Source organism: Panthera uncia, assembly GCF_023721935.1.
Source record: "Panthera uncia isolate 11264 chromosome B3 unlocalized genomic scaffold, Puncia_PCG_1.0 HiC_scaffold_1, whole genome shotgun sequence".
Taxonomy (NCBI): Eukaryota; Metazoa; Chordata; class Mammalia; order Carnivora; family Felidae; genus Panthera; species Panthera uncia.
The window spans coordinates 104,418,084-104,561,123 of NW_026057582.1; the positions used below are offsets into that span (position 1 = coordinate 104,418,084).

General features: G+C 43.4%; 6 protein-coding genes and 1 pseudogene across 8 annotated transcripts; 3 read left to right on the top strand and 4 right to left on the bottom strand.

The window, feature by feature from the left end:
• Positions 1-4,536: 4,536 nt before the first annotated feature.
• On the top strand, positions 4,537-15,101 carry SLC51B (solute carrier family 51 subunit beta). 2 transcript variants are annotated; one of them, XM_049611790.1, is made up of 4 exons: positions 4,537-4,727; positions 11,287-11,498; positions 12,530-12,620; positions 14,877-15,101. In XM_049611790.1, exons 2-4 carry the CDS (start codon positions 11,402-11,404, stop codon positions 15,088-15,090), a joined length of 402 nt encoding a protein of 133 aa, XP_049467747.1. In that variant the 5' UTR covers positions 4,537-4,727; positions 11,287-11,401; the 3' UTR covers positions 15,091-15,101. The 2 variants fall into 2 exon arrangements, with proteins under 2 accessions (XP_049467747.1, XP_049467748.1); XM_049611791.1 differs by lacking the exon at positions 4,537-4,727 and having other exon boundaries at positions 10,405-11,498.
• Positions 15,102-16,624: 1,523 nt separating this feature from the next.
• On the bottom strand, positions 16,625-29,439 carry RASL12 (RAS like family 12). 2 transcript variants are annotated; one of them, XM_049611788.1, is made up of 5 exons: positions 28,863-29,439; positions 26,961-27,017; positions 20,889-20,962; positions 19,999-20,189; positions 16,625-17,349 (listed from the first exon to the last, which is right to left on the bottom strand). In XM_049611788.1, exons 1-5 carry the CDS (start codon positions 28,963-28,965, stop codon positions 16,974-16,976), a joined length of 801 nt encoding a protein of 266 aa, XP_049467745.1. In that variant the 5' UTR covers positions 28,966-29,439; the 3' UTR covers positions 16,625-16,973. The 2 variants fall into 2 exon arrangements, with proteins under 2 accessions (XP_049467745.1, XP_049467746.1); XM_049611789.1 differs by lacking the exon at positions 28,863-29,439 and having other exon boundaries at positions 16,635-17,349; positions 20,611-20,962; positions 26,961-26,987.
• A 5,332-nt stretch (positions 29,440-34,771) lies between these two features.
• On the top strand, positions 34,772-36,348 carry KBTBD13 (kelch repeat and BTB domain containing 13). The gene has a single exon (XM_049611776.1). It carries the CDS (start codon positions 34,892-34,894, stop codon positions 36,269-36,271), a length of 1,380 nt encoding a protein of 459 aa, XP_049467733.1. The 5' UTR covers positions 34,772-34,891; the 3' UTR covers positions 36,272-36,348.
• A 16,867-nt stretch (positions 36,349-53,215) lies between these two features.
• UBAP1L (ubiquitin associated protein 1 like) lies at positions 53,216-67,250 on the bottom strand. The gene is made up of 5 exons (XM_049611793.1): positions 67,083-67,250; positions 62,074-62,694; positions 59,522-59,728; positions 54,497-54,598; positions 53,216-53,557 (listed from the first exon to the last, which is right to left on the bottom strand). Exons 1-5 carry the CDS (start codon positions 67,200-67,202, stop codon positions 53,423-53,425), a joined length of 1,185 nt encoding a protein of 394 aa, XP_049467750.1. The 5' UTR covers positions 67,203-67,250; the 3' UTR covers positions 53,216-53,422.
• A 2,488-nt stretch (positions 67,251-69,738) lies between these two features.
• LOC125910653 (uncharacterized) lies at positions 69,739-69,847 on the top strand (annotated as a pseudogene).
• An 8,163-nt stretch (positions 69,848-78,010) lies between these two features.
• Positions 78,011-91,736, bottom strand: PDCD7 (programmed cell death 7). Its single transcript, XM_049611775.1, has 5 exons — positions 90,753-91,736; positions 88,178-88,316; positions 81,436-81,672; positions 81,089-81,176; positions 78,011-79,147 (listed from the first exon to the last, which is right to left on the bottom strand). Exons 1-5 carry the CDS (start codon positions 91,617-91,619, stop codon positions 79,024-79,026), a joined length of 1,455 nt encoding a protein of 484 aa, XP_049467732.1. The 5' UTR covers positions 91,620-91,736; the 3' UTR covers positions 78,011-79,023.
• A 6,862-nt stretch (positions 91,737-98,598) lies between these two features.
• Positions 98,599-139,404, bottom strand: CLPX (caseinolytic mitochondrial matrix peptidase chaperone subunit X). Its single transcript, XM_049611773.1, has 14 exons — positions 139,132-139,404; positions 128,538-128,698; positions 127,208-127,325; positions 119,916-120,070; positions 117,306-117,465; positions 116,000-116,041; positions 111,513-111,689; positions 110,968-111,132; positions 110,090-110,178; positions 108,951-109,115; positions 105,262-105,561; positions 103,565-103,657; positions 101,862-101,968; positions 98,599-100,348 (listed from the first exon to the last, which is right to left on the bottom strand). The coding sequence occupies exons 1-14, from the start codon at positions 139,208-139,210 to the stop codon at positions 100,258-100,260; spliced, it is 1,902 nt and encodes a 633-aa protein (XP_049467730.1). The 5' UTR covers positions 139,211-139,404; the 3' UTR covers positions 98,599-100,257.
• Between the last annotated feature and the right edge of the window lie 3,636 nt (positions 139,405-143,040).

Here is a 143,040-nt window from a genome sequence, read left to right on the forward strand (position 1 = left end):
TCCTTATAGCTAAGATGAAAGTGGTGGCTGCAGAGTGTCCTTTCTTGGAGAAAGTACATACTTTGTTCCATTGCTATACACCAGTCTGCCCAAACTTCCAATACTTTGCAAATGTTCCTGAAATGCTTCCAGCAAGTTATGGATCTGTTGAAAAAGAATTTGCTCTCTTAGATCATTTTACTTCAGCATAAAGATGGCTTCCCTTTGGATACCCATCTCTCTTCTCAACCACCATCTTGCAGATGGAGGCATCAAGTCAGTGCTTAAGCACCAGTAATTTTGGACTTAATTGCCCTACCTTTTCAAAAAATGCCCCACTGATTCTACTATATGTTTCCTTCCTCCAGGTTTAATATAAAAATTGGCCCCTAGAAGAAATATGTGGTTCTGTTGGTATCATAATTTAACCCCTTCCCAGATCTTGAACATTTCATCCTTATCCATCCATCTCAGCTCCCATGTGTTGTCATTTCCTTACATCACTACTTTTAGATTTCCTTTGCTATTTATTTATTTATTTATTTATTTATTTATTTATTTATTTAGAGAGTGCTTGTGTATGAGTGGGAGAAGATCAGAGGGAGAGAGAATCCTAAGCAGGCTCAATGCCCAGAGCAAGGCTTGATCTCACCACTGTGAGATCATGACCTGAGCCAAAATCAAGAGTCCATCGCTTAACCAACTGAACCACCCAGATGCCCCTAGATTTCATTTTATGTTCCATTAAGTTTTCTTTACTGAGAAGAGAATGTGCTGCTATTGGGGACTTTCCAGAATTATTGTTTGAACTGAATTATTCAATTGGCTTCTGAGTATGTGATGCTTATGAAAATGGAGGTAAAAACAAACAAGGGCTTGTCTGCCCTTCCTGGCATCAGCTGATGATAGATGGCCCACTCCAAGGAGCAGAACAGGCTGACCTGGAAATACAGAGCAGTCTCCACCACCTTGATGCTTCTGCTGGCTGTCAGCCTCGAGGGCATCATATCCTCAGTGTGAGAAGCAGGAGACTGAGGGCAGGAAGATGCTTATCCTTAGACCCTGGAGCAGGGCAGGACCCTACCTGGTACCTTAACCCTGGGCTGAGATTAAAGTGCCCTGAGCAGAGGAGTCAAGACCCTGGACAACTCAGTGTGTATTTTTCTATTTTCACCACCCGTTGTTATTAGGAAAAAAGTCCTTTTTCATGGTGGGGGTTTTTTTTTAACATTTTTTTTTTTTTTAAAGCATCAAGAGTCTGATGCTGAACCAACTGAGCCACCCAGGAGACCCTCTTTTTCTTTGTTTTGTTTTTGTTTTAAAACAGAAAAGCTAACTGGTTGGGCCAGGTGAAAATCTCCTGAGTTTAAAGGGCCTGTGTTTTGTCATCACGTAATTGGCTCCTCTTGATAACAATTTCTAAAACACCTTTCTTTTTTACTTCTTTTTGAAGCTTATACAGTTTGATAAGAAAAAGAGGTCCACATGACAAGCTCAGGGGTGCATGGCTGGTTGTAGCAAGGATGAACAGGATCAGAACTTAGTTCTTCTAATGCTACGGTATTCACTTACTCAGCAGTTATTAGCCACAAATAATGTATGTATTAGTTACAGTACTAGCTAGATTTTTGTAGTGAAGAGATCCCAAGCACAGTGCGACCTCGAATCATGTCAAAGTTTACTTCTCTCACATAGAACACTCCAGAGGTAGTCAGTTGGTCCAGGGAAGGTAGGCTGCTCTGCTCCATGAGGTCATTCAGGGAGCCAGATTCCTTTATCTCATTGCCTGGGTCCACAAACTTTCTCTGTAAAGGGCCAAAGAGTAAACATTTAGGCTTTGCAGGGTATACAATCATTGTCACAACTGCTTGATTCTGCTAATGTAGTGTGAAAGCAGCCATAGACATTATGTAAGCAAATGGCATGGCCATGTTCCAATAAAACTTTATTTACAAAAATAAGCCGCAGGTCAAATTTGGCTCATAGGTTGTAATATAATGACCTCTGTCCTTAAATGTCCTTTTCACCATTTTATCTGTATTCAAGACAATGGAAAGAAGTAGATGGGTTGAAATTTTTCTTCTGAAAACAAGATCCATAGATAAAAAGTACTGTGACATAGTCACACAATGGAATACTATGTAGATAAGAATGAATGAACCACAACTATACACAATAACATGGATGAATGCTATAAGTTTAATGTTGAGCCAAAGAAGCCAGACACAAAAGATTGCATACTTGATTGATTCAATTTACATAAAGTATAAAACTAAGCCAAACTAATCTATGGTATTAGAAGTCAGAATAGTGGTTGCCCTTGTGGGGGATAGTGACAAGAAGTGGACACAAGAAGACTTCTGAGTTCTGGCAATGCTTTATTTCTTAAGGCCCCCGTGACATTCCTCCAAGACAGACAGAGAGGATAGTGGAAGATTGAGGTCAAGGAGTCACTCCAGGGACCCACAGGAGTAGCTATCCAGTTCACAGCCACGGTTATGCGATGGGCATGAGATTTGAGCCATCCAAGGTACCTCACCTCCCGGCCATAACAACTGATCCTAAACATGGATATATGATCAGGGCAAGGACAAATAGAGCCCTTTTACAGGAACTGCCAAACTGGATCTGAGAAAGGGGACTTCCTTCCCTTCCATCCATAAAGATATGAGCCTGGATTTCCTGCAGCCTGGTCCAGGTTCTTGGAGATGACTAGCCTGTGGGAATAAGGAGCCTGATATCCAGAAAGAAGCAGGGAGAGAGCTGAAGAGAGAAAGAGCTAAGGATCTTCAGGCTCTTGGTTCCAGCTATCCCTAAGGTCAGCTCCACCCTGCCTTTCCCAGTTATATGAGTCAATAAATTCCTTTTGAATTCCTTCTGTGCTTAAGAGAATTAGTGTTGAGTTCCTCTCTCATGAAAACTATCATCTGCCTTTCTCCTCAAAATACACGCTGAATCAGAGCACTTCTTATTGTCTCCATGGTCACTATCCTGATCCAAACCACTGCTGTCCCTTGCCAGGATGAATGCAACAGTCTTCTAGTTCCTCTTTTGCTCTTTTACAATCCATTCTCCACCCAGCAGGCCAAGTGATCTTAGATAAATGTCAGTCAGACCACGTTACTTCCTGTCTAGTGATTTCTCATCTCACCCAAACCCATCCTGTTTTACAAAGCTCTGCATAATCCGCTTCTAACTTTATCTCTGGTCACTTCCCCTTATCACTATCTCTCAACTCCTTTACCCCCTCCCCATTTTTTCATTATTTCTTCAGTGCCTTAACACCTGCTGTCCCAGATCTTTGCATGGGCCTTGGCATTTGGTTTTTAGCACAGTCATATAGGAATCACATTTCCCCCACCCAATCTCTCTGTATATCATTTTGTTGTTTAAATTATTCACAGAAATTGTCACCAGCTGAAATGATCTTGTTTTTGTTTCCTTTTTTATTGCTTGTCCATCCCTCCCCTAAAGAGAGAGCTCCAGGAGAGCAGTGTCTTTGTATCCATGTATCCATGCAGGAGGTGCTCAAGTAGTATTTATTGAAAGAATGTTAGGAAATGAGTTAGGAAATGATGAGGAGCTGGGGTTCCATGTAGGACTAGGTTCTCCTAGTGGGTCTCCTTTTCTCTGCACCACGCCATCATCCACATCGTTAACCAGTATTAACTTAGAGAGGAACTTGGACCTGTCACCTGACCTCACTCAATTTGTTTGCTCATTTGTGAAATGGGAACTCCTTGCTGAGCCAACTCCAAAGACTGTTGGAGATGCAAGAAGCCAGTGGGTGGGAAAGCCCAGAGCCCACTGACAATCAGAATCAAATGGGTCTGGGGGCACCTGGGTGGCTCAGTCGGTTAAGTGTCTGACTTCGGCTCAGGTCATGACCTCACAGTTGGTGAGTTCGAGCCCTGCATCAGGCTCTGTGCTGACAGCTCAGAGCCTGGAGCCTGCTTCAGATTCTGTGTCTCCCTCTCTGTCCCTCCCCAGCTCACTCTCTCTCTCTCACAAAACTAAACATAAAAAAAAAAAAAAAAAAAAAAATCAAATGGGTCTGGCCTTGCTCTGCTTCCCCACCAAGTCCTTCCCGCTTGATGTTGTTCAACCTACTCTGTGGAATTCCTCCTCTCTGGGTCACTTGCCTTGCCTCCCCCAACACTTAGCCCTCCAAAGGTCTTGTTTTACTGCTTCTTGTAGGGAATTTACATAAGACCATGACCTTCACTGTGAGAAAGCACAGGCTATAAAAGGCCAGGCTTGGCTCCCAGCTCTGTGGTTAAATATTGATAATAGCAGGAAACAGAGGCCTGGGGCGGGTATACCACATATCCCCCTGCAGTAATGGAACACCCAGACTGAGGGTCTTCCCCAGCCCATTGCCTGGGCTGGAAAGACAGTCCACATGTTTTCTCTTTACTTCAGATCAACATATAGGAAGGAAAGTATGGAGCTGCTGGCTCTTGCAGATCGTGAAAGCCAGGCGGAGCCTGTTTGTCATCTAAGGCCACTCATTCAAGAGGTCATTCACCCTGGAGTGACAGAGGAGGTTCCAGGCCTGGGCGTGTGCTAAGGGCAGAGCTACCAGCTGGGCCCCACTGCCACAGGCTCTACAGCACTGTTCCCCCAGGTGACGGCTGTGACGGGTGCTCAGGCACAGAGACCATCCAGTGCTCCGGTAAGGGGAGGACATAGAAACCAACGCTGCTCCCAGCAGCAGATCAAGGCAGGCCCAGGAAGTCAGATCCCAGGTGAGTGTCATCAACCTCCCATGGGGATGGGTGGCTCGGGCTCTTTGGCAGGAATCACGGTCCCATGGCAGATGGTTAAGCCCTGTGTAAAACACAGGAATCTCCCAGAGGGGCCTAAGGAGACATAACTAAATGCAATGGGATATCCTGGATGGGACCCTGGAATAGGAAAAAAGACATTCACAGAAAAATGAAAGCCAAATAAATCATGAAGTTTAATTAATAATAAAAAAAAATTATTTATTTTTGAGAGAGACAGAGACAAAGCATGAGTGGGGGAGGGGCAGAGAAAGAGGGAGACACAGAATCCGAAGCAGGCTCCAGGCTCCGAGCTGTCAGCACAGAGCCCGATGTGGGGCTCGAACCCACGAGCTGTGGGATCATGACCTGAGCTGAAGTCGGATGCTTAAGTGACTGAGCCACCCAGGTGCCCCTAGTTAATAATTTTTTTAAAGCAGGTATATTAATACGATGCCCATTCTAGAAGGAAACTGGATAAGCGCTCTGAAGGAAACGTGTCCTTTGTTCCTGTGGCCTCTAACACAAGCAGGGAGGGCTGGCTCTCAGTTCTAGGCTTGTATTCATGTTGTCATTGTTTGTTTGTTGGCGTATGTTTATTATAACAATATTATACACATTTAAAACACACATTCCACTGTGGACATCAGCCCACATGCAGATTTGTACACCACTGTCTTGTCCACTGTGGCTTTATAGTAAGTCTTGAAATCAGGTAGCATCAGTCCTCTGATGTTTCTCTTCTCCTTCAGTGTTATGTTGACTAACTCTGGGTCTTCCTCTCCATATAAACTTTAGAATCAGTTTGTCCATATCCATAAAATAACTTGCTGGGATCTTGGATTGATATTGCACTGAATCCATAGATCAAGCTGGGAAGAACTGACATCTTATTAGTTCCATTAATTAAACATCCAAAATTGGAACTGTTGTCTCAAAAGATAGAATATACACAAACACTAAAAAAATACAAATACGCTAAATAATACTTAAAATATACATACAAAATACATACATTTAAAAATATATAATTACATGTATTGTTTGCATGAAGGTAGTGTGTACTCATGAGAAACGTATACAGTACAGAAATGTTCAAAGTGAACACCCCACATATCCAGGCCCCATCCACTTCCCCAGAAAGAGTCAGTGTTGGCTATCTTGACCTTCACGCTCTTTTCTCTGTGGGTCTGGGGGGGGTCTGCATATGTGACAGGAGCCTATGGCCAATGTTGCTAGTTAATCCAGACCCTCCTGCATCTGAGACTGGACAGAAAATCACAACCCTTCTTAGCAAGTGCTCTGGACAGACAGCTGGAGCTGGAACAGCAAATCATACATTAGCCATTCCTGTAACTTTGTCTTTTCCTTATTCAACAGATGTTCAGTAAGTAATGAGTAAGTAGGTAGTAAGCTTCCAAGTCCAGGAAAGTCTAAAAAAGATCTTTCTTGGGGGCGCCTGGGTGGCTCACTAAGTGTCATCTCAGGTTTTGATCTTAGGGTCATGAGTTCAAGCCCCACACTGGACTCCACATTGGGCACGGAGCCTACTTAAAATTTTTTAAAATAAGAAAATAAAATAAAACACTTTCTTTCTCCTTGACTTCCATCTCTATCTTGACATGCAAATGATCATTCATATATGAAAAACTTAGCTCAGTATTTAAAAAAATTTTTTATAAGTTTATTTATTTTTGAGAGATAGAGACAGAGAATGAGCAGGGGAGGGGCAGAATGCAAAGCAGGCTCCAGGCTCTGAGCTGTCAGCACTGAGCCCGACGTGGGGCTCGAACCCATGAACCGTGAGATCATGACCTGAGCTGAAGTCGGACGCTTAACCTACTGAGACACCCAGGTGCCCCAAACTTGCTTAGTATTATATTTGTGTCAAAATATTTCCCCTCAAAATATGTAGATGCTTCTTTATTTCTCACAGAGCATTTAGAGTTGGAAAAAAACTCTGATGTCAATCCTTTTACTAGTACTTTGTTTTTCTAGTTGGCTGTTTGCTATCCAGCTATCTTTGGATGTTCCTGAGCGTCCAAAGCTATTGCAGAAAGCCGTATCAGAAGAGGGGAGCTTGAGATTGCCTCCGAGACGCTCTGTTCTCTTTTTGTGTTTGTTTTTGGTTAGCCCCATGACGTTTTCACCGTGGGTCTGTTCAAAACTCTTCTGTTTTACTTCTTTACTTTTATTTCCATTCCTGCCCCCTTTTTCCTCTTCCCCCAGAGATAACTATCCTAATATGTGTAATGTGTATCTTTTTTTAAAAATGTGTTTTGTAAAACGTGTAGTTTTGTGTGCATATATTTTGAATTTTCCTAAGTGGTATGGCATGCCCCCTTATCTGTTGGGGATAATTTCTTTGGGATATATACATACTCAGGAGCAGAACTGCTGTGTCGTGAGTCGTGTACACTTTGGCTGATTTGCTCTAGATGGCGGCCTGTCTACACACCCTCTGTTAGTGCCTAAGGCTATAGTCCCAGAGCTCTACCAACACACAGCATTATCTACCATTTAAACTATGTCCATCAGATAGATGTCAAGTGCTATTTCATTTTTATTTTAATTTTCATTCTTTTGATTACCAAAAGATTGATCACTTTTTCATATGCTTGCTAGCCTTTGGGTTTCTGATTTTGTAAGTTGCCTGTTTATATCCTTTAGCTTTTATTACGGTTCCTATCTTTTTCTTAATTTGCAAGAATTCTTTATATACTCTAGATATCAGTCTTTTCTTGATTTTAAGCGTCATCAATATCTTATCCCAACTGGAAATGTGCTTGTTACTTTATTGAGGGTATTCTTCATTGAATGGATAATCTTATGTTTGATATAATCAAATCCATCAGTTTTTTTGTTATTGAAGATTTGAGCTTTTAAGAAGTCCTACCTTGCTTCTATTAACTTACATTTTTTCCTCTTCCAATTAGGTCTTTAATTTTGGTGTCTACTTCAGTTTGCTGTTTGTTAGATGTGCACCTCGTCTTCCTTTTCTTCATCAGTAGCTAGTTTCCCTGACATCATCCACTGAACAATTCCTCCTTTACCTACTGGTTAGTGTGTCCAGTTCCCACGTGTACATAGGTCTCTATGAAATCTCTGTTCTGATCCGTTGGTATAGTGATTTGGTCTTGTGTCAAAACCATATTTTAAAAATTTGTTTAGAGAGAGATTGAGAGAGCACGTGAGTGGGGGAGAGGGACAGAGGGAGAGAGAGAAAGAGAATCTTAAGCAGGCTCCAGGCTTAGCTCAGGGCCTGATGCCGGTTCCATCCCACAACCCTTGGATCATGACCTTAGCCAAAATCAAGAGTCAGACATTCATGTGACTGAGCCACCCAGGCACCCCAAAACCACATTTTTTATCACTATGTCTCAACCTCTAGTGGGGTCAGTCTCTCCTCTTTTTTTTTTAAGATTGACTTAGCTACTTTTATATGTTTACTTTTTCCATATAAATGTTAGAATAAGTTTATCAAGATCCTCAAAAAGTCCAGCTAGAATTTTGATTGAAATTGTATTGGATTAATAGATTAACTTGGGGATAATTGACATGTTCATAATATATTTATCCTTTCCAAAATCATAGATGTCTCTCCATTTATTCAGACCAAATTTTTTTTTTGTCCTACAGTTTTAAAATTTTCTTCATAGAGGTCTCTTCTATGCTTGGAAAAGTTTATCTAGATGCTTTATGGCTTTGATGCTATTATGAGTGACGTCTTATTTTTATTGAATTTTCCAATTTCACTAATATTGTGAGAAATGCTATTGAACTTGTATATAGCAACTTTACTAAATGCTTCTATTAGTTCTAATTGTGTGTCTTTCTAAGTAGATGATCTTGTCATCTGAGAATTATGAGTTTTACATCTTTCCTATCAAATTTTACAGTTTATTTATGTATTCATGTAATTGAATCTCTATTACATATAATATTGTGTAAATTTCATGTGTATATTAGTTTGATACATTTATATATTGTAATATGATTGTCTTTGTAATTGTATTTATCACATTACATAATTATAGCATAATATTATTGTCTATTTTATGCATTAGATCACTATGGCTTATTTACTACTAGTTGCAAGTTTGTACCCTTAAATAATATAAAGCTTATCTCTCCCCCAACATTTCCTGGCAACTACCATTTCCCTCCATTTTTTACAAGTTTGACTTTTTAAATTTTTTTTATTTTTTATTTTTATTTTTATTCATTTTTTTTAAGTTCTTTATTTTGAGAGAGAGAGAGAGAGAGAGAGAACATGAGCAAGATGGGGCAAAGAGAGAGAGAGAGAGGGAGAGAGAGAATCCCAGGCAGGCTCCATGCCTAGCATGGAGCCCAACCCGGTGCTCGATCTCACAAACCATGAGATCATGACCTGAGCCAAAACCAAGAGTCAGGCACTTAACTGACTGAGTCACCCAGGTGCCCCTAACTCTTTTTTTTAGAATCCACATAAAAGTTATATCATACAAGCTTCTAATGTCAAACTGTCCTTCCATTCCTGGTATTAAGCTTCCTTGGTAATGATTTTCTTAATACATTGTTGAATTTGGGCAATTAGTACTTTATTTAGGATTTTTTCATCTACTTTCATAAGTGAGTGGGCCTATCATCTTTTCTTTTTGCATGGTCCTCATGTAGTTTTGAAACCAGTGTTAAAAGAACAATCCAATTGGTGCTGTTCATTTTGGGGGACAACTTATTTAAAGTAAGAATTATCTGCTTATTGAGAGTTTATTAGAACTCACAATTAAAGCCATCTAGACCTGGACTTTATTTTTCTGAGAGTTTCAAGTATCTTGTCTAGTTTTGACATTTTCTATTTTTCTAGAAATTCATCCATTTCTGGTTTGTCAAGTTTATTAGTACATAGTTCAAAATACACTTAAAAAAATTATTTGAGAGAGAGTGAGAGAACAGGGGAGGGGGAGAGAGAGAGGGAGAGAGAGAATCCCAAGCAGGCTCTGCACTGTTAGCACAGACCCCCACACAGGGCTTGAACTCATGAACCATGAGATCATGACCTGAGCCAAAATCAAGAGTTGGATGCTTGACCAGCTGAGCCACCCAGGTGCCCCAGGTTCAAAACACATTTCTATATATTTAAATCTCTGGTCTAACTTTGGTTCTATTTGTATCTTTTCTCTTTTTCTGGATCAATCTTGCCAGAGATTTATTTATAAATATATTTAAAAAAAACGGGTTTTTGGTTTTGTTCATCTTGTCAATTCCCCCCTGCCTTGATTTCATTGATTTCTACCTCTATTTTTATTATTTCCTTTTTTGTTCTTCAGAGGACCCAGGGATTTGCCTAGACAAATTAACCAGAGGCAGAGCCAGATGAGGGGCCAGCCCCTTGGTCTTAGATCAAGGCTCACTTCCCTTGGCCTGAGGCCTCCTGTCAGGAGCCCAGAACAGCTGGGAGAATCAGCTGCCACAGCCGGGCCCCAGCCTGGACACAGACCTGGGATGTATCATACAGAAGCCTCATGTGTCTAGTCAGAACTGAGACATGCAATAAGTGTAAAATTTACACCCAATTTCAAAGACCTGGTACAAAAAAATGCAAAATATCTCAACCATTTTTATATTGATTACATTGAAATGGTACTTTTGGGGATATGTTGGATTAAACAAAATATGTTGGATTAAACAAAGTTAATTGCACCTATTTCTTATTTTAATCTGGAGAGTGGGAATTTTTGTATGAAGTAGTAATAGCACAGGTAGTATAAGAATATGTCAAGCACGATGTGTGACTGTTTTGAGACTGACTGAGGTTTGGTAAATACAATTAGCTTAACCTGTTTTGTTTTGTGGGAATGGAAACAGGCTCAAATTAAGGAAGGGGTTTATCCAGGGAGCATGAGTTCAGTTTTTTCTGTTGCAAATGGCAGAAAAACAATTCTGACAACATGTCCAAAAAAGAAAAAGAAAAAAGAGAAAGAAAAAAAAAGTTATCAGAGGTTTGCTGAGGACTGACCAATCTGGCCTAGGAATGGTGATGGAGAAAGAGGAGAGCCCAGCTTTCAGTAGCAGGAGCTGGCGACTACCTTTCTCTGGCACTTTTTCCTATTCTCAGCTCTGTGTCTCAGGTCTCCAGAAGAGAGACTGATAGGCCCAGGCTTTGTGGGGAGACAGGAGCCTGTGATAGTCTATTACATGGCATCAATGGTGAGAGGTGGGACAATTTGCTAAGAAACCCGGGTGACCTAGTGCATTGGGCTGCAGAAGCTGGATGGGGATGCTGGGCAGGCAAAAATGAAAAATGTCCCCTACAAGGGTCCCACAGCCTGCCAGTGACTCAATCCTCCTTACTCCCAGGTCAGTGCTCCTCTCCACACATGATGAGTCTCAATAAATATTTGAGTGTCACCCACTTCAATGGTTTCTGCCTCTCCAGACCCTACCTGCCCTGAGGCAGTCTTGGTCCAGTAACTCTGCGCCAGAGGAGAGCTGGGTTAGGGTAGTAAGGGAGGTCAAACTGGGGTGGGGTATCCATCCATGCTCTCTGCTTTGTTTCCAGGGGTCTTCAGGGCTTTGCTCAAGGGCCAGAACCTAGGAGCCCAGGCGGGCAGCTCGGGAGCAGAGGGGCCTAAGGATTTCATTGTCAGAAACGTATCCCAACCGTGAACAGGGGCATGGACCACAATGACGGTGTCATCCAAGCTCCAGCTGGCACCGTGGTGCCTCAGGAACTGCTCGAAGAAATGCTTTGGTTTTTTCGGGTAGAAGATGGTAAGTGGTGGGGGACTGGTCGGGGGTGGGGGTCTGTCCTCAACACAGTGGAATTTGGCTGAAGCCTCCTGACACAGCCTCATCCTTCAGGATGCACATGTCCTCCAAGGTGGGGACCGAGGCTGAGGGGTCTTAATTCCCCAAGGGGTCTGGCCTACCCGCACCCTCCTCTCCTTGGGCTGTGGTCATTCATTCACTCATTTATTCAATCGTTCACAAGTATTTATTAAGTTCCTTCTGTGCAGCAGGCACTGTTCTCAGCACTGAGGTTACAGCAGTGAATAAAGCACAAATGTCCATGCCCTCATGGAGCATACATTCTAATGAAAGAGTAAAGAAACCAGACACACAAGTAAAATGCATAGTATGTTGGTGATGAGTAATAAGGAGAAAAACTAAGCACAGAAAGGGGATAGAAGTGTAGGTACTATGGTCAAGGAAGGCCTCACTAAGATGCTCTTGTTTGCATAAAGGCTTACAGGAGATGAAATGATTAGCCACGCAGATTATGTGTGGGAAGAACATTCCTGGCAGGGGAACAGCTAATGCAATAGCTTTGAGGCTGGACCCTGACTCGCTTTGGCACTGTGTGGACAGATCTTATTATCCAAATTCAGATTAGCCACTTCAGGTGTTCTCTTTTGGCAGTTGTGGAACAGTTTTACAGCCATCCCTTCCTTCCCACCCCCAGCCTCCTTTCCTTCCTTCCTTTCCTCGCACTGCACAGGGCTGGCCTCTGGCACAACTCTGGAGTGTGAAGTTTATGTCCACCCACACCCCCGCTTTCCACACAATTATCCAACTGCCGTGCTGTCCCTCTTTAGATTAGGGCTTCTGTAGAGCAGAAATCATGCCTCCCGGTCTCTCTCCCCCACAACTGAGTTCCTGCAGGGCAGGGGTCTCTGACACCCGGCCTACAGCAGAGGACGATTGGTGCTGTGAGCTGAGGCTGAGCCCAAGCCCCAACTGTTGGTGGGCCTGAGGGGCACCCAGCCTCTTCTCAAGGCTCCATTCTGTGTGTCCTTCCCCAGCATCTCCTTGGAATTATTCCATCTTTGCCCTGGTGGGTGTGGTGATTGTGATAAGCATTGTCCTCCTGAGAAAGAGCATCCAGGCAAACAGGTGAGGAGCTGGCCTAGGGGTGGTCTCTGGGGAGGTGGGGAAATCTAGGGAGGGGTCACATAGGGGCTTGGCTAGCCACCCTTTGGGACAGCAAAATGCAGCCTTTGGAGTCCTTTGACAACACAAAGCTGTTGAAAAACTAGCAACTGTCCCTGATTACTACCCCCTGTCCCTGGCCAGCAAGCAGAGGTCAGGATCTCTGGTTCTGGAGTCACATAGGTCTGGGTTCAAATCCCAGCTCTGCCACTCTCACAAGTAAGAGATTCTGATACAAAGGGTCTGGGGTGGTCATTGGCATTTTGCTAAATTCCCTGGATGATAAACTTCCAGGGCTGACTTTTGAGAGCTCCTTGAGGACACAGACCACATCTGACTCAATTTTGTTTCCCCAAGCAACTGGCAGTGTTGGGTTCTAGAAATGATTCAATAAATGCTTGGTTCACACATCTTCCTCCCTCCTTCCCTCCTTCCCTCCCTTCCATTTTTCTTTCAACAATTACTATATACCCACCAGTCATCACTATCAGTAACCTTCAAACAAAAATAATGAGAACCCCTCCCTCATATCCGTACCATGTTTTACAATTTAAAAAGTACCTTCACGTTCTCTCATTTGACCCTCAAGACAGCTCTGTAAGATAGGGCAGGCACAAGTTATTTATTTCCATTGTACAGAATAAGGTAATTAAGGATCTAAGGAAATGTTGGCCTAGCTTCTGTGCTCTTCCTTCTATGCTTTTATATTATGCATGAATTTTCTTCATAGTTCTGCTATAAAGTAAAAAACAAAAAACACACCCAGTGCCCTTTGTTCACACTGAGAACTAGTACTTATGAATTGCTGTGGCCTCATTCACTACTCATTCTGCAGGTAAGAGCTGAGCACCTGCTCTGTGCCAAGCTCTGTTCTGAGAGTGGGAGCCATAGTCATGGGCAAGAGGGATTCAGCCCCTGCCTTATAGAATTTACAGTTTGGTAGGGGGACAAGTGTAGTTCAGAGTGACAGATGCTCAGTATGGGACATACAGAGTACAGTGGGAGCACAGTAGTGGGATCTGGGGCCTTCAGGGCAAAGAGATAGAGGGAGGGTGGGCCAAGGAAGCTTTCCAGACTGAGGGAGAGCAGACATCAAGCTTGACGCGCTGGAGGAGGAGGGCCCAGCCATGTGGCTGTGGCATGTGAGTGGGATGGGGATAGAGGGAGGACAAGAAGGGGGCAGGACCCAGAATTTATGTGTCCTGGGGGCCATGACAAGGTATTCAGGTTCTAGCTCATGGGCACTGGGGAGCCAGGGAATGGCTTTGAACAGGGACGTGAAAGTCTTATGTTTTACCAAGGTTAGTCTGGATGCAGGACATAAGAGGAACCAAAGGGATATAGCTTCTAAAAAGGTGACCTTGCCTTTCTTACCCTGTCAGGAGGCATTGCCCTCAACAAGGTCAACTCGGGAGCAAAGTGGCCGTCCATGGGAAAGGCAGACAATGAGCTACTCCTCCTGTGGCCCAAGCAGATTCTCTGGGCAGTCAGCTCTTACCACAGCTCGGTCCCTCTACTCTGGCCAGGAAATCTAGGGGTACCTTGAGTAAAACCACCTTCGGGGAGATGACATTTAGGGGAGTTACTGGAAGGAAGGCTGGGTCTTGAATGCCAGGTTAAGGACATGGGCAGTCGGGAGCCACTAAAGATGCTTGAGTTAAGGCGAGATGTGTGCACACTACGGTTTTAGAAACATGACTGAGGCATGGGGGCTGGTTTGGAAAAGCAAGGACCTAGAAGCAGGAAGATTAGTTAGGAATTTCCCTAAAGTAGTTTGTCTGAGGATGGGGTGGGATGAGGGTGGAGATGGGGTGTGGGGTAACAAGGACCTGAACTAAGTAGAATGAAGTCCTGGGATAGAAAATGTGTGGGTTGGTGAAAAGAACACAGAACCCAGAGTCAGGAGACTTAAGTGCATGTCTAAGGTATGTGCTTTTTTGACCTTTTTGAGCCACATGTCACCTTGAAGGGGAGCCTGTAGCAATAATAGTTGAGCTCATGGTGGCAATGAGGATCTGGGGAGACGATGCACTGGTGAGTATAAACTGTTTCTCTGCCAAAAGAACATCACACTATCTTGGCTTTCTCCCCCAGCAGTTCCCAGAACTGCCCACTGGATTTTCCACCTCGCTAGTCCACTTGCGAGACCTAGTCTTGCCCCAGCCCCTCAGTCCCCCAGCTCAGGGAACCCCGATTCAACAGCATTTTCTCTCCTCCCAGAAATCAAAAGACACTGAGGAAAAACAAACTGGAAACAACAACTCTGGAAGTCCAAGACTTGGCTGAGGCCGGAGCCAGAGAGGACAACAACCTGAACATGCTAAGAGAGACTTTGCTCTCAGAAAAGCAAAATTTGGCCCAGGTGGAAACTGAGTTAAAAGGGAGAAAGGCGCCACTGGTTCTCCTTCCAGACCCACAAGAATCCGAGAGCTAGGAGGGGTCCAGAGCACCGCCCCATGTTGTCAGCAGATTCAGTGAATGAACTGCAATCAAAATATTGTTATGAAAAAAAAAAACCCTCCTTTTTATTAAAATGCATCTGAAGTGGGCATTTGGAAATGCAGTTTGTTCCAATGGGGGTGGTTCAACACAAGGGGCTTGGAGCAAAATCGCAAAATCCATAGCTGGCCTGTGGGTCAGGAAGCTGGGCTACGACTTCTAGTGTGGTTTTGAGGAGTTCATAGCCTGTCTCTGACCTCAACCTCTCCATCTACATAATGGGGCTGAAGGCTGGATTATAGCTGTTGTTCTTTTTTTTTTTTTTATATGTAAAACTTTTTTTTTTTTTTTGAGAGAGAGAGAGAGAGAGAGAGAGCAAGAGAGCGCGAGCACAAGCAGGGAAGGGACAGGGAGAGAAGAGACACAGAATCTGAAGCTGACTTCAGGCTCTAAGCTGTCAGCACAGAGCCTGGCGTGAGGCTCGAACTCACAAACCACGAGATCATAACCTGAGCTGAAGGCCGACGCTTAACTGACTGACCCACCCAGGTACCTCTAGAGCCGTTGTTCTTAATCCAAGCTCCTGGAATTGCCAAGAGCAGGATTCTGGGCTCAGAATCCCCTTGCCACCCCTTCCTCCTACCAGAACCATTTCCTTTATCTGCTTATCCGCTGAGGGTCTACGAGAGATTTCCTTTGGGCCAGGGGCCCTGAGGTAAACAGAGTTAGAAAACTATAGAGCTCCCTGTGCTAACAATGGAATCCCAAGAGAGCTGTCCTGATCCCACATCTGAGCCACAGTGTTATGGTATAAGCTATGGTGGCCAAAAATGCTTTAGGTTCTATCTTTCAAAAGTGGACTTTGAACATTCAGACCCATTGCCAAAGGTACTGGGTCTTGCTGGATCAGATTACAAACTGCTCTACTGTGTTTCTGCCTACGAGCCTGGGACAGGCTAATGGTGCCCACAGGATGTCTGATACTGCCAGTTACAGGCTCTCTGGATCCTGTGTGATGGTCACTAGAGAGAATGACTTTTTTCTGCAGCTTCGATCATTAAGCTTCAGGAAGCTGGTCCTGAGGGTCTGTGGAGAGAGTCCTTAATTTAAGATGGGAAAACAAGGGGGGTCTGCTTCCTAGTGACTAAAACACTGGATGCTCACTACCCTAGGCAACCTAGAGCCCCCAACCTTCTATCCTCATTGAGAGGCAAAGTACCAGAAACAGCCCTTCCTGAGAATTTTGCTTCTCACAGGCTGTCCCATAGGATTATTTAAACTAGATTTTACTTGGATAAACTGTGGGGTTTGGTGCTTGGGACTTCTGTGAAATCAGAAGACAACAGGAGGGCCAGGCTCAGGCCACCCAAAACCTGTAGCCGCTCTACCCTTTCCGTCCACTAGGTGGTGCCAGGACCTCAAGTCTGCTCCTGTAGAATGTTCTCCGGCCTCCTTGTACGCAGGGCCTACTGGTGCTGACCATCCATCCAGAGCTGTCTACTAGGGGCCACATCTGGCCTGGCTGTTGCTGGAGCAGGAAGGGGTGATGGCACCATGATGGACACTGCAATTTCCTTCCACCTCAGCCAGACCCAGGTCTCCGTGTTGTCTTGTGGCTACTTCCCTTCAGGGTGGGGGAACGGCAGTGGTTACCATGGAAACCAAGGCCTGGAGGGACTAAGAGCAGCATTCTGCCTGTCCCTCCAGCTCACACAGTAAACTGGGTGTCAGGGAAATTACTTGGTGCTGGAAGAGGGATCAACTGTCCGCCAGAGGGCGAGGGCTATTGTTCCATCAGAGGGAAAGCCAGTGGTGAGAAGTCAGCCCCTATCCTGCAGCCCTGCACAGCCCCTAAGTCTGGGATCCTTAGGGGTGCCCTCAGAAGATCTTGAAGCCCTTCAACAGGGTCAGGGTGGGTGCCTTGCGCTTGCTCTGGGCCCGGGATGCCTTCACAGTGACCAGCTTGGCCTGGGCCACGGCAGGTATCTCCTTCAGACTGACGGTGGAAAGTGTGTTGAAGGTACAGCTGGCCAGCCCATGCCGGGCAGTGAGCGGAGCCTGGTGTGGCAGGGCCCTCTCCTCGGAGATGAACAGGGGCCGGGGCAGGGAATTCTTCTCCAGTTCCCGCCGTGCCTCCCGCACGGCCTCGTGGAAGACATGCTGCACATGCTCAAAGTCTAGGCAGGCAGAGACCTCGAAAAACAGGCACCCAAACTTGCCAGCCAAGGCTGCACCCTCTGCCTTGGTGACCTGCCTGGTGGGGAAGCAGGGCGAGGCAGGGTCAGGAGCATGCATCCAAGTGGGGCAGGCCTGGGCCTGCACTCGGCTCCCCACTCACCAGCTTGGTGAGCTGGAGTCATCTCATCAGTACAACAGGATAGTGACCTCTACCTCTCAGGGTTGTTAAAAGAATTAAGAAAGACCACTTGTATTGTGTGCCTAGTGTAGTACCTGGCACAGAGTCAGTGCTCAATGAATGATGGCTGACCTCACCAAAGCCAGAATTTAGGAACAAAGCTGTAGGCAAGGGAGAAGCTTACTGGTCAGACCCTGTTTGTGCACTGAGGAAGATGGTCATTCCCAGCCCTGCGTCTATGCCAGCATGGGTCCTTGGTCAGGAAATGAGCCACCCTCAGCCCAGGTCTGTGGGATTGACTCTAGAGAAAGGCAGTGGTTTGGACTGAAGGGTGTGACCCACAGAGGCAGGGTGGGTGAGGTGACTCAGGATACCTGTGGTCAGCAGAGCTCTCAGGGCCCATGGGGAGTTTTGCCTGCCTGTCCAGGGGAGGGGCAAGAGAGAGCAAGGGTGGCATTTCATTGCAAGGAGGAAGAAAAGGAGAGAGGGAACAGCACTCATTGTCAGCTTCGTCTTATACTCCTCTTTTGTGACGGTGGGATCGAATACTTAACTGGGGAGGTCCTGGAAGTTTTGGACCTGAAAGCCATGGGACTAAAGGTGAGAGGAAAACAACTGGCTCTTGGGTAGGTCAGATATCCAGAAGAAGGAAGGGGTAGGGGGTACCTGAGGTCTTGAGGTCAAGGTTCCATTGGCTGGATCTTGGTGATCACCCTGCACTGCTGATCACCCCATCCGCCATTCCCAAGGACAGTGGCAGAGCCCATTAGACAGGTGGGTATTGGTGGGAAGAGGTTCCTGAGCCAAAGTTAAATTGGCAGGGGGAGGGGGACTGGGAGAGGGCTAGTTGCCCAGGGGAGTATCAGACAGAGAGTAACTGGGACAAAAAGGGCCAGGGCCAGAGCATCTAGACTCCCCACCCATGGCTGATGTCCTGTCTGGAAGCTCACTGCTTCCTAAGAAACATTTTTGAAGGAATACTTGGTATTATTTGCTTTTATGATGGGCTTGAATCCACAGATTTGTCACTCTGGAGGCTTGAAACGTGAATTTTTAGAATATGCAGCACCCCGTACATGTATATATGTTTGTGAATGGGTGACACAGGTATGTAATATTATCCTCTTATTTTGTTGCAGCCTGGTGACAATTTTATCAGTGGTTCAGGAACCACTGCTCTAACCCATGTTTTACCTTCTAGCTGCAAGACAATTATGGGAGACACACCAATGGTCAGCTAGAAGTTTTACTGCTCATCAAATCTTGATCCACTAACCTCAGGACTTGATCAAAGAAGGAAATGAAGATAACTGTCATGACTTTTCTTAGGGAATTGAAACTGCTTCATTTGAGTCCCATAATCTTTGTTATTTGCTACCAAACCATTTTTAGGCAATTCCTTTGGCAAAGATCAGGATCAAAACAGTTGTCTAAATTTTTTCCTCATACTGAAGACAATTTACCACATTTCAGTCTTCTGACCCCTCTGGCAGGCACTGTGAGCTCTATAATTCCTCAAAGATCACCTTTTGGTTTTAAGATCACACAACTTCCTTCACTTCCTGAGATGAAATTTGTCTTGGTCTGAGGGCTGAATGGCCAGTAAAGGCTCCTACCGTGGCCCCTCTTCATGAGACTGTACCCCCCGTCCCGCTGCCCATCTGATTTGTTCTGCACCTAAGTCCCCTCCATGCTAATACCAGAATGGGCCTTTGAGGCTTGGGGAAGCAGGGTACCAGCCACACACAGGGAGGGACAGGTGGAAAATGGGTGGAAGGTGCCATACTTCAAAGGTGGGCTGGCCACATAGGACAAATGTCAGTGTTGAAGAAGGCCAGTGGGGTCACTCATCAAGTGTAAGCATCATGCTTTCAGGGGTCAGGCAAGCAGCTCAAATGTATAGGGAGGGTGGAGGTAAGCCATGGGGAGTGGTAAGGCCTGTGGTCAGCTGGAGAGAGCATGCCCCTCCTCAAAGCATTCCAATTCTAGGTCTTTTAAAACTCTGTGCTCGCCAAGCAAAACGCTGCTGTATTTGCTGGTAATCTGCCCTCTGGCCCAGTCTGTGACCTCTGATTCAAGTCCAACTCAGTCTAAGAGAACCTGCCCTCAGCACAGCCAACTGTGGAGTGAGCCTGGGGCCATGCTTGGGTGAGGCTAGAGCTGGCTGGACCAGAGCAGACACCTGATTACAGAAGCCAATCACAGCCTTTCTTCTCAGACCTGGAATTGGGCACTGAATAATCAACAAGCTATGGAGAGTGAGGATGGAATGTCCTAGAGACAGGCAAGAAGGGTGAGGCCGAGAAAGACCACAAAGCCCCATGAGGATGGAAGGGGTAGCATCTCTTCTAACTTTCAGGGTCCAACCCCTGTGTGGGCCAGAAGCTCCTCCCTTCCTGCCCTTGCCTGTCTGGAAGACCACTTACCCTTTAACCTAAATTTGAGGGAAGTATTCAAATTTAGCTAAACAATCCCCAATGATGACACCCAGCCTTTACAAATGAGGAAAGTGAACTCCAGAGAGGAGGACAAACTGTCTGTGCTCACCTGTACTGGGCCATGTCCAGCTTGTTGCCCAGCAAGAGGGCAGGGGAGCTGCGCTGTGTCTCCTTGGCGTGCAAAGCAAGCAGCTCCAGGTAGCTGCTGCTGTCCTCGAAACTCTGGCGGCTGTCCATGCTGTATACCACCAGGAAGGCGTGGGCCCAGTTCAGGTAGCGCTCACAGTTCCTGGGGGTATCCTGGGGTGAAGGAGGGAAGCCTCGGTGGGGGCAAAGGCCTTCACCTGAGCTGCCCACCCACCTCCCCACTCTCTGGGTCTTTGTATATTGTTCCCAACAGAGTCCTTTTTAAAGGGGCACTTGAGTGTGGATTTGGCTTGGTGTGAAAGGAGACATTGTCTTGTAAGCCTCACTCCCACCACCCAGTCAGAGACTTGGAGACCTTGGCCTCTGAGGCACAGAGCCAAGACTCTGGCATGGCTGCTACAGAGACCTGGCTATCCCTGGGCGCTGCTGGTTTTGCGTCAGGTTGATGGTGTCCCTTGGCTTTTGAGAATAACTGGTATCCAGTCCTGGCAGGGGATGGTGAGAACATAGGGAGAATGTGTGCACTGAGGGGACCTGGGCCGAAGAGGGTCTCTGTGTAAACACTTGTAAGCACCTGTCTCCATGGGTATGTGAGCATCAAGTCCCAGAAGAGAGGATCTCTGAGTTGATGCCAGCAACCATCAGGTCTCCCCAGGCCCCATCCCATCCCTTCTCACTTGGCAAACGAAGAGATTCCAGAATGGAGAGGTCAGCACCTCATTCAGGGTCACACAGCAAACTAGAGCTTAAAAAGTTTACACATTCCCATCTGAGGCATCCACTCTGGGACCAGGACTTCCCAGGAGGCTGCATGGGCTCTCAGCTCTCCAGGGGTAATGGGGGTACTGTTACCGGGTCTGCAGTATCCATAACCCTCAGGTGGACAGGCTGGTGGTCCACTGTCTCTTCGGAGCTGTAGGTGTCCTCTGCAACAGATGGTCAGCCAGGTCAGAGGCAGTGTAGGCTGCTCAGTGGGTGATTGGGTCTGAGTCCCCACCTCCCTGCGCTAGACCCTGGGGATCTATTCCGGAGCCGGCTGAGCTGGGACAACTGGGGAGGCCTTGGCTGGCACCCAAATGGAGAACACAGACAGAACCTCCCACCGAGGAGAGGCTGCTCTACCTGTCAGGGGTCAGAGCATAAGAGGTCACTCACAGAACATGCCATAGGAGTTGGGACTGTGTTCTGGGTCTGGCCACCAAGCCTACAGGATCAAGTGTGTGGCCCATGGTCTTGTTTAGCAGCAGAGACCTCTGGAGCTACACTGCCAGCCTATCCCCTCCAAACCCCAAGCTTCTGCACTCTCTTCCCTCTGACCACAAATACCTGGCCCCCAGGAAGGCCCCAAGGACAATCCTCCTGCACTCAGTGGTACAAGAGATGGGAATGGAAAAGCACACAACGTGTGTGTGTGTGTGTGTGTGTGTGTCCAGAAGTCCCAAGAAGGTTTTACAAATATTCCTCATCAAAATAACAGCAGAGGAGTCTAGCATAGTCAAACGTTTTAGGTTGGAAATGTGGAATCAAACCCAACTTCAGCTACCTTTTAGCTATGTGACTTGGCCAAGTCTTTGAAGCAGTTCTTTGAGGCTCTGTTTCCTCACTTTAAAATGAGGATAACATGATAACATTGGCTAAACAATTTTCAGATTTTACTCTGTGCCAGGCATTGTGCTAAATGCTTGTTCCTGCATTTCATAGGGCTGTGTGAGGACTAGATGGGCCCCCAGGCATGGGGCCTGGCCCATCATACATGTCTGGTAAAGGACAGGGGACTGTGATGCTCCAAAGCTGACAGGGCAGGTTCACATTCCTAACTGATACTTTTTTTTTCTTTTTCTTTTGAAATAATTTTAGACTTGTGTGGAAATTGCAAAATAGTACAGAGAGTTCCTGTGTGCCCTTCCCTCTGCTCCCCACAAGGTTAACACCTTACATAACCGTAGTAAAATGATCAAAACCAGGAAATTGATATTGGTACCATACTATGAACTAAACTACTGACTTTATTTGGATTTCATGAATTTTAACTTTCCTTCCTTCCTTCCTTCCTTCCTTTTCTTTCTTTGCATCTCACACCCTCAAACCTGAGAAAGCAGCAGATGGCCTGGCATACAAAGAGGACCTCATTGTCATATTGACATTCTTTCTATCTCCAACCTTCCCCTGTGCCACTGGCCCATGTGTGTGAGCCCACTTGGCCATCATGTTTCCCTGGGTGCCCCAAGTGACCCCAAGAAGACCCCCTGGGCAGAACTGGGGCCCTCTCTGCTTTCCTCCACCTCCCCAACCCTGGCTGAATTCACCACCACTTTTCTCTGAGGGCCACTGGCAGTCAAGCCAGGCCTGGACACATGCCAGGTCCACTAGCAGCCAGCAGGAATCACAGACAGCTCCCATCCCCAGCCTGTCTGGGGACTTGGAAAAATAGCTCCTCTTATTCAAAAAAAAAAAAAAAAAAAAAAAAATCTAATGGAAAATATGCCCCAAATGTTTGACTATATTTAGTGCAAGAAGAGCTGCCCCTAGATGCCTACATCTTGTTCAGATTTTTCTTTATTTTCCTGCCAAAGTTGTCTGATGCACCCCTTTTAGTTGTGCCACACCCCCCCTCCCCAAACAGTCACTGAGTCCTGCCCAGTCTAGGGGAAAATCTTAGCCTAGTGTTGGTCTCCTGTGGTTCCTCACAGCATAACAGCCTTTCAAAGTTACTGTTAGCACCACTAGAGAGAGATGAAACCCAGAGGAGGAGGGACCTTGCCCACTGCCACACAGCACTCCATCAGTAGAAGGAATGTGAACTCAGGCCTTCTAGACTGGGCTGCCTCCCCATGGCGCTGCCCATCATCCTCTGCTCAGGGGACCAGCTGATCGTCCAACTCTGGGCAGAGCACAGGGGAAGAGCAGAAGCTCCCAGGCCAGCTGAGGAGGAGGAACATGTAGGGGTGAGCTTGGAGAAGCCTCAGATGTCATCTTATCTGGCTTCCTCCCCCATGGCAGGGTGAGATAGGGGGTCCTTTCCAAGTCACAGTATTGTCCTGTCTTCCCATCACCAAGTCCTGCTCTCCAGAGCATTCTGGGGTCCTTAACCACATGGGTTTCATAATTCCTAGTTCTAAATAACATTCTGGGGACTTTCATGCTGAGAGAAGCTTCTTTTCCCAAACTATTTTCCCCTCATTTACAGTAATAGTCTTTTTATTTTTTTTATTTTTGTTTTTTAATTTTTTTAACGTTTATTTTTGAGACAGAGACAGAGCATGAATGGGGGAGGGTCAGAGAGAGAGGGAGACACAGAATCTGAAACAGGCTCCGGGCTCTGACCTGTCAGCACAGAGCCCGATGCGGGGCTCGAACTCACGGACCGCGAGATCATGCCCTGAGCCGAAGTCGGCCGCTTAACCAACTGAGCCACCCAGGCGCCCCAGTAATAGTCTTTTTAAAGGTGCCAAAGGAGGGGCGCCTGGGTGGGTTAGTCGGTTGAGCGTCCGACTTTGGCTCAGGTCATGATCTCTCACGGCTCGTGAGTTCGAGCCCCGCATCGGGCTCTGTGCTGGCAGCTCAGAGCCTGGAGCCTGCTTCAGATTCTATGTCTCCCTCTCTCTCTGCTCCTCCCCGGCTCGTGCTCTGTTCTCTCTCCTTCAAAAATAAATAAAAACATTTAAAAAATAATAATAATAAAGGTGCCAAAGGGAGCTCTGGTCAGAGTGCATGTAGGATGATGCTTCAGAAATGGTGCCTGCATCTTTGCTGGAGCAGGATGAGGACAAGAGAGGTGAGAAGCGGTCATTCTGCCCCGAGAAAGCCAGGCAAGGTGCTCCCCAGCTCCTCCTTGAGAGGACTCCCTCCTGGGGACCCCTGCGCTTCCTGGAGTGCTCAGCACAGGCACAGCCTTTCCACAGGCACTGATTCTCTCAGCTCCTACCAGCAATCCTAGCCACAACATTTAAAAAAATTTTTTTAATGTTTATTCAGTTTTGAGAGAGAGAGAGACACAGACTGGGCATGAGCAAGGGAGGGAGGGAGGGCCAAGAGAGAGAGGGAGACACAGAATCTGAAACAGGCTTCAGGTTCTGCACTGCCAGCACAGAACCCAACGCGAAGCTCAAACCCACAAACCATGAGATCATGACCCGAGCCAAGTCAGATGCTTAACCGACTGAGCCACCCAGGTGTACCATTCCCAGCCACAACCCTTATGCAGACAGAGTACAAGCTATTGGTCCCATCTTCCAGATGGGGAAACCAGAGCCTAGTGCCATGCAGACCTCTGGTTCCAGGCCCTCTAGAACATAAGGCCTTCCTAAGTGAAGAGGCACTGGAGTGATACTCATCTTCCTTTGTACCTGAGGTTCTCCATAGGGAAATCACTGAGCCCTCTCTGCCTCAGTTTCTTTACCTGTAAAATGGGGATAATAGTCATAGCTCTTCTTTAAAGGCTAAACCTAAAACCAAAATTCAATCTCATGTTTAAGAGTATATATGTCATGCCCAGTACTGCACTCCATGCTAGAAACGGAAATGAGTAACACAGGTTTCCATGCTTGAGAAGCTCACTTTGGGTTCAAGGAAGACCTCTGAAAAGGAGCAAGAGTTGTTTTACATGTCCTGATGGCTAACTCTCTCCTTGGTCTCCTTGGTCTTTCTCCACAGAAAGAAAGGCTCTGGTCCTAGATTCCACTGTTGCTGCAGGCAGTCATGGGATAGTGGCTGGAATGTTTAGATGCTGGGGCGGAATCCCAAGGAGGAGTGGGACTGGTCTCCCAGAATGGCTGAAGGGGAGCATCTGGTCATCTCTCCAGCTGACAGGCTCTTAGGCCGGGGAGAGAGACCTAAGCCTGGGGTGACTGACCACTGTGGAGGGCTGCCCTGCACCCCCCTCCCCCGCCCCCAGACAGTGTGACCACACATTCCACTATCAGGTCAGAACTCCAAAATTACTCAATCAGGAAGCCCAAACCACCACTGTAGTAGGCTCTGGCGAGACCCGGCAGGAAAGGTATGAATTGGGGGCAGGGACGAAGAAACTGGAGGCTAGATGCCAGATAAAATATAGGATGACCAATTAAACTTGAATTTCAGATAAACAGCTAATGTTTTTTAGCCTAAGTATTCTCCATGTAATATCTGAGCTAGGCAGGATCTGTGTTTTGAGGAACCGCCCTTGGAAATCCTCATTTTCCCTTCCCAAATACCCCCTGCTTGTATGGCTTTCCTTCCCACCTCCTCCCTGTCTTCAATTCCCCCACTGCTTCTGATTCCATGTTCTGGCCTCTCTCAACACTCCCCTGACCAGCACACAATTACATCCTGTTTCCCACCCCCATGGGCATTGACCTCTGCTAATCAAGAAGGCTCCCCTCAGGAGGCGCCTGGGTGGCTCAGTTGGCTAAGCTTCCAACTCTTGATTTCAGCTCAGGTCACGATCTCACGGTTTGTGAGTTCAAGCTCTGCGTCCAGCTTTGCGCTGACAGCATGGAGCCTGCTTGGGATTCTCTCTCCTTCTCTCTCTGCTCCTCCCCTGCTTGCTCTCTCTCCCAAAATAAATAAACATTAAAAGAAAAAGACCCCTCAGATCTGCTGTGTGACCTTGGCCCAGAAGCCTCAGCTCCCTGGGCCTAATTCTTCCACCGTTCCACTGAGGGGCTGTGTCATAGCGCAGGTAGTCAAACCAAGCTTTGAGAAAACAAATCCCTTAGGGACTATCAGTGAGTCACCTGCCCTGTACTCTTGACTTAACCATGGGACCCCCTCTGCTTTCTCTTTGACATCTTGGGGTTCTATTTAAGATCACCTTGGAAGAAGGGATTCTGCTACTTAGGGAAAAAATTCTAGAACCCAATAGACTAAATAGCCTTGAGGTCCCTTCCTGCTCTGACACTGGGATTCAATATTCCAGTGTGAACTGAGGGCACCAAGGGGCTAAGGGGCTCTTTCCTTCAGGTGTTACAGCACATTCCCTCAGAGCCCTGCTGCACACCCTGCTGTACTGCGGTTTCCAGTCTGTGCCCAATATCCCTGGGATTCCCTGGAGAGCCCTCAGGGTCCCACAAATGCTTCATTTCATTCTTATCAGTGGAATGAGTGAAAAAGAATCCAAGACTGCAACCCCCCATTTTCAAAAGGCTAAGAGTATCCAGACACACCATTTTTTTCAGTGAACAGTTTACAAAAAACAAATGTTATAAATGTAAACATTAAGGAAAAGGGCAGGAAAAACGAGTATGCATTGTGCCTACTGTGAGTCAAATACTAGGCTAACATGTGTCATTTCTTTAATCCTCACAGTTATTTTCTGAGATAGGCATCTTTATGCCCACTTTTCAGATGAGGAAACAGAAGCTCAGAGAGATTAGGTGACTGCTTCAAGGCTGTACAGCCAGTAAATGGCAGAGCTAGGGTTCAAACTTAGCTCTGACTGATACCAGAGCATCCTTTTTTCCAATATACCATGATATGGCTATAAAACAAGATGAGTTTTCTTGTGTGGTTCAAAAATGGGTCAGCAACCAGTAGCACTAGATAGTTTCTCAAATGCTTTGTCCAGCTTTTCTGGAAAAGTATACTGAGTGGCCATCTTGAAGACCAACACTTAATGGTTGCAGACGTTCTGTTATGTTTGATTTTTTTTTTTTTGTAAGTCTCAACATACCTCATAATTTAGGACAAATCAGCCTATCTCAGTTTTCCTAATTAAGCCAACCCCCAAATTGTCTGGGGTGGGCTGTGGAAGGATGTATTTCTGGCATGTAAAACATTTTGTCCCACGGGCTGAGTCATCCTGGGTGGTTCCTCCCCTCTGCCCCCAGATGTTCAATCCTGGTCAGGCCTGGGCCCACCACAGTGTAGGTGGGTGCATGGGGGCAGGGGTAGGGGGGATCCAAGTGGGACACAGTAGGAGGATGGGGAGGAGTGGTTCCTTACCCAAATTGGGGTCATATTCGCTGATAAACCTCCTGGTCAGAAACTTCACGGTCAGAGCTGCAGGAAACAGAAAGAAGCTGGCTCAGTCATCCCCTGCTGTCTTTGGCTGCTGGTTCCCAGAGGTTGCCCCTCTCATTTTAGGGAGGACTTATCTAGCCTCTGTGACTCCTGGCTGACACTAAGCTCAGCTCTTTGGGGGAATGGGTCTAGGAGCCGGGGAGTTGGTTCAAGAAGCTCAGAAGAAACCAGAAATATAAGGAACCATGTCCCCCTAGTTGCATCCTGGCCTTTTTTTTTTTTATGGCAAGAAAAACCATGAGAGGCAAGCCTAACAGGTGTTTTTAAAGACTCAAACTGAGGGGTCCAGGACCCACTCAACCAGTTACCTAGACATCCCCCACCCTGGTCAAGTCATGAAAATTCTGAAATATGGGACTTTTATTCCAGTTTTGGCTATACACCAAAGACTAAGAGCTCAGTTGATCAGTCTGTGATCCCCAGGGTGAGTATGAACACCCATGTCTCAAGTAAACACATTCTAGCCCTTGGTCCTCTATATCTCAAGTCTTAGCTCCAACTAGGGCCTCCACACTCATCATGGATGCCCCAAAGAATGGAAAACCTAAAATGAAGTTCTCCCCAAGTGTACTTCATTAATAGAACTTTGATTTTGTTCAGAATTTAGTGACATAAAGCCCCAGGGCCAGCCAACTATTGTGCCAGACTCTTAAAAAGAAATGTGAGATTTTAAAGAAAATCCTTAAAATTCTTTCCCAAGATTCCTTACAGTGTCATTCTGCAAACTAATACCCAGGGAATACACATACTTTAAAATTTAAATTCCTTCATTCATGTAGTCACTGGCTAAACTATACCAAAGACAGAACTACAATTTGATTTTCAAAGGGAAAAGGGCAAATCTTTTCTGTAGGAAAACATGATTCAGAGTCCCCTCTCTGAGTCAGGGGGCTGGTTTCAAAAGTGGAGAGTAGGATCCCAGCGAGTCTCAAAGAACACTCTGGGGAAAGAAACTCATAGCTGAGCCCTTGTTGGCCAGTCGCTAATGGCTGTAACTGGAAAACAGCCCTCCCACCTTTAGCTGCCTGGGACTGTGAAGTGGCAGGACGGAGGAACGAAACTTTTTTCTGGGTCTCTGCCTACGGGGACACCCATCCACCTGGGCTTCACTTGGGTGAGAGCTGCCAGGAGTGGTTAAGCCAGAGTTCGGTGTTGGCAGAAATGATCTCAGTGGCAACCCAAAATCTAGGTTCATCAAGAACAAGGCCCAGACACCTGGGATGGTAGTCTAAGGGGTTTCCAGAAAGTCAAGACAGGGGTCTACCTTGAAAATTACGTTTGATAAGAATGCACACTTTGTTCCAGAATCCATTGAATTGGGGTGGCCCCTCCCTGGAAAATCCCAATAGCCAGTGACCTCTACCACCTCCCTTCATCCCCAGACTAAATTGAAGAATAGCAAAGCTGTAACTAAGCTCCTAGGGGCCTGAGCTAGAGATCATGTCCTTGCAGTGCTAGTCACCAGGGCCGACTGCTCGCCCCAGGGAGAGGAGATGGAAAGCAGTGAACAGCAAGGGAGAGATCAGCAGAGGACCGTGAGACACAGATACAGGCAGAGAGGAAAGACAACTGGTGTCCGAGACACAAAGGGAAAGACAGGCAAGGAACAGAAGGCAGATGAGAGATGGAGGAGCTGAGAACATAGTAGAGAAACAAGCAACAGAAAAACTGAGGCAAAGAAGAAAATCGCGGTGTCTCACTCAACCCACCTGGGCGCAGGAAGCCCCAAAGCCAGTGGGAGACAAGTCCACAGCGTCCACACCTGCTCCCCGTCTCTCGGGTCTTCCCCTAACTCCTTATCTTCCGCCCCGCTACCCAACTCACCGGACTTGCCAGCCCCGCGGCGTCCCAGAATGGCCAGGTTGACCTCGAGGGGCGCGCTCTGCGACCCGCTGCCCACGCGGGGTTTCCCGAACACCGAGGACATGGCGACCCTGCTGAGAAGGTCACAAGTCCTCTGCCGAAGGGCCCCGAGCCGCGTGCCCGCCTGTTGGGGCCCTAGGGAGCTAGTCGCCGGCTCCTTTCACACTCGCGGGCTCAGGCCCGTCGATGTCCGCGCCGGGCCCGGCGTCGAGAGCGGAGAGGGTTGCGTTCCCGCGGCCCGGCCCAGCCGGGCGGGAGGAGGGGCCGTGGAGGCTGGCGGGCGGGGCCGCCCGGAGAGCCGCCAAACTCCTTGTAAGGGCTGCGGGAGCCCCCCGCTGGGAGGGAGCTCTGGCCGGCCGTACAGCCCACAGCAAGGCTCCGCCTGGAAGACAGCGCTGTCGCCACTTGGAGCTCCCCCGGACCCTGCAGGCAAGGCCCAGGACCGGAGAGAGAGAGGCTGGGGTAGGCGGAGTGAGGGGAAGGATGTTTTCAGCCTAGTCTGAACCTCCGTGCAATCTCTTTCCACCTGCAAAAAAATCCACTCCTTCCTTTGTTCTACGCAGCTGGCCCCGCCTCCTCCTCCGGGAAGCCTGCCCGGTTCAATTCCCAGCCTTGCCCTTTTCTCTAGGTCACAGTCACAGCCAGCTCAGCCTTGGCACACAACTCCCCCAACTACATTACCCTGCCCTTCGGTGTGGGGACTCTCAGGCATCACTGCAAACTCCAGGCAGAACCCTGACTCCTGAGAAGGGGAAGAAACTTCTTTACTAACATTTCATGGTCAATATGTATCCAGCTTCAAGAAACCTAACCCATCCTGGATTACTATTTTCTCCCTGATGGGAGTTAATGAGTTGCATGTGTTTGTGGCCTAGTGTGTAAACGGAGCATTTTACTTATCCTAAAACCTGGCACCCTCTCATGCCTATAATGATTCCAGGATTGATGGATGAGCCTGATAGGGGTCACCTGACATTTCTTTTGAGACCCAGGATAAATCTGATCATGATGGAGACAGAGCAAAGGGCCTACATAGGGAATCTAATGCCAGCTCTTTCACTAGGTGACCTTGGGCAAGTCACCTCACTTCTATGAGCATTGGTGTCCCCATCTATATACTAAAGAAAGGGGAAAATAAATCCAAAATCCCATTATATGATTCAAGCCTGAGAGTGACAGCATCAGCCCTCCGTTCTAGGTCTGAGGACTTTCTAGAACCAGGTGGAGCCTCTCTTTTGAAATATACTCCAGGCTAGAGTGGGAAAGGGCATAGGAGTCTGAGACCTCTCACTGCAGCCCTTCTCCCTCCAACCCCACATCCCCAATTCCCTCTCTTTCCCCCAGTTAATCTACCCACCCATGTGAAAAAGAAATGGAAAGCCAGATCAGAAGGCAGTCTGGGGTCAGAGCCTGATGGTAATAACTTCTCAACCAGGAAGGAAAATTCTTTCCCAGAATAGGACATGAATACTGACTCAGCCTAATTGTATTTGTAGGAGATAATGGTAAACCAGCTGTGTTAAGACTGAAAGGTGTTGGGAAAAATTTGTTTAGATTACACCCTCGGGCCAAATTCACGCACAGAGCTAATGCCCAAGGGTTTTCCTTTGAGTTGTAGGTGGAGAAAAAGTGGGAGCCAAGTTCCAGCCACTTCCCTGGGCTGGCCCCAGTCTTGAGAGGACAGACTGGTTCTGAAGGGGTCTATGGGAAGAGAACCAAGCTCATTGGCGAACTGCTGGAGGGTAAGCTGTGGACCCCTGCAGATCCAACTGGGTGTAAACCTGGGCTCTGTTAGGTCCCTGCCTGTGATGCTGGGCAAGTTACTTTCCTTTAAAATGCAGACCAACCAGTAGATGGGCACTGTAAGGAGGCAGGTTCCAGGTTGGTGTGTGAATGCTAACCATCTGAGCTGTAGTTAGAAGGGGCTGTCTTTAGAGGAAGTGAGCCCCCCAATATTGAAGGCAACCAAGGGGGTGACCACTTCCAGGAGGTGTTGTAAGGAGACTCCATCATGACTTGCAAGATGGGATGAGATGACCCTTAACTTTCATCTAGGTCAGAGACTATTTGAACAAGTTGCCAGCTGGTTACTCAGCCCTCAGCTGTGACTGCTAAGTGCCCAAAGTGTGCCTCTGGTATGAGGCTTGGGAATAAAAGTGCCAGCCTCACAACTGCAACCAGCCCCTTTCCCCATCCTCAGTCTCCTCATCTGTAGGCTGCTTGTCCACCCAGAAGTGCCAGTTGCACTTCTGGACTGGAAAGGCCTTTGGAATGAGCCATTTACTGTCAGACCATGGAATCAACTACTTTGCCCTCCTGGGCTTCAGTTTCTCATCTTTAAAATAGGGATAATATTAAGGATTAGATGAGATAACATGAAAGTGTCCCAACCCAGAGCTTAGCCCATGGCCCACAAAAGCAAAAGATAGTTTTCTCCACTCCCCCGACATGAATAGCACATACTTCTCACCCATCTACCAAGAAGCCACAACTGTTTAGCAAACAGAAGTTCGGACACTGGAAGTCAAGAGACAGGTTATTCTGCCAGGGCAAAGTAGCCCGACCCTCCTTATCCCCTACACCCAATCTTTGAGGCTCCTATAAGGGGCCCTCAAGTGCTCAAAATGACCCTGCCCAGCAGTGGACCTGGAGCATGTATTCGATAGATGTCTCTGGAGAGAATGAGTAGGACACGTACAGGTCTAGACAGGTAAGGCCTGTGAAGATTTCCAGATGCCAGGTCCTACCCTTGCCACCCACCTCCCAGGAGCCATTCCACATAAAACTAAGCTTTTGGGACCCCTTTGTGACGTCACTGTATTCCCTGGAAGCACAATATGACAAACACTTCTGTGGTCGTTCAGTGATAAATTCAGATGTCAAAGCTAAACAGAACCTTAGAAGTCAGATCCAAGCTCCATTTCACAGATGAAGAACTAAGGCCCAGAGAGATTGGGTAGCTTTTGCAAGTCAGTGGTGGTACTGGCATTAGAACCTGGCAAGAATCCTGCCTCCTAGTCCACTGCTCTTCCTCAGGCCCAGGCAAGCGCTTCGCTACCCTGTGTGCAGAAACACTGCCATGGGTGGCAAGGTCAGGGGTCCACCATCAGGCTCAGGGCATCTTGTGGCTATGTCTCCTTTATGAGACTGCAGGCACTTTGGGGAATGGGGTTGTCTCTTCCATCACACTGGGGACTCCCACTTGGTTTAGGGCCCAGGAGTCCACTTAACAGACCTGGTGCCAGGTATTGTGGATAGAGAGATGAACAAGGCTAGGTGAGTGCTCTAGAAAGGCTCAGAGTCTGACACAGACAGATTCCCCCTTTCCTTGCCCCCACCCTGAACCTCACACAGTATGGGGGTGCAAAGTGGAGAGAGAGGTTGGTGTGAGGTCGGGCAGGGCCTGGGAACTCTGTGGGCTGCCTACAGCCAGGATAGTTCCTCGTCCTCTCCGAGTCCCAGAGGGATGCTCACTGTCTGGTAGAGGAAACTCTCACCAGCTGCAGACAACACCCCACTGGGGCCTTGGGAGGAGGGCCAAATGGCTGATCCTCAGGCCAGTCTTAGAGCCATGAACCCCCCCCTTGGGTGACCCCCTCCCCACTGCCTGGCTGCTGAAGCCAGAGCTGGGTGTGTACACAGTGCCCCAACCCACTGAAGCCAGAGCAGGACTAGTGAAAAACTGGGACTGGGAGCCAGCTTCAGCCAGGAAGAGTTGCTCTCCTTCCACTCCTCTCAGGAGAGGGCCAGCCAGTGTCTCTATCTGCCAGTTACCAGGTGCCTGGAATAGGCCATTTGGGAGAACTGTGTCCCCCTGTCCCTTAGGTTGGGCCTGGCAGGAGGCAGCTGTTTCCCTCCTCTAAGAAAAGGCTAGTACTGGGCTGGAGCCTGGGGTCAGTGGACAGGGTTCAACCCTGTCCCACATCTTCGTTCATAACAAGGAAAAGCCCAAGCCATCTACAGGCCTTCCTCTCCTCATCTGTGAAATGGGAACAGTTGGATACCTTCTCCCCACCCCTGAGGCCACCAGCAAGGACAGAATCAGGACTGGGCACCGCCGAGTCCACTTTCCTCCAGGAGGGCGACTGTCAGGCTTTCAGCCAATGTCTGGCTTCAGGGAAGGAGGGAGGCTGGCAGAAGGCCTGGGATAGTATTTGTGAGGACTCCTGCCCACCCCCTCTATCTCCTCCTACTCTTCCTGTCTGGTCCCTGGGGCAGAGCGTCCTGGATATTTCTGGCTGCCTCCTCCAGGCCTTTGGCTTCCCAGGCTCACACAAGTGGTCCCCATATCCCTGCCCTGCTTTGATTGAGTGAACTGGGTGGGAGTTCCCTGGCAGAAGAGGCACATTTGCATTGGTCTGCAGATTCATACGTGAGGATCTGTGCATGTGTGTGTGTCCTAGCGGTGAGAGAAGTTCCCCTGCCCCCTCCCAACTGTGGCTTTGTCACTGTGAGCCACTCCATCTTCCTAAAGAAAGCCTGGAATTGAACATGTCCTGAATGGCAGATACCATCCTACACAGGTCTGGGCCTCAGTTTCCCCACCTGTAAAGTAAGGTGGCAGAAGAAAATAGTCTCTAAGCTCTCTTCCACCTGACATTTTGGAACCCAAAGTCTTAGCTGGTCACTCAAGGAAGTTTCTTGCAGTGGGGAAAATGCCCTGCAGTCAGCAGCAGGAGGCTTAGGGCTGTCTGCTCCAAGCTACAGGACCCAGGCCAATTCCCTTTTTGGTCCTCCACTGTAAATGAAGGGGTTAAACCATAGGAGCCTGAAGTTTCTTCCAATTGTGACCTCCTGTCAAGAGGTGAATACCCAGCATTTGTAGCACAGAAAGGCAGCAGAGCACAGTAGTCAGGGGAACACTCTCTATGGTCAGATTGTTTGCAAGCCAGTCCTAGCTCTGCCACTCTCTTGCCATGTGACCTTGGGCATGTGACTAAACTCTTGGTGCCATAGTCTCTTCATCCATGAAATAGAGACTCATAGTGTTTCTGTGAGCAATACATGGATAACATCTATTAAATGAGGAAAAATGAGAGTATCTATTCATAGGATTACTGCAGGAATGACAGGAGTCGAATGGCTTACCAAAGTGCCTGATATACCATGCAAATTAAGTGTTAACTATTATTATTTCAAGAACCCTTCCCCTTCCCATCTATATACTTATGATCCTCTCATCAGCCCCACTTACCTTTTCCCAAGGTCCAGAGCTACACAGCAACGGAGGGACGAGTGGGGAGCAGACATCAGCTTCCCATTCCTAGCTCAAGTCAAGTACTTCTACATTCAGAGGTTTGAAGGACGCTCACCTGCTACCCTCCCATTTTTTACAGAGAATGAAATCAAGGCTGAAAAGGAGACTGAACCAGCCCAGAGCCAGGGGCAGAGGTTCAGGCTAAATTAGAACCTGCTCCCGACCCCAGTCCGGTCCACTCTATTTGCTTTATCTCTGCTGCCTCTCCCTCCAGCGTCCAAGAAACTTAGCTACCCACCAACCCAGTGGGGTGGGCTAGATGTTAATCCTGTCCTTGCTTCTTCCCAGATGAATGGCCTTGAACAAGTCATGTAAATTCTCTCAGCCTCATTTTAAACATCTTACAGATATTATCCCAATTGGTACACTCTGAGGAAACAAGGCCGAGTTGGGGTACTTGCACAGGAGCATACAGTCGCTTTAGCACAGGTTAAAAGGGGGTATCTTCGTAAGCAGCTCTCACAGTGCCCCGCATGCATTAGGTGCTCCATATGTGGTCACTATTGTTTCTATTTCCCACACGGAAGTGAGTGACCCTGCATGACTCCCAGATGCCCTCCGGCCAGCAGCCATCCAGCCTGCCGGCCACCACATCACATGAGCCATACTATCTTTAGCCAGGGAGATATTTATATCCCCCGGGAAGTTTTTTTCCGCTCTGGGGGAGCCCCAGAGTCGGTGGTGGCCGCTGAATCCAGGCCCCCGCGGCGGCCCCCAGCCAGACCCGCTCGCCATGCCGCGGGCCCCAGAGGCCCCCCCGGTGCAAGTGTGGGTGGGCGGCCAGCTCTTCCAGGCCGAGCGGGCCCTGCTAGTGGAGCACTGCGGCTTCTTCCGTGGCCTTTTCCGCTCCGGCATGCGGGAGACGCGCGCGGCCGAGGTGCGCCTGGGCGCGCTGAGCGCTGGCGGCTTCCACACCATGCTGCAAGTGCTGCGCGGCGAGCGGCCGGCGCTGGCGGCCGCCGACGAGCTGCTGCAGGCCGTGGAGTGCGCCGCCTTCCTGCAGGCGCCAGCGCTGGCGCGCTTCCTGGAGCACAGCCTCACGTCGGACAACTGCGCGCTGCTGTGCGACGCGGCCGCCGTCTTCGGCCTGCACGACGTATTCCACAGCGCCGCGCTCTTCATCCGCGACAGCGCGCACGACCTGGCGGCCGAACTGGCGCTGCCCGAGGCGCGCGCCTACGTAGCGGCGCTGCGGCCCAGCAGCTACGTGGCCGTGAGCACGCACACGCCGGCGCCCGGCTTCCTGGAGGACGCGTCGCGCACGCTGTGCTACCTAGACGAGGAGGAAGACGCGTGGCGCACGCTGGCCGCGCTGCCCCTGGAGGCCAGCACGCTGCTGGCGGGTGTGGCCACGCTGGGCAACAAGCTGTATATCGTGGGTGGCGTGAGGGGCGCCAGCAAGGAGGTGGTGGAACTGGGCTTCTGCTATGACCCGGCCAGCGGCACGTGGCGCGAATTCCCCAGCCCGCACCAGCCGCGCTACGACACGGCGCTGGCTGGCTTCGACGGCCGCCTCTACGCCATAGGCGGCGAGTTCCAGAGGATGCCCATGAGCTCTGTGGAGCGCTACGACCCCGCTGCGGGTTGCTGGAGCTTCGTAGCCGACCTGCCGCAGCCGGCTGCCGGCGTGCCCTGCGCCCAGGCGTGTGGCCGCCTCTTTGTGTGTCTATGGAGGCCGGCTGACACCACGGCCATAGTAGAGTACACTGTGCGGGCCGACACGTGGCTGCCGGTGGCCGAGCTGCGGCGCCCGCAGAGCTACGGCCACTGCATGGTGGCCCACCGCGACAGCCTCTATGTGGTGCGCAATGGACCTTCCGACGACTTCCTACACTGCGCCATCGACTGCTTCAACTTGGCCACGGGCCAGTGGACGGCGCTGCCTGGCCAGTTTGTCAACAGCAAGGGAGCTCTCTTCACAGCGGTGGTGCGCGGCGATACAGTCTATACGGTCAACCGCATGTTTACGCTGCTCTATGCCATCGAGGGTGGCACCTGGAGGTTGCTCAGGGAGAAGGCCGGTTTCCCAAGGCCCGGCTCCTTGCAGACCTTTCTTCTTAGACTGCCTCCTGGCGCCCCGGGGCCTGTGGCCTCCACGACACCAGAACTGTGACCCTGGGCTGGTCTTAGGAGGGGATATCCCGGAGTCTTCGCTGAGCCATGGCAGAGTCTATAAAGCCGGCCTTTGGAGCTGTGTGGAACTTCGGTCTCCCTGGTTGAGACATCCAGGTCTTGGGCATTCTGGTGATATGAACATGTCCAAGAAATTCAAAGAGTAAGGGCGACGCCAGGGTCTGAGCCCTCAAATTACTTGGGCTCTGCTGAGAGATGGTGGGTCACAATGCCAGTGAGGGGGTAGGATTTCAGTAATTCAGGCTTGTATGTGAATGGGCCAATAATTGAGAATGGCTAGGAGTGAGTTAGGTGATGTTAATCGAACTGCCAGTCAGTAGGCAAAAATCAGGCACCTATTGTGTGCCCAGCACAGTGTTAGGCTTAATGTAGCTGTAGTTGCCAGAGGGGTCCACAAAGCCCTAGAGTCTAATCCAAGACAACAAAAGGTTTACACACACTTGTCTTGATCCACGAGGGCTAAAGGCAACAGGCAAAACAAAAACCCTCACAATGGAATAAAACAAAATATTGAAGAAATCCGGGCAAAGGGAAAATACGGAGAGGAAAGATATGTAACTGCAGGAAGGAGGATCGTATACAAAGTGTATGGAGAAGACAGGCAGGATAATTAGCTGCTGCAGGGGAGGCTCAGAAGGTGCAGACAGCTCAGAAGAGGAGATGGGGGAAAGCTGGGGCAGGTGGCAAGAGGCTCTGAGAGCCCAGCCTTTAAGGTGGAACAGCTATAGATGGAGGCATTTGGGGAGGAGGCAAGGCTAGGATGGCTTGCAGAGACAATAACTGAGTTAAACCTGAAGTGAGATGGGGAGCGGGGGTAGGGTTCCCCACACCCCCTTACAGGATGTGGACTGGCAGGGGAGAGCTCATTTGCAAGCCCCTTGCCCACTTACTTATTTACCATCACCCTTTGGGCAGTGGATTATTAACTTCCATGACTGTAGGTTACTCAAGGTAGGAGCCCAGTCCTGGCCGGGTCTCACTGTCACATCTCCCTCAGTTGTATCCCTCCTCCACCCTCTGCAGGTTCATTCTCCTCTAGCCTCTGCTCCTGCCATTCTCTGGGCCTGGAATGCCTCTCCACCCCTCACCCTTCTTTTGGCTCTGTACCCACCTCCTCTGTGCAGGGTTGGCTGTTCCTGACCTTGGCTACCTGCATTGCTCATTGGACCCCTTACTGACATCATTCTATGTGTGAAGCCATGCACGTGTGCAGATGGCAAGCGCAGAGATCCTATTGTCCTGTCAACTGACCTGAGCACTTTTCCACCTACAGAATCAAATAATGAGGTCCTGAAAGAACCTCAGGCTGTAGAGGCTGTACTCCTTAGGAACCTGGTGTTGGATGAGGACTCTTGTGCCTTCTTTAGAATATTCCTACCCTGATGTCTGGTCAGATGTCCTCCAGCTTCTCCATGCCCTTGGGCAGACTTCTTTGGGTGTCCCGAATGGTCTCCATCCTCTTGGACCTGAGACCCATAGGAGATCCTAACCTCATCACAAGCCTAGAATGCAGCGTCAGCATGGAGCCTAGCATTAGGGCTGCTCTAGCTGCCTTTTTCCCTGACCTATGTCCCAGGCCCTGGAGAATGCTGCCCTCAGAAGCCCAGGACCTGCTTGCCCTGGAATAGCCTAATCTGATGAATCACATCAATAAATCCTGATTTTTGCATCCTGTGAATAACACGCAAAGTACTTTCACATCCGTCTTCCCTCTCCAGTCCTACCTCATTGTGGGAGTTGGATACCTTCTCTCACTTTTTGATTCTGTCAAAGTATAATTTTTATCACATGTCAGAGGTTTATTTAACCCATTAACAAGAGAACCAAAAGAGTGGTTCAGAAGACCACTTGAGATTTGTGTCTTTAGTTGGAAAAGACATATTGAAGTACCTTTGCTACAATAAGAGGTGAAGCTGGTTAGTGTCTTCCAGGGCAATAAAACTGTAACTTTGGTGGTTCTGTACTGGACTTCACATACATGCATATACCTGTTTATACATGCAGCTACTAGTTAGCACGTAGCTTTGCAAAGTCAGGACTCTAATCAATAGTAAATTGTAAAACAGAGGTATTTAATTTTTCCCGAGACAATTAAATAATGCTTAACTGTTCAACTCTGCCCCACAATGACATTGAAAAGATACATAGTCCTTTTGTCTATTTCTCTCTTTTTTTTTTAATGTTTATTTTTGAGAAAGAGAGCATGAGCAGTGGTGAGGAGAGAGAGAGGGAGAGAAAATTGCAAGCAGGCTCCACCCTGTCAGCACAGAGCCCAATGTGGGCTCAAACCCACAAACCATGAGATCATGACCTGAATTGAAATCAAGAGTAGGATGCTTAACTGGCTGAGCCATCCAGGTGCCCCTACCTATTCCTAAGTTATGGATAATTTCTCTTAACAGTTTAGAGCACTCTCCTTACTCCTCCCGACCAGTGCTGAACACCCTGAGATTTGCCATCTTGAGATCCATCAGCTCACCTGTCCTCTCAAACCACAGAGCTTTGTGTTTGTCAGCTTTTGCAGCTCGCTGTGTGAACCTGTCCACAGGGTGGGGTGGTATTCCTGGGGTGGTGGTATTCCTTGGTTCAGAGCAGCCCTTTCTGAGATGTCTTTTGTGCATGATAATGGCAGTGTTCACAGTGAGCTTTCCTACAGTTGATTTAAGCTCTGTAAGAATTTTAAGTGGTACACAGCTTGGCAAAACCCCTACTCTTGAAGATTAAAAAAAAAAATCAAACACTCAAAGGTCACGTGATTAGAAGAGGCACAACTAGGAAGTAGCAGAGCCCAGCTTTGAACCCAAGGCCACATGTTTGTTGTCTGTAGCTGCTTCCCTCCTTCATGGACATTCTGAGATGGACAAAGTGTTTCTGCCAGTCTCCTTAGCACTCCTCTCCCTGTTACCCTTCTCTCTGCACCACCTCTTATTGGGATTTACCTGCTCCTCTAAATGCCCTTTCCCTCTGCCTGTCATAGGAAAATTAACTTTCCTGGGTTATCTTGCCTTAGGATCTAGCTGGTATTCTAAGAGCCTGCTTCCTGAGGGTGCTAATGACTTGTTAAGGCTCTGAGGGCTGTTTGCACTTTCACAGATTGTCCCTCCCTTTCACAAGGTGTGGAGAGGTTTTCATAATGCAGGCCCCCTTCTCTGACCTTATAGGTCAGGCTCTGTCGTTCCTCCCACCACCCACTGCAAGGGTGCTCACCATGTCTGTGTGCAGGTGAGCAAACCACCTGAAAGCTCAAATGAGTCACCCAAAGTCACACAGCCAGTCAAGTGGAAGAGCAAGGACTTGGGATTCTCAGCCTCTTATACCCTGGCACCTAGACTTGACCACATGTGAAGGTGTTTGGGAGGCCAAACCAGGTACAGGTGGGCAAATACACATAGACACCTAGGGGTAACTAAACCCAGATGGCAGGGTTTAAAAAAATCTCTCTGTCCCAGCTTGGAAACCCACTCTTGAGAAGTCTGTCCTCCCAGAGAGATCTGCGCGCACGCACACACACACACACACACACACACACACACACACCCGAGCTTAATGCAGTAAGGGGCATTTTCCTGAGCCTCCATGACAGCCCTGCAGCCCAATTCTTTGGATCTTTCTCCAATCCGCCACACACTTTCTCCTTGACCCAGACTCTGGAAGCCTTGCACTCCAAGCTTTCCTTTCCCTGGAAACTATCCTGTTTTGGTTATATAGCCTGCCTCACAGAGGCAGAAGGAGAAGCCGGAACTTCCCACCCTCCACCCAGGGCCTGCTTCCCTTCAGTCTGCTCATGTGTCAGCCTGAGCCATACTAATGAAATGCCAGCCAGACCTTGTTATTTCTCCATTCAGTCCCTTGGGTGGTTCTTCATTTCACTTGAGTGAAAGCCCAAGTCCTTTCAGAATCCCCTGCCCCATTTCCTCCCTCACTTCATCTCTTACCACTCTATCCCAGGCCACACTGCTTCAAACACACCAAGCACATTCCAACCTCAGGGCCTTTGCACAGGTACTGTGTCAGTCATACCTGCCCCACTTAGCCCCTGAATGACTGCTTACCTCCTACAGGCCTTTGCTCAGATATCACTTTCATTCTGAGGACTTTCCTGAGCCCCCCCTGCCCCCCCCGCCATAAAATCTACTTCCCCCTTCTCTGCTGTTCTACTCCCTTCTCCTATTTTCCTCCATAGCATCTAGTATCATCTACCATGCTAAACTTACTTCTTTAGTGTCTGTTTCCTCCTACTAAAACCTGAGCTCCACAAAGGCAGAGTTTTTCACTGCTCTATCACCAGGACTCAGAACAGTGACTAGAACATAGTAGGGGCTTAATTATTTAATGAATGAATGGTGCTCAATGAATGTCAAAAGAATGAATGAATGAACTGATCAATCAGAGGAAAAATTCATAGAGGCTGTCAGATTTCAGAGGAGAGGAGTATCATTTCTGGCAGGGCAGGCGACCAGGGGAGGCTTTCATGGGGAGGTGATGCGCTGTGGGGTTCACTGTACTTCCAGGGGAGAGTGGGATCTGAGAACAACAGCAGCTCTGCCTTCACTTCTCTGCCTTCAGTAGAGGGGAGGAGACTGGAGTTGGAAGTGCTAATCATCCTGTGAGGAATCGCTCCTCTCTGCAGTGGAATACTGGAATACGCACAGGGCTGTCCATTTATTTTCCTTTGGTCCCGAGCAGCTGGGTCTCATTTTCACCCTAATTGCTTTGCTTCAGGTTGCTGTCATTTGCCAGGAATAGGGGCAAGTTAACTGTGCTGATGGGAGAAACAGATGTCAGCTCAGAGTCCTCCTCTGAGCACCTGATCCTGGGCACAGAACATGGGACCCCCATGGAGGGGTCTTTAAGGACTCATCCACGTGGTGTCCTCTGCAACCCACATGATTCGGCCCCAGCTGGAGTGGGAAGCATGGAAAGGTGGAACCCCTCTCTCTGGTTTCTCAGCAACTAACACAAGGTAAAGGGAGCCTTCTGTGGGGCTGCAGGGTCTTGGGCCAGGGTATAAACATCTCGTGCAAGGGTATTCTGTCTCTTTTTACAGGAAGGAAAGGGAAGTCAGGGTTGGGGGGAAGTAACCAGCCCGGAGACATACAGCAACGCAGGGGACCACCCTGAGCTAAAACCCACATCTCCAGAATCCTCTTCCCATCACACCATGCTGCATCTCTGTGCTGCCTGTAGGACACCTGTGGGAGGTCCCCCCAAATGACTGATCAGGCCTGCCCTCCCTGATTCCAAACCTCCATCCTTATTTTTCTAGTTAAGTCTCGCCCTTCTGGCGTCCCATTCTTTCAGCCCTCCGCTTTCATTCAGTGGACAGAGACGAAGGAATTGAACTCTAATGTGGCATCTGGGCACCTGTGCCCTTCAAATCTCTCACACACACACTAATTTTGATAATCCTGAGCGTGGCCCAGTGTGCTTTGCTTTTCAGTAACATTCTCATTCTAACAAGGGCTTTCTGTAGATGCGCCTAACCCCCCCACTCCCAGTCCTGATTAGCAGAGGGAAGTGCAGGTGCTCAGAAAGGGAGCTTGCGGGGCGCCTGGGTGGCGCAGTCGGTTAAGCGTCCGACTTCAGCCAGGTCACGATCTCGCGGTCCGTGAGTTCGAGCCCCGCGTCAGGCTCTGGGCTGATGGCTCGGAGCCTGGAGCCTGTTTCTGATTCTGTGTCTCCCTCTCTCTGCCCCTCCCCCGTTCATGCTCTGTCTCTCTCTGTCCCAAAAATAAATAACGTTGAAAAAAAAAATTTAAAAAAAAAAAAAAAAGAAAGGGAGCTTGCTAGTGGGGTGGGGGTGGAAAGAAGGGACTGAGGATCTTGCAGGCTCAGCAGAGGGCCAGCTGTGTCTGCCAGGCAGCCAGCTTATCTTGGAGTCAACCCCGGCTCTGACAGTAACTGCCCTGTGACCACAGCTAAGTACCTTCATGTTGCTAAAATGAATGTGTCTCAGCTCCAAACAGGGAGGACAGTTCCTGCCCCGGAGGGTTGGTAAGAGTGATGTGAGAACCTACAGGCCACCATGTGTTATGCTCACCTTCCACATCCCTTTCTCCACCCCCTCCCTTTATCAGGACTCTCTTCATGAGGCAGGCAGGCTTTGGACGAGCCAAGTACTGTCCTGTAGTCTGTGCATTTATCATTCAGTGAGGAGACAGGATGGCATGATCAGTAAGCATCAGCTTTGGCATCAGGGGACCTGGGTTCATACTCCAGCTCCATTACTTGCCAGCTGTGTCACCTGGGCAAACTTGGTTTCTTTATGAAACGTTTGTGATTATAAGACTTAACCGTATACAGAGTCGTTGTGCAGATAACTTATGTGAGGCACCACTAGCCTTCCCATTAGGGAGGTAGGTTGGAATCTGAGTGTAAACAGCCTTGAATGCCAGGCTAACTTGGTCCTTATTCTGTAGGAAGTGGGGAGACACAGCAGGTGTTTGAGGTAGTAAATATGGAAACTAGATAACATGTTTCCTGAGTTCCAGTGCCAAGCCCCTCACCCTGCCCTCTGCTGCACGGATCCCATCTGCCCTTCCAGGTCCACTCTCCCCTTCTCCTGCTCCTCACCCCAGGAAGCTGCCCTTGGGGGGTAAATCACTGGGCTCCCTTGACTGCAGTTCAGAAGAGAGGCACCAGCAGAAGGTGAGGGGTGGGGAAGATGGGAAGTCAGGGGACTTTGTTCTCGGCCCCCTCCCTGCAGGGCTGCCTCACACTGATCTCCCTTCAGTGGCCTAAGTTACAGCTCTTCTCCCACTCACTCTCCAGGCCCAGGAGTGGTGAGAGCCTCTGTGTCATTAGTCTTGCACTGTTCCTGTAGTAGCCTTCCAGCCCTTGCAAAGAGCCTCTGATGACCCAATTTGAGTGTGCCATCCTTTCCTGCTGAGATACATGCCCTGTCCCCTCTGGCCCTGGTCTCTCCAGGCATCTATCACTGAGTGGCTAGGTTTGGGCACAGCAAAGGATACTGGAAAATGTCCATCAGGCCTTGGCCTGATTACACAGTGATGGGAACCAGAAGAACATCTTACCAGAAGGGGTGGTGCCTCCGTGTCCGGAAGCTAGGGCCTTTGCCTCCCGAGCCACTTGAATTTGAGGGGAAAAAAGTGACCTTTAGAGGCTCTCTGAGGAGTGGCTGGGAACGGAAACAGGACCAGATGCATGAGCTTCAGGGAGCACAGCTTCTGCTGTCCCATCCCAAGCCAGGGACCAGGCAGCTCTGCAGCCCCGGCCTCTAGGTAGGGCCTGGTTCCCTGCAGCCCTGGCCAGACCTGACCTTTACCAGGTTTAACGAAGGGATCCTACAGGACACATAAGGGGGGCCCTGGAGACCTTCGCTGCCATCCATTTTGCTGAGTAATGTTGGCCTGGTTGCATTACCTTTCTGAGCCCTCCATTGTATCTGTCACCGAAGATGATAGCCTATCTGTGCACATGTTTGTCATGTGGTCAGATGAGGGCATGTGTGTGCCAGGCCCATGGTGAGGGGAGCCAGAGTACTCCAGCTGCTAGCTCAGACCTTCTGGATTCTAACTCTAGCACTTTCTGACCATATGACCTAGGGCAGGTGTTAACCTCTCTGAGCCTCAGGTGGCATCTGTCAGTGAGGGCTGTTGGGAGGTGAGTGAGATAGTACACAGAAGGAGCTCAGGACAGTGTGAGGCCCACAGCAAGTGCCGGTAAACCAGAAAGCCCTGTGCCCTTAGGCGAGGGCAGTGGGTTGTCCTGCCAGTAGTAGTCGCTCTGACTCCAGATGGAGAAGGTAATTAATGACTATATGGTGTGGTTGAGATTGCCAGAGTGGGGCTTTGGCCTTGAAGGTATCTGCCACCATTCCTCTTGATTAGGCATTGTCTCCAGAATATAACTCCTTGACCCTGCACTGTCTTAGGGACCTAGGCCCAGGTAAGGTGGAGGGGCAGGCATGTGAGTCCTCTTACCACATACTGAAAAGTATCAGCCCTATATTCTTGGTCCCAGTAACTGAAAGCCCTGAACACTTGGGGGAACGCCCAACACTTAGCTTCAGAAGTAGTGACCTAGAAACCTGGAAAACAGCCCTGAACCGCTGCTAGGCCATCTCCTTGGTCACCTGTCTCCACCTAGCCTGGGGTTGGGATGGCTCTTGCAGAGGCCCTCATCATAGAGACAGAAGTGGTCCTTCCTTGACCTGCAGCACCTGCCCTTCTCCTCAGAGCTCAGCCTGGTCCACCACACAGAGTGTGGTCGCTGCTTCTGGCCTGTGGGACGGTGACCCATGCTTGTCTCTGCTCAGCTCTGCTACCAATCTAAAAGGGGCCACATTCTCTCCAAAAGAGCACATCCAGGGGTCATGAGTCAACTGGGCCCTCTATCCCTTCCCTGAGGTACTAGGAGGCCTTGTGCCAATTAACACCAGGCCCCTCCCAGTAGACACCAGGCCCCGCATGTGGTCCCTCCAGGCTCTGAGAGGCAGGGCACTTAAGAAATGGGGACTGGCTGCCTTTGTCCCTTGAAATCACTTCACTGATGGTGTTATCCCAGGTACCCAGAGCTTTCCTTAATACTTTCTGGTGAGTCTTTCACCTGGCAATTTGGTGAAACCTCTGTGGAAGTCAGTTACCTTTGAGTATGGGCCACCCTTCGGTGGGCTAACTTTCGTGGGTTTTCCTCCTTCCCTTCCTTCCTTCCTCTTCATTCAGCAAACACTTTGGAGCACATTCTCTAACCACCGGTTGTGGCAGGCACCAGGGTCAGAGAGACAAACCAGGTTTAGTCCCTGCACCCAGGGCTTCACAGAGGAATGAAGGAGGCAGCCCCTTTGGCAGTTATAGGACCACAAGGTAGGCTCCCTGATGGAGAGAAGTCCCTTCAGTGAGAACCAGGGCTTGCAAGCCTCCAACCACCTTTCCCTCATCCCACTTTACAGTCTTAGACTTTTCTCTAGGTTCCAGAAGTGATAGGACACACTCCCTACCCCATTTGGCTGCTGCCTTTACTCGTGTTCTCTCATTGCATCCATCAGGGTGCTGTGGCTGTCAGCAAGAGCAATCATCTTTGGCTAAGTTAAGGAGAACAGGATTCTGTTGGAAGGACTTGGGGCAGCTCCAGGCTTCCCGGGAAGGCCAGAGCACCTGTCTGGGAAAGCACAGGAGCCAAGCAGTGGCAAGGGTCCACTGCAGCAGGAACTGTCTACAGCCCTCCGAGGCTGCAGCCAGAATGAGTATGCTCAAGATACCAAGGTTACACAGAAGAGTCAGCCTGGCGCTGTGTGGGTGGCACATGCCCATGCCCTGGTCAGGGGAGGACAGGGCATCTTGACTGATGACACACTAAGATGGCCCACAGCTGGGGGAGGAAATTCCTCCACGTTCACTGGTGTCACTTAAAATTGGGAGTGACCTTGGAATAGAATGGAATAGGTAGAAGGGAAAGGAGTAGGTGGGTGTCCAGAAAACTGTAGTGACTGCTAAGGTCTCTCTTCCATCATCCTTGTTGGCTCCACTGTGTTGACTGTTGCTCCCTGGCTGCAGCACCAAGCCCAGACTCCTTAAGGGCCAGCCACAATGGTCCAGGCACACTGACGAGTTCACCAGTCCCCTCCGGCCCCAGGTTGTCCTGCGCTTGGGTGACTGCAGACTGGAATGTCCTTCCTCCGCTTCTCTATGTGAAGAACTCCTGCCCATCCTGCCAGGCCTGGCTCAGTTGTGCCCCCTTCCTAGATCTCCCAGCCAGGCACAAAGCTTCTGCAGCATGGGGTCTCACCTCTGCCTGGAGGCTGCCCTCGCTGCACCAGAATTGGTGGCTTATGGATTTTCTGTCCTCATGGTGGAGTCCCCGATGTCCCCCTCCGATCGCCATCCTCCCTCTCTTCCTTGTGCTCAGCACAGGGCCTGCTGAGGTTCATGGGATTATTTGACTGCTGAGGGTATTCAGAATCTGTGATTAAGCCATGCCCTGGGACCAGTCTATCCTGGGTCCTGGGCCCCAGGCTTTCATCCTTCTGCCTTCACCCAACACCCAGTTAGTTAATGTCTCTGCAAAGCCTTAAAACATTCTTTTAATGACAATAAATAAATAAATAAATAAATAAAATCATAGATTAAAAATCTTGAACAGTAAAACAGCCGATGACGCTGTGTGGGCAACTTCCCAGAGGACAGACAACACACACGTCTCCTGAGTGGGTGGCCTTATAAGGACAGGTTCAGGAAGAGAATGGGCAGGAGGCAGGGCCACTCGCCAGGAGAGGGAGAGAGGCAGGGACAGGGGTGAGTGCCCCACTGCTGAGTTGGGAGCAGAGCCAGCAGGGGTGCTGGCTAGGACCCAGGTCTACAGGGGGAGCTGGCAAAGTGCGACCTCCAGCGCCCTCATTGGCCCAAAGCCTGCCTGTGCTTCTGCCTCCACTGCCATCATCACCAGCACAGGCGCTGACCTGCTCTCAGCCAGCTGCCATGCTGACCCACGCTGGCCAACCTAGCACTGGTGACCTGCCTGCCCCAGGCCGGGCCATTTCTCATTCTTCTTCCCACCTTTTCCTAATTGTGGGTCCAGCAAGGCCTGACACCCAGCTGGTATGCAATAAAGGTTTCTTGGGTGGAAGAATTAGTAAGTGAATGGTTCTTTGGTGGTAGCTTTGGCTATACCAACTGAGTGTAGCACCTAGAAACAGGGGCTGTGTCTTCTTAGAGGGACTAGTGCAGGGCTGAATTCATGGGACACGCTTAAAAGATTTGGTAGTTGAGTGGGTCCTCTCTGGAGTAGGACTGAGTGATCAGTTCTTGCCCCACTCAGGACCACCCTTGTCCCTAGCACGCAGCCATATATGTCCCACAACTCCTCCCTGAGGCCAGTGAGTGTGTGCGTACCAGAGAGAGTTTCTGGGAGAGTCCTGATTCTTAAAGCTTTCCTCTGACCCCAGCATGTCTGGGAACAAAGCCCTGGCCCTGACAATGGAGAGTGAGGAGAGGTATGTACTGGGAGGTCCCATGCTGGGGAGGAGGGGGGTGCTCTGGAAACCTCTCCCCATCCCCCATTAGCTCATTTCCAGAGCTCCCTAGAGCCTCAGATGCTCCTTGCAGTGAGTTTTACAACAGACAGAATTGATAGTCAAATGAGATGAAGAGACGGGAGGGTCACCCCTTCCAGTTGCCAGCTTTTACTGGGCCTAAAAACCATCACTTAAGAACCACTACTCATGAGTTAAGCATTGATCTCTCCCTAAATCCTCTTTTAACAGGCCAAGAGTGCTCCCTGCAGGGGCCACCAAAGGAATTCTCTAATCACCAGATAAGAGGACAGGGCAGCTAGAGGTCAGCCTGGGAGGGACTGGGAGGAAGTGTGGAGGGAAGGGGGCTGAGAGAGAAGGGGGGTCCAGGAAGGGGAGTATCCTGACTTCTCCACTTGATCGTTGGAGGCCAGCCCTCACCTGAGGGTGTACCCCCTCCACCATCCCCAGAGTGGAAAGGTCAGGGGCTGAGAGGAGGCTCTGGCAGCCCCTCAGCTGGTGCTGTTCCTGGTGCCAGGAGACTGTTGTCAGCTGCAGAAGGCTGACTCAAGTTGAAGCAAGAGCCCCCAGAGGCTCCTACCAGAGGTGGGAGAAGAGTGGAGCCAGCTGTCAGCCTGAGCCTGGTGAGCGCCCAGCCTTGCCTGAGACCCTGGCCTCTGGGTAAGGCCTGCTCTGTAGTCGTTCTGTTCCAAAATAGAAACGTCCCTTGTATAAAGAGTAATGCAAAACACAACAAAACTCCTTTATGTGACTGCTTGAAATTCCACCATTAGTCACATATTATTTTGGGTTAAGCATTGCCCCTCTGTGGTACATTGAATAATGGTCCCCTGAAGACATCCATGTCCTAATCCTTGGAATTATGTTACCTTACATGGTAAAAAGGACTTTGGAGATGTGATTAAGTTAAGGGTTCAGGATGGGAGATTATCCTAGATTATCCAGGTGGGTCCGATGTAATCACAAAAGGTCCTTATAAGAAGGAGGCAGAAGGGTCAGCTAGAGGGCAATATACACACACCTCCCCCCCCCCCCCCCCCCGGAAAGGGAGCAAAGAACTTGAGAGTTCAGCCAGAAATAGTCTATGAGACACTACCTCCCCCCACCCCTAAACTCCCAGAGTCAGGAGCCCTTCTTCAATCTGCTGGCACTGAGCTCTGAGGGAACATGGTGGGAAGACAGGAGGCAGAGTAGAGGGGAAAGAAGTGACAGCAAGAAACAAGGTAGAATTTGCTTCATTCTGCTTCTCCAGGCCAGAACTCGGTTGCCACCCAGTGCCCTGGCTCCGCCATCCTCCTGGCCCCCTCTCCAGGAGTCATCTTGTTAAGATCCTGCCTTCAGGTAGCAAAGTGTGTCATCTGCTGCTGTTTCAAGGGGCCACCAATACAGTCACCTGACCCTTAGTATTAGCTGTAGAGATTACCCTCTCAGGTGGTACTCCCAGAATCCTCTGCTGTGGCTTCCTTACACTCTGCTGACCAGAGAGGCTGAGTCATGGGTGGGGTTGGAGGCGTTCTCCCAGGTTTTCTGAGTTCCATTATAAATGCTAGAGATTTGTTGACCATAACAGTGATGAGGAGGATGATCAGAGTAAAGGTAGCAGTGATTACAGAACCACGGCAGGGTATAAATATGTATAAACCAGTAAATAGCTACTAGATACCATGCCACAAGCTGCCTGTGTGCTATCTCATTCAGTCATCCCAACTGGGAAGTTTCAGAATCCATATTTGATAGATAAGGAACTCAGGTGCAGAGAGGATATGGGACTTTCTAGAGGTGACACAGCTAGTTAGTGATAAGGCTACAGTTTCAGCTCAGATCTATGCTTTCAGCTTCAGAACCCATGCCTTTAACTACTACACTATCCCACCTCCTAAAAATATTTTAAATTTATAATGTGCCGATTGATGCCCCATTTTATTTATTTTTTTAACAAAGTAGTTTTGTTTTTTTAAGTTTATTTATTTATTTTGAGAGACAGGGTGTGAGCAGAGAGGGGAAGAGAGGGAGGGAGAGAGAGAAAATCCCAAGCAGGCCTCACACCATCAGCACAGAGCCTGATATAGGGCTCAAACTCACTAACTGAGAGATCATGACCTGAGCTGAAATTAGGGGTCAGATTGATGCCCCATTTTAAATCAGGCAGTAGTTTCCTAGGAGTGGGAAGTTTTGTGCAGGTGGGTGAAGGATGGGAGGAGTGGCATAGCGGAAGGACGTGCAACATGAGTGAGGAGCCTGCCAATTGGCCGCCTCTAATCAAGGGCACTTAATAAGGTGGCAGGCCGAGGCCAGACTACCTTAATCAAAACACACATAGCTTTGAGGGGCACCTAGCTGGCTCAGTCAATGGAGCATGTGACTCTCGGTCTCAGGGATGTGGGTTTAAGCCCCATGCTAGATGTAGAGATTACTTAAAAAATCTTTAAAAACAAACAGAATACAAATGGGTTTGGATTTAACACTGCTTTTTTAGAAATTGAACTTGAATTTTATTCTTTTCAAGTGCAGTTTTGTTTTTGACCAACTTTATGCCGTCTTGCCAATGTTCTCAAATAGTTTTGCATTGCCCGCAAGTTACTCAAAGCAAGTTTTAAGGCCAAAGAATATTTTTAATGTGATTTCAAGTTGGCAGGCATTGAGGCTTAGTGGAAAGCACCCAGGGGCTGGATAGACCTGAGGAGTCCTGGGTTCTGGTCCCAGACTTGTTGTTTAGGCCTGTATAGGCCTGCAGAAGTCCTCACTACACATTCCAACAAGGTGTCTGGGTTGAAGCCATGAGAAGCATGGAAGATTTTGTTTTTTTACGGGCCCCTGCTCCAGGTCCAGTCCTGCTCGCTGGGTGGAGATGTCTGAGAGGTCTTGATTCTCTGGTAACTGCTGCAGGTCTTTGCACAGGGCCAGTTGGGAAGGGCGGGGGCGCTAATGTCTTGGCTTCTGACCTCTGCTGCCTCATCATGGAACAGTTCCCACAACTGGTCCTCTCAATGCCTGGGGTCCTCCAGAGGGTAGGCCTGGGTGACTGGAGATAATCCTGGTCCCAACCTGTCTGCTCCACAAATAAGGAAAGACTGCCAGATTGTCAGAGCAGAAGAAGGCCTAGATCTGCTGGCCCTGAGGGTCACACACACTGGCCATGGGCCCATTATATTGAATAAGAATCCTCAGAGGTACTGGTGTAAAAACAGACACATGGATCAATGCAACAGAACAGAGAACCCAGAAATAAATCCATACATATATGGCTAATTAATTTACAACAAGGGAGCCAAGAATATACAATGGGGAAAGGATAGTCTCTTCAATAAATGGGGCTGGGGAAACAGGACAGACACATGCAAAAGAATAAAACTCAACCATCATCTTATACCATACACAAAAATTAAATGAAAATGGGTTAAAGACTAGAATGTAAGACCTGAAACCATAAAACTCCTAGAAGACAACATAGGCAGTAAGTTCCTTGACATAGGTCTTGGTGATGATTTTTTTAATCTGACATCAAAAGCAAAAGCAACAAAAGCAAAAATGAACAAGTGAATGAACAAAAGAAAATGATTCTGCACAGCAAAAGAAATCATCAACAAAATGAAAAGGCAACTAATGAATGGGAGAAATATTTGTGAATCATATATGTGATAATGGGCTAATGTCCAAACCATATAAAGAACTCCTATAACTCAACAACAACAAATTTTTTTTTCTATTTAAAAATGGGCAGAAGATCTGAATAGACATCTTTTCAAAGAAGACATACAGATGGCTAACAGGTACATGAAAAGATGCTCAACATCACTAATTATCAGGGAAATGCAAATCAAAACCACAATGAGATGTCATCTCACAACAGTTAGGATGGTTATTAACAAAATGATACGAAATAACAAGTGTTGGTGAGGATGTGGAGAAAAGGAACCCTTGTGTGCTGTTCGTGGGAACGCAACTGGTGTAGTCACTATGGGAAACACTAGGGAGGCTCCTCAAAAAATTAAAAATAGATCTACTATCTAATAAATACCAGAAGTTCTACTTCTGGGTATTTATTCAAAGAAAACAAAAACACTAACTCAAAACGATAGATGCACCCCATGTTCACTGCAGCATTATTTACAATAACCAAGATATGGAAACAACCTAACTGTCCATACATGGATGAATGGATAAAGGAACTGTGGTGTATATATACAATGGAATATTATCCAGCCATAAATGGAATGAAATCTTGCCATTTGAGACAACATGGGTGGACCTCAAGGGTGTTATGCTAAGTGAAATAAGTCAGACAGAGAAAGACAAATACCACAATGATTTCTCTTATATATGGAATCTGAAAAAAAAAAACCATAAGAACAAAAACCAAGCTTGGAGATACAGAGAACAGATTAGTGGCTGGAAGAAATGGGTGCAGGAGGTCAACAACAACAAAAGCAATTAAAAAAAAAAAAAAAAAAGATAAAAAAAACCCAAAAAACAACCCTGGAGAGTTTCTTAGAAAAACAAAACAGATTCCTGGGGCTGCCAAACTGGACTTTTAAAATCAAATCACCCAGGAGTAGGGCCTGGGACTCTTTAACACACTCTCCAGGGGATTTTTATGGATAGTAGCCATGTCCAGTCTCTCCACTTTTCCCAGGGAAACTGAGGCCCAAAGAGGCCTTGAGCCAGTCATTAGCAGAAACAAAGTAAGAATTAGGTCTTCTGAACCAGTTAGATGTTCTTTCCACACTATGACCAGGAGCCCACAGGACCAAAAAGAACTGCTCACCATGTATTTATTTTTATTTATTTATTTATTTATTTATTTATTTATTTATTTAAGTAGGCTCCACACCCAGCATGGAGCCCAATGCAGGATCCAAACTCACAACTCTGAGATCAAGACCTGAGCTGAGATCGAAAGTCGGATGCTCAACCAACTGAGCCACCCAGGTGCCCCTGTTTTAGTATTCTTAAAATCAAAATTACTAATGCACACAGAGAGTCCAATACAGGTAGTTTTACAAGGCTTGTATGAAAAAACACAGTTCCTTGTCCATGCTCCCCCCTCTATCCCTCCCCAGAAGCAAACACTTTCAACTCTCAGCTGATTGTTTTAGTATTGAAGGAGACCAGAATATCACCCCAAAATATGCCTCTTTGACATAAAAATTATTTTGAGTTGAAGGTAATTAAGAAGCAGCAAATGCAGGAGCACTTGTGGGGGCTCAGTCAGTTAAGCGTCTGACTCCGGCTCAGGTCATGATCTCAGGGTTCGTGAGTTCGAACCTATGTCGGGCTCTGTGCTGACAGCTCAGAGACTGGAGCGCCTGCTTTGGATTCTGTCTCCCTCTCTCTCTGCCCCTCCCCCTCCCCTGCTCACTCTTGCATGCTCTTTCTCTCTCTCTCTCAAAAATAAACATTAAAAAAAAGAGCAGCAAATGCAGGAAAAAGGCCCTCCCTACCCTTCCTCACCTCCCCACCCCCCAATTTTGCCTAATTCTAAGGTATAAATTCACCTTTTCTGGAAATAGATTTTTATCAGCCCAGTGATGCTCCAGAGGGATCTGCAAATACTCCTACTCCTTAGTTTATTTCCACATATTTACCCTCCCCACAGCATGCCATCCCTGGAAGCCTAAAACCGGTTTCCTTTGTCCTGTATTTCTCTACAAATTTACTGTCTTTGTTGAAAACGCTATAGAAGCCAGAGCTGTAACTGCTGCTTTGAGTTACTTTTTTACTGAGGTTTCTCCCACATGATGTGTGCCACATGCATTAATAAACTGTTTTTCTCTTCTTAATCTTTTTGTTCAAGAGCCCCAGCTGAAAACCTAAATGGGTAAAGTTTGGCCTCCCCTACAATATTTACCTCCACCTTTGGCATTATTTACATTTTTACAATGAGCACACCTCACTGTTATGCTTATGTAGTCTTTTTTTTTTTTTTTTTGTAAGTTTTCTTACTTTTTTTTTTTTTTTTTTTTTTTAGTAATCTCTATATCCAAAGTGGGGCTTGAACTTACAACCCTGAGACCAAGAGACACATGCTCCAACTAAGCCAGCCAGGCACCCCTCTTATATAGTCTTAATAACAGAGCTGGAATGGATTGCCAGGTCTGGCACGGGTTGAGGGACGCACAGGCATTGTGGAAAGCGCCGAGGTCACTGGGCACAGGCCACCAGCTCCTCCAGGGCTTGCTCACGGCGGTTGCCATGGACCAGCAGTACTTCCTTGATCCGGTCCTGCTGGAAGCCCATGTCACTGAACTGTTCCCAGAGGCGCAGGAATTCCCCTGCCTGAGGAAGTGGAAGCAGAGAGAGTGCTGGGGACTCTGCCAGGCCAGCCATCTCCCTGTGGAGCCCCCTTCCTGGTGCCCGCTGTATCTATTCCCAGAAAGCTAAGGACTCCCCAAGCCAGGTAAGCCTGATCCTGGGCAGCACCTACATTTTGCCTGTACCTCTGGCTGACATGGGCATGGACCTCCGTTCCTGTGCCAAGGAAGGAGGCCCTGGCTTGGCCACTGGCTCCATCCTGTCTTTACTCCCTCACTCTGGCCCATTCCTGACTCTCTGTGCTCTGGTACTCGGACAAAAAGAAGGAGGCTGCATACGGGTGCCCAGAGGATGCACAGCTTGGGGTCTCTGCCCAGGCCCCAAACCCTGCCGAGGTTTCACACGGTGCAGCCTCTGCCTTCCTTCCTCCTCTGATCCCAGTGCTTGAAAAGTCTCTGCTTATCCTCCCTCCCTCCTCCTCAGCATTTCTCCCATCCCTCTGTCCTTCCCTCAGCCCCTGTGAAGAGCTGCCCGGCAGAGCCTAGGCCAACAGCACACTGTGGACAGTTCATATACATTGGCCACTCAGAATGTACTACTGGGCCCCCGGGTGCCTGCATTCTGGGTTTCCAGATAGGCAGCAAACGCCCCAAGCAGAGTTTAAGCATCTTTGTGCTGCGCTTGGCTCCTCCCTGGGTATCTGACAGACCAGACACTCTATAATATTTGTGTACTGATTCAGCTACATGACACAAAAGCCGTGCCTCCTGTTTCCCTCCCTTCCTCCCTCCCTCTGCCTCCCTGGGCTGTCTCCCTCTCCCCAGGGCTGAGCAAGCAGGCTAGCTCCTGATGGCCCCCAGGCTGTGCCTCTGGTACGGGTGTGCCCCTGTATGCTAGGCTCGTGTGTGCACCCACATCCCTCCCCTCCTCTTCCCCTGGGCCTGGGCAGGTGGCCCTGCTGACCTGGCTCTCGGAGAACTGGAACATCTCCATGGCCTCCTCCACCAGGCCCTCCTCATAGCCTTGCCGCAGCAGCCGATCACAGGCGCTAAGGTAGCTGAGAAACTGGGCCAGAAAGAGGAAAGGGGTGTGGTTAGAGGAGTGGCACGGTCAGCCGATGGAACAGATTAAGAGGAACCTTGGGGACCTCGGTGAGGCCTGAGCTCAGACCAGGCTGACCAGTCGACCCACCATACGTGAAATGGCCTCAGAGACCCTGTGAGCCAATAAAAGAGGGACAAAGGCCTCCTCTGGGGACCTAGGGACGGGTGGGCAGCAAGTTCTGACCAACTGTCCCAAACTGGGGGCTGTAATCCAGGGAAAGGGCTATCAGGATGACCTACAGGGTTCCCAGAACCTAAGCAGGGGAGTGGGACTGGCCTGAAACACAGGCGTCTCCCCAACACCCATCCCGGTCTGTTCACCCTCCCTGGTAAGCACCCACCCATGTGAAAGCAGCCTCCTCACCCTCCACGCCTGTGAGCACCCCCGTCCCTGGATACATATGTGTCCGCCACCCAGGACCATGTGAGCCCCAGTGCCAGGAAAGGGAGGACAGAGGAAGATCCCACAGGCCTGAAAACCTGTTCAAGTCACTCTGTGTTCAGTCACCACAAGTTGCTTTTGCCCTCAGGATGAAGTACTGCCTCCTTACCAGAGCTCAAAGGCCTGTCCCTGCCCATCAGTGGCCTTGACTCCCTCAGCAGCCCCAGGCCTCTGCATATCTAACTCCCTCCGCCAAGGTCAGTCTCACTCCTCTTCCCTGGGAAGCCTCTGCCCCCAGTCTCCACTGGGTGCCTTGCCTGCTGCTCCCACAGCACCCATGCTTCCCCTATCCGAGCACATACAACTCTGTAGCTGTTCTACTATCTTCCTCAATGTTCTCATCTGCTGACTTCTCGCTCCATGAGGGAAGGGTTGTATCAGTCTTGTTCACTGCTGCGTTCCCAGAGCACCCAGCATGACAGGCAGAAGGAGCTAAATAAATGTATGCTGTGTTTATAAAATGAACTAAGAACCACCTCCAGGGAGCTCACAGCTTAGTGGGGGAGATGAACCAGATACGGGAAATCATGAGTGCCAGGCAAATCAAAGCAAGATTTATAGAGAGTTGATGCCAAGTGAAGGCTGCAGACCACAAGAATTACAGGTATAAGTGGAAAAGAAACAGGTCGGGTTTCTGCAGACCTTCAGAGCTGGGCAGAAAGCATGGATCATACAGATTAATGGTTTTCAAACTGTTTTAGCTTCTGAACTGTCCAAGCATCAGGAGCCTTCAACAATAATAGGAAGGTTGGAGCTGCTCTGGGAGAACTGGGGGCAGGAGCAGGGGAGTCAGGAGTCCAATGCTCCTGCCTCAGGACACCTAGACCTTGCTCTGAGCATGTTTTGTAAACCACCAAGCCAAGCCTTCCTAGCACAATTGAAGAAACAGGTCCAAGCAGGGTGGACAGCTTGCCCAGGGACCCAGGACTACAGCCTAGATCATCTGACCTCTCAGCCTTGTCCATCAGGGGCCCAGCTGCTAGCAGAGGGGCTTCAACTGCTAGAGGAGGGGCTTTGAGCTGCATTGAAAAGTAGACAGGATTTCCAAAGGTGGAAACAGGAGTATGTCAAGAGCAGGTGATGGGTGTGCCCTTTGCCTCTTGGTTCACCCACAGCAAAGGTTCTTGGCCTTGGTGCTGACTGTAGCTGCCTGGGAACTTTACCCATAAACCACTGATGCTTGCCTCCAGAGGCTCTGATATAACCAGTCTAGGGGGCAGTCTGGGCACTGGGATTTTTTTTTTTTTTTAAGTTTATTTTGAGACAGAGAGTGTGAGGAGGGGAGGGACAGAGAGAGGGGGTAGAAGAGAGAATCCCAAGCAGGCTCCACACTATCAGTGTAGAGCCTGACATGGGGCTTGAACCCACAAACCGTGAGATCATGATCTGAGCCAAAGTCCGACACTTAACTGATTGAGCTACCCAGGCACTTCAGGGCCCTGGGATTTTTATAGCTTTCCAGGTAATTCTAATGTACAGCCAAGGCTGAGAACCACTGACTCAAGGGATGGCTGACCTCAATCCATACCAGTAGACTCCATGCCAGGCTGCATATCAGAACCACCTTCAGATCTTTAAAATGATAGGCCATTGGCCCCACTCCAGATTCACTGGCTGGGATCCTCCAGAGTAGGTCCTGTAGATCTACATTTGTAAAGATTCTGCTGGTTGGTCAGCTTTTGGGCCTATAAGACTGTAGAAGTCACCAGGTCTGCCTCAGGACCCAGGGTGGGTAAGGATGTCACTTTCACACCCAAGGATGTGACTGTAAGTAATTGATTATAAACACATATTCCCCCTCCCTTCTGTGAATAGGGAAAGTGAGACTCAAAGAGGGGCCCTTAGGTGCCTGGAGTCCCATAGCAAGGTGCCTGGCCTATGGATACTCATACACACTGCCCATGCTGTCCTATAAGCAGTCAGTGGGCACATCCATCCTTGTGGAAGGAACGAAGCAATCATGGACAAAGCTTATCTTTTGTATCTCCTCTTTTCTCCCTGGCTCTTCTAAGAGCTCTGTCTCCATAACCTCCCTCCTGGACCATCTGTCATTAATTTCTGGCCAAAGAGGTTTACTATAGTATATATCCTTTAAGGTGAGAAGGAATCTGAACCCAAAGGAGCTGCTCAGTTAATGGCAGAACTTCACAGAACAGCAGGGAATATTAACTTGGTGGGGGAGGACAGATGAAGTCATCCAGTAGTCCTTCAGGCCCACACCTCAGGGCTTGGCTCCTGATTGACCACCAGGGAAGAAGGCCACCCAGAGATCTGGCTGGCCAGGCAGGTGGTCAGTACATATCTGGAAACACAATGTTCCTGATATAATGTGATTCTTCCAGCCCACCCACAGGGAGGCCAGTGCCCTGTGCTGGCTCCAACTAATGTGCAGACCCGCACCATGGGCCTGGTCCTTCATAGTCCTCCTGGCCAGTTTCTTGGCCAAGGTCCTGGCTTTCAGCAGCAGCTGAAGGTGGGGGCAACTTTAGATCTACTTTTAAATTTCATATCAGCCTGGGATGCTTCCCTGGAAGGTTCTCCCACAAGAAATGAGAGAAAAGAAGCATGCAGCAAAGCTTCAGAGTCAAACCAGCCTGGCCTCAATGCCAGTTCTGCCACTGATTGTTTATATGAACCTCCCTGGCCTCAATTTCCTCATCTGCAAAGTGGGGACAGTGGTGGCAACTGTGCAGAATTGAGAAGGCCTAATTGAATACTCTCTGATTGAGGGACTGGCACAAAGAAGGTGTTCAAGAAATGTCAGCAGCCTCCATGTTAACCACATGGGGGACAAGGCACAGACCAATGAAGCCAGAGGAGAGCGGAAGCAGGAATGGGCAGGGAAGGGGGCTAGGGGCATTCGCCCACCTCCTCAACCTGGCAGCAGCACATCCTGCTTCAGCTCCAGTCTGAGAGTTACTCTCCTTTTGTCACTTCTTATCCAAGAGCAGGCAGCTCCAGACCTCAGGGACCCAGCACATAGCAGTCATCTACATGACTGTTGAGAGAGTGCCCAAGCCCTCTGATGGTGGGGGGGGCACAGAGACAACTAAGTGCCAACTGCCCTGGGACCTTTTGATACCTTCAGCTCAGCTTTCCAACCAAAAAAGTCCCCATGTGTCAGAAACAAGGTGAAGTGGGATGTTACATTCAGGTGGGAGAAGGGAGGTTCGGGCAGTGGCATTCAATGTTACCTCCTGCCCCAACTCAAAATCCTTCCATGCCTTCCTGTTGTTAGTGGGTCATTTATAAACTTCTCAGCCCAGTCTTCAAGGCACCCTCAATCTGCCCTCAACTCCCTTTCCCTGTCTTTTTTTTTTTTTTAATGTTTATTTATTTCTGAGACAGAGAGAGACAGAGCATGAGCGGGGGAGGGGCAGAGAGAGACACACAGAATCAGAAGCAGGCTCCAGGCTCTGAGCCGCCAGCACAGCGCCTAACTCAGGGCTGGAACTCACAAACCGTGAGATCATGACCTGAGCCGAAGTTGGTTGCTTAACCAACTGAGCCACCCAGGCGCCCCTCCCTTTCCCTGTCTTATCTCCTACCAGCCTGCATCATGCACCCTGCACTCCAGCAAGACTGGTGGGATCAGGGCCTCCCAAACCCTTCCTTGCTGTCTCTCCACCCCTTTGCTCATACTGTTCCTCCTGCTTGGAATATCATCCCTTCTCTTTCCTTCAAATTCAGAGCTTATTCATCCTTGAAGTCTAGCTGAAGACGTGCCACCTCCATGAAGACTTTCCTGATCACTAGAACCTCCTTGTGGTCGATTAAGAATGGCCATAAATTCTTTGCAGGCCCTTCCATCAAGAGGGAGTTTTCCCCATAGCTCCCCACTGCATCTAAACACCTAGGAAGTTCCCAGTAAATGCTGTTGATTAGATGGATGGATGGGTAGATCAAAAGAGAAAGAGATGGATATGAATATAGATAAACTGTTCATTGAAGGAAGTGGTTAGAGCTGTGCCTTCCAATATGGTAGCCAGCAGCCACATGTGGCTATTTAAATTTAAATTAATTATAATTAAGTAAAAAAATTCAGTTTTTTAGTCACACTGTCCATATTTCAAATAGCCACATACAGCTAATGTCTACTGTATTAGACAACACAGGTATAAAACATCTCTCTCATTGCAGAAAGTTCTATTGGGGATCTCTGGAAAGATTATTGGTTGCCCAAAGCTCCTGTGCTTGGGGCAGAGACTGGGACAGGAATAGAATATTAAAACTCTCTGGGCACAGGGATTCCTGATAAACTCTTATGGAGAAAATAGCCTTAGGGTCTAGAAACTTGCTCATAACCCTCAACAATTAATGCCAGGCTAAGGTTCTGCTTCTAAAGAGGAGAAAAAACTTTTTCATGTTAAAGATAAAAACCACTTGGCCCCTCCCCTGGCTCCAGACCCATAGCTCCCCCAGCTCTGGGCCCCATGCACCTACCTGGCTCAGGCTCTGTCGCCCTGTCTTCTGCAGAGCCCCGATAGCCCTGTGCAGGGGATACCCCAGGGCAACCACTGGCCCGATGAGATCTTGCTCCTCCTGGCTCAGGGCAGACAGCAGGTCAGCAGAAGCAGGGTGTGCTCTACAGGTGCTGAGACTCTGAGACACCCCCCCAAGAGGTGGCAGGCAGGTATACGGGCTGAGGGACTGAAATACAGACAGGTTGGATGTGTCAGTTACTGGAAGTGACACCTGGCTGGGCAGGACATTTTTACTGACAGGCCAGTAAATGATAATATTTCCACAAGAGAAATATCATAGGTCCACCCTATTATCCCATTTTACAGATACTGAAATCAAGGTTCAGAGAAGTTAATGACTGAGTAAGCAACACACATTTGGGAGCTGAGCCCTACTCAAAATCAAATTCAGGATTCTTTACTCCACACCTTAGTGAGTGGGGAGCAGAGGTGGATCTTCCTCCTTCTTCAGTGTGGCTGGACTGGGGCTTGGCAGGGCATGGAACAGGGCAGGGACTGGGCACAGCTGTGCTGAGAGGACCCGCACAGACCCTAGAGTAAGGAGGGTGGCTGGAAGGCATATCAGTTTGGCCAGCATCACCCCATTCCCTGTCAAGAAGCACCCATCTGCCAACTCTGAACAAACTACCCTGATCCCTTCTCCCCAAGTGAAGCCTAGCTGCTGCCCTGGCTCTTGGGGCAGAGTGTGTATGTGTGACATGAATTCCCCACCCATTCCTATCTTTTCAAGGGGTTCCCTACCAGGGAAACTTACTCTAGGGTCTGCTTTACCCCCAGTTTTAACTGGAAAACATCAAAATCTTAGGATCTGAGTCTATTCTTTTGACCTTAAAAAAGATTCTTAGTGGGGCACCTGGGTGGCTCAGTCAGTTAAGTGTCTGACTTCAGCTCAGGTCATGATCTCATGGTCCGTGAGTTCAAGCCCCACGCCAGGCTCTGTGCCAACAGCTCAGAGCCTGGAGCCTGCTTCAGATTCTGTGTCTCCCTCTCTCTCTGCCTCTCCCCCGTTCACACTGTCTTTCTTTCTCTCAAAAATAAGTAAAATATTTAAAAAAATAATTCTTAGCTGCTCTCTGCCTCAATTTTCTCCTGTACAGAACATGTGCCCCAATCCTCCCCCACCCAACAGGGTTGTTGCTAGAGTTAAGTTTAATGTGCACCAGGAAGAGCCATCCTGGCATCACCATCTGGCCCTTGATGCGGTGTGGTCTGTCCAATTTACAGAGCCTCTTCTCTGAGTTTGCTCTACGCAACTGTGCGAGGTCAAGTGGCCCACTTCACGGGTAGAACAGGGATAGCTCAGAGCAGTTCAGTGACTTGCCAAAGGTCATACACCAGTGAGTGGGAAAAGCCAGACTTCTAGTCTGTCTTTGGGATTTAAACTTCAGCTGGGCCTTATTCTGTTGCATCTCCTGGCCTGACTGCAGGGCAGCTGGGGGGCAGAAAGCTGTGCCCAACTGCCACCTTTGGCTATCAATCCTGACCCATTCCATCTGCTCCAGATCCACGTTTTGTAGAGTTTGGTACTTACATAATTTGGATCTCTCAAGGCACACAATTGTGAAGATAAAATTAGGTATAAGGCCTTGGGAGAGGCAAAGTGAGGGGTCTGAGGCTTAAGTTTCACTGATTTTACTTTTTTTTTTTTTAAGTGTACTTATTTTGAGAGAGAGAGAGAGAAAGAAAGAGAGATCAAGTGCGACAGGAGCAGACAGAGAGGGAGAGAGAAAATCCCAAGCAGGCTTCACACTGTCAGTGCAGAGCCCAATTCGGGCTTGAACTCACAAACCACGAGATCATGACCTGAGCTGAAGTCAGATGCTTAAATGACTGAGCCACCCAGTCACCTGGGTTTTACTTTAAATTCACTTCTGCTCCCCTTTCTTGCAGGTGCACATCCTCTGTCCCAAAGCCTCCCAGTCTGCAAAAACTGTCACCTCCTCTCAACACCTGATCCCTCTCACTATTCAGTGCTGTCTTGTCCCACACCCCTTTGGCCAACTCTCCTTGTCCTGTGGTTTTGACCTTCTCTCTTTAAACTCAGGGCCCAGCAGCAAATAACTGCTCAGTGAGTATTCTTTGAGTCGCCAGCTCATCCATCCTACAGGAAGCTCTTGCTCTGTGGGAAGCCCTAGATTTGAGTCACATTCATTACTTCAACAGACATTCACTGAGCACCCCCTACTGGCCAAGTCTGCAGCTTGGTCCCTTGGCAACAAAAATGGATGCCATCCAATCACTGCCCTAAGAGATGGACAGGTACTGGATGATTACAATTATTGTGGCATGTGCCCTAATAGAAGCAAAACAGCGGGAAACAGGGAATGGGGGCCTCTGAGCAGGGAATATTCTAGGCCCAGGGCCACAGGAAGGACAGCATAGTACGTGGCCAGATGAGAACAGTTAAAGGTAAGGAGGAGGAGAGCAGAGAGGAGGAGACTAGGGCTGCGAATCAGGCTAGGAACCCAGACTATTGGCCTGCGGGCTTGGCGGAGCTAGAAGGTTCCTTACCGCGACCGTGGGCTTGTGACTCCGCAGCGGGGGCATGGCGCCGGCCGTGGAGGGCCGCGGGGGCGGCGCGGGGGTGCTGGGAAGTGGGGGCGCGGGCCCCGGGGGCGGCACGGGGCACTGACTCGGTGCCGGGCTGGGGCAGAGGCTCAGCGCCCGGTGGCGGATGCGGTGCAGGAGGGCGCGGGGGCGGGCGGCCAGCCTGCCCTCAGAGAGCCGCCGCCGCGCTCCGGCCAGCTCCGACCTCATGCCGCGCAGCACGTCCAGCGAGCACCGTGGATGGCCCGGGCCAGGACTCGCAGGGGGGGCGGGGCTCGCAGGGGGGCCGGGCTGGGGGCTGCAGGGACGTGGCTCTTCCTCGCTGGCGGAGGCGGCTTCTTCTTCGTCGTGGTCCTCGTCCTGGTTTTCTTCCTCCTCCACCTCCTCCTCAAGCCGCTGCTGGGGTCCATCCTCAGGGCCCATGTCTGCGGCAGGCATCGGCACCGGCTCGCGGTCAGGACTCACCAGTAACAGCCAGGCGGGAGGCGCTGACGCCGTTCCCGGGGCGTCGCACTGGAACGGGCAGGGTCCCCGGAGGACAGCCTCTACCCAGAAGAGCGCCCTCCTCTCCAGGCTGAAGTCGTGCTGCAAGTAGACGGCGACGTGAGGCTCTGGGACCCAAACCGGGGCCAGAGGGCGCACTCCTACTCCCTGCCCTTCCGGGAACCTATTCAGCCAAAAATTTGCCAGGTCTGGGCAGCTTCCGATTCTTAATCCCAGGCATCCATCACCACCCGACTCTCACCCTCAGTTTTAGCTAGCAATGGGGTGGATGAATATCAACGACAAGTGAATAGCAAATTCGGCCTCCACGGATGCAGGTAAAGAATAGGAAGTCCAGAAAGAGACTTTGATATCTATGGGGCTTTAGTAAATAATAAAGGTGGCATCTCAAGCAATGGGAAATAGAGGGACGGACTAATAAATGGTGTTAGCTAAAAACAAAAACAAAAACAAAAAACAAACATAAATGGTGTTAGCTAGCTGAAAGAAATTCTCACTCTTATACAAGGATGATTTCCAAAAGGATCAAACATTAAATATATGTGTGAAACCATAAAAGTACTAGGAGAAAACAGGAAAGAAATCCTTGATAAGATCAAGTGGGGGAAACCTTTCTCACTGTAAATCAAAATCCAAAAGCCATAAAAGTACAGATACACACATGTACAAAATCTGCATGGCAAAGATACAATAGGCGAAGTCAAAAACGAATGACAAACTAGGGGAAAACAGCACTCACATCACAGACAAAGGGCTACATTTACTAATATAGTGAGTGCTAGATATAGACTGGAAAAAGACCAACAGCTTAACATGAACAAAAGATATGGATGGTCCACAGAAAAGAGCCATACAGATGGCTTTTAAACACCCGAGCAGTTGCTCAACCTCACTCTTGACAAGAGAAAGGCAAATTAAAACTACCCTGAGATACCATCCGCCTAGCCCTCAGCAAAGATCCAAAGTCTGAGGACATTCTGTGGGAGAGTGTGGGAGGTACAGGCCTCTTGTAGAGTGCTGCCTGGGATGTAAATCAGTGACCCCTATGGAGGGCAATTTGGAAAAATACTTACAAAAATTCAAAAGGACATTTGCATATAGTCATTCCATGTAACATTGTTTATAATTGGAAAAGACTGGGAAGAACCCAAGTGATCATCAAGAGGGCACCCATTCAGTAAAGTAGGATATATCCATATAATGCACAATGCTATACAGCAAAAAATAAAACTGAAGAAGCTTTCCGTGTACTGATATAGAAAGATCTTAAAACATATTAGGTTAAAAAAAAGTCAAGAAGAACAGTGTATGTATAAAATGCTACCTTTGTGGGGCGCCTGGGTGGCTTAGTCGGTTAAGTGTCCAACTTTGACTCAGGTCATGATCTCGTGAGTTCGAACCCCACATGGAGCTCTCTGCTGTCAGCACAGGGCCTGCTTCAGATCCTCTGTCCCTCTCTCTCTCTCTGCCCCTCCCCTGCTCTGCGTGCTCGCTCGCTCTCTCTCAAAAACAAATAAACATTAAAAAAAATGCTACCTTTGGTGTAAAAAGGGAGGCAATAGCTGTACTTATTTGTGCATATACACAGAAGAATCCCTGGAAGAATACATAGAAAATGAGTAACAGCTCTCTCCAGTGAGGGGGTGGAGCTGGGAAACTGGGTGGATGAGAAGGTGTCAGTGGGAAGCTTTTCACTCTCCCAAGATATTCTAGCTGCCTGTGGGCCAAACTGACCCCTCACCTAGCTTTTATAAATAAAGTGTGATTGGAACACAACCATTCCCACCCACCCCTTTCCAAAACTATAACTCTTTCCCTACAACAGAGTTTAATTGCCCTAGTTTTTTACTATCTGGCCTTTTACAGAAATGTTTGTCAACACTTGCTCTCTACCATTTTATAGATTTTTTTTTTCATTTTTAAACTATGTGAATGTACTTTTCTTCTAAAAAAATTTTTAACAGTGATGAACTCTCATTAAAGGGAAACTGAAACAACAAAACACAGACTTGCCAAGGCTCTGAATGTAGAAGGAAGGGAGAGGGCAGCCAGATGTATGGGTGGACATGGGTTTCTGGGGTCTGACAGACACATGTTGGAGTCTGGGTGTGTCACGCACAGGCAACATAACCCTGTGTATCACTTGGATGGGAGCTTTGGCTTCCTGTGCTATGGGGTGGGAACACATACCTGCTAAAAGGGTTATCATAAATCTGAGAAAGAAAAAAGAGTGAATGTATAAAGAGCACCTAAGCACAGGCCCAGTGTACAGCAGGTGCTCAGTTATAGTAGCTGTGGTTATTATTTTTTCACAGGTAATCTAACCTCTATCTATAACATTATTGTTATGGGAAAATGTATTCCAAGTTCCAAATACTGGGAATACAGCCCAGTGAACTCAGAGGACTTACCAGGAGAAGCTGTAAATCATACTTGGAGTCTCATGCTTCTCTGTTAGATTGGCCCAGCAGTAAAAGAAATGGAGGCCCAGGAAGGGAAATGGCTCAAGGGAGTGCAGATACCCTTGCTGAGAGGAGGGGGGCAGAGCCAGGGTCAGCACCTTGGCTAGGACACCAGATGTGGACTTGGCAGAAAGGTGCCCAGTTCTGCTTCTAAGAGAAGTAACTTTCAGAAAAGCCTCTTCCCAGCTTGGCCTGAGCTCAGCATGTAAGGAAAAGCTGTAATGATCCACCTCCAGTAAAGAAAATTTCTACTCCCAACCATAGAGGCCGACTTTGACTCAGGGCAAGAACCCATAGTACAAGCTGCCTGGAGAAAGCGAGAGCTCCTGCCCTACAGAGGATGGGCCCCTGGACATGTGCTCTGGGCTCTACAGAGCTTCTTTCCATTCTGGAGACCTTGGTCCTAAGGAGCCTCAGTGCAACCCCAGGTTCTGCAGATAAAACAAAAACCACACTGAGTCTCTTGCTCCTGTGCCCCCAGGCCACTAGAGCCTCTTTCTCCTTTGTGGACTGGACTCTCTGCACCTGACTTCCTACAACCTGTTTTTTTTTAACCTTGGAACAATCCATGTCCAGTGTCTCTTACATTCCAATCCTGCTCTTAGCTAATATGAAATGATTTGGAGTCAAGACCTGAGTTTTAGTCTTGCCATGGCCACTAACTTCAGACGAGTCATTTCCCTTCTTTGGACCTCAGATTTCCCATGTGCAAAATGAGTGAGGGATGACCCAGATCCTCAGAATTTTTTACAAAGCCCTCTGCAGACAGTGGAGAATGAACATACAAGAGTCTGAGAGGCCCCACATCAGTTCCACAGTTCTTTGCAATCTTGTTTTTTCATTTTATAAATTCATGTGAATTTTGTGTTCTAGTTCATGATACACCTGTGTTATAATACAAATGCAATAGATCTCCCCCTAAATCTTCAAGTAAACTTGACTCTCCCAGAAGTTAAATAATCATGTTTATCTTGAGGGTATGTGATACCACCACATACACTGGGTACACATCCCAGTGTGTGAGCTGTGGGGCATGGGGTGTTTCGAGGGTGCCTCCAGGGCTGATGTGTTTTGGGTCTATGGAATAGTAATCCCTTCTAATGGGTTCCCTGTAACTGTCTGCATTTTAACAGGGGATTCTGGAGATAGTGTCTTAGCTCATAAGAGTGATCCTAAACGGTAGAGTTTTAGACATGCCAGGAGGCTGGCGGAGAAGGGAGCAATTGGAGCATCCTTGCAATGACTCTCAGTTCTTCATATAGGCAGGCTTCCAGTTATCCTAAGCTTAAAATAAGACCCACTGAATAATCCCCATCACAAGCCACCAGACTTCATGATGAAACACCTTTCCTCTTGGGTTATTTCCAAAACTCTCTAGAATATAACAGAAATGGCCTTGTTGCCCTTTAAAATCAAGGAACAAGGGGCACCTGGGTGGCTCAGTCGGTTAAGAGTCCGACTCCTGATTTCAGCTCAGGTCATGGTCTCACGGTTTGTGAGTTCAAGCCCCCATCAGGCCCTATGCTGACAGTTCAGAGCCTGGAGCCATCTTCAGATTCTGCGTCTCCCTCTCACTCTGCCTCTACCCTGCTCACACACTCTCTCTCTCTCTCTCTCAAAAATAAATAAATATTAAAAAAAAAAAAAAAAAAGGCTTTGGGACACCTGAGTGGCTCAGTCGATTGAGCATCCAACTTCGGCTCAGGTCATGATCTCATGTATGGTTCGTGAGTTCAAGTCCTGTGTTGGGCTCTGTGCTGATGACTCAGAGCCTGGAGCCTGCTTCAGATTCTGTCTCCATCTCTCTGTCCCTCCCCTGCTTGTGCTCTGTCTCTCTTTCTCTCAAATATAAAATTAAAAAAACATAAAAAAAATTTTTTAAAGGCTTTGTAGCTCCTTTCTTAAAAAAATTAAAATAAAATAAAATCAAGGAACCAAGCCCAAGTCTCAGCATCAGATCTATAGACCCAGAGACAAGGAGATAGATGGACAGAGAGATATACTTACCATAGAACCCAGCAGAAGCTCCCTGCAAGCTGGGACGCTGAGCTCTGGCCCAGGAAGGGGCTCTGTGCCTATCACAAAGCCGTTGGGCACCTTGAAGGGGACATCATCGAGGGCATTCATTCTGTCAGAGGAGTGTAGAGATGGCTGAGCAGGACTGGGGCAGGCTGCCTGGTGGCAGGGAGAGAGTGTAGTCCTGAGAACCAGGCTTGGTCTCAAATGGCCTTACCACTCTCCCGTGTGGTGACTTAGCTGAGCCCCACACAGCTGGGAAGGAAAAAGTAAAGCGGCTGGTGCTGCATAGGGAGGAAATGAACAAAAACAAGAGCATTCAAACCGACAAGAATTGACTATTTCATGTTTAAGTCTTGCCCTAGACAATTGTTTCCCAAAATGTGGCCTATGACACTAGTGCTGAAGCATGTCATCAAGAGTTTTCATCCAAACATTTAAGGAAAATGTCAAATTACAAACACTTCCAGAAAAGAAATACTTCCTGACTCATTTTTATTTCAGCACCATCCTGATACCAAATCTGACAAAATTAAGGTCAATCTCTCATGAACATAACTGCAAAAATCTCAATAAAAATAATTTTGGATAGAAAAATACAACATTGCTGGGTTGAGTTTATTTCAGGAATGAGAGATTGTCTTAATATTCCAAAATCAATCACTGGGAGTAAAAATAAATGTCAATAGAATAAAAATTTTAAGTTATAGATTATCTATATCTGTAGATGCAGAAAAAGCACTTGATAAAATCAATGCCCGTTCATGATTTTAGGAAAAAACAAATAAGCCCATTTAATAACTTAGGAATAGAAAGTAATTTCCTTAGCATAATCAAGAATATCACTAAAACATCTAAAGCAAACAGGCCACTTAATAGTGAAATACTGAAAGATATCCCCAAGATTGAGACAAGGATATCCCCATTGTCTCTTCTGTTCAGCATTGCACTGGAGATACTAGCCTGTGTAAAAAGAGAAAAGAAAAAAAAAAAAGTATAAGGATTGGAAAAAAAGAAATTAAACTACCATTATTTGTAGATGATATAATTATATGTAGAAAATCCAAAGGAATCTATAAATAAAACTCTTAGAATTAGTAAATTAATTTAGCAAGGTCATTGGATACAAGGTCAATATATGAAAATCAACTATATCTCTCTATACAAACAACAAACCATGAAAATATTTTTTTTTAAATTTTTTTTTAAACGTTTATTTATTTTTGAGACAGAGAGAGACAGAGCATGAACAGGGGAGGGGCAGAGAGAGGGGGAGACACAGAATCTGAAACAGGCTCTAGGCTCTGAGCTGTCAGCCCAGAGACCGACACGGGGCTCAAACTCACAGACTGTGAGATCATGACCTGAGCCGAAGTCGGACGCTTAACCGACCAAGCCACCTAGGCGCCCCGAAAATATTCTTTTAAAAATGTCATTAGAGAGTGAGATTTTAAATAAGATATCATGTAATATTATCAACCAACCTTCTAGGACTCAAACTAACACAAGATATATAAGACCTCTATGTGAAAAACTATAAAATATTTATTGGAGGAACATGCCATGTTCATGAGTTAAGACTCAATGTCATAAAGATATTAATTCTCCCTGAATTGATTTGTCGACCCCACATGTCAAATTCCATCTTATTTTTGGGGGATAAATTGGCAAACTAACTCTGAAATTTAAATGAAAGACAAAAGACTAAGAAAAGCCAAGACAATCTTGAAGAAGAAACAGCACTGTTGGAAGATTTATACTATATCAACACTTACTTTAAAGTTACAGGAATTAAGACAGTGTGGTACTAACATGAGGACTTACAAAGAGTCCAATAAAACAGAACAGAAAGTCCAGAAACAGATCCATATTTATATGGATCCTTAACTTACAACAAAATTGGCCCTGCAGAGAGCATAAGGAAAATAAAAGTCTTTTCAGTAAATGGTTCTGGATCAATTGGATGTCCACCTAGAAAAAAATCCTGGCCTCTACCTCACATCACACACACAAATCAATTCCAGGTAGACTACAGATCTAAATGTGAAAGGTAAAATGAAGCTTGAAGATAAAATAGGAGAATGTATTCATGACTTTAGAATAGGTAAACATTTCTTAGGCAGGTTGCAAAAAACTAACCCCTAAAGGAAAACACTGACAAACTGGCTTCCATTCATTGGAAGATACCATTAAGACAGTAAAACAACAAAACAGAACCACACAAACAAAAAATAAAAAACACAAATCAGAGTGGGAGAAGATATTTGCAGCACACCTATCTGACCAAGGACTCGTATCCAGTAAGTACAAAGAACTACAAAGCAGTAAGAAAAAGACCTAATTCAAAAATGGGCAAGAGATGTTAACTTCATAAAAGAGTATATCCAAATAAACATCAAAGTTGTTTAACCTCATTAGCCATTGGGAAAATGCAAAACAAAACAATGAGATGCCAACACACACACACACACACACACACACACACACACACACACACAAACACACACACAAATGGTTAAAAATAAAAAGCCTGACAATATCAAGTGTTGATGAGAATGAACTCTCATGCACTATTGAGAAAGTTAAATTAGTATTAGTCAACAGTATCTACTACTAAAGCTGAAATCTAAGAAAAATTAATTCATACATAGCTTCTGGGCCTTTTGGCTGAGATCAAGTATAGTATCTGTTAGTTTAATAATATTCACAACAGCAAGGGATTTTATTTGTTATGTATTTTAAACTAAAGATTCTGTTCTCTTAACAAAATGAAACTCACAAAGAATTCAAGCTCTTGAGACTGCCTATAATATATACTTAAATCTAGACTCCTGACCACAGTCTGGCATTTTGCAAACAATCAGGGTTTACCAGGGACTGCACCAGGGAGTATCTCTGGCTTACTACAATGTCATCCCTACTAGGATGTTGCAAACCCCTGTTGCGAGGGGTCACTGGGGTCATCCCCATGCCCACAGGAGATCATGAGAAGAGGCAGAGTAAGTAATCTGAGTGCAGAGAGGTCAAATGAGGCCAGATGGGCAAATCCTTTAATTCCCTCATCTCCACTGCCTGCCCACTCTAGTCTGTGTCTACTGTATGTAAGACTCCAAAGGTTTCTCCACCCCATGCCAAGAGACAGTCTCCCAGAGCACTGGGAGCGGCTCTTTATGCTACAGGATCAGACAAGTCCCATTGTGATCAGTAAGTTATCTGCCCCATCAGCCTGTTCCATCAGGGGACCTCTGAGGCGTAAGGAGTTGTAAGGGACATAAGAAAGTTAGCAAGTTTTGGCATTCTCTGATTTATCATCCACATTTTCAGCTGTCATTAGAATTCTGAGCTGTGGGTAAAGGCCACAGCTTTGTTGAGACCCACGTGTGGACCGCCTGTCCACTGAGCAGGTACAGGGCCACCCTCCTCCTCTCTTACTTCTGACCCAGCATCTGCATCCTAATAGATATTCTCTACTCAGTTCTACACTTGTTTCTGGAATAATTTAAGAATTTGAGAATTCTGGAAATAGGAATAGGAAGGGCTACAGTATAAGACATGATCTAGTTAGAGCACACTCTAAAATGACAGTCATCTAGGGGCGCCTGGGTGGCGCAGTCGGTTAAGCGTCCGACTTCAGCCAGGTCACGATCTCGCGGTCCGTGAGTTCGAGCCCCGCGTCAGGCTCTGGGCTGATGGCTCGGAGCCTGGAGCCTGTTTCCGACTCTGTGTCTCCCTCTCTCTCTGCCCCTCCCCCGTTCATTCTCTGTCTCTCTCTGTCCCAAAAATAAATTTAAAAAAAACGTTGAAAAAAAAAATTAAAAAAAAAAATAAATAAAATGACAGTCATCTCTGCTAAGTATAAAATAAACGGTACAGATCATTAAATGATGATATTCTTCAACGGAAAGAAAGTATTCTAGTCCTTATGTGAGTTGGGCAAGCTTCAGGAAGGACCCTGACAGGACCCTGACCTGGATCCTGAAGAGTATGGGAACAGCCTGTGAGCAGGTTAAAGGTAGAGTGGAGAGCATAACTCCAGGGAGGGAACAGCTTGAGTCAGGGAACAGAGGCAGGGCAGAGAGAGGTGGGGGGAGGGGGGGGCGGGGACAAAGCATATGACTCAGATAGTTTGTGCTGGGAAGCAGCCTGCCTTAAGACTGAAGGGGTAGATTGAGGTAGAGCTGGCGAGGGCCCTGAAAACGGAATACTGACTCCATTCAGTAGGCAGTGGAGAAAGCTTTGATGAGTCTGAAGGGGTGGGGTGGGGTGAGGATGGGGAAGTGGGGATATTGGGAAGGCCAGTCTGTGCATGCTTCAGCAGGCTATAATCTAGGACCTCTCCATGGGTCTGTGCCTGTCTGGCTGCATCTGAGCCTAGGGGTGAGAGGCAGGGCAAGCGGGGGTTGTAGTAATTGGTCTACCTGGAGCCCAGGCACTGACATAAGTATTATTTTTTATAAAGGTCTCCACTATACTCTAAATGACTTCATCCTTGCCCACAGCATCAATAATCTATGTGCCAATGACTCATTAAATTCTCCACTTCTTCTCAGAGATCGAATTCATAAACACCACTGCCTACAAGGCATCTCCTCCAAGATTTCTCAAGGGTGCCTCAAACTCTACATACCTAAAGTGAACTCCTGATTTCCCCTCCCCCAAACTTTTCCTCCTCCCCAGAATTTCTTGTCTCAAGGAATGTCTAAGATATACAAACTGAGGACTCATGCCTGACACTCTCTTCTCCCTCACGACCACTCATCTCATATCCCTGCCAAATTTCCTCTCTTAAATCTCTGAAATCCACCCATTTCACGCTACCTCCACTGCTAACATGGGAGTCCAAGCCCCCATTATCTCTCACTTGGACAACTGTGTCCAACATATCCTCTTATGTCCTATCATTGTAATTGTTTCACACACTGGGACAAAAGTGATCATTTCAAAATAGCAAACTAAGCCAATCCCCTGCTTAAAAGCCCCAAATGGTTCCCAGCTCTCTCAGAATAAAAATCAAACTCCTGACAAGGGCTTCCAAAGCTTTGCAGTGTCTGGCCCCTACCCCCTCCCCTCTTGTCTTACTCTAGCCATGCTAGTCTTCAACTGCCTTGGTCTCTTAGCCCAACACAGGGCCTTTGCATATTCTATTCCAAATTCTTGCCACATTCTTCTTCCGTGTCTCCTCTGCACTAGTGAATAGCTGTTTATGCCTCATAGCTTAGCTGAAACATCATCTCCTCAGAAAAGCTTTTCCTAGACTCTTCAACAAATGCTGTTGTGAAACTGGACAGCTACATGTAGAAGAATGAAACTGGACCACTTTCTTACGCCATACACAAAAATCAATTCAAAATGGATCAAAGACCTAAATGTGAGACAGGAAACCATCAAAATCCTAGAGAACACTGGCAGCAATCTCTTTGACCTCAGCCAGAGCAACTTCTTACTAGAAGTTTTGTCTCCCTTACCTTGGCGCTGAAGGCAAGGGAGACAAAAGTAAACATGAACTATTAGGACTTCATCAAGATTAAAACTTTTGCACAGTGAAGGAAACAATCAACAAAAGGCAGCCTACAGAATGGGAGAAGATATTTGCAAACGACATATCTGATAAAGGGTTAGTATCCAAAATCTATAAAGAACTTATCAAACTCAACACCCAAAAAACAAATAACCCAATTAAGAAATGGGCAGAAGACATGAATAGACACTTTTCCAAAGAAGTCATTCAGATGGCTAACAGAAACATGGAAAGATGCTCAACATCACCCATCATCAGGGAAATACAAATAAAAACCACAATGAGATACCACCACCACACCTGTCAAAATGGCTAAAATGAACAACACAAGAAACAACAGTTGTTGGCAAGGATGCAGAAAAAGGGGAACTGTCTTGCACTGTTGGTAGGAATGCAAACTGGTGCAGCTACTCTGGAGAAGAGCATGGAGATTTCTCCAAAAACTAAAAATAGAAGTACACTATAATTCAGCAATTGTACTACTAGGTATTTACCCAAAGGATACAAAAATACTGATTTGAAGGGGTACATGTACCCTGATGCTTATAGTAACATCAATAGCCAAACTATGGAGAGAGCTCAAATGTCCATCAACTGATGAACGGATAAAAAAGAAGTGGTGCGCGCGCGCGTGTACACACACACACACACACACACACACACACACACTGGAATATTACTCAGCCATCAAAAAGAAAGAAATCTTGCCGTTTGCAATGATGTGGATGAGGCTAGAATGTTATGTTAAGCTAAACAAGTCAATCAGAGAAAGACAAATACCATATGATTTCACTCATATATGGAATTTAAGAAAAAAACACAGATGAACATATGGGAAGGGGAGGAAAAAGAGAAGAGAGGGAAACAAACCACAAGACACTCATAATGATAGGGAACAAACTCTGGGTTGATGGAGGGAGGTGGGTGAGAGATGGGCTAGATGGGTGATGGGCACTAAGGAGGGCATTTGTGATGAACACTGGGTGTTGTAAGTGATCACTGAATTCTACTCTTGAAGCCAGTATGTTAACTAATTACAATTTAAATTTTAAAAAAAAAAAAAAAGCTTTTTCTGATCCACCCCCCCCCCCCCACCCCCCCCCCCCCCCCCCGCCAAACTTGGGTAGATCTACCCAGTACAGTGGCTTTTAAGACTTTAAAGGGCCTGGGGGCGCCTGGGTGGCTCAGTTGGTTAAGCATCCTACCTTGGCTCAGGTCATGATCTTGCAGTTTGTGGGTTTGAGCCCTGTGTCGGGGGTTCTGTGCGGACAGCTAGGAGCCTGGAGCCTCCTTTGGATTCCGTGTCTCCCTCTTTCTGCCCCTCCCCCACTTGCACTCTGTCTCTCAAAATAGATAAACATTAAAAAAGGAAAAAAAAAGGGCCTAATCTCATAGAACCATTTACCTTTCCTTCAAAGCACTCAGTACATTTTTTGATTGCTGGATCCATTAATTGGATATTAACCTATCCCCCTCACCATTATAGCCCTTATACTTAGCAAATTAATCTGAGTTTCAACAGGCATTTAATAAATATTTGAACAATGGAAAATATAAATGATGACTAACCACTTTTTCTTTGTAGCACATATCACAACTAATTATCTGTATTCTTAAGCTTTTCTACTCTAGATCTAATTCCAGGAGGGCAAGAATCCTGTCTTTTTGCTCCCTTTCACATCTCTAGCACTTAGTATCATTCCTGGCAAATGGTAAAAACCATTTTCTAAGAACACAGTTCAAGTCCTAGAATCCATATTCTGGCAAGCATGAGCTAATTAAGTTGAGAGGTGCCTACTGCTCTGTATAGTTATGCGCTCTAGCACCAACTGCCTCAAAGACTTCGATCCTTGCTTCAGAGACTGTGAGAAACTCAGTTTATTCCAAAAGGCAAACAGAACCTGCATTGGAAACAAAATCTTCATAGATAGCCAGACGTGCTAAGTCAGGAACTACTGTATGGGTACACCCAAAAGTTAACAGGGGCACCTGACTCGTCGGAAGAGCACATAACTCTTGATCTTGGGGTCATGAGTTTGAGCCCCACGTTGCGTGTAGTAATTACTCACACTTTTTTTTTTAAAAAGTTAACAATTATACAGGAATAGTTTATTGGTTATAGCATTAAAAGAAAAAAAACAGATTTAGTTGGAAATGCCTCATGTAGTCACTAGTCCCTAAAATAATCACCGCTAATACTTCACAGCACTCACATTCCTTCTGTATATTCTATATTATTTGAATGGAACAAGACATACTTTGTACTTACCTTGTGATTCCCAGGATAGCTCCCCTGTGGACAAAATATGTAGAAGTGAATTGCTACAGCAGATGGTATAATGCTGTCTAAGCTTCTTGATACACCCTTGCCCAAGTCACATGGACATAGGAACATGAATGGGTTTAGAGTGATTAAGTTCATTGGCTTGTAGCAAATTCTTTGACGTCATAAACTCAGCCACTAAGAACACTTAGTATTTAACATACAACTAATCTATTTCATTTTTTAATCTTTCTTGTATTTACCTAATTTCTTAAAATAAATGCTTTTTGTTAGAGTATCTCCCAACCCAGGGTCTCCTCTTTTGGGAAATAAGATAAACAATATTCTTGTATATACAGGACATGATGAATCAACACATTTCTGATTCATCTTTGAGTTTATTTCTCTATTTTCATTAATTTATGTTCAATATAAAAAGAACATAGGTACAGGGGTGCCTGGGTGGCTCAGTGGGTTAAGTGTCGACTCTTGGTTTCGGCCTAGGTCATTACCTCGTGGTTCGTGGGTTCAAGCCCTGCATCAGGCTCTACACTGGCAGCTTGGAGCCTGCTTAGGATTCTTTCTCTCTTTCTCTCAAAATTAAATAAACATTTTAAAAAAAGAATATAGGTATAAAAAAGGCATGATTTAGAAAAAGGCTGATGGCTCAAGGGAACTGTAATTCCTAGTTCTGACTAAAAGCATAAAAACCAACAAACAAGAAGCAGCAATAACAATGACCACCCCTATCATGCAGATTATGGCCTATAAATACCTTTTCCACTAATTTATTATTAGATAAATGACTGTTTCCAGGTTTGGAATAGGCAATATGTAAAACAAATTTGGAATGGAATACTGGAATTGAAAGGGAATTCAGAAACTGAGTTAAAAAGGCTCCCAGCAGGGGCACCTGGGTGGCTCAGTTGGTTGGGCGGCCGACTTCGGCTCAGGTCATGATCTCACAGTCCATGAGTTCGAGCCCCGCATCGGGCTCTGTGCTGACAGCTCAGAGCCTGGAGCCTGCTTCAGATTCTGTGTCTCCCTCTCTCTCTGACCCTCCCTCGTTCATGCTCTGTCTCTGTCTCAAAAATAAACAAACATTAAAAAAAAAAAAAAATTGAAAAAAAGGCTCCCAGTGGCCAAAGATGAGACAATTGATAAATAATAACAATGGGTTGAAAGACAATTATGGTTAGATCTGAGTTCATAGTGATACTTCAAAATAAAACTCACTTGTTACCTTTGGAGGATTCTAGGGAACCAGCTCATTAATTTGAAAACTAGTAAATAAAAAAAATATGTATTTGCCTTTCCTGTACCAATTGTACCCTGCAGTAACCAAATGGTTGATGAGGGGATGTTTCCCCTTTTAGAAGTATTCCAGCTAATAACTAAAGAAAGAAAGGCAGAATTAAACTATCACTGTTTTGCAACTCCAAAGGAATGACTTTAGGTCTTGATTACCAGTGGCTGCTAAGATCACAAAAACAGACAACTAGACATTAGTCCTCCTGAATGGAGTACACACCAGGTGTATAATATATTCTTCAGAAAACTCCAATCTGTATGTGGTCAAAAAATGTGTGCACTCTTAATCAGTGCTGTCCAATAGAAACGTGATCCATAGGTGTAATTATTCAACTCAATTCAAACTCCATTTCAAACTCTCTTTCAAGTGCCCAATAGCGATACATATCTACCATACCGGGCAATGCAGCTCTAACCACTAAATTAGAGATATGGAAACAGAGGAACATGCTATCACAAGGATGCAACAAGCAAAATTCAGACTGGAAACTTCAGGAAAAAAATTTCTTCTAGTAATAAATCTCAAGGGTACAAGAGTACACAGGAGGAAGCAAGAAAGACCTACGGATTATCAGAAACTTAAGAAACATATCAACCAACAGTGTATAGATTGCATCTAGATCTTAATTTGAGCCAAGTGTAAAACACACATTTATGAGATAAGGAAATCTGAACACTGGGAATTTGATGATATCAAGAAGTCATTCATTTCTTTCAGTGCAATAATGGCACTATGGTTACATTTTTAAAATATCTTTTAGAGCCACATACTGAAAAAAAATTTTTTAAGTAGACTCTATGCCCAAAGTGGAGCCCTACATGCTGAAATACTTAATTAATATAATGTCTGAGATTTGCTTCAAAATAGTCTATAGAGTAGTGGGTTGCAGATGAAACAAGATTTGCCGTAAGTTGACAATTATCTGAAGCCAGATGATGGATATACAGAAAAAATTATACTATTCTCTTTATTTTTGGATGCTTGAAGGTTTCCACAATAAAAGAAGATTTTTGGGGGGAAAAGATTACAATGATACTGTCTATATTCTCAGAAGTACAATTCATCAGGCACTACTCTGTCTTTCTAAACCCATCAAGTACCAGTGGCTGTTGCCACCACCACCATGCAAGGTGATAAACGAGGAAAAACTTACAAAACAAAGCCAAACAATAAAAATAATGTTTACTTTATTAAAACTTTGCAGAAGCTGAATGAAAGAGGGAAGGCTTTTTTCCACCTGAGGTTAAATCCCTTCCTCTTGGGTTCTGCTGCCTATTTTCCTGAATCCCTGCTTCACACTCATGCCCCCATCAATGCAGATGTCTTAGTGACAAGGCTGCCTGCATACTGAACACATCATACAATTCATCTTTTATTTCTACTCTTCCTACATCTCATCAGACAGCAAATGGTGGAGATTTATAAAAGGGCACACAGGCCTATGGGGGTTATGTGAGGCTAATCACAACAGATTTTAAGGTATATGAACTTAGACACACACTTTGGAGCGCTGGCCCTCATATCCTATCTGTTAACTCTGAAGTGCATACTATATAAATTTAACAACGCAGATTAAACAGAAAAAGAACAAAGGTGTTAGCATCTTGTACCCCAGAACTTCCAACTACACGAAATCATTTCCAAGGTTGTCGTCCTTTCCTGCTTATCTAGAGTTGGATTCCACAAAGTTTGGTGCTGGAGATTCACCTTCTCCTAGCAAATGTCTATTTGACAAGTTTGCATTTTGGAGTGAAAGTGTGTTTCATTCATGTTAAAGTGTGTGTAGTGATTTGGTAGGCAACAAATTTGGGGGCAAAGGCTCAAACTAAAAAATAAAAATGATATTTATTTAGCTTTTCGGAAATATAAATAACACGATAAATGACAAAGAGCAAAACAAAACAAAACAAAACAAAAACCCTGGCATGTTATGATTGATCATTCCCAGGCACAATAGCATTTATTAATGAATATAAAAAAATAAATTTTACTATTTTTATCTGCTTTCCTCCCAGCTTTAACTACATGGGTGTTTTTGAAAGTTTGAGTTCCTAAGAAAATTCCACAGCTATACCAGCCCCTACAATGTGACTGAGGGAGGTTAAGATAAATTTCTATCATTGGGGATTCTGAACAACTAGATCTTCAGGAACTTAAATAACACGTGTTTTTGTTAGGATCCTTCTAACATGGGAAGATGCAGCCATTATCCATTAAAACACGATCCAATATGGATACAGGTTTTCCAAGTTCTCCACATGACTACCAGACTAGGCCATGAGCTTTTCTGGCAGCCCAGTCTGTAGCCTCTCAAGCTGCACCAAAAGTGGGATTCATAAAACCATAGATAAAGCATTTCTGACCTTTCCTCCTAGAAGTGAGAGGGTTCTTTGGGTAAAGAGGGTAAAGAGGTTTTACATCAAAGCTTGCCTTCACACTCAGTACTGGGGGAAGGGCTGAGTCTACCCAATGCACATTTGTGTTGAGTGTATGCAGTGTACTTACCCATCACCACACAAGAAGTTAAAGAGCAAATTAACAAGTCACTCTGAACCAAGCCCCTTCAAAACAGAGGCAAATTCGGCGAACCAAGGTCACTTTCTGTGGTAATAACCCCAGTTCACCTAGGTCCTTTCCTGAAGAAACATATTAATCTCCTGATTCAAGAGGCATCTCTGGCCAGGACAGAGCACTCAAGGAAAACGTAACTTCTGGGTAGAACAATGCCACATGGAGTTTAGAGGTTGTGGTTTAGTCTATAGCACGAGAAGATGGTGGCATCACTAGTATTTAGAGCTGGAAAGAGCCTTGGCTGGACCACACTTCTGGAGCGTCTTTACTAATGCAGCTTAATGGCTGTTGCCCAGATGTCGTTGCTGGGGAGCGGGGGAAGGACCCATCCTTGGGGAACGGAGTTGCCTTTGGGATGATCAGATGGCACCAGGTACTGATCCCAATCATGCCTTAATAAGAACATTGTAGAACAACTGTTTATTTGTTTTATTCCAAGCAAGATGTTCAGCAACTAAATACTCTATTTCAGGACTTAGCTTTCAAATGACTGATGTACCAGTCCACTCAAGAATTTGACTTCTAGGCATTATGCAAAGGACAGTATTTCTTAAATGTACACATAAAGGGGGAAAAAACTGCAAACAACGTATGATCTTATGGGTAACCCAATAATAAATATACAGTTGATCCTCATTATTTGCAGGTTCCATAATCGCAAAGTTGCCTATTCACTAAAATTTATGTGTAACTTCATAATCGTTACTTGTGGTGCTTTCATGGTCACTTGCCAACATGCAGAGCCATGAAAAATCTAAGTCACTGACAGGTACATTCCCAGCTGAAGTCAAATAAGGTGACACTGTCTTCACTGTCGTCAAATAAGGTGACACTGTTTTCAGCCTCATATTGTAAAGTGTCCTTTTTGCAGTGTATTTAGTACTGCATTTTTCACATATTTGTGCTTTTATTGGTTATTTTGCTATTTAAGATGGCCCCTAAGTATACTGTTGCAGTGCTAGCTAGAATGAGAAGGCTGGAATATGCCTTACAGAGAGTACATGTATATTAGAAAAGCTATGTTGAGGCAGGAGTTATAATGCTGTTAACTATGAGTTCAGTGTTAATGAATCGACAATATATATTAAACAAAGTGTTTTTTAAAAGAAATACACATAAAACAATGTTATGTATTCATTGGTTCACGAAAATGTTGTGGTCCGAGGCTCACAGGAACCAAACCCTGTATTTCCTTTAGGAACAGAATTTGGCATTCCCTAATTCAACACTGCAGCTTTTATAGAACATAACTACCGTGAATAATGAGAATCAACTGTACTTATATTTAAAAGCTACAACTTGGGGGTGCCTAGGTGGCTCAGTCAGTTAAGCGTCTGACTCTTGATATCAGCTCAGGTCATGATCTCACAGTTTGTGGGATAGAGCTCCACGTCGGTCTCTGCACTGACAGTGCAGAGCCTGCTAGGGATTCTCTCTCCCCGCACACCTCTCCCCGCCCCCGCAACCCCGGTCTGCCCCTCCCCTGCTCTCAATAAATAAATAAAAGCCAAAACTTATATATTAACCAGAAATATACTTTTCCCAGAACACAAACTTGGTATGCTAATAACCATCATTAGAGCTTTGGAAGAAACCTGATAGATCACTTAGTTCAGTGATTGTCAAACCAGGCTTTGAGGACCACTAGGCCCCAAGCAGATGTTCTGGGGAATCTAGAAACAACAAAGTGCTTCCAGTCAATAACAGATTTAAACTGTCTACACCTACGGAACCCATTCATTCAAATTGTTTTACAAATGGATTTCTCAAAAGACTGCCTTTGGGAAGAGCACTACTGCTAAAGTTTGAAGGCCACATTCCAGTCTACCATTTTCATTTTATAGGTGAGGAAAGTGAGACCCAGAAGAGTTGAAAACTCTACCCAGCTCATTAATAACTGCAGGTTAAGATGAGACCCCCTGTTCCTAGCTCTCTTGGCTTCGACCTGTAAGAACTCACAAGTCAGTTTGGGACTTAATCAGTCTCCACAGGCAAGTAGATAGGGAGGGTTTCCCTCCCTTGGTCTATTTAGCAGCAGAAGAGAATTAGGAAAAGGAAGCCGATGCTTTAAGTCAATGTAACAACTACAGCATGAGATAATACAAAGGGCAAGTCACAACCTGAGTTTCAGTTTCTTCACCTGTTAAAAGAGACATTTATTTCTCAAGGACTGAGGACTAAACAAGATTTATGTGGCATCCTCAGAATTAAAAACTTTATATAAACCTGTACGGAACCTAAAAAAAGAAAAAGCAATACACCTCAACAAAATAAACACTGTAAGTGCTTCTTGCTACCTAAGGGGAAGGCGGCATGGAGAGTGCCCCTCTGACCTTATCTGGATGAGTGCTGGCAGGGAGTGCTCAGCCTGGAGGTAATACTGTCGGAAGGGTTGCAGGAGGTGTGCAAGTGGGAACTCATCTGAAAAAGAAAAGGCACATTACCACATCATCATGTCTCATACCTAAAGGCAAGTTGACTGAACCTATGACTATGACAGTACAACAATGCGATCAAATGTTTCATCTTTATCCATGATTTCCAGTACACAGTTCAGAATTTTAAGTCTCAAAGGTTTCATTTGCAGCCTACCACCTTAGTTTAGGTTGAGATCATCCATTAGGGAAAGAGCTGCCAATCTAGCATCTTCCTTTTCTCCACTGGTTACAAAAGAACTTACGTGGATCCCCAAATAACTTGGACTCAATTTCACGCTTCTGAAGTAAAATTTTCTCTTTTTCTTTCCTCTGTTTCTTTTCAAATTCTCTTTTCCTCTCTTCTTCTTGTTCTCCTTCCAACATAACTCTGAGGGCTCTCTCTTCAGCTTCGTATAATTCAGAGCGTTTTTTAATGAGTTTTCTTAGTCGCTGAAGATGATGCTCAAAAGTCTCATCTGCTGAGGCTGGAGGACAGACCCCTAGGAAGAGATCCAAACAGCATTTTAGATACAACTTTTTATCCCCAACATGTGTTCTACTGAGCAGACACAAAGTCCTACTTACATTATGAATTTGCTTAGTTTATAAATTCTAACCAATCTTCAAGGCTCAATTTGATCTTGAGTCTCCAATTAATCTGACCTCACCCTGACTTTCTCTAAGTCCTCTCTTTGGATCATACCACTTAACCTTTGATTTTATTTCTAATGGTTTTGATCCTTTGGTTGGACAGAGAGCTCACTGAAGAGAGAAACTCTTATACTTCTTCATTGTGATATTCTCACAGCACAGGCTCCCAGACCAAGTAATAAACAATTTACCTTCTGACTGAATCTGAAGTTCTAAGAGAAGACACTTGGATAGTGAGGAAGAAATACATGTAACCAACCTACTAACCTCACAGTCTGCTGCTTAGTGTAGGATGACCAAATATTTCAGTTTGCCCAGTTTTAGTACTGAGAGCCCAGCGTCCTGGGAAACCTGGGATGGTTAGTCACCCTGATTTAACTGTGAAGTCAGCTAAAAGGATGGCCAACACAGCTAGAGCCACAACTGTGAAAATGTGATTATAGACTAGTTATTAGGTAATACCAAAGAATTATTACTAATTTCATTATGTGTGACAGGGGCATCATAGTTGATTATGGGTATTTTATTTAGGTGTTCTATTTTTGTGCATGTGTGAAATTTTTCATAAAATTCCATAAGGAAAAATATTTTTTATATTTATATTTATTTTTTAAGGAAAATACCTTAAAATTTAATGAATACTTGAGTAGACTGCAGTTGTGCACTCACTAGCCATATGGCTCTGTGACATAAAAGCTGCTGGAGCTGCTAGGTGATTCATCCTAGAGTGACATGGGTGCAGTCCATCCTGTTAGTCCTTGCAAATGTATTTATTATGGGAGCATTTTAACAATACCGGATACCAGGAAGAAAAAAATTCAAATCCCACTAACACAATGAACCATTTTTATTTCCCCATTGATTCTGCAGTCATTTTTGTCCATACATTATCAACTTCACATAGTTCAACATAGTATGTGTAACTTCTACAGCTCCAGGTCAATTCTCTACATTCTTTTCCAATCTTTATAATTATTTGTTTAATGGCTCTATCCTGTTTCATCAATTCAATGTACCATAATTTACTTAACAAGCTCCCAACTTCTGGACACTTAGGCTGTTCCAAATGTCCTGTTAGCATATACTGTTACAATCAATACTCCTGGGCACGTTACTTTTTTCCTTCTATTGATTATTTCTATATGATAAATTCTCAAGAGAAGAAATGTTCATGAGTACTTTCAAGACTGCCTAGGGGCGCCTGAGTGGCTCAGTCGGTTAAGCGGCCGACTTCGGCTCAGTTCATGATCTCGCGGTCCGTGAGTTCGAGCCCCGCGTCAGGCTCTGTGCTGACAGCTCAGAGCCTGGAGCCTGCTTCGGATTCTGTGTCTCCCTCTCTCTGACCCTCCCCTGTTCATGCTCTGTCTCTCTCTGTATCAAAAATAAATAAACGTTAAAAAAAAAAAAAATTAAAGACTGCCTAAATGTGGTAATAAACTGCTTCCTAAAAGAGTTGATCAAGGCCTTTGGAGGTCTGCTTCTTTTCTCCTTCAACCACTGCGACTAAGTGGTTATGGAATTAGCTCTCCTAGCCTTACCTCCATGGCTAACATTTCTCCAGATCATTTTCTCATGGCTGGCACTCATTCCCAACTAAGGAAACTCTACAACTCAAATCCATCTTTTACTAAATTGCCAAATATTTTCCAAATACACACAAAATTCTTACGCATGGAGAAGTTCAAGCTGTCACTATGTTGTTTCATAATAATTTCATGATTTTGTTTAATTTCTTTACCTAAACCAGGAACTGGCAAGTTTTTCTGTAAAGGGCCAGACAGTACTAAAATCTGCCAGTATGGTGAAATTACAGACACTGCATCAGCCCCAAAGTGCCTCCAGATCCCATGAGGAGCAGTGGCCTGTTCCCATCTCAGGCTGCTAGGCCTGAACCACGAACCCACACATCCCTCACCCTTTCACTGATCACTTCTGATCACCATGACTTACTCCCTCAGAAACGACAACCCTCACCCAGTCTTCCTCTTGGCCCCATGTACTGACACGGTCTAGTTAGTTCCTTCCACCTCCACCACTCCTCATCCAGTTCCTGCAGTTCCTACATACCAGTACCTTCTCCTTTTTTCCCCTTCAGCCACCCACGCCTTAGGGCTTGGGTGTCCAGTCTTTGAGCCTTGGAATGATCAAAAAACCCTGCTACCTCTGTCTTAAGCACAATTCTTTTCTTCCCAAACTAGGACTTTCTACCTTCCCAGTAGTCTTATCTCCTTCTCCCCAGAGACTCTTGTCAGCCTCACTAGAAGTTCCAAATGAACATATCCAAATCTACTCGCTTTTCTAGTGGTCTTCATCAAAACCTGTGGTCACCCATAAAGCAAAACCCTAACAACTCTGTGCTCTGTGCTCACCTGCCAGCTGCAGAATACTCCTGCAAGTACTGATATTGTAGCCTAGTGCCAGTATAGAACTACATCAGCTGGGCCCACAGCACCTGCCTACAACCAAACTCCCATGGGTTTCTAGTTGGCTCCCACTCATTCTTCACAGCAGTTATTTCAAACCTTCACTGCTCTCCTAAAGCCTTTCTCTTCTATTGCCTCTCAGCAAACCATCCAGCCTATCTTACAGAACACAGGCTAGCAGGCAGGACATCTCTTAACTTTCGGCCCCCGATTTCACTCATCCGCATTACTACCCCTCCTTGTCTCCTTCATTTTCTTTCTTTCTTTTTTTTAACGTTTATTTATTATTGAGAGACAGAGAAACAGAGCATGAGCATGGGAGGGGCAGACAGATGGAGAGACACAGAATCTGAAGCAGGCTCCAGGCTCTAAGCTGTCAGCACAGAGCCCGATGCAGGGCTCGAATTCACAAACCACGAGACCATGACCTGAGCTGAAGTCGGACGCTTAACCGACTGAGCCACCCAGGCGCCCCCTCCTTTATTTTCATTCTAGTGGAGACAGATCCTTCTACACTTAAGTTAATACCTCCACCTGGGACCGGAGTCTTCCTACCTTCTACAGGACTTTGAGCCGTCAAGTATCCTTCCTGTGTCTCTCTGACCCTCTCCCTCTACTCATTCCGCAATTATACATGTTCAAATTTTCCCCACAACCCTAAGGGTACCACCCCGCCCCTCCATACTACCACTCCACATATATTGATCTTGCTCACTCCTTTCTTCATTTTTTTTTTTTGAAAGTGCAAATGAGCAAGGGCGGAGCGAGATAGAGAAAGAATCCCATGAGGGGCAGAGAGAGAGGAAGAGAGAGAGAGAGAGAGAGAGAGAGAGAGAGAGAGAGAAGCAGGGCTCACCCATGGTGGGGCTCGGGCTCACTAACCATGAGATCATGACCTAAAGCTCAAGTCAGATGCTTAACTGACTGAGCCAACCAGGCAACTGCTCACTCCTTTCTTCAGAGGCAAACCTTTTTTTCTTTTTTTAAACTTTATTTTAATGTTTATTTACTTTTGAGAGAGACAGAGACAGAATGCGAGTGGGTTAGGGGCAGAGAGAGAGGGAGACACAGATCTGAAGCAGGATCCAGGCTCCAAGCTGTCAGCACAGAGCCTGACGCGGGGCTTGAACTCACAAGCTGTGAGATCACGACCTGAGCTGAAGTGGGACGCTCAACCAACTGTGCCACCCAGGTGCCCCACTCCCATTTTTTTTTTTAAAGAGAATGCAAGCAGGGTAGAGGGATGGGGTGGGGGGGGGGGGGAGAAGGAGAGAGAGGGGAGAGAGAGGGAGAGAGAATGAATATCTTAAGCAGGCTCCACATCAACGCAAAGCCTGACTCGGAGCTTGATTCAATAACCCTGGAATCATGACCTGAGCCAAAATCAAGAGTAGGATGCTCAACCAACTGAACCAGGTGAGCACCACAGGCAAACTTTTAATAAGTTGAATTCACTGTTTGCTTTTCTTAATCTCTTATTCCCTCTTTAATGTAGTCTAGTCTGGCTTCAACCCATACCATTTCACTGAAAAAATGCACCTAGCATAAGTCACTGATCATCTGTTGGGTACTAATTCCCATGGATGTTTCTTTTCTTTTCTTTTTTTAACGTTTTTATTTATTTTTGAAGGAGAGAGACAGAGAGACAGAGCATGAGCAGGGGAGGAGCAGAGAGAGAGGGAGACACAGAATCTGAAGCAGGCTCCAGGCTCTAAGCTGTCAGCACAGAGCCCGATGCGGGGCTCAAACTCACAAACTGTGAGATCACGACCTGACCTGAAGTGGGACGCTTAACCTACTGAGCCACTCAGGCACCCCTCCCATGGATGTCTCTTAATCTTTAGAAACATCCTTCTTACAGATGAGGAAATCAAGGCAAAGAGAAGTTTAAGTAACCTGCCTGAGATTACACAATCTTTCTGAGCATTTGCCACTTTCCAGAAGGAGGCAGAGGACCTACCTTTTTCTCCTATCTCTCTGACCTCTCTTGTGGCCACCTGTTTATCCATCTTTATTTTTACATTCCCTAGGATTTTGTCTTTTTGGCCTCATCTCAGGCCACACAACTCTTTTAAGGTTATTCCTACTTGTGGCTACATGCTGATGAACAGGCACCTCAAACTCAACAGGTCCCAAACTGAACTTGTCAACACCAAGTATATTCCTCCTACTACTGCTGAGTTCCCCAAGTTATTTATTTATACACGTGTATTCTCCCTCGCTCCTTTATTCATTTCTTAATGACCCATAGTTCACACTCCCATATTATCTGTGCCCAGACTATAACAGCCTTCTTAGTCTCTCTCCTTTCCTCCCTTCTTCCTAGATGCTGCAAACCTTTCTCTGCTCTGCCCACCAATCATTGTTGTCATTTCACTTTCTGCTTAGAACTTTTCATGGTTCCTCTCACCTTTAAGCATAGGTGAGAAGTCTAGTCTGGCCCATAAGACACTTTGCAATGTGGCCCTGCTTACTTACATATCCAACCTCATTCTCTCAGTACTTAGTTGGAGGTATATGCACCTTGAGAGAGAAGTATTAAGTATATAACGCAACTAGCTGCTTGTTACCAAATCATTTTACGCCCAAGCCCATTAATTCCACAGAGGCTGCTTATTTTTATAGATCACAATTCCTCCAAAATTTCCTCCTTCTTTTGGATGAAAGTGAGGAAGACTAAGAGTGAGAAATTATGCTAGTAAATTCACTTGGCAAAAGTTTACTGACCACTCACCTCACAGAGGACATAGGGTAGGGGAATATTAAATAATAGCTCTCAGGTTTTCATTCTCGTAAAAAAGAGGTAAGGCTAGACACAGTAGATGCAAACTCCCCTTTGACTCATGAATGTGCTATGGGGGTCATCTGAGGCCTGAATCTGAATCAACCGCTCTAAAGGCTGGCATGCAGAAACTTATCACTTAGCTAGTAAATGAGCTTGGCTGAATACATAATGATCACAACCCAATGAAACTTAATTACGAAGGGTCTGACTCACAGTTTTCATTTATATTTTAAGCCACACAGGGGAAATAATTTGCTACCATGGTACTTGCTAATTTGTGTACTCTCAAATATCCTTGGTGAATATTAACGGCCTACAGCCTACTAAATAAGGCAGTATGTGGTCCAAACCAGGTACAAGTGAGAAGGAGCAGGTCACCTCAGCCCATTTCTGGTAAGGATGGAGGATGCTGCATCTGTATTTAGTTTTGAAGAACAGTGAGAACTTAAAATGGCAAAGATGGGACTAAAGGCCCTCCACACAAATAGACTGGCAAAAGCAAAGATCAAGATAGGCAAATGTTCAAAGCACAACTAGGGAACTTCTAGAAAACCAGTGCTCCCTCTAGAGGCAAGAGGAAACCAATGAGATTTTCTGATCCAAAAGTGACAGCCATGTAAGCTGAAAACATTCATGTACACTCTGCAAGGTGCTCCCTGCCCTATCCAACCATTCATAACTCTAAAAATATCAATGTTTCAGGTTTGAAATATATCCAAAGGAGCATGCCAAGTTTTCAACACCTTCTAAAGCAAAGTAAAGTAAACAGTAAATATAGGACAGCTTCTGCCTTGGCACATGGGCAAAGGTGACTAGCCATGCTAACCTCACTCAGAAAAGTGGCCAGGAATGCCTGGGGGCGGGGAAGGAGGGGATGATGAATCAAGGGAAAGGCAGTGCAGTGGGTTCCCACACCTGCCTCTCTTTTCAACCCTGTCAATCAAGATATGAACAATTTCTGAGGCTTCCTGCTTCAAAGGTTCTGAGGTACTACTGACAAACTTTGTTACCTTACTGGGTGAAAATAATTAATTATCAAACATTTTCCTTCAAAAATTTGGGGGAGAGAGGGCGCTAGGATAAAGAAAGGGAAGGAGTGGGGCATGAGATGAATAAATCCAAGTAGAAATGCAAAGCCATGGTTACCCTTCCTTGCTGCTGCCTCTTTCCTGAGTTTCCTCAATTTCTCCAAGGCCCGAAGAATGTCCACCATTCTTTTGGTGTCTGCTTGTTTTTTCCTCACTTCAGATAAGACACCATCAGCAGCAGCTTTAAGTTCCTGCTCCTGGAAAAGAAAGAGAGTCTATGAAACCTAGTATTAGGAACAACCTCAAAGCAGAGAACAGCTGCCCAGCAGTGAGATTTCAGAGGATTAGGCAGTCTCAGGGATAACAATTTCCACAGGATCTACATCCCAATTTCCTGGGCTATACACAACTGCTCTCCACTCCGGTCCAGCCAAGGGGTTAATCTCTGCAGCTTCCATGTGGGAGCTCATCTTTGTTTTTTCCTCAGAATTTCTCCAAGTGCAGTCCAAGGAACATCTGCATCTAACTTACTTTAAGTTGGAGCTCTCTTGTTCAAAGTGCAGATTCCTGGACCCAAAGACTTAGATTAGAATGGAAGATAAGGAATGGGGTTGGAAAGGCCCAGGACTCTACAATTCTGTCAGTGACCCCCAACACACATAGCTTGCACTCCAGTGTTCTAAAGTGCCAAGGATCTTGTGACACGACAGCCTTTCAAACACGGAAGACCCTATCCTACTCGTTTTTGTTGTTTTTTTTTTTTTTGAAATATACACCATTACCATCTTTAATTTTTTAATTTTTTTTTAATTTACATCCAAATTAGTTAGCATATAGTGCAACAATGATTTCAGGAGTAGATTCCTTAATGCCCCTTACCCATTTAGCCCATCCCCCCTCCCTCAACCCCTCCAGCAACCCTCAGTTTGTTCTCCATATTTATGAGTCTCTTCTGTTTTGTCCCCCTCCCTGTTTTTATATTATTTTTGTTTCCCTTCCCTTATGTTCATCTGTTTTGTCTGTTAAAGTCCTCATATGAGTGAAGTCATATGATTTTTGTCTTTCTCTGACTAATTTCACTTAGCATAATACCCTCCAGTTCCATCTACGTAGTTGCAAATGGCAAGATTTCATAAGACCCTATCCTACTCTTAAGTTGGTTCACAAGTAGACGAAATAACTCTGGTTCTTTAAACCACCACTCACAGGACCCTGTCTCCAACCCCCTCATTGTGGGTGGTAAGAAAGATCCTTTTGCCTAAAGCTCTCAACCCGTGTATCAAATAAGTGCCTGTAATTTCACCAATACCACCACATCATACAGACATCATACAGTTTCCTTCTTCTGCTTGTACTACTCTCTCTGCCTGGAACTGCACCTGTTGCTTTCACTTGGCTTTGACATTTCCTTCAAGACTCAGGTCAAAGGTCCCCTATCTCATACACAAAGCCTTCCCTTACCCTGTTTCCCAACAGATTGGATATTCCTTCTCTGGGTTCCAATAGCACTTACAGTTGAAACCCTAACACATACCATGCTGTATAGACATGGTCCCCATGAGGCTCTAAGCCCCTCAAGGACAAGCACTATATCCTAATCGTCCCTATCACCAGCACCCAGCAGTGGGTCTGGCACATAATGGGTTCTTATTAAATGTCTGTGAAACTGATACAAACTCCTTAGATTACAGTGTTGCCTCCAAGTATTCTCCTTAAAAGTACTGATATTCCTGGAGGTGTGAAGACAAAGTTTGCCATCACTACATTTCTGGAAGGAGTTGTATCAGAATCTAGGCAGTAACAGACACAAGGAGTATGAGAAGGAGGAAATACTAACTAGTTGTAGAGTGAAGGGACAGGGGAAGCACCTACAGGCACTCAGAAGTAATGAGAATGCCTTAAACAACTATCTGACCGATTTCCAGTTTCACTGTGGCCCCTACTTAAGAGCTTAAGATCAAGAGGCTTTGGAATCAGCCAACCTGGGCTCAAATCAGGAGCAAAACAGCTAGGAACCAGTTGTGTGACTATTGGCAAGTTAACTTCTCTAGGCCTCAATTTCCTAATCTGTAAAATGGCTTACCTTTCAGGGTTGTTACAAGGATTAAAGATCTGTTATATGCAAGGAATTTAGAGTAGCACCTAGTATTTGGCAAGTGCTCAAAAACACCATTGTTTAACGGGGCGGGGGGGGGGGGAGGGTGTTGGTAATATCTGGTTTAAAACTCCTAAACAAAGGGATCCTGCAGAAGTCATCACTATAGCCCCATCAGTCAATTAGAGTATATGTTCCTTGCGTCAAGGCCCCACGTGTTCTATATTTTGTATTCTTAAAATCACCCAGACCAGTACAAGAAGCAAGGACACAGATTCTTGTTTGCCTTGAATGTTAGTAAGCGGACAGAACGTTGTAATAGGAGGCAGGGCGTCCGTCATCCCTGCAACGCCACTGTGTAATCCTATACTTTATGTTTACAGAACTCGCGGTGCACCTAGACCATTTGTGTTTTGTATTATACAACATTAACAGGCAATCAGTATAGGGATACGATGTCGGAAATGCTGGATACCTTTTAATTTACGGCTGAGGAAAAAAAAGGCTTAGCTGTAGGAAACGACAGCGCAAAACCTCATGGCCCTTCAGGTTCCAGACTTGAACTACCCCCTAGCCTCCGCACATCTGCCGCTCTTACCCGCTTCTTCTCCTCCACCTCCTGCACGCACTTGACCCTCCAGAGGTCAATCTCCTGCTCGCGCTCCGCTGCTCGCGCGGCCTCCGCCTCCCGCTCGGCCTCGCGTTCCCGAGCCCTCTCGCGAAGCCGAAGCCGGCGGCGCCGGACCCTCTCCAGCCTCCGCCGCGCCTCACCCACATAGGCGGCCTGGGTCAGCAGCTGTAGTCTCTCGGACAGTTCGGCGCGCAACGGCGCAGCCTGGGCATGCAACAGTACCCAGGCCGCGCCGTCAGCCTCGGCCTCGCGCAGGGCCCGGCCCAGGTCGCGCAGCCGTCGCACCAGGCGCAGAGCCCCGCGCAACCGCGCGCGCACTTCGCCCAGGCTGGGCCCGGCGGGCGCGCGTGGAGGGAGTGGGCAGCCCGCCCGCCGCGGGGTTCCGAACACCGCCTCTAGCCACTGCCGGTCGCGCAGGCGCTGCAAGGCCGCGTCCCCGAGTACGTCGGACGGCGGCGGCGCCTCAGGCCAACGGGGGCTCCACGGCGGCCCCGGGCCTGGCGGCGGCGGCCGTGGCCGCTCACCAGCGTCAGTCCCCGGGAAGGGCCGGCACTGGGGCGGCGGCGGGGGCAGCGGCGGTGGCGGCACCGGGTAGTAGACGCCGCCGCCGCCACCGCCGCGAGAGGCTTCCCCGGGGGCCCGGGGCTGCAGAGCCAGCGGGGGCTGGAGGAAGGGGGCGGAGGCCCCCGGAAAGGGGCCGGGCCGCTGGGGAAGAGGCGGCGGGAAAGCCGGGGAGGGCAGCGGCGGTGGCGGACAGCCGAAGGGAGCGGGAGGCGGCGGCTGCGGGGGCGGCGGGCCTGGGCGACCTGGGGCGAAAAAGGGCGGCAGAGCCATGTCCACGACGAAGGGAGTCAGAGAAGTGACAGGAATTTGAGTGGTTCCTGTAGAGGCGGTAGGGGGAAGTGACGTACTACGCGCGCGACGCCTATAGAACGCTTCCGGCCCAGAGAGCCTCGCCAGTAGGTTGGCATTCCTGCAGTTCGTCAATTCCTAAATATGAGTAAGCGTTCGTCTTGCGGAGCTAGCTGTTTTGCGAACAATTTAACAGCTACAGGTCTTCTTCTCGTAGAACTACCTGCCTAGTAACGAAAACACATTAATCAAGTAATCGTGCAAACAAATGCAAAGGTGCAGCAGTAAACGGAAGTACAAACAAAGAGGAAAACACTGGGTAAGAAGAACTTAAAAGAGGTTTTGACTTAGTCAAAGAAGTTAGGGAGGTTGTCCTAGGATTTGAGCCTTTATCGTGACTTGGGAAATAAAGGCAGAAGAAAATGGTAGATAAAATTAAATTTCCTTTATAACCTGCATCCCATTGACAAATACTTGAGGCAGGCAGAGTGTAACATTTCTCCAGGAACTCCCAACTGTCTGATTAATGTTTTTTGTTAGAGAGGAAAACAACCTTAGCTTGACAATAGTTAAGCCTCCAGAATCCTATGAGCCTTTAGCATATGACTTTGGAAACTTCCCATTGACTTTACCTCCACCAACTCCTAAGTATATAACCACTCTTGCCTCACGGTCCAGGCAGCTCTTTCTGCGCATGGGTCCTGTCCCTGTGCTTTAAAAAAATCACCTTTTTGTATCAAAGACATCTCAAGAATTCTTTCTTGGCTGTGGGCTTCAGACCCCACCATCACTCCAAAACCCCATCAGGAACAGCATTTGCAAAAACTCCCCAGAAGGTCAAGCCGGGGAACTGAAAGAATGCCAGTTATGGATGTGATGTGATGTTGGTGTCCCAGAGCCAACGATCAAGAAAGAATTCTTGAGATGTTTTCAGTGCAAAAAAGGTGGTTTCATTAAAGCATGGGACAGGACCGTGGGCTGAAAGATCTATACTGGAATTGTGAAGAGCAATTGGTTATATACTTTTAAGTTGGAGGGTGGGGTAGAGACAGTCCTTCAGAAGTGACAGCAGTGAGCCCAATGCAAGATCGTGGCCTGAGCTGACGTCAGAGGCTCAACCAACTGAACCAGCCAGGTGCCCCTCCAAAAGGACTTTCATATGTTAACGAGGACTTGCAGTGTCCTGCAGGTCTGGTTATTGTTAAGCTAAGGTTGCTTTTTGCCTCTAGTAAAGTATTAAGACAGTTGAGAGTTCCTGGAGGAATGTCATAATCTGCGTGTCTCAAGTATGTCAAAGGGCTGCAAGTTGTAAGGAAATTTAATTTTATCTACATTTCCTTTGTCCTTTGTTCTCCTTCTCAGATGGAACACAGAAATCCTGAAGGGAGCTGGCAGTCCTGGGAGGAGGACAGATTTTAGCATTCTAGGATCTCATATCTTAAGAACAATGGAAAACCACTGGAGGGGAAGGAAAGACCATGCCACATGATTAATGATGAGGGAGCATAACACAGCTGAGGGCAAAATACAAACTAGCACCACCACCACCTACTAGCCCTGCCCAAGGTGGAAAGGGGTTTAAGTGCTTGCCATGGTGATGTGGGAAACTAAGGCAAATGAAAAATTCCCTTACCTTTGGAAACTTCCTTTATCTCAACTCCCCCAAGGTATATGCTGGGAATCATATTCCAAGCTTGTGGTCCCCTGATATACATCTGAAGGGTCTCATAACAGAGAGATAAATACCGTTTTTACTAAACGGTAATAAATGCCATTTTCCTAACAACAGCTAGCCCCTCAAGGTCCTGGAATCCTTGCCTCCAAAATTTCTTAGAGACTTACACTGTCCCTAACCCCACTCCCAACATGAGGGTATATAATCAGTTACCCGTCACAATCCCAGTGCAGCTCTTTCTGTCCACAGGTCCTGTCCCGTGTTTAGTAAAAACACCTTTTTGCACCAAAGATGTCTTCAAGAATTCCTTCTTGGCTGTTGGCTCAGAATCCCACCATCACCCCAAAACCCCATCAATTAGATATTTAAAATTAAACTATTTTGAGATAATTGTAGATTCGTTTACAGTTGTAAGAAATAATAGAGGGAGATCATGTGTACTCTTCATCCCAGTTCCTACCAATGGTAATACCTTCCAAAACTGTAGTACAATATTACAACCCAGATATTGACATTGATATAGTCAAGATACAGAACATTTCCTTTCCATAGCTTCCAGGATCCTTCATTTCCCCTTTTATAACCACACCCCCTGGCAACCACTAACCTGTTCTTCATATAACTTTGTCCTTTCAAGAATGTCATGTAAATGGAATCATGCATTACACAACCTTTTGGAATTCTCTGCTTTCACTCAGCATAATTTTCTGGAGATTTATTCAGGGTGTTGTATCAATAGTGTTCCTTTTTAATAAAAGTGTACAAAAAAGGTATGAATAAAATGAAATCACTTTTTTTTAGTGTTTATGTATTTAAGTAATCTCTATGCCTAATGTGGGGTTCTAACTCATGTGCCCAAGATCAAGCGCCACAAGCTCCTCCAACTGAGTCGGCCAGGTGCTAAAATGAAACCACTTTTAAAATCATTCACCTATTGAAGGATATCTGGGTTGTTTCTACTTTGGGGTTATCATGAATAAAGCTGCTATAAACATTTGTATACAGGTTTTTATGTTAAATGAAAATCTTTGGGATAAGTGCCCAGGAGTGCAACTGCGGGGTTATATGGCAATTGCATGTTTAGTTGTTTTATTATTATTGTTTTAAAAGTTTATCTGGGGAGACAGTGTGTGTGTGTGTGTGTGTGTGTGTGTGTGTGTGTGAGAGAGAGAGAGAGAGAGAGAGAGAGAGAAGGAGAGAGAGAGCGAGCGAGCACGCGCCAGGGGAGGGACAGAGAGAGGAGAGAGAGAAGCCTAAGCAGGCTCTGCGCAGTAGGCACAGAGCTCAACTCAGAGCTTGATCTCATGAACAGTGAGATGATGACCTGAGCTGAAATCAAGACTCAGACACTTAACTGACTGAGCCATCCAGGCGCCCCAGTTGCATGTTTAGTTTTTAAAGAAATTGACAAATTATTTCCAGAATGGCTGCACCATTTTACAGTCCCACCAGCAATATGGGGTGATCCAGTTTCTTTGCATTCTCAGTAGCATTTGTGTTACTAGTTTTTATTTTATTTTTGTACTTCCTTAATGGCTAGTGTTGGACATCTTTTCATATGCTTATTTGCCATCTGTATATCCTTTTCATTGAAATGTCTGATCATATCTTTTGCCCATTTTCTAATTGGATTGTTTTTCTTACTGTTGATATTTAAGAGTTCTTTATGTATGTGTTCTAGATACAAGTCCTTTGATATCTGGCTTACAAATATTTTCTCCCAGTTTACAGCTTGTCTTTTAATCCCCTTAACAGGGTTTGCTTTTTTTAAAATAGAACTTAAGTCCTTAATTTTAATGAAGTCCAACTTACCAGTTTTTTTCTTTTATGGATCATTCTTTTGGAGTCAGATAAAGAATTCTTAGCTCTACATCCTGAATTTTTTCTTGTGTGCTTTTTCTAAAAGTTTTATAGGTTTACATGTAAGTATGTAAGTCTGTGATCCATTTTGAGTTAATTCAATATTGTTCCTTCTTTTTATGTAAGATAATGTATTTTTATATCTACATATATATATTTTTCTAAGGTGAGTTGAGGGGGAGAGAGAGAGAGAATCTTAAGCAGGTTCCACACTGAGTACGGATGCAAGGCTCGATCCCACAACCTTGGGATCATGACTGGAGCCGAAATCAGGAGTCAGATGCTTAACTTACTGAGCCACCCAGGCACCCCCTGAGTTAATTTTTGTATAAGGTGTGAAACTTAGGTTGAGGACCCCTTTGGATGTCCAATTGCTCCAGCATCACATGATTAGATCTTCACTATTCAAAGCAATAATAGATGACCCGTTGGGTAAGAGTCCAGATCTATACCAAGAGAACAGATCAATGCCTGACCCCACCTTCTAAGAGACTTCTTATATTTCTGAGATTTTTTTATAATGTTCTATATTTTACTTGTATCATTTTTTGTAATACTGTACAAAATACTTAAGCACTTCAATTTTTTTTAAGTGGACTTCACACCTAGTGCAGAGCCCACTGTGAGGCTTGAACTCATGACCCCAAGATCAAGACCTGAGTTGAGATCAAGAGTCGGATGCTTAACCAACTGAGCCACCTAGGCGCCCCTAAAGGCTCCTATTTTTATCTAAAACTGTATTAGGTAAGTTATAACTTATATTTTCTAGATACTCAGTTGTCAATATCATTTACTAAATATTCTTTTTCTCATTAATTTGAAGTATCACCTTTTCCAATACTAAATTCCCATATGTATTTGGCTTCATTCTTTTCGAATTCTAAATTCGCATATATATTTCTGGTTTTTCTTTTCCATTGGTCCGTTCATTCATGCACTGTTACACACTTAAGCTTTTAAAACTTTATATGTATAGCATAAGGTATATATATGTGTGTGTGTATGTAATATACATATTTGTATTCTCTCTCTCTCTATATATATATACATAATTTTTTTTTTAATTTTTTTTTAACGTTTATTTATTTTTGAGACAGAGAGAGACAGAGCATGAACGGGGGAGGGGCAGAGAGAGAGGGAGACACAGAATCGGAAACAGGCTCCAGGCTCTGAGCCATCAGCCCAGAGCCTGACGCGGGGCTCGAACTCACGGACCGTGAGAACGTGACCTGAGCTGAAGTCGGACGCTTAACCGACTGAGCCACCCAGGCGCCCCTATATAATTTTTTTTAATAGAAGAGGCAGCCCCTCTTCATTCTTCTTTCAGTGTGGTTAAATGGAGAGGTTCTGGAACCAGTCTACCTGGGGTTAAATCCTGTTATTTACTAGTTATGTCACCTTGGAAAAGCTACTTAACCAGTCAGGGCTTCAGTTTATAAGAAGGGTTGATAATAGCATCTACTTCATAGAGTTGTTGCATTAAATGCATGCAGGGTAACACAGAGTAAGCACTATATGAGTGCACATTATCATTTTGCTTATCATTCTTGTTTACTTTTCCATAAATTTTAGAAATTTAAAAATTTTTTGGCATTTTATTGCAATATTAAATTTATAAATATAGGGTTAATAGACATCTTTATAATACTGAGTTCTCCCATTGAAGAACATAGGATTACCACTTTTTATCAGACAGATTTGCAAACACCTACCCAATCTGTTCTTCCATTTCCACTGCTATCACCTTAGTCCAACCCATTATATATATACATATTTTTAATATTTTTATGTTTATTTTTAAGAAAGAGAGAGACAGAACATGAGCAGGGGAGGGGCAGAGAGAGAGGGAGATACAGAATCTGAAGCAGGCTCCAAGCTGTCAGCAGAGCCTGACGTGGGGCTCGAACTCACGGAACGTTGAGATTATGACCTGAGCCAAAGTCAGATACCCAACCAACTGAGCCACCCAGGCGCCCTATTGTCTTCTTTAAATAGGCCTGCGTGTGTCTGATTTCATCCTTGTTCCTCTATAGTCTGTTCACTTATACTGCAACCTGAGTGGTCTTTTAAAACTTAAGTCAGGTTATGCCATTTCTCTGTGCAAAACCTTCCAAAAGCTGGTCATCTTGCCCGGAACCAAAGCCTGAAAGGGAACTAGAAACAGCAAGACCAATTTTTATTGTGGAGTGGATGTGAATTCATAGGAGTTCTGTTTATTATGATGACAGCTGATCTGAAAAACAGGAGGAAAGTGATGGTTGGAAATAGAGGGGCAAGTGCTGGAGCAATTGTCCACAACTAGGCCTCTGGTCCTGTTTCCCTCCATTTTCCTCAGAGCCTTCCCTTCCCAACAATCTATAAAACACACATCTAACAATGCCTAACTCTCATGGTTAATACTCTTTTAATAATGCCTACTACTTTCTGTATAAAATTACAACTTAACCTGGCATACAAGATATTCTTCTAAAAAAAATTTGGAGACACAGAATTGGAAGCAGTCTCCAGGCTCTGAGATGTTAGCACAGAACCTGACGTGGGGCTCGAACTCACGAACCGCAAGATCATGACCTGAACCGAAGTCAGATGCTCAACCGACTGAGCCAGCCAGGTGCCCCTGGCATACAAGATATTCTATTGTTTTAAAGTGTATGGAGCACCAAATATATGGGACATTATGGTTGGTGCTGATTATAGTTAACAAAATATGTAGTCTTCACCTTAGTGGAACTTAACGGTATACTTGAAAAGACATGTGAAAAATAAGCTTGGGATTTCTCAACTCCTAAAGCTCCCTAGTTGTTTCACATTTATTGAGATTTTGATTTAATTTTCATTATTTCTTTCTGGCAAATTCCTACTTGATGGTCCAGATCTGTCTGGGCCATCACCACCTTTTGTGTCACCACACCCAGACCTACTTCATTTCTATTATTATGATGCCCTGATGTTTTTGTTTGCATCCCCTAGTAGACTAGTAATCTTGAAAAACTTGGTCTAGTCTAATGTGGGGCCTAGGCAGGACATTCAGGGGAGGATTTTCAATAAATGCTTAACATAAACTTTAATAACAGACTTTGTGAAATCTACAACTTTGTGGAATTTATTAGAGGGATATGAAGGTGCCAATGATTAACCAATCACTAGAATAATGCAGCTCTTATCTGTGTCCTTTTAAAAATGGCACTACAGGGCACCTGGGTAACTCAGTCGGTTAAGCTGGATCAGGTCATGACCTCATGGATAGTGAATTAGAGCCCCACATTGGGCTCTGCGCTGATAGTGCAGAGCCCCTTGGGATTCTCTCTCTGCCTCTCTCTCTGCTCCTCCCCTGCTTGTGCTCGCTTACTCTCTCTCAAAATATATAAACATTTAAAAAATAATAAAAAATGGCACTACATATGGATATACCACCACCACACTCGCTTTCATTTAGTACTTCTGTTTTATTCAAATGTCAAAACATAAGTTTCAAGTACAAATCGTAGTTATACTCAGTTTGTTTGGTTTAAAAACATCGATTATGCTTTGTTAACAACTTCCAAAACCAAATGTAAGTTGTTGTGACTAAAATGTCTCCCAGTCCATTTCTGGAGGATTACCCTTAATATATTTAGTAGCTACTCCAATTTTCACTCTACAAAAAGGAAAATGATGATGCTATAAGAAAAAGATAGTGAACAGTTATAATATGAAAGACTTCCTGAGAAAAACTTTTAACCATTGCTAGAGAGACTAAGAAGGATACCTGTTTCTGTTCCATATTATAGCAAACAGGTTTAAACATTCTGCAAAAGTGCATTTCTGGTCCTACCCAGCCATAAATAGATATCTCACATCTCTTATTACATCATAGAAAGCCCAACTTTTCATCAACAGGATTTAGAATCTGCATGAGGTTCTTTTCCTAAGAAAAAGGGGGTAAGAGGAAAACTCAAGTGTCTATAAACCAAATAATGAAGACAAATATTTAAATGTACTCTGATTTAAATACTTTCAAATGAGGTTGAACTGAATGAATAGCATAGAAATTTGTATCATCAACTTTAAAAGATACCCAAATATTTTAATATTTATAGAATCAAATGAAGTAACTTCCATTGTTAAGTCCCTCCAAATTTTCCCCACTGTTTAGTTTTGTTATATAAAGAAGGTTAAGAACTTATATTTTAGTGTGAACACATTCATTTCTGCTGACAGCAAAGCATAGATTTTCTTTAATGTTCTATGAAGACAAGGAATTAGATACCTAGGATCAAAGAACAAAACAAAACAAAACTAGCTGAGTAATTTGGTAAGTGCACAATATTAGGGTATTTTATTTAGTTTGACACATGGCTGTTACTATGACTGATGCTGCATGCTACTTTTAGAATTAGATGGTCTTTTCCTGAAGATTTAAGGCAGACTTCAATTCTATCTGCACACTCATAGTACTAAAATGGATCAAAGATGGTAAATAAATCAGACAAGTCAGCAAGGGAATAATGGCCCTTTTTATAGTACCAATTGGAAAGTTGGTATCATGCATTAGCAGATAAGACCAAGAACATAGCAAAACAAATCAGCAAAATATAGTTCTTTAGGGTACTTTTTCCATGAAATTTTTAACTACTTGGAAACTACCTGTTCCAATTTTCAAGATGAATAAAATTCCAATATTTTCAGGAAACAAATATGGGTAGAAAAAGGATAAACTAAAAAATGGTATCTTGATCTTCAATTTTAAAGAATTTATTTTCCCATTTGTAGAGTAACATTATTGTAAAATCCACAGTTACTGCAACACCTGCATTGCTTAAAGGGACTCCTAAGAATTTTGTTAAAGCATATTTTTAAAAAACTGAACCAAAATAATGTACATTTTATCTCCGAACGTTGTATCATTAAAGTCCACACAATGTCCTTTGTATTAAATCAATGTGATGTTACATAATGTACATGATCTCATTTTTATCCTAAAGGCTTCTGACCATGTATGATATCCAAGATAGATCCAATGCTTTTAATGTCAGACTGTAGAGACATTTACGATCCTAAACAAAAGAAGGAAAAGTTTTATATACAGGACGGAAGTCTGACAGTTTAGCTGTTTGCTGCATCTGCTTGGCGAGGCCATCCTTCTTCTTCAACTCCAGAGTCATATTCTTCTTCAGAGGATTCTTTTGTTGGAGCCCTATAATAAAAAGTCATCAGGTTTTTTAAAAATAAAAATTAGGTTTTTAAAAAATTTTTAAATAAATTGTTTAAAACAAATTTATTTAAATTAAAATTTAATAAAATTAAATTTAAATTAGCATTTAAATAAACATGATTTCTAGACTCAAAATAATGTATTAACCCACCTAGCTAAAAACAACACACAAAAAAAGTAAGATATTAAGAGCACTTTTAATATTCAGATTGTTTAGTGGTGAAATTTGGGAAACATTTAGATCACATAGCCAAGAGTTGCAAGTAATTTCCCAATATTTTCCCTAACAAATTTATTCCTGAAATAAGTTGACAAGGCTTCAACTGTGAAGTCTTAAAAAATCCATTTCTCCAGAAAAAAAGTAGAATCTATTATTTCAACTCAAATGCTTGACATTTAGCATATATCTGTAAGAAAGAAAGCTACAGCTTCTGACCAAATCTGATTTGCCTCAATTTAAAATTATGATCAGACCACCACAACTTCTTTCTATATTGTTATCAACCAATAAAAGACTATGTCTCTGAATAACTAACAATCAATTTCCTCCTAAATTATCTTAGAAGATACGCAAACATAAAACATAACATACCTTGTGACTTAGTTAAAACAGAGATCTAATTTTTGGTATGTAACATTACTGTCAAGCACTGTACAAGAAATATTTATGGAATAGGTCAGGTCAGTAAAGTATAGCCTGCAGGCCAAATAAAGCTCATCATCTGTTTTTGTAAATAAAGGTTTAATGGAACACAGACATGCTCATTCATTTATGATTATGCTATGAAGGCAGTGGTGAGTAAGCTGCAATACAGACTTGTACATCCCTGTGGTATTCATCTAGCCCTCTATAAGAAACTCTGCTGACCCCTGGGATAAATAAATGAAGCAGCGAAAAATGTGTCAAATCTGTCAACTGACGTGATACAACAGAAAAATTTGTGAAAGACATGAAACAAGTCACTCATAAATGACAGAATTAGCAGCAAAGTTCATTTAAATCTCTTCATTTGGATGACTTTTGTCTCTTATACTTGTTACAGGAAAAAAGTGCAGGCTAATTTAAAAAAATTTTTTTTAATGTTTATTTATTTCTGAGATAGAGAGAGACAGAGCATGAGTGGGGGAGGGGCAGAGAGAGAGGGACACAGAATCCGAAGCAGGTTCTAGGCTCTGAGCTGTCAGCACAGAGCCTGACGCGGGGCTTGAACTCACAGACCGTGAGATCATGACCTTAGCCGAAGTCGGACGCTCAACTGACTGAGCCACCCAGACGCCCCATAAAGTACAGGCTAATTTTAAAGATCAAATTTCAGACTCACAAAATACTATTATTCTATAAACCAAAATTAGAACATTTTTTCTATAGAAAATTTGAGATTATTACTTCCCTTATGAATATAAGTATGCAATTTTTGTGACAGACCAATAAACCATAGCAATAAAGAGCTGATTTTAACTTTTAGATTTGGTCTAGCTTGACAATACACTTTACCGGATATATCCTGGTTCCTTTTTCCCTTCTACTACTTCTTTATCAACCTCCACACATACGATATCAGAATTAGGAACTTCAAACATTGGTTCTAGTAACAGCTTTTCCTAAAGAGATAAAAAGTGATAAATTACATGGAAAACTGAGGTTACACAGAAAATACTTATATTCCATAGACCACCAATCAAATTCATTAACTCAACAAATATTACTGAATCCCTATTATGCACCAGGAACTGAATGTTGAAAAAATATCACTGTAAAAGCTTTCACATTCTTCATATTAAAGCAGCTGCTGACTAAATTCAGAGAGAATTCATTTTATAAGGGAAAGCTATTTATCTGTAGTTCTGCCTATTTAGGTCACCATGCACATATAAAAAGACTACACTTCTGGATTCAGATGTTCCTCAGCATTCCTAGTGTTACCAAAGAAGTCAACTGGTAATCCTTACTATGAAAATGATTTAATCCTAAACCATCTCTATCAAACTCTTCAATTTTGAACTATGACTTCAAATAACCACTTGTTTTAAGGGTTGCAGTAGATTTAAGGAAAATACAGTAGATCTTTAAAAAAGTATATAAGGTTTTTTTCTTTCTTTTTTTGAGATCGAGAGAGAGAGACAGAGAGGGAGAGAGAGAGCAGGGCAGGGGCAGACAGAGGGAATCCCAAGCAGGCAACGCACTGTCAGCGCACAGCCTGATGCAGGGCTCGAACCCACAAACCATGAAATGATTACCTGAGCCAAAGTTGGATGCTTAACCGACTAAGCCACCCAGGTGTCCCCATAAAATTTCTCTTTAAAAAAAAAATTTTTTTTAACGTTTATTTATTTTTGGGACAGAGAGAGACAGGGCATGAACGGGGGAGGGGCAGAGAGAGAGGGAGACACAGAATCAGAAACAGGCTCCAGGCTCTGAGCCATAAGCCCAGAGTCCGACGCGGGGCTCGAACTCATGGACTGCGAGATAGTGACCTGAGCTGAAGTCGGACGCTCAACCGACTGAGCCACCCAGGCGCCCCTAAAATTTCTTAAAAATGTTAACTATATCACCTACTCTTCTAGTTTGCATGTTTATAAATCTGTCCTTAATCAGTAACACCTGAAGTCCAGGCCTTCATTAGAGAATATAATCTCAGACTGTCTGTGATACATGTGTAGCTCCAATAAAAAAGTCCTATTGAGATGAGAGAAGTAATAATTAGCAGTTAAATTCTTAAAATAATAAAGTGGATAATGGCAGAAAATAGGCTGGGTCACTAGAATTTGTAACAAAATAAAAAATAGTGAGTTGCTATCATATGACAGAATTTAGGGGTAAAATATCATGATATCTGCAATTTAATTTCAAACAAATAAACAGAAAAGAATGAGGATTTCAATGGGTCTGAGAAGGTACTCCGGGGAATTTAGTCAAAAGGCCGGAGTAAAATGTTCTAAATTCTCCTTCCTAGATTTTCTCTATTTCATTAATGGTACTATGTGTGTATCCTTTATTGCAAATGCTTTAAAGTTCCTTTTTTATAATAACAAAAAATATAATCTACGGAGACAAAAAAAAAAAACAAACCAAAACCCATAAGAAACAACATCAGGCCAATTCTCTGGATATGCTTCCAAAGAAGTAACATGGAGGCTTAATATTTGCAAAACCCAGACCAAGAAATAATCTCGTTTTGTATAATAATGCCAACTTACCATTATGGACCGAAGGCCTCGTGCACCTGTTTTTCGTTCTAGTGCCAATCTGGCAATAGCTTTCAAAGCATCCTCAGTAACATTCAGTTCACACTACAAATACATAAAAAGAAATCAGAACTTAGATAATACTTGATGATATTTTCCTAAGATAGCTATAGAGCATTTGATCTATTAACTATTACTACCTCCTATCATTCCTAGTCTTTGTAGAACAAAAAGGGACTAGTGCCCTAACTTTACAGATAAAGACTGACCCTATCCCTTTTCAGGCTAAAGCATTTTTTGACTATCACTTTCTTCTTAGAAAATACTCTACTCATCATTCATTTTATAGAGTGTTACTAACCACCCTCTCATCCTACAGAACACAAAGGCAAAACTTTAGACAAGTCTGTCTACATTACCACAAATTTCAAAACAGAGTTCAAATTACTGATACTAAATTTATTAACATACCCAAAAAACACAAATCAAAATCCTTTTGGAACATCAGACTTCACAAAATTTTGGTATTAAACAAATTTTGGTTACTAATTTCTACTTCCAGAAAACGCAATATTTAAGCAAGGCAATTCTCTCTCATAGTGCCTTAGAACCTCACCTTCAAGCACTTGTTTCTCTCAATTAACCTATGAGAAGGCAATAGTATTCTGAATCACAAATTTGTCATTAGTCTTTGAAGATGTTTTCTAGATTAACATGGACTTTCTAGGACTTTATTCAACATTTATTGGACGCCTACGTATCTACATATTAGAGACTAAATGATGAATTACCATTTTTGCCATCAAGGAACTTAAGTTCTACTGGGTGGTGACAAATAAGCAAACTAGCATTTATAGCACAGCATATGCACATGGTGCTAAGGGAGCACCAGTGTGGGAGCGTTAAAATTAGGCAAGGGGACCACTGAAGGATTTAAGGAGAGGACTAAAATAACTAGCATTGTATTTATTCATTCACTAGATATTTATTAAGAATATCTATTTGCTGGGCACTATGTTCAATAATATAAAAATGATGCATTCTGGAAGTAAAAAAAGGAAGATAATGATATTTTGGTGGTGGTGGTCAGAAACAGACTTGAGACAGGGAGGCCAATTAGGAGCCAAATGCATAGGTCAATGTAAAGAATGATAAAGGAGCTTGACATGAGGTAATGGCAGTGGAATGAAGAGAAAGAAACTGATATTTAAAGACCCTAAGTTCATAAAACCCAAAACATAAGCTATGTGATCGGAATTGTGGGGATGTGGGATTGGATGTCTGGTTACACAGAAGTAGATGTGGAAGGTGATAGAACTTTAGACAAAAGTATATAAAAATATACACAGTATGTTGTAACAAAAGCATTTAGAATTTTAAGGCTGAAAGGACAATCCTGTGTGTATGGCTTGAGGGGTAGGGGATAGGCTACTGGTATAAATTCTCTCTCTATATATGTATACTTAGGCTTTAAGCTTCATTAACAATTTTAATTAAGACAAAAAAATAAAGCCAACTCCTAAATGTTTAATGTAACACGCTGCCTTTCCCAATACTTAGATCCACATTTAGTGAGGTATAGAAATACCAGGTATAGGCTGGTATTCTGGATAAGGAGGACTGCTTTTGCTTTTTGTTGAGCTAATTTATGCAGAGTTCCAACAGCAAAAACCCATAAATTAACTAAGTATGAAAAATAAAAATCTAACCTTATCCATGCTGAATAAGGCCTGGTACTGAGGAATAACAGCATTACGTGGCTCAGTTAGTATTTGTACAAGTGTTTTCTCATCTAGGCTATGCAAAGGAACTACCACAGGCAACCGTCCCACAAACTCGGGAATCATGCCAAATTCAATGAGATCTCTGGCTTCAACGTGACGTAATAAGCGATCTTTTTCTTCAATGTCTTGGTGAGTATTTGATTCTCCACTTCGATTGGCAAGGTCTGCAGCAGCTGCAGCCCTTCTGCCTTTTCCCAAATTAGATGGCGTTCCAAATCCAAGATACTGCCAAGAAAAGACAGGTATTATAAATAGTAGAATGAAATTGCATTGTACTAAGTACTCTGCATATATTTCTCACATGACCTTTGCAATAGAAGAAAGTTCTATTATCATTCACATTTTATAAGTGAAGAAAATGAGCTTGGAGAGGTTAAGTACCTTGACCAAGCTCTCCTTGCGGTAAGTGGTAAATCCAGGATTTGAACTCAGGCCTATCTGTCTTCAGAATTGAGAACTAAACCACCATTTAATAACCAACTCTCAAAGAATGAATTCTAGGGGTGCCTGGTGGCTCAGTTAATTAAGCGTTCGACTTCTGCTCAGGTCATGATCTCGCAGTTTATGAGTTTGAGCCCCGTGTTGGGCTCTGTGATGACAGCTCAGAGCCTGGAGCCTGCTTTGGATTCTTTGTCTCCCTCTCTCTCTCTCTCTCTCTCTCTCTGTTCCTCCCGTTTGCTTGCGCTCTCTCTCCCCCCCCCCCCCCCCCCCCCCCTGCTGCTTATATGCTCTCCCTAAAAAATAAAAGATTAAGGGATGCCTGGGTCGCTTAAGTGTCTGACTTCAGCTCAGGTCATGATCTCACGGTTCATGAGTTTGAGCCTCAGGTCGGGCTCTCTGCTGGCAGCTCAGAGCCTGGAGCCTGATTCAGATTCTGTGTCTCCCTCTCTCTCTGCCCCTCCCCTGCTCACTCTCTGTCTCTCTCTCAAAAATTAATAAAGGTAAAAAAAATTTAATTAAAAAGTAATAAAATGTGTAAGAACTATAAAAACGGAGATAGTAATTACTTTGTAACCAAAGTTAATTTTAGCGTAATAGCGTAAACAGTAGTAGTAGTGACTAAGGAACAAGCAGCCTTATGAGGAAATTATGCCCAAGTGTCTTAAGTCACTGCTAAGCATTCTATTAAAATCATGATCTGAGGTTGCAGCATACATCAACCTATGAGAATAACTCTGATTTTATAAAAAACATATAAGAATGACATCAAACAAGAATACTACTTTGCTGCAAAAAGCTGGGTATCGGGGTATCTCGCTGGCTCAGATGGTGGAGCATGTGACTTGATCTCAGACTGTGAGCTCAAACCCCACACCGGCTATAGTGATTACTTATAAAAATAAAATCTAAAAACAAAAACAAAAAACACCCATTGTTTAAAAAAAAAAAAGCTGGGTATCTAAGGTGTATGGATCTTGCTTCAGTCAGTATAAAAGAACTATACTCCAGGCAACCGTCAGAATGTTTTGACATTTTGGTATTTCATACAGCTTTGTCAGAAGTACAAGAGAAGCACATGGTCAGCCTAAGTTAAAAATCCATTCCTTGGGGCTCCTGAGTGGCTCAGTCAGTTAAGTGTCCGACTGACTGTTGGTTTCACCTCAGGTCGTGATCTGTTTGTGAGTTTGAGCCCTACACTGGGCTCTGCCCTGGCAGTGCGGAGCCTGCTTGGGATTCTCTCTTGTTCCTTCTTTCTGCGCCTCCCTCAGTCTCTCGCTCTTTCAAAATAAATAAACTTAAAAAAAAAAAATCCACTCCTCTGACTCTCCACATGGACAGTAGTGTATCAGAAAAAAAAAAACAAACACCTTCCATTCAATACTATATATATATTTATTATATATATAAACATACATAAAAATACACACATTTATTTTGTTATATGTTTTGTAAATTATATATAATATATAATTTATAATTCATATAAATATATATTTTAATATATTAAATTTAATATTTATTAAATTTAAATTATTAAATAAATATTAAATACATTAAATTATATTAAATTTAATATATTAAATATAAATATAAATATTTATAATTTATATAATATAAATATATATTATATAATATATATAATTTATAATTATATAAGTATATAATTTACAAAACATTATAAAACACTGGAAATACAAACCTGAAGACAGCCATTATCCTAAAGGGGCTTATTCAGAGTGAGAACACATGAAGGCGTTAAAAGTATCACAGGACTGTACAGGATTGTAGCAGTGGAAGTAGGAAAAGAGGCACATAGCAGGGAGGGAGGGTAGAAGATGATCAAGAAAGCCTTCACAGATAAACTGCCTGATCAGTTTATCAGACTTGGTAACAGACTGAGTCTTAAAAGATGAACATATATTTGCCAACTTGATTGAGGTAGGGGAAGCCATGAACAAAGGCAAGAGGAATAAAAGTTAGGAATGCAAGCAGTCTGATATGGTTGGAATATAGGTGCAGTATTTAATATTGTACCCCTGGCTTTCAGTAAGAGTCGATAAAAACAGCCACATGGATGTATTTAATCCTCTGTAAAATCACTACTGACGACTGTCTTACATCTCTCTCTTTTTCATAAAGATCTATGTGACAAACTCTTTTTTTTCCCCCCACACCCCCGAGCTCAACACCTGAGCTGAGATCAAGAGTTGGAAACTCAACTGAGTGAGCCCCTCAGGCACCCTGACAAACTCGTTTTCAATCTCGGTCTCTCCTGAAGACCTCACACACTTCCTCTTTCAGATAATAAGAACTAGAGCCCAGGATATCTCCCTACTTTTTGTTAAGAAGTTCAAATGACCTACAACCTGAACCTTCCTTCTACATGTTTCTGATCTCTTTTTGGACATTACTTTTAACTGTTCTTTTCTACATGTTCCAAGTTTCAAATTTTTTGGAATAGCTAATTATAATTAAGTATCAGAACATGTTCTTTGTTTTTTTAAAGTACACTCTACACCCAACATGGAGCATAAACTCACGTCTCGAAGATCAAAAGTCTCATGCTCTAGTGACTGAGCCAGACAGGCACCCCCAGAATTTTAAATATAAAGTTATCTCCCTCCCTCTTTCTCTCTCATGTACACACAATGAAATAATTTCTTCCAATTTGTCAGTCTAAGCAGAATTTCAAAAGCAAAAACAAATTAACATGAAAAATTAAAACCTAACCTTATCCATGTTGAATAAGGCCTGATACTGAGGAATAACAGCATTACATGGTTCGGTTAGTATCGTACGTGAGTTTTTCTTACCTAGGCTATCCAAAGAACCACCACAGGCAACCATCCCATCAGCAGCATTATTTTTTTACTGCTACTAAACTACTACTTACACTAGTGGGTACAAAGCCAAGGAGACTTAAAGCAAGCAATGTAGCACAGTTGATCTATGATATATTCATTTAGGTAGAATATTATGTTATATAAAAGAAATCATTTGTGGTTACCAATTATGTAAAACACAAAAACATGGAAAATACTGGTGTGTTTTGGGCTGCTTGACACTATGTTGACATTACATTTTATTGTAATCAATCAACAAATAGTTACTAGGCATGTACCTTGCAGATATGAAGAAGTGCTCCATCCTAATAACCCTTCAGAAAAACTTACCTTTTCATTTTTCCTCCTGCTGATGATTCTGTCTAAGCCATTGAAAGCACCAGATGCAACAAACAGGATGTTTGTTGTATCAACTTGTACTGTTTCTCCACGTAACTTGCGGGAATTCTTTTCTGGAACATTAACTATCGTGCCTTCTAGTAGTTTTAATAACCCCTAAATAAAGAATAAATTATTTATAACATCATTGTGTAAGTGTATTATTTATTGTACTTTAGATAATGAGATTCAAAGGGGAAAATAATGTGGTTATGGTCAATGAGCATAATTAAAGAAAACTCCCACATTGCTACAACTAACATGAAAATCAAATGCACTATCACACTAACAATTCGTAAATTTATTTGGAATAGTTACAGACTCCTGATGCACTCAGGAAATAGTCAACTTAAAAAGCTGCTTTTGATGGTAAAGATAGAATTCTGACCTAAATACAGGATTATGACTCTGTAAGATGGTAGGCAACCATGGTAGGAACATTGAAAATTTGAAAATAGTTGATTTGTCTTTCATAGAAATTAAAATTCTTTTCTACTACTACTATTAAACTTTGAGACTACCTATATTTTGGGAGGCTTTTATAAAAAAATTATCTAGCACATTTTATAAGTGTGACCTTTTTGTCTTGGTCAAAATAAAAATGAAAGCAATTTTCCTTACCCTACAGTTTATGTCATAATTAGTTACCAATAAAAAGTCAAGTTGCAAATAGATCATTAAGACTTCACTTATGACTCTCCATGAAATGAAACACTATTTTATCTATTTTATCCTATTGTCAAGTGAAAAGAATAAGATACATGTACATACTTCATTTATGTCTAATTAGAACCAGAACTTTCAAGAGTCATCTAGAAATGTTTAACTGGGCCTCTAAAGAATAAAACCAACAAAAATCAAATGTCATTTTTTCTATTCTTTAAAATAATTTTAATTTCCTAAGAAAGGTAATTTGGTACTTAAAATCACCAATAGCTTTCTGAACTACTTTAAAATGGTATGTGGAGTCTGGGGTGGAAGAAATAAACAAAACAGAATCTAATTGAATGCGAAACCAAACGTACAATATTTGGGAGGTTGATGTATTCCCTTCCTTTTAGTGGGCTTGAACAAAATATTCAACTGCTTACTTGCTGAACGCCTTCTCCACCTACATCCCGTAACTGATGAATGCCTGGCACACTGCCAATCTTATCTACTTCATCCAGAAAGACAATTCCTATAATTTAAGGAGGATTCTATTTATAATATGAAAATGATATACACAAGATAACCTCAGTTTTAAAAGACTAAGTAGCTAGAGAGCAAATATATACAAAGCTTAATTTTATAAAAATACACTGCCTGATCTCCCATTCATCATTGTGTAAATGTTTTATAATTTATTTCATAGAGCATCACTAGGGTATGATAACAATTCTGACATTAGTTATCTACCCCACTAATGTTTTCAGGTTCTTTATTCTAGGAAGCTGAGATAAAGGTATAGTCTTGAAGCAGGAGGTATATACAGTGCTGGTACTAGCAAAACTTTTTACTCTTTCCCACCTATACTCTTGTCTTAAAGGAATTTGGACAAGAACTTGTCAAGCTCTTCATGTAAATAAGGACAGATGATAGATGGGGAAAGGAGAAATGCAGCATCTAGGACATCCTGTAGGTCAACAAGCTAATCTGTTTCTAGATTCATCCTACACTCTCTTGCCCTTGTCCTCCTAACCCACCCCAGGATCAGGAGTCTAGAGGGAAGTCAGAACAGGAAAAATAATGATAGCATTAAGGATCTAATGGAATAATAATCTGGCCTGTTTTCACCCTCGTACCCATCTTATGACAATAGGGCAAAAGCAAACTTTGTGGCCCTTAGTATGCTAGAAAATGTTTAACATAGCTACCTTTATACAATTACAAAGTTTTATTCCTCAACTCAAAACAAGAATTATAGGATCTCTTAATGCTTTCCCAATAGTCTACATCTGGGGATAGACAAACTATACTGAAAACATACCTTGCTGTGCTTTTTCTACATTATAATTGGCATCTTGGAGCAGTTTGGCAATCACAGATTCAATGTCTTCGCCTACATATCCAGCTTGAGTCAAAGTTGTACAGTCACAGATAGCAAAAGGAACATCAAGGCATTTAGCTAGAGTTTGTGCCAGCAGAGTTTTACCTACAAATAGAAATAGCAACTAAAAGTTTACGAAAAATATGTTGATATAGAATTTCTCTACAAAAATGTAAAATGTATTAAATCTAAATAGTATATAATAAAAAATTACTTATACATCTTTTCTCTACTATTGTTCAGATTTAATGGTATGTTATTTTTATTACTCCTATTAAGATGTTAGGGATTGGGCTAAAGGGCATTGCCAATTCCTCAAATTCAGCCTGAAGTCTATGCACAGATACTGATAATGTATCCAAAGGACTGGCCCTTAGATTTCTTCCCAAAAGCCAGAATCCCCCAATCATAAGACACAGCTTACAAAATCATTTATATTCTTTTTTTTTCTTTTAAATGAGTAATTTTTTCAGGAAGTTATTTACCTGACCCAGTTGGTCCAAGCAGCAAAATATTACTCTTTTCAAGTTTTATGTCATCATGGGAAGAATCCAATACTTCACCTCCTCGTTTTTCCTGAGGTATTTGTTGATTTACCTGTTGCTGCATTGATGCTCCTAGAGCATTACCATGTGGACTAATTCCAGCAATCTGAAGCAATTCTGAAAGAATGACAAAGAAATTCTTAGAGCTTCATTTGCTCTTACTTGAAAAAATACCCAATAAAACCCTAAATCTAAGACCAATCACATATTTAGAAAAACAAATATTCTGATATTCTGTCTTACCTCAAAAGGAAGAAAACCTCAAATTATCTAGTCACAAATGTAAAACATATGATTATTCAGGGAACCTTAAGTAAAATAAATGGATTCTTTTTACCCTCCGTATTTATGTAAATCCCTTTAACTTAAGGGAAGGCAGTGTAAAGGAAGGAGAACAGTGCTGACAATCACAAAGCTTTAGCTTTGGTCTTTCCATTGTGTCTAAAAAGATCTGTGATCCTGGGCTAGTCATATAAACTTTGTGTTTCTGTTTCCTAACCTAGAAAATGGCAATAATACCTGCCTTATCAATTTCAAACACATGGTTGGAAGGTATAAGAATAAAATGCAATTCATTTGGAGGCACTTTAAAAGACAAATATATATAGATTTTTTCATTACAAATGAAGGACTGTAGAAAAAGCAAGACACATTGAACACAGTGAACACAGTAAGACAACCAAGACTAAAACAGAGAAATAGGGAACCTGGGTTCCAGTCCTTTTCTATCACTGTGTGGCTGTAGGACCATGGCAAATCACTTAACTTTACTGGGCCTGCTTCCTTACCTATTAAATAAAATTATCAAGATACATGACTTCTATAGTCTCTTTCACATTTAAAAAATGATTCTGTGAGTCTACCAGAGGAACCAAATACAGTAAGACTCACTATCCCTGGTTCTATCTGAATTTTGATTTTATAGGATCTTGAATGGATCTTTCCAGTCCCTTTATTAGACACACAATGCTTAACTAAATGGGAATGGTATTGCTGGTGAACTATCAGTTTATCAATTGGGTGCCTAAAAACAGAACAACTTTGTTCTTACTCTCTCGGCTGAAGGAAAGAATTCCAAAAGTCTTTTCAGTTATCCAGATTTGTAAATATCCATACTGCTCCTCATCATCAGCATTTGAGGAATCTGTGCTCATACCCTACTTGTTTATATTTTCTGGATTTGTTTTTAGGTTGTTTCTAATAAATGGATTAAGAATATCAGTACTTTCCAAAGCATTACTGTTTTAATCAAACCAATATATAGATGTTCAGTCAACATAACTATTATTATGGTCCTATTCCATCTGGCTGGCACTTTCAAATTATCTTAGGGTCACACTTAAAGTAAATGGTTATCCTGGGGCACCTGGGTGGCTCAGTTGGTTAAGCGTCCACCTTCAGCTCAGGTCATAATCTCATGGTTTGTGAGTTTGAGCCCCACATTGGGCTCTCTGCTGTCAGCACAGACAGCTTCAGATCCTTGGTCTCCCTCTCTCTCTCTCTGCCCCTCCCCCACTCACACTCTCCCTCTCTCAAAAATAAATAAACATTAAAAAAAAAAGTAAATGCTTATTCTAATCATCAAAAATAGGCATTCAAGGTGCGCCTGAGGGGCTCAGTCAGTTACGCATCTGAGTCTTGATTTCAGCTCAGGTCACGATCTCATGGTTCGTGAATTCAAGCCCCACACCCGACTCTGCACTAACAGCATAGAGCCGGCTTGGGATTCTGTCTACTTCTCTCTCCGCCATTCCCTCACCTGTTCTCTATATCTTCCTCAAAATAAATAAAGATAAAGTTTAAAAAAATAGGCTTTCAATAAACATTTTAAATTGTGCTACATTTGATGGTTATTAGCGAATAATTCACAATGCTATGCCTCATTATAATCCATATCAGGAAAAAAAATGCTGTCTCTTAACATGAGTTTAGTTAGTTAGCTAGTTGTCCCCAGTAAAAGAAAATTTCTTTTTTTATTTCAGCAAAATCTAGTTAGGAATTGTCACAATATAGGAAGAGGCTTTGCCTCGAGTGTAGGTTGGCCCAATGGGGTAAAAATTATTGAGGTGAACAAAAATCTGAACAGAAGTACAAGAAGCATATTAACTACAGTAGAGTCACAGAGTAAATGTGTTTAAGTTTTCTAAAAAATTATTTATTTTGAGAGAGACAGTGGGAGCGGGAGAGGGGCAGAGAGAGAGGGAGAGAGAGAATCCCAAGCAGACTCTGTGCGGTCAGTGCACAGAGCCCGACATGGGGCTTTCGAAACTGCGAAATCATGACCTGAGCTGAAATCAAGCCACCCAGGCACTTCAGGATAAATGTATTTAACTTACACATGATTTAAGTTAAATTTAAAAGAGAGGAATAATTTAAATAGTACATGATGTTTGTCATTCCATTTCATGAAATTATGCTCCAGAGTAAACTTGAAATAACTCTCCTTTCATTTAGTTTGTTTTTCTGCATCTCTCTCAATGCATGAAGCAGCTCTCTACAATCAGTGAGCAGACTAGTGTATGGTTAGTTGCATGGAGTTCACTAGCCATATGGCCCTGGGCAAATTCCTTAAAATTTCCATAGTTCACTTTTCTTATCTATAAAATGGAGGTGAAAATAATAGTTTCTGTCTCATAGGTGTTAGGAAGATCAAATCAGTTAAAATATGTAAAACACTTAGAACTGTACCTGGCAGAATTTTATAAATGTTATAAAAGAATTTGCTATCAGTATTGCTATTTTCCTAGTGTTTAAGTTACTTGTATAACATAGCCCTTAATGCAAGCCAACTGTTTCATCTGGTGCTCAACTTAAGAAAAACATTATGTTCCAATGATGGAGACAAAATCTATCAGTCTTATTGAGAGTAGTATATCTGACATGTGATTTCCAAAAGAAACTTTAAAGAATATTTTGATTATGTGTCATTTTAGATCTAATGTCCTAACTTTAGAACCTATAACCCCACATATAACAAGTGGAAACTATAATGAAAATAAATTTAAGTTTTCAAAATATTACTTTCCAAGTCAATCTGTCATTATAATTATGAATTGCTTTTACCTAGGTTCTTAGATAGTGTTACTTGTTAACATTTAAATTTCATTAAATCACTACAATATATTTCTTTCAAAATATTCATTATAGACTTTCCTTTACTAATTTAATTCATACTAGCTTCACTAGCTATCTGTCCAAATTTATGAATATAGCACTGACAGCATATTTGATTATATTTTTGGTTTAGAAAATAAAAATTATACATGGACTTAAAGTTTATTATTTAGATCTTACATTCTTATATATAATCTAATTCTACTGCATTGTATTTAATCTTACCATGCATGATATACTTATTATTTCCATACAATTTAAGAATAACTAGAAATAGTACAATTTTATTACATGCACTAGATCTCATGCCAGAATTGGTAAACTAGTTATATTCTCATGGCTCATCCAGTATATACAGTATACTTCAAACAGTAGATACATAATATAGCTTGGTTCAAAGGCAAATATAAAAGTACCAAACTTATAGGTAAAATGTGTTCATAGTGGCTTATCTGTTTTATTTTGTTATTTTAATTACTGAAACAAAATGCAACGTGAATTTTTAAAATATTTTATTTACTTAAGCAATCACTCCATCCAATATGGGGCTCGAACTCATGACCCCGAGACCAAGAGTCACATGCTCCTCCAACTGAGCCAGCTAGGTGCCTCTTTTTTTGTGAGCCTTTACCATCTGTGAAGCACTACATATCCACATCCAAAAAAATACGTGCAAGACAACAGAATGACCACTATCCTTAGAATATCAGGTCCTTCCACACCCTCCATCAGACTATCTGATGCTTAAAGAGACAATCCAGGGCTGGAAACACTGAGTTGGGGCTTAGTCATAATTTGCAAGGGTATACCAAGTTTCATAAACACCAAAAATAAAAAGTGTGGTTTCTGGCAAAGGGAATCTGGAAGATAATCTGTCTCCCCCAAAATTTCTGTCACACATAAGCAGGCCAACTCTGCTTGTATGGGGGGGAAAAAGATACAAAATAGCAAGCTACAGATTTTAAAAAACACAACTCCTGTTAATATGCATATAGGTATATATTTATAGAGAACTATATATAATATTTTTTATTTCTCTAACATTATACTTTAAGAAATATCACAACAGAAAAGATAAAAATTGAATATGTGAAGTAACCCAACATATATAAAGTACACATACTAGCTATGAGAAACTGTTCCAAAGTTATATATACCATGTATGATAAGCATGTTTAGATAATATACAATATCTTTCTTGGTAATACACAAGCTAATATATATCTACCATGACTACTGCTGACATCCTTCACAGAGATAAATCTCAAAAGGAAGAATGATTACAGAGGAGGACCTGAGGAGAGGTCACTTACTTGTAAATCTGTACTCATCCTCCCGTCTTCTTATTTCTAATTCTAAGAAAGAGGATAAAATGACAACATGAAAATGTATATTTGTTTAGTTTGGAGGAACAAATGAGGGATATCTCCCTTCTTGCCCTTTTCTAAATATGTATAAAGAATGTGTTCATTAATGCTTTGTAGCTTTTCACATTATGAAAAAATCTATATGTTACATCCTGTCTATATTAAAAACATTAAAAACCCAAACATGTTAACGATGGCTGTCCAGTTGCTAATATCCACATCTGTCAAGTACTGACTTGGTATTTAAGAAAACAGAAGCAATAATTTAAATTTTCAACAAAAGTTTAAACTGCTCATATCATAAATACCATATAACCATTTGTTTTCCCTATACTTTGAACACCTTAACTACTGATTTGCTGACTGAGAGAACCAGAAAAAATCGTTTTGTGTCATGACTAGATAATGCTATTTGGACTTTATAAAAATGAAGGCTCCGGGTCTTCCATTAGTTATTATGACTTATACTTTCTAAAAATAAAGTAACTGATACTACCACATAACTATTTACAGTAAATTCAACAAGTGGACAAGTTGTCTTCAATGAGCCAGTAAGTTATATATTTAATAGCTACCAAAAGTAATCAAAGGATATTATATAGTTTTTTAAATATAAGTATTTAGTTGAACTCCCTCAAACTGTAAAATGATGACTAAAAGAATGTAAAATGGTATATTATAGGCCTAAATAAGAAATCAGGGCTCCCTGGCCAATTAAAAACAAAAAAACGTAAAAAATTTGCATTTTACTCTATTCATAGTTTTTTAAATAATATCATCCTATTAATATAACACACATTATTGTCTACAGTAAATTTAAATTATATAGTATATCAGTAATATTAGAATCTATCATTAATAGGCATTATACAAATTTGCCCTTAATCTTACATACACTCTGTAGCTGGGGTCTAAACAGGAAAGAATGCTGGATATGTTGTGTGACAGTTATCATCTATCTTCATACATCTCTGACTGAGGCACATGATCTGGTAATAGGGAACCAATTGTGGTGAAGTCTATAATTCAAAGATTATGTCTCCATCTCTACTCCAGTTACTTTCAAACATTTTTCACTGAGACCCTTGATAAGAAATACATTTCACTCTGTGACTCAGAACCCATGCACATATAACTGAAAACAAAGTTTTATGAAATACTAAAAGAATTTTAGGACAAAAGCAAGGAGTTGCAAATAAAGATTACGTCTAAGTATGTACACTCTATTTTAGTCAGTTATCAAAACACTAACCTCTAGGTGTTAATGATGTCTGCTTCTCAACCTCTGCTTGCTGTCTCAGATTAGCTGGGATATTGTTATATATTCTCTTATAATGATTGTACACAGCAACTGAAAGCACCTTCTTAGCAAATGATTGGCCAACAACATACTTGTCGAGGTAGTTATAAATCTGAAAAATGATTGGTTATGAATAATTTACTATGAGCTATCATAAAAAAAACACATATACACATTAAGAAGTTATACAGTGAGCATATTTGCTCACAGTTTTAAATTTGAACAAAGACCCATCAAAAACAAAATGCCAAGGGTATGATACTTATGTAGCAATGATTCAGAAGCCCCAAACCTATGTGGACAAAAACACAATTCATTTGTTCTTTAGCTTAACAAAGTATCACTGTACTCATATAATGCTCTGCTGGTTTCTGTTCTATATATAATGTCATTAATCCTAATTTTTAAAAGTTGATTATTAAAGTCACTTGGAATACCTACATATGCCACCAGGAGTTTAAAAATATCATCAGTAATGTAAATCATTAAAATAAATCCTTTATTATTATTATTATTATATTCATTTATTTATTTATTTATTTTGAAAGAGTGTGTGTGTGTGTGTGTGTGTGTGAGAGAGAGAGAGAGAGAGAGAGAGAGAGAGCGAGCAGGGGAAGGGCAGAGAGGGAGGGAGACAGAGAATCCCAAACAGGCTCCGCACTGTCAGCGCAGAGCCTGAGGTGGAGCTCAATTCCATGAACCCATGAGATCATGACCTGAGCTGAAATCAAAAGCCAGGCGCTTAACCAACTGAGCCACTCAGGTGCCCCAAAATAAATCCTTTCTATACCTCCCTCAATCACATGAATGATATTCTTCAGAAAGATAACATATTATAAATCTACTCTTTTAAAAACTAGGCATTATATAATCAAAGCCATTACCAGCAGCTATATGTTTGAATATTCACAAATATTTAGGTTTTTTCTCAGACATTAACTTTAAAGCTACTCATTTATCTACATGGCAAGCTAAAAAACCTTATTCTTAGAAACTAAAGCTCTGTTTGAGACTTGGATATTGCTAACAGCATGGAACCTGGGGTAAATTCCTTCAGCTTTACTAGTAAACAGAAATTAACTGTTAGGGTGCCTGGCTGGCTCAGCTGAGCGTCCAACTTCAGCTCAGGTCATGATCTCGCGTTAGTAAGTTCGAGCCCCGCATCAGGCTCTCTGCTGTCAGCATGGAGCCCACTTCAGATCCTCTCTCCCTCCCCTGCTTGCTCTTTCTCTCAAAAAATAAACTTAAAAAAAAAAAAAAATTAACTGTTCATATTCACTAACTCCTGAAAATAGTTAAATTACCTATTTTCTAGAACTTTAACTCTAATATCTAAAGTCTAGACAACCTAATGGAGTATACAAAGGTTAATAGCTATATTTACCATTACACTATATTTACATGATAAATTCTTTAGTTGTTGACCATATGCTTTTTATTATGTTTTTTAAAAATCTTCTTGATTTCTGGGGCTCCTGGGTGGTTCAGTCGGTTAAGCATCTGACTCCTGGTTTCAGCTCAGGTCATGATCTTGTTGTTCAAGAGTTCAAGCCCCGTGCACTGTTAGTGCAGAGCCTGCTTAGGATTCTCTATCCCTCTGTATCTGCCCCTCCCTGGCTCTGTTTCTCTCTCTCTCAAAACAAATAAACTTAAAAAAATATTGATTCCTCACAAATTATATCTATGAATTATTAAATCTGCCACAGCACAATGGAAATAAATGGACTGGTGTCTTAACAGCATATGAAAGCTACAGTGAAGCAGGGGATGAGAAATAATCTAAGTGTGCAAACATTTGAGACATGCAGAACAGAGGGCACATAGCCCCAGGGCAGGGCTCCCTGTTCTCAGAAAGAACAGACCAAGTACCCAATGTAGCTGGTAATACATTCTGCCATGTTTCATATGGCCAGATCACAGTCTGTCTGAGACTCCTGGAAGGAGCCCACACCACAAAAGCCACAGTGCTATATAGGACAGCCCTGATACACTAGTTGTGAGAAAATTTTGCTTCCATTGTTAACACTGAGGCTGTTTTACCAGACAATAGACTAATTTATGGGGAGAAATTGCAGCCTGGTGTTAATAAGGGGCCCCAACTAAGAAAAAGAAATCCATAGCTGCTCAATTTTATGGATATTGTTTTTTTATTTTTCTAAGTAGGCTTCATGCCCAGTGCAGAGCCCAATGCAGAGCTTGAACTCACGACCCTGAGATCAAGATTTGAGCTGAGATCTAGAGTGGGACGCTTAACCAACTGAGCCATCCAGACACCCCTGGGTATCATTTTAGATTAATTTAGTATGAACACCATTTTAACAATCATCCAACTCTATTTCATTGCTACTGAATGCAGTAATCATAACATGGGAAAATAGCATTGGGACTCCATACCTAAATTCCAAGTACCAAATATCAATAAGAATTTAGCCACATATAGTCTATATTAAGAACTTAATACTTGTTTAGGTACTAGCATTAAGATCCAATGTCAACTGGGAGAGGGGAGCAATGAAATGTTTTCAAGACAAAGTGCTTACAGGACTGAGCTAAGACCTATACCTTCTTGGGGGGAGGAGGTGGTTTCTGTTGGAAAGCCAATTTTACAGCTTCTGCTGCTGATTCAGGTTCTTTAATTATGCTTTTCTTGGAGTCTGCTTCAGATAGCACAACAAAAAAATGATGACATTTTTCACACTTCACAAAGCGGGTGGATGCTGTAAAAGGAAAGGTCAGCAGAGAAAAATAAATAATTCAAATAGCATTTAACATTAAAAACTCACTGTAAATGAAAACTACACACTTGACAAAAAGTAGGTTTGTAGTTCCTTCACTAGACACAACAAACAACCTAGCTTACATCTAAGATAGATGATACAGATAAATGAGTTCATTAAACCACATTTTGTTCATTTCCACTAGGTTCTTTCATTTTGTGATATACTTCATTAAGAGGAAAGATTGGCTGACATTCTTTCAACTTCCCATTCATTAAATTTAATTTTAAAAACAACCACTATAAAAATATTAATCACTTATTTTATTGAAATACTTGAATGAAAAACTGTGAAAAAAAAGTAAAGCACAAATAAATTATTCTATTTTTTCAACATTTCCTTATGAAAAACTTCAAATATACACAGAAGTTAAAAGAGAGAAATCAGGAGTGCCTGAGTGGTTCAGTCAGTTAAGCATCTAACTTTGGCTCAGGTCATGATCTCGCAGTTTGTGAGTCTGAGCCCCAAGTCGGGCTCTGTGCTGACAGCTCAGAGCCTGGAACCCGCTTTGGATTCTGTCTCCCTCCCTCTCTCTGCCCACCCCCTTGTGCTCTCTCTCTCATAAATAAATGTTTTAAAAAAAATAATAGGGGCGCCTGGGTGGCGCAGTCGGTTAAGCGTCCGACTTCAGCCAGGTCACGATCTCGCGGTCCGTGAGTTCGAGCCCCGCGTCAGGCTCTGGACTGATGGCTTGGAGCCTGGAGCCTGTTTCCGATTCTGTGTCTCCCTCTCTCTCTGCCCCTCCCCCGTTCATGCTCTGTCTCTCTCTGTCCCAAAAATCAATAAAAAACGTTGAAAAAAAAATTAAAAAAAATAATAATAAAAGAAATCAATTCCAATCCCCCAGAAAAAGGGGAAAAAAAAGTATATTCTTTAGGTTCCTTTCAAACCTATGAACATTTTTATTTTTTTTTAAATTTTTTTTAACGTTTATTTTTGAGACAGAGAGAGACAGAGCATGAATGGGGGAGGGGCAGAGAGAGAGGGAGACACAGAATCGGAAGCAGGCTCCAGGCTCTGAGCCATCAGCCCAGAGCCCGACGTGGGGCTCGAACTCGCGGACCGCGAGATCGTGACCTGAGCTGAAGTCGGATGCTTAACCGACTGAGCCACCCAGGCGCCCCTTATGAGCATTTTTAAAACCATGATTTGGTAAACATAAAATTGTTTCATGCCTTCCTAATTTTTATCTTTAACAACTCCACTAGTTCTTATTTCTTTAGCCTAAAAACCACTAAGGAACTAACAAAATAACATTCTCATTCATATTGACTTATAGATAATCATACAGCTTTTGAAAACAATAAAATAACAATTAAAAATGAGGGTAAAAAAGGTGTCTCAATTCCAATGCATCAGCTATAGAATAACCTATGTTAAACCAAAGTGGATTTTTTTCTCTCCTTTTAAAACACAGCTGTAGGATATATGTATATGGACATAAACTCTTAACCTTCTCTAAGCCTACCCCTACTAATGGTAAAGGTACCTTGGAAAGCAGCACAGAAGAGACTCTCACACAGATTACTAACAGATACAGAACAAACGATACACAGGAATTAGTTATAGGTTGGTAGGTCTGGGTAATACATTTTTGTATTAACCTTTGTGTAATCTAACTAGAAAAACTGCAAAGAAGAATATTTAAATCTATGAGAATCTCTCTTATGGGAATAGTGTAACTACCTATTCATAGATTACAAGAAAAACTGTACTGGTAAGCACACCTAAATCTCACAAAATAATCTATATTAAAAAAACCCCAGACAATTCCATATTTCAAAAATAAATCTAATTATTAATTCAATCTAATGCTTATTTGTCTATTCTTAAACACAAGGCCAATCAAAAATACATCTGGATAAACTCTAGCAGCAAATTTTAAACTAGAAAAGAGATCATCCATGTTTTCTTTGTATTAATCACCTATAAATGCTTACCTCAAGAAAAAGACCAAACTATTCCAAGTACCTTTGGTTTACACAACCCCCAATACATTATCACCATTCCCCACCATTGGGAAAGATAGTCAATGGCCTTTACTCTAAAATGAAGCCTCATCTTACAATTGTTACTGATGGTAAACAGGGCAAGGATTAAAGGGCAGAGAATCCTCTGATCTAGTTCAGGCTGTTTGACAGGAAAATCTGGCCTGAGAACATAAGAACAAAATATTTCTCTAAAGAAATTAGGTCAAAGGGAAAGAGACTAAACACCAACAAATCTCATTCCTCTTTGCTTACCACAGATGAGTTATTTACATTCTATTTGAATATCACAATACCAATTTGACGATGGAACATGTTCAATGTATACCCAGGTTAATTTTATTTATCAAAATGCTGTCTCAGAAAAAAAAAATAATACAAGCACTGCAATGCTTATTTTTTACTCATACAGACAAGTGGCAAAATCTAATTTTGTTGAATTGTCAGGGAATAAACTTTCCTTTAAATGATTACAAGTATACTATATTCTTTTACATACAGAATACTAATCCCAGTAAACATGCTTGTATTATATGCCAACAATAGATTACCTCAGTAAAAACTCTTTCATATTTGTTGAAATGAAAGTTCTTCATGATTTCGAACATGTTTCAGGGCCCAACATTAAATCTCCAAACCAAACAGAAAAGTTTAATTCCTACTGTATTAAGACATGTAAGTACAGTAAGCCTTCAAAAAGTATTATATACATAAAAATAAAAACAACTAAAATAAATAAGTGGGGAGACTATTCACATTTGACAAGTTATTATTTAAATAGTCAAAAGAAAACTGAAGAAAAATATACATTTGTCCTTATAATAAAAAATTTCTTAGATATTATTCTTACTTCAATTCCTGATGACTTTCTATGCATTCATAATGCTATCTATAAAAATGGTATTTTATTTCCACAAAGTCAAACAAGAATAATACCACAGTAAAAGAACATAAAAATCCCTACATATACATGTGAGATGGAATATTACAGACAGGTCCATGAGCTAGTAGTTCTTACACTTTGGGAAAAAATGACAATAAAAGTTATATGAAATTCAAATTTCAGTGTCTTTACACAAAGTTTTATAGGAACACAGCGATCCTCATTTGTTTACATTGTCTATGATTGCTTTCTCCCTATAACAGCAAAGGAGAAGAGTTGCAACACTGACTACAGGGCCCACAAAGCCTAAAATATTTACTATTTGGCCTTTCATAGTAAAAGTTTGTTGACTCCTGCTATACGGTATTTATAGGAAAGAATTACCCATAGAATGAAAGAATATGTTCGCAAATCATACATCTGGATAAAGGTCTAGTATTCAGAATATATAAAGAACTCTTTGTAACTTAACAACAAAAAAGATAACCCAATTTAAAAATGGACAAAGGATTTAAACAGTCTTTTCTACAAGAAGATACACAAATGGCCAATAAGCCCATGAAAAAAATGCTTAACATCTTTAGTCATTAGAGAAATGCAAATCGAAACCACAATGAGATGCCACTTCCTATCTCTAAGACGGTTACAATAAAAAAGAGCAGTGTTAAAGAACATGTTGAGAAATTAGAACCCTCATACATTGCTAGTCAGGTTGTCAAATGGACAGAATAACATAGGTTATTCTATAGCTGATGTAAAGTTTGGTAGTTTCTTAAAAAACTAAACACAAACTTACCATTTCACTCAGCAATTCTACTCCTAAGCATATACCCAAGAAAAGTAAAAACATGTACACACAAAAACTGGTATACAAATGTTCACAGTAGCATTATTCATAGTAGTCAACAAGCAGCAACAGCCCAAATGTCCATCAATGATGAGTGGATACACAAGGAATACTATCAGCCACAAAAAGCAATGAAATACTGATATATAATAGAACACAGATGAACCCTGGAAACCTAAAAGATGAAGGCAAAAGAAGCCAGACATAAAATGCCACATATTGTATAATTCTATTTATATGAAATACCTGGAATAGACAAATCCATAAAGACAGCAAGTAGGTTTATGGTTGCCAGGGAGGGGAGGGAAAGGGGTAGAAAGTGACTACTTAAGGGGGATGGGGCTTCTCTTTGGGGTGACAAAAACGTTCTGGAATTAGATAGTAGTGATAGATCTAAAACTTGGTGAATATACTAAAAACCCCTGAAATGTACACCTTAAAAGGAAAGGACTAGACCTGTATATATCAGCATACAACTCTTAAAAAATTGCTGAGGCAAGGGGCACCTGGGTGGCTCAGTTGGTTGAGGGACCGACTTCAGCTCAGGTCATGATCTCACGGTTTGTGAGTTCGAGCCCCGCGTCGGGCTCGGTGCTGACAGCTTAGAGCCTGGAGCCTGCTTCGGATTCTGTGTCTCCCTCTCTCTCTGCCCCTCCCCCACTCATGCTCTATCTCTGTCTCAGAAATAAACATTAAAAAAAAAATTTTTTTTTAAATTGTTGAGGCGAAAAAATTGGTAAAAACATGAACAATTTGATACCATTTATGCTTTTTAAAAGTTACATGTTTGATGAAGATATATTACAGAAATGTATCTTTAACTTTTACCTACAAAGTTCTACCTTTTTTTTATAAAGGGGGATACACACATACATTCCTCAGGTAATTAAAAATAATTAAAAATGACCAAAAAAGTAGATAGTTATCTAAACATGCCATTCATGGGGTGCCTGGGTGGCTCAGTCGGTTGAGCGTCCAACTTGGGCTCGGGTCATGATCTCACGGTTTGTGGGTTTGAGCGCTTGTGTCGGGCTCTGTGCTGACAGCTCAGAGCCTGGGGCCTGCTTCAGATTCTGTGTCTCCTCCTCTCTCTGCCCCTCCCATGCTCATGCTCTGACTCTCAATAATAAATAAACTTCAAAAAAAAAAAAAATCTAAACAGGCCATTCACAAAAGAACTACAAATGACCAAAAAGCACATAAAAAGATGTTTATGAACCAGTAACTAAACAAATGCAGATGCAAACAAAATGAAGGGCCCAAGAGTCAACAAAACTCTCCAATTTTCAGTGAGTAGACACAGAAGATCCTCAGCATCCAAAAGAGATGCATTCTGAAGAGACTTGTACTATAGGTGAATAAAAGCAAGAGAGGAGGGCCTCATCTCACTGTTGAGGGCCTACCACTCCTATGGAGTAAAGTTCCAGAGGATAAGACAGTGTCATGTTCATCTCTGTTTATTTTCTGAGCCTGGCAGTGTCAGTCTCAACAGATATTTGCTTACTAAATTATTTATAAGGATCTACTCTTCTTTTACTCTTTTCTTCCCTATTCTCTACTTCCACATCCCCCCTCCCCAATTAGAATTCTCAAAGGAAACCACTTCAGCCCTAAGTTGATTAGATAATATTAAAAATCGTGTTTTCCACACGTGGTCTCATTGTTAAACATACATATTCTAGGATACCACCCAACATCTACAGAATCTTATCTCCAGGGAAGGAGAGAATCTGTATGTTCAAGAACCACCCTGGGGTGCCTGGGGGGTCAGTGCCCAGCTGGCTCAGTTAAGCATCTGACTCTTGATTTCAGCTCAGGTCATGATCTCAGGTTTGTGAGATTAAGCCTCACATTGGGCTTTGCATTGACAGTGAGGAGCCTACTTAGGATTCTCTCTCAAAAAAACCACAACCAACCACCCTCAATGATTAATACAACCTGGCAAGTTTTGAAAACACTGTGCAGAAGAAAAATAAATTTCATCTATCCCTAGAGAATTCCAGTTAGTAAAAATGTATGGAATAGGAACTTCTGAATAGCAAATCTTCACTGCTCTGTGACCCTGGATGAGTTACTTACTTGCTAAAATCTTAGCTTCTTCACTAAGCTAAGAAAATGAGGATATGCTCTCTCCTGACAAAAGATTGTGAGAATAAAATTATATACACTGACATTTATTAAATATTAGTTTCTTTCCTTTTCTACTCTAAGAAATTATTCTTTAAGTCTACAAAGATTGAAATCTTTCTCTGGAAAAAAAAAGAAAATTCTTGATTAAAAATGTATGCCAATAAGACAATGCCATTATGAACTGAGCAATTCTCAGACTCTCTAAAAGAATTTTATCGCTTCATACCAGATTTGTTAATAGCAAATGTTATTTAGAAGTTTTATCATCTAGTTCTACCACTTTCATTTTATGTTGCAACCAAATTAGTATTCATTCAGACTGATTCCTCTCTTGGATCTCTTATGAGGCAAAACCACGAAGAGAATCTCAAACATTCCACCTATAGAATGGAACAACTTTAAAAGTCTTTCCAAAAACTGTAAAAACATGCTACATATTACTTTCTCATACAGTGGCCAATTAGTATTAATAATAAACATAAAACTGTAACTGAGATCTCCATATTTGGGATAGCATATAGAGAATCCTCTGCAGCTAATCATCAGAAACTGAAACTTCTGACAAACCTCACCAATGACCTTTTCAGTTTGACTATACAGAAAGGCTGACATGGTAGTCTAACATAATTTACTCTTGAATTACCATTACCTCTAATCATGTAGGAAATGAGTTGTTTGATTCATGAAACAAAAGATCTGTAGTAGGATCTTTGTATTTCAGAGAATTACTGTTGACACTAACAGCAAAAGTGGGACTGTTGATTTCTTCCTTCTCTCAGTGTCTGAATCATTAATAATTATCACACACTTTATAGAATTAAGGGTTTAGTTCCTCTGGTTCCTCAGCGAGGGAAAACACCTTAATATTTGAATGACCGACCTCTCCAGCTATATGAGATGCTCAACAGGTATTTGAAGAATAGAGTAATAACAGAATAAATACTCCTTGGTTCTCCTATAGTTCAAATTTGAACACTCACAAAATCCAAATTTGAAATAAACACACACATGGAAAATAAAGAAATAAATAGTTTTCTTAAATTATTTCTTATACCACATTGCAAAGTATTACCAGTTATGGGGATTTTTAGTATCTGGTGAACATAAGGGAGAATCATGTTAAGTTCAGGAAGAACATAACTCTGGTTTATATAATTTACACATTTCTATGCAATTTGTGATTTGTAGAAAAGGTAAGGAAGAAAAACAACAGAGGAAGTAATACTTACACACGAAGGTCTCTACATGAGTGCATAAGTCGCCACATTTAGGACAACGCAGCTGGTTTCCACCTTTCCCTGAACTCCCAGAGCCTGATTTTTTACTGCTTCCCTCACTTGCTGATTTCTAATGTTCATACAGGAGAAAAAAAGAGTGTCAATTATTACTTTCAGGCAACCAATTTATAGGTAAGTTAAATATAAGCATGTTAGCTTGTAATTAATCTTATAATTTTTTTTTTTTAACGTTTATTTATTTTTGAGACACAGAGAGACAGAGCATGAACAGGGGGAGGGGCAGAGAGAGAGGGAGACACAGAATCTGAAACAGGCTCCAGGCTCTGAGCTGTCAGCACAGAGCCCGACGCGGGGCTTGAACTCACAGACCGCGAGATTGTGACCTGAGCCCACGTCGGCCACTTAACCGACTGAGCCACCCAGGCGCCCCTATAATTTTTATAATTTCTATAGTGGAATTATTAGTATTATTTATAACTCTACTATTACTGGTATCAAAAGATCCATTTACCACAAAAACAAAACCAGTTCTGGTAAACACATGTATTTATCTGTATTCCTGCTTTACGTGGTATGAGCCAGCATATATAATAAACAGCTTTCTTTCCATGACTCAATCAACATTAGGAAAAAAAGTTACTACAGGTAAAATACATTTCAGTGAAACTGTATCAGGAGCTACTATCATGACAAGTAGTGATTCATAACTTTCTTCAATCTCTAAAATGGGGATTTTCTCATCTCTAAAATGGGGATAATTTTACCTACTTTGGAGAGTCATTGTTAGGATTAAGTGTCGATATCAAAGCACCTAGCATTTTGTCTTATATATAACATTACCTCAAGTGTTAGTGAAATTCACATAATGAAAAAAATTGATAATAATTCCTTGATCCAATACAATCACTGATCATCTACTTGCTAGCTACAGAGTAGCCCAACATTAAGTTGTAGAGATATCCAAAATTTTTATGTAGAGAATGAGGTGGGGTTTATACTATCATGAATTGTTAAGAGTTGTGAAAAAAGACGGCTATTCCTAATTTAATCCTATAGACTGCATAGATTTAATGAAGCTTCTTAATACTTTGGAGTGTTAGAAATTTTAGTTAATGCTAAGTGCAATACTTATATAACTAATTTATGGTTGAAACTAAAACACAAAATAAAATTACATAAAATTCTGCACCTGATTTTATATATTTCACATTTCCTACAGAAAACATATAAACCAATGGAATAGAGAAAACTATTATTACATTTAATTGTTTGAAGGAAGGAACTCAAAAAATATATATATATTCCAATAAAGGTAAGATACCTTATTTCCATCTCCAGAGCCATCTTTACTTATCCCATCTTTTGATGCAAAGTATGCTGGTGTTTCTGTAAAGGTTCTAAAGGGAGCTCTTCGTAGAATCTGAGTTTCAAAGGTCCCGAGCCTTCCTAAAACAGGTATATGAATGCGACCACAAGATATACCTAGAAATACAATGAGATTTATTAGTCTACACATCAAACATTAACATGCCTTCAGTAAATCCCCTGAAAACAAAAATTCCTTAAGTATAAAGGAGGTTGAAAAAACTGTAGTTTTCACAGAGGTAGTAACAAAATGGTAAATGGTGACACCATCAGAGGCAAAGCCCCTTTAAAAATAGGCTAGACCTGGGCCTCTGGTAAATAAAGATGTTTCTTTCTGGGCCTGTCCTTTGATAGTGAGGAAAGACCATTTGGGTTATTGCAATGAGTGGCTCTTTGAAAGTGTGAGAGATGAGCAGTTCAACATCTGCCTCATCTGTAGGGGAAAAAGGCCATTTACACCCTATATTCTAATTCTTCTTTTATTATTTCTATCAATGAGAATAAGCAATTGACATAAACACATGTGTTTTAATGAAACATTTCAATCCTATAAAAAATTTTAGTAAACACTATAACCACTATCTTGCTTTCAAACATTTTAACCTTTACCATGTATTTTTTTAAATTTTTAATGTTTATTTATTTATTTATTTTGAGGGAGAAAGAGCGTGAGCAGGGGAGGGGCAGAGAGAGGAGAGAGAATCCCAAGCAGGCTCCACACTGTCAGTGCAAAGCCTGATGTGGGGCTCGAACTCACAAAGTGTGAGATCATGACCTGAACTGAAATCAAGAGTTGGATGCTCAACTGAATGAGCCACCCAGGCGCCCCTTACCATATTTGAAGTTAAGATTATTAAAAAGGATATAGGTTAACCCCTGACTTATGTGGCAAACTTTTTCTGTAAAGCACCGGGATGGTAAATATTTTCAGCTTCCTGGGCCATCTAGTCTCAGTTCCAACTACTCTGTCTGTAACATGAAAACAAACAATATGTAAACAAATGGGTGTGGCCAGACTTGGTCCATCAAAGGATCACTGTTGGCTGAACCCTGGTTTTTTTTCTCATATAAATACAAAATAAACTCCTAAATAAACTATAGTCAATGGCAAAAGAGCCATAATGTAAGGCAGCATTTCCCAAGTTGGTCTTTAAAAGAGTGTTCCCTACACAAGAAAATCAAATGATCTTAGATCAAACAAAATTCCACAGATTCAGTACTGAATATTGTAGGGCTACTCAGAACCCTGCGTAAGTTAACATACATTAGTGAATTATAATGAATCGCCAAAGAAGGAAGTTTCCCAGCAGTTTATCACAGCCATTAGGAGGTGATAACAAAAAGGGGGAAGGGGATTAAGTTAATACTTAAATAAATTTAAGAAACTGATTTTATCTCCCTCGTTTTGTTCCCTGCGAAATTTTCAACCCAGGCTTTAAATTCTTATTTCTTTACAAGTTAGGGCTTTTAAGAGATCATGCACATATGCATGTACTATATCCAAACACAAAAATTGGTTTAAAATTACATCCTTCTAACAACTCAAAAGCAATTGTTTAGTTATATAACTGACTGACTTTATTAATTCCAGTTTTCCAAAACATTTGTGTACACTGTTAGAACTAGTTTCTAACTAAAATAAAAACATCAAACTTAACAGGAAAGATACAAAGTTTCTCATCTCTACACGAATTCACAAACACTAAAAAAGGAATAAGATTTATGACACTCTAGTCCCTAATCCATAGACTGTAAAATGCTGCTGAATGCTAATTAAACTAATTAGTGCTGATCAATTAATGCTTAATTAGTGAACATCAATATTAAAATACATTTGATGTTTTTCTTCTAAGTAATGTTTTCAAAAGACATTTCAAACTTTCTCAAGCATAACATTTGCCATTTTTTTGCAGTAAATGATAGCTACTAATCTCATTAGCATGAGATTTAAAGTAGTTCATGAATTTTAAGCCAAACATTAATGATTTTCAAAGGACATAATATGATTAAACATAATATGGTTTAATATGTCAATCTAAAAAGCAAATCTAGAAAAGTAATGGGGGAAAGGGATAGATGAAATGAAGAATAGAGAAACTTGAGGTGCCTGGGTGGCCTCAGTCAGTTAAGCATCCAACTCTTTGGTCATGATCTCACAGTTTGTGAGATGCTCTGTCTCCCTCTCTCTCTCTGCCCATCCCCACTCACACCGTTTCTGTCTCTCTCTAAATAAAAAATACGAAATTTAATGGATGTTAAGGCTAGGTGATGGGTATTTGGGTGTCCCTTGTTCCATTTTGCATATGTTTCAAAACATCCACAAATTAAAATGAATGGTAGCATAACAAAATAATTTACTATAATCTATGTAACAAGTATAACTTTTTAATCAAACCATTACAACGTATTGGTTGTAATGCAAAAAAACTACAGTTACAAGCTTTATATCAGACTATGTACTTGGATGTTTAGAATAAAACTTAACCCTCAAGTATCACACACAGTGTATTAATTCCCATTTACAATAAAATACATCTTTTGGGGCGCCTGGGTGGCTCAGTCGGTTAAGCGTCCGACTTCAGCTCAGGTCACAATCTCCCGGTCCATGGGTTCGAGCCCGCGTCGGGCTCTGGGCTGATGGCTCAGAGCCTGGAGCCTGCTTCCGATTCTGTGTCTCCCTCTCTCTCTGCCCCTCCCCCGTTCATGCTTTGTCTCTCTCTGTCTCAAAAATAAATAAACGTTAAAAAAAAAATTAAAATACATCTTTTAAAATTGTGTTTAACAATTTATCATAGCTAATGTTATTAGAAAATAAGCTGAAAATAAATTATCTTCAAAAATTTAAGAGAAATAAAAATTACAAACAAGAACCTTTCAAAGTCTACTTATTCTGAATAGAAAGAAAAATAAGTCCTTCACTTAAATAACTTACCAAGTAACATATAAAACCAATGCAATCATACAGTTACCATAAAAAAATACTGTCTGAAAAACATGTTCATGTCATTTAAATTTCTAAATTTGAGAATTTCTTGGCTGGCTCTGATGCAGTTTTAACATTCTATGCATAGCACGGATTGCAAGGGGTATTCCCTGGTTCTGACTCAGAAGGTTGCAGGTGGGATCCAATAATGCATTTCTTTTTTTTGTTTTGTTTATTTTTGAGAGAGGGAGAGCAAGAGCGAGAGACAGAGTGCACTGTGCACCAGCAGGGGAGGGGCAGAGACAGAGAGAGACAGAGCCAGAGAGCCAGAATCCAAAACAGGCTCCAGGCTCCGAGCTCTAAGCAGAGTTTAATGCCAGGCTCAAACTCACAAACTGTGAGATCATGAACTGAGCCAAAGTTGGACACTTAACTAACTGACTGAGCCATCTAGGTTGCCCCCAAGAATGCATTTCTTTTCTTTTTTTTTAAAGCAGGATAAATTATTTTCTTTTAGCGGGGGCAGGGAAGCAGCAAAGGGAGAGGGAGGGGAAAAGAAAGAGAAAAAGAGACAGAGAGAGAGAGAGAGAGAAAGAGAGAGAGAGAGAATCTTAAGCAGGCTTCATGCTCAGTGAAGAGCCTGACACAGGGCTCAATCCCATGACCCTAGGAGCATGACTTGAGGCAAAATCAAGAGTCAGAAGCTCCATCCACCAAGCCACCCAGGTGCCCCCCACCCCCACCAAGAATGCATTTCTAACAAAATGCCAGGTTATACTGATGATGTTGGTCTGGGACCACACTTTTTAAACTACTGTATTGAACAGTTTAAATAATTAGTCACTCACCAATCCTATAAAATCTTCACAGAAATCACTGTAACAACCTAATCAGGATTTTTAAATCCTTTTTATGCCATGAACCCCTTTGGGAGTCTGGTGAAGGGTATGGATGGACCCCTTCTCAGAATGTTTATAAATGTATAGAATAAAATACATAACAAAGGAAACCAACTGTATTGAAGTGGTTATCAAAATATTTTTAAAATATGCTTCTTGCCAACATCATACTTAATTGGTGGAAAACGGACAGCTTTTCCTCTGAGGTCAGGGGGAAGATAAGGATGTCCACTCTCACCACTTTTATTTAACATAGTACTAGAAGTCCTAGCCACAGCAATTAGACAAAATAAAGAAAAAAAGGCATCCATGTTGGTAAAAAAGAAGTAAAACTCTACTTGTAGATGACATGTATAGTACATGTAGAAAACCCCAAAGATTCCACCGTAAAACTACCAGAACTGATAAATGAATTCAGTAAAGTCACAGGATACAAAGCAATGTACAGAAATCTGTTGCATTCCATATACACCAAAAAAATGAAACAGGAAGAGAAATTAAGGAAACAATCCCATTTACAATTGCACCATAAACAATAAAATATCTAGGAATAAACTTAACTAAAGAGGTGAAAGAAAGACCTGTATGCTGAAAACTATAAAACGCTGATGAAAGAAATTCAAGACGATGCAAAGATATGGAAAGACATTCCATGTTCATGGGCTGGAAGACAAATATTATTAAAATGTCCATACTATCCAAAGCAATCTACAGATTTAATGCAATCCCTATCAAAATACCAACAGCATTTTTCAAGTAACTAGAACAAACAATCCTAAAATTTGTATGAAACCACCAAAGACCTCAAATACCTAAAGCAATCTTTAAAAAGAAAACTGGAAAGATCACAATTCCAGACTTTAAGTTATATTACAAAGCCACAGTAATTAAAACAGTATGGTATGGGCATAAAAATAGACACATAGGTCAATAAAACAGAAAGAAAAACCTAGAAATAAACCCAAAATTATATGGTCAATTAATCTTCAACAAAGCAGGAATGAATACACAATGGGACAAAGTCTCTTCAACTGTCAACATCCCAAAAGGTGTTGGGAAAACTGGACAGCCACATGCAAAAGAATGAAACTGGATCACTTTCTTTCACCACACAGAAAAATAAACTCAAAATGGATTAAAGACCTAAATGTGAAACCTGAAATCATAAAAAAATCCTTGAAGACAGCACAAGCAGTAATTTCTCAGACATAGCAATATTTTTCTAGATAGGTCTCCTGAGGCAAGAAAAACAAAAGCAAAAAATAAACTATTGGGTCTACAACAAAATAAAAAGTTTCTGCACAGCAAAGGAAACAGTCAATGGCAACCCACTGAATGGGAGACAACATTTGCAAATGATATATCCAATAAAGGGTTAGTATCCAAAATATATAAAGAACTGATACAACTAAACACCCAAAAACCAATCCAATTAAAAAATGGGCAGAAGACTTGAACAGACATTTCCCCAAAGAAGACATCCAGATGACCAACGGGCAAATGTTAAGATGTTCAACATCACTCATCTCTAGGAAAATACAGATCAAAACTACAATGAGATATCACCTCACACCTGTCAGATTAGCTAAAATCAACAACATAAAAAACAACAAGCATTGGCAAGGATGTGGAACAAAAGGAACCCTATTGCATTGTTCATGGGAATGCAAGCTAGTGCTGCTACTGTGGAAAACAGTATGATGTTCCTCACAACATTAAAAATAGAACTACCCTATGATCCAGTACCCAGTACTACTGGGTATTTACCCAAATAATACAAAGTCACTAATTCAAAAGGATACACCCTTATGTTTATTGCAATATTATTTACCAAACTATGGGAGCAGTCCAAGTGTTTATCGATAGATGAATGCATAAAGAAGAGATGACACACACACACACATCACTCATTCAACCATAAAAAAGAATGAAATCTTGACATTTGCAAAGACATGGATAGAACTAGAAAGTATTAGGGCACCAGGTGGCTCAGTGGGTTAAGCATCCGACTCTTGATTTTGGCTCAGGTCATGATCTCATGGCTTGAGCCCTGTATTGGGCTCTGTGTTGACAGCACAGAGCCTGCTTGGGATTCTCTCTCCTTCTCTTCCTGCCCCTTGCCCTCTTGCTCACTCACTCGCTCTCTCTCTCAAAATAAATGTAAAAACAAAAAAAACCAAAAAAAAAAAAAAAAACAACAACTAGAGAGTATTAAGCTAAGCAAAATAAGTCAGTCAGATCACACCATATGATTTCACTCATGTGTGGAATTTAAGAAACAAATGAGCAAAGGAAAAAGAAAGAGAGAGAGAGAAACAAAGAAACAGACTCTTAAACACAGAGAACAAAACTGATGGTTACTAGAGAGGAGGTGGGTGAGAGGATTGGTGAAATAGGTGTTGGGGGTTAAAGAGTACACTTATGATGGGAAAAAATAATAATAAAATTAAAAATAAAATAAAATATGCTTTCTAATTAACATAATTAAATAAGATTTAAAAGCTTTTTAAATAACTACCATGATTTCAAAGTAGTAAAAAGTATAAACGATTTTTTGAGATATGAACAACTGTAGCATGACACAAAAATATTTGTGATTTTGATTGGTAACAAATTCATAGATACTGCTAATACTACCGTGGGTTGTTGCCTACGTTCAAAATTGAAGGAAATGCTACATTTCAGTTAGTGATTAGTGAAAATAAAGTTACAGGAACTTCTGAATTCTATCCCTGGACACTCTGGAGGCCTGTGAATTTCAGGTGAAGAAGCCCTACAAAAGCCAAAAAGGGAAGTATTTCTGAAAAGTATATTTCGAAAGAATACTTGGCAGCAACAAGAGAAGACAGTTAAAAGCTAAACCATTTACAAAGCTTTTGTCATACGGATAAAACTTTGAGTTTTAGATCTGCTTTAAAAAGAAACAGCAGAATAAGGTACCTTGATTTTAGAGCTATTAAGAACTAGCAATTTATGGGGCGCCTGGGTGGCTCAGTCGGTTAAGTGTCTGACTTCGGCTCAGGTCATGATCTCACGGTCCGTGAGTTCAAGCCCCGCGTCGGGCTCTGTGCTGACAGCTCAGAGCCTGGAGCCTGTTTCAGATTCTGTGTCTCCCTCTCTCTCTCTCTGACCCTCCCTTGTTCATGCTGTCTCTCTCTGTCTCAAAAATAAATAAAAAAAAAAACGTTAAAAAAAAAAAAATTAAAAAAAAAAAAAAGCAGTAGCAATTTATGCAACTTTTAAATATTTGAATTTCTATATTCAATCTTAAACCAAGCTTTCTCTAAAAACATAAATGATTCAGCTTAAAAGATAAACTAATCTTTAAATTTTAGAAACTAATGAAAATTTTTAAATTATCGTCTCTCTCTAGTGACAATATTTAAGTGTATAACAATTGATGAAATGGCAAATCAAGTTAAATGCTTGCTTAACCACCTAGCCTCTAAAGACCTCTAACAAAAATTGGAAAAAAATTTCTACAAAAACAATGCCAATCAACTTAGTAGATGCTTACTGCTTTTATTAGTCTTAAAAATTCAATTTATGCCCGTTATTGTTTCCTGAATTCTGAATACTTCTTAATAAAGAAAAATACCATCATTCCTATAATAGCTTTCCTCAAGTTTAAAAATGTTTCATGGGTTTTCAGCAAGGCTAGTCTGCTGGTGTGAAGAGGAATATGCCAAGAAAAGAGAAATGTTTATCAAGAAATAGTTTGCAATTCCAGAAATAAAGATTCTCTAACATTTATTCTAATTTGTATTGTATTTAAATAACGAGACTTAAAATCTAGCTAAAACCTATTAAGATAGGCACATTATGCAACTATCATGAAAATTATGATGGGCACCAACATGTTTGAGCATCTTCACATTTACACCCTCATGAGGTGACACCCTTTCACTGGACATGAACTTAAAGTAGCCAAAAATCAAGGGAATTACAGGTGATTCCACAATTGTCACAGCCAAATTCAGACCAAGTACTGTCATTCAGAGTTTCGTTAATGGAATCAAGCATTCCTGAATGCACATATTTAGAATGTTAATTGTTCTGTATGCAAAGCACATTTAAAATACGTATGTATTTACACATATGTACAAAAATAGATAACAAATTGAAAAATACCAGCAATTTGGGTAGAAAAAAAATATTTAAAATTTCTCCTTCACTACAAGTTTCACTCAAAGAGCATAGTGTGAAAAAACACATTAAATAGGATACACATAGCCCACCAGGAAAAGAAAACAGTTTCAGTATCTAATATGACAATTTACCAAATTTTTCTTCAAACTACCATTTAAAATTTTTATTTATGGGGGCCTGGGTGGCTCAGTCAGTTAAGTGTCTGACTTTGGCTAAGGTCATGCTCTCATGGTTCGTGAGTTCAAGCCCCACATCAGGCTCTCTGCTGTCAGAGCAGAGCCCACTTAGGATCCTGTTTCTCTCCCTCTCTGCCCCTCCCCTGAGCGTGCTCGTGCTCCCTCTCTCTCAAAATAAATAAACATTTAAAAAAAGATTCTGTATTTTAAAAAAGAAAAAATAAAAATTTTATTTTTTTAAAAAATGTTTATTTTTGAGAGAGACTGCACATGAGCAAGCGGAGAAGGGGCAGAGAAAGAGGTCAAGAGAGAATCCCAAGCAGGTTCCAAGCTGTCAGGGCTTCAGCACAGAGTCCAACTCAGGGCTCCATCTCAAGATCATGACCTAAGCCAAAATCAAGAGTTGTACGCTTAAGGGACTGAGCCACCCAGGGGCCATCCATTTAAAAATGTTAAAGTCTAACATGACAAACAGAGATAGAGAATAGCATTATATTTCAAGAGAACTCTGAAATCTTTTTATTCTTACTTCATTGTATAATTTCTTGTTGAGACTATTTTGATTAAATTTTTTGTTTATGGATAGTTTTGAAATTCTTAACTTTATGTTTATAAGAATAATAAACTAACTGAAGTTCAATTCTGATTTTTCTCTTTTGCCCCTTTTCCTCTTTTCAAGAATCCTAAACAAAAATAACTTTTCTGGAGTTTTTTAAGTCCTTAAAAAAAATCTCTATATTGAAGACTAGTGTATAATCTTAGGGTTTCTACTACGGAAAAGAAACATTTTGTGTAATGAAGCCTTAGGAAAGTCTTAAATTGATGTGAAAACCAAGCTGTTTCACTGTCATGTAAAAATATTAACTTCTATAATGATATGAGGTTATGTCCCGTATTTTAAGCTTAATTTACTCCTTTACAGTAAAAATGGTTTAATCACTTCTGAAAACTTATGGCAAACTTATAGTAACAAATAATAATACCTAAATAAGCCATTAATTTGTGTTGCTTCACCTAATGAGTCATTAAAATTTTAAAGCAGTGGTTGTTTTGAAAAGAAAAAAAAAATCACCACGCACCGCCTATGATTCATAGTTTTACCGGAAAATTGATTGAAACAGATGAAGAACTTTGTCAAAGAAGCCTTCTCTGCCCAAAGAGAACACACACCTTTTACCCAACTCCTAGAAATGATATTATTCTTTGTGAGCTCCAGTAGATTTACACTTGCAGTTGAGGACTTATTCACTCTATCTCCAGCACCAAAACAGGGCCCAGCCTCAAAAAAAGACGCCAAATAAGTGAATTTCAATGTCACTTTCACATGTTTCCAACTCAAATTCCTGGAGTTCAGGTTTAACAATGTCTTGAGACTAAATTCACTCCTTTACATTTAAGTATCACTTTATAAATGCTTCTGCCCACATTACTTCATTTCATCCCTCTTTGTGAAATAAACTGTCGAAAGAGATACCTTAAGTATACGGTAGGAGCTTTTATAATTAACCTAAAATACAGGAAAGGGGGGCTTTTTTAATTTATTTAGTTGACAAGTCAAAATAAAATAACAGAATCCAGCCTGTAGTCTGACACTCATAGATTTGGGGGAAGAGGAAAATGGTTTCTGTTCCGGAATCCCTTGACTGGTATGACACTCTTTCACAGCTCCTGATAAACAAAGTAAAGGTAAACAAGCGCCATTCTTAAAACTATCTCAGTCAAGTTGGGAAAACCGGCAAACGACCAACCGAGACACTGAAGTACTTAAAAAACAACTTCTACGAGAATTTCTCCACCCCGGCCGCTTCCCTGCGGGCCGCGAGGTTTTCCCGGCTCCGGGAGGGCCATGAGCCCCGCTTATGCCCCGGTGGAAGCGGCCGCACAATGACAGTGACACCGTGGGTCTCGCGCGGCCTGCGTCTGGGACAGCTGGCTCGGCGCCCTGAAGGGGGGCTTCAACAGTAGCAGCCCCTCCCCCGGGCCCTTCCGGGAACCCCCGACAGGCCGGAAAGGAACCCGACCCGGCTCCGGAGGAAAAGCCGAAGGTAGGGAAGGCGGCAGTGCCCGGCGGACCTGAGTAGGGTGTGGAGCACTTTTTAACGGAAGGAGCATTTTGTGCCTCTTCCAGGCTTTCTGCTAAGTGACCACATTCCGGCTCCAAAGTCAAGAGGCCTGAACGCGCGCGGGCGGGCGAACAGAAGGGGTCTACTTCAAATTTGAGAAACAGATGCTCCAGAGGTTGGCAGAACCCCATCCTAAAGTGGAGGAGGGGGGTGCCAGGAGAAACGCCGCGCATCCCATCACACCCTCAAGGCAGGGTAGACCTCTTGCCCTCCCCGGGATCCCCACCCCCGGCCGGTACACTCCTGGGCCATTGGCTCACGTGAGGGACTACTTCGTTACCTCTCTGCGCGGAGGCGAGCGAGGAGGTGATGAGCCGCGCGGCGGAGGCGCCGCAACTACAAGCGCCGCAGCCGGACATCTCCGCTGGGCCTAGGCTGGGGCTTTGCCCCCTGCTGCCCTCCGGTCTCAGCGGCCCGACTCCTATTCGCAGGGCGCGCTGACTTGGCTCCGGACCCTCCCGCCGGCCCCTAGACTCAGTGCAGAGTTCACCGCCTGGGAGCCAGGCCTTCGCGCTCTCGGTGCCCGACTGCCGTCTACTCAGTAGACACTTAGCCCCCCTCCCTCCCTCCCCCTCCTTCTCTTACCCTCACCCCCTCCGCCTACCGAGCCCGGGGAGCGTGCGCGCGCCTGCGTCCTAGGCCTAGGGAGGGGGTGTGGGCGCGCTCTGCGTATACGTGGGTGATACGCCGAAGAGCGGAGAGGGGAGGGGGGCGGTAACCTGGGCGCCAATGAGCACGCTACGGCGTACGTCCGACCCCCACTGGGATAACTACAATTCCCGACATGCAATGCTTCCGGAAGCCCCTTATCCTATCATCGAAAAGTGCTACAGATGCGGGGAGATGCGTGCCGGGAGTTGTAGTCCCAACTCCTGGCAACTTTCGGTTTGTGGTGAGGGAGGTCATAATGAGACCTGTTGGTGGCTTAGTTGGCCGCCGGACTCTTTAAAATCCTTTGGCTGCTGCTGGACGCTTCAAATTGAATAAGTTTCTTCCACCGGCGATTCCACATCTTCTGTACCTTATCTTCTTAGTTTCCTCACTTACAACGTGGAAGAGGTATTTTTACCTAGTTCCCCGAACAAGAGCTGTTGGCAGACAGCTCTCTTTCCTTGTTCTCTCAAACCAAGTGGTAACTCTTCCAGCTGTTATTAGTCCCTGGATGCTTAGTGATCCTTTGTCGGTTCCCTTAAGGACTTAAGCTGATCACACCCTAGTAAATAGTTTTCTGTTAACCTTTGAGCGTCTGCAAGGCTGATTCCTCTCCGGACAGCTAAAGCAGGTGTACAAGGTGGAGGATGGTGACAAATGAATCTGACTCTACATTTTGGTTGGCACCAGATATTTACTTTGTAAGATTTTGTGAATATTTGCTAAGATTTTTGGCAACTCCAAAGCTCAGGAAAATTGCCATGTGCGCTTGGATGCCTTTAGTTGTGAGCTTAGGTGAAGGGAGGGGGGTGGGGGGCAGGGAGAAAAGGGACAAGTCCAGTCACACAAGTTATCTAGCCCTCATTATTCTTGGATCAGAGAAATGTAGCATCTGGTTCCCTGGGTCTGGCCATGAGGAGGGGCGTTGGCCTTGGCCCAGGCCACACGTGTTCTGTGTTTTTCTCTCGTAGGGAGTTGACTCCTGTTATCTTTTCAACTTAAAGTGGTAGAGACCAGAAGGTAGCGCAGGTATTCCTTAGCTGCCTCTATTAATTGAATTTCGAGAGAGGAGAGACTCTAAAGTTTCCTCAATCCAGTATTTTCAAACTGTGTTCCTAAAATCCGTCAGAAGCCATAGCTCTGGTGGGGGTGAGGAGACTTTTAAAAGGGTGGACCTCTTTTGTCTCCTTCTCCATGCCACCCCTACATCAATCAGAGCGGCTCTGTTTTTATCTATTTTATTTATTGGGGTTTTGTTCGAAGACAGAATTATTCTGCTTTAAAAAAAAATTTTTTTTTTAACATTTATTCATTTTTGAGAGACAGAGTGTGAACAGGGGAGGGGCAGAGAGAGAATACACACAGAACCCGAAGCAGGCTATCAGCAAAGCCCGTCGCGGGGCTTAAACCCACGAACTGTGAGATCCTGACCTGAGCGAAGTCAGACGCTTAACCGACTGAGCCACTCAGGCGCCCCCAGAATTGTTCTGCTTTAAAACCGTGTTCGGGAAACCAATTTGACAATAAATTTCATATTAAATAAATAAATAAATAAATAAATAAATAAATAAATAACAGGGTTCAAAAACCATTGATTCTAGTACAAAGCTCTTTTAGCAAGGAGCTAAGTCACATTGACCCTAACACCCAATTTAAATTCCTTTCATCCCACCCCACTTCTATTTCAATTATATGCAATTTCCTTCTTATACAAATAAAGAAGTTGTTCCTAAAACCCATAGGTTGGGTGCCCAGGTGGCTCAGTTGGTTAAGCATCCAATTTCAGCTTAGGTCTTGATCTCATGGTTCCTGAGTTTGAGCCCTGCATCAGGCTCCACACTGACAGTGCAGAGCCTGCTTGGGATTCTCTTTTTCTCTCTCTCTGCCCCTCACCCACTTGCACATGCTCTTTCTCCAAATAAATAAATAAGCTTTTAATAAAAAAAACCTATAGATTGCAAGGGGCACCTAGGTGGCTCAGTTAGTTGAGCATCCTACTCTTGATTTTGGCTCAGGTCATGATCCCAGGGTTGTGGGATCAAGCCCTGCTTCAGGCTCCGTGCTGAACATGGAGCCTGCTCAAGATTCTCTCCCTCTGCCCCTCTCACCTACTCGTGCTCTCGCTCTCTCAAATTAAAAAAAAAATATGTAAAAATAAATAAATAAATGGGGGAAAAAAGGAAAAAAAAGTTAAAGCCTATAGATTGCAAGCTGAAGAAAAGCATAGCTCAGGTTCACCTGAGGCTTTCCTTTCTCTGACTCTTGAGAAATTTGAATTCAACAAATATTTATTGAACACCAATTATATGCCAGGCACTGAGGAAATAGCATTGAATCAAAAAAAATGTTTCTCTCATGGAGCTTCCATTCTAGTGGGGGAAAGATAAGATAGACAGTAAGCATGTAAAACAAAAACATATGCTACTGGTATGACAGGAATACCCTTACATTGTTGTGTCATATATCCTTATATTATTCCCAGAATGATGAAGCATTTAATTTTATTTATGGATTGATGTTTTGTGTTTAGCCTGTATTCCCAACTGGACTTGGAGCTCTTTGAAGGCAGGTATTTCATTATATACTTGGGCTAAATACACAGTAGAAAATCAGTAAGTACTTGACTAAATACTCCTCTTCCAACAATGCTTTTGCTTGGCAGAAACCTGGGGTGGTGTTTTTAGAAAATCCTACGTATAATCAGAGCAAATTATAGTTGACAAAGAGGTGTTAATGGATACAAATGCAAATTTATACAATGGTTAATCCAACTGATGAGTGTCCCAGAAGGAATTCCTAGGAGATGCCTGATTAGCAGCACATAGACTTTGCCCTAGAAAGTGCAAAACAAAGAGAGCTGTACCCAACTCAGTTTAACTTTTTCTCAGCAATGTGAACAAGGGTCATATGGCTTTGGCACCAGACTGGTGATATTTTCATCACACGGACAACATGAATTTGGTAGTTTTGGTGCATCATCCCAATTCGGTGCTCGGTGGGACAGAACATACCTGGATTATTAGGAACAGCTCCCAACAAGCATGGATTGGGACACTAACTTTGTGCTAGGGTCTTTAATGGTGTAAGTCTTACAGCAGTGTTTAGATTGAGGAACTTGTACCATGGGGATACACCAAAACTTCCCATTTGGTATTGGAGCACAGAAGGTTGTCAAGTTTAAATAAAATAACATCTATTTGGGAAAGGGTTCAAACGTAAAGGACCATTCTTTGGGAACTACTTTGCTGTTTGATAAAGGAGCGTATTCCATTTTATAAGTGTACATTCCCTGACCTGAAATTCACACGTTGGGACAGTGTTCTTGCTCCAAGGTGTGGCCAGGTAGCTAAAAGATGGAGCAGACATAGCTGTCTGGGCAAAGAGCAATGAGGCTCCAGAGGCACATTAAGACCTCCTCTCTCACTTGGCACTATGTGGACAACCCCTGCTCAGGTTACTCTCAGGTCATTCATTCCTCCACATTCTGGATTTGGAAGCACAGAGTGAGACTTTCCCTGTGATAAAATGGATCCTCAAC

Bases quoted from the DNA above. Each gene is read 5' to 3' on its own strand.
- SLC51B (XM_049611790.1), top strand. From the start codon at position 11,402: ATGGACCACAATGACGGTGTCATCCAAGCTCCAGCTGGCACCGTGGTG. The intron at 11,499-12,529 runs GTAAGTGGTGGG...GTCCTTCCCCAG, and splicing joins GTTTTTTCGGGTAGAAGATG to CATCTCCTTGGAATTATTCC. The intron at 12,621-14,876 runs GTGAGGAGCTGG...CTCTCCTCCCAG, and splicing joins AAGAGCATCCAGGCAAACAG to AAATCAAAAGACACTGAGGA.
- RASL12 (XM_049611788.1), bottom strand. From the start codon at position 28,965: ATGTCCTCGGTGTTCGGGAAACCCCGCGTGGGCAGCGGGTCGCAGAGC. The intron at 20,963-26,960 runs GTAAGGAACCAC...CATCTGTTGCAG, and splicing joins CGAATATGACCCCAATTTGG to AGGACACCTACAGCTCCGAA. The intron at 17,350-19,998 runs GTGAGCACAGAC...CTTCCCCACCAG, and splicing joins CTGGACATGGCCCAGTACAG to GCAGGTCACCAAGGCAGAGG.
- KBTBD13 (XM_049611776.1), top strand. From the start codon at position 34,892: ATGCCGCGGGCCCCAGAGGCCCCCCCGGTGCAAGTGTGGGTGGGCGGC.
- UBAP1L (XM_049611793.1), bottom strand. From the start codon at position 67,202: ATGAATGCCCTCGATGATGTCCCCTTCAAGGTGCCCAACGGCTTTGTG. The intron at 62,695-67,082 runs GTAAGTATATCT...GTCTACTTGCAG, and splicing joins AGCTTCTGCTGGGTTCTATG to CACGACTTCAGCCTGGAGAG. The intron at 54,599-59,521 runs GTAGGTGCATGG...TTTCTGGCCCAG, and splicing joins GGCGACAGAGCCTGAGCCAG to TTTCTCAGCTACCTTAGCGC.
- PDCD7 (XM_049611775.1), bottom strand. From the start codon at position 91,619: ATGGCTCTGCCGCCCTTTTTCGCCCCAGGTCGCCCAGGCCCGCCGCCC. The intron at 81,673-88,177 runs GTAACCATGGCT...ATCTCTTCCTAG, and splicing joins AGAGGCAGCAGCAAGGAAGG to GGGTCTGTCCTCCAGCCTCA. The intron at 79,148-81,088 runs GTCAGAGGGGCA...GTTCTTATTAAG, and splicing joins CCAGCACTCATCCAGATAAG to GCATGATTGGGATCAGTACC.
- CLPX (XM_049611773.1), bottom strand. From the start codon at position 139,210: ATGTCCGGCTGCGGCGCTTGTAGTTGCGGCGCCTCCGCCGCGCGGCTC. The intron at 120,071-127,207 runs GTAAGTATTACT...TTCCTTTTACAG, and splicing joins TCATGTAGAGACCTTCGTGT to CATCCACCCGCTTTGTGAAG. The intron at 117,466-119,915 runs GTATAGGTCTTA...ATCATTTTTCAG, and splicing joins CACCTCCTCCCCCCAAGAAG to ATTTATAACTACCTCGACAA.